Source organism: Rousettus aegyptiacus, unplaced genomic scaffold (genome assembly GCF_014176215.1).
Source record: "Rousettus aegyptiacus isolate mRouAeg1 unplaced genomic scaffold, mRouAeg1.p scaffold_m13_p_1, whole genome shotgun sequence".
NCBI classification, from domain to species: domain Eukaryota; kingdom Metazoa; phylum Chordata; class Mammalia; order Chiroptera; family Pteropodidae; genus Rousettus; species Rousettus aegyptiacus.
In genome coordinates this window covers 62,516,914-62,661,092 of record NW_023416284.1, presented here as the reverse complement: position 1 = coordinate 62,661,092, position 144,179 = coordinate 62,516,914, and the positions used below count along the sequence as shown (strand labels likewise).

The 144,179-nt window shown below is 39.0% G+C and overlaps 1 protein-coding gene and 1 non-coding gene across 2 annotated transcripts; both read right to left on the bottom strand.

Moving 5' to 3' along the window:
* Positions 1–49,380: 49,380 nt before the first annotated feature.
* LRRC8C (leucine rich repeat containing 8 VRAC subunit C) lies at positions 49,381–117,656 on the bottom strand. Its single transcript, XM_016122979.2, has 3 exons — positions 117,421–117,656; positions 81,538–81,679; positions 49,381–55,825 (listed from the first exon to the last, which is right to left on the bottom strand). The coding sequence occupies exons 2-3, from the start codon at positions 81,673–81,675 to the stop codon at positions 53,552–53,554; spliced, it is 2,412 nt and encodes an 803-aa protein (XP_015978465.1). The 5' UTR covers positions 81,676–81,679; positions 117,421–117,656; the 3' UTR covers positions 49,381–53,551.
* A 4,397-nt stretch (positions 117,657–122,053) lies between these two features.
* On the bottom strand, positions 122,054–122,172 carry LOC118606049. The gene has a single exon (XR_004952298.1). It is a non-coding gene; the product is annotated as a 5S ribosomal RNA (ribosomal RNA).
* Between the last annotated feature and the right edge of the window lie 22,007 nt (positions 122,173–144,179).

Here is a 144,179-nt window from a genome sequence, read left to right as displayed (position 1 = left end):
AATGTGCCCAGTAAGAGGTGGCCCATGCAATTTAGTTGTGGCTAGTGAGGTAGTAGAGGAAGTGGGGCTTCCGGGAAAGCTATTATTTTCCTGGTAAAAAGGCACAGATTCAATTGGCATGCACCTTTTATCCTGGACTAAAGCCAGATGCTAGGATGGCCTGACAAGGAATGGAGGTAGTAGTAGCCCAGTCCTTTATTTCTTTAAGCAGCTGTAGCAGTTGTAACTGCCTACTCCTGGATTTCTTGATGTGTGAGAAAAATAAACCCTTGATTAAAGCAATGTAGTCGAGTTTCTGTTACAAGCAATTGAACAAAATCCTAATTTGTACAAAAGCCTTCATGGAAGAGAGGCTCCATATAAACCTTGCAGGTCAGGAATATTCTGTTAGGTTTGGAGAAAAGAGAAGCATTCCATGTGTGTAGTGCAACCTACCCAGTGACAGGGAAGCAGAAGCAACAAGGTGGGTTCAAGAGGACGTGGGAAAGCAGCAGGTCCCAGGCCGAGCATGGTTAACATATCTCGGTAGCGCCTAAAGGAGAGCAAGAAGAGTAAAGATGCCGACATATGACACAGCTCAAAAGGGGCTGACACTCAGCGAGAGATAAGCCTGAGGTCGCATCATGGACTTTGAATTAGAGTTTGGACTTTATGAATATAGAGGTAGGAGGCACTGAAGAGTTTTGGTCAAGAACATAATATTAAACAGCCAAGTAGAGATACATACAGGCATTTGGTATCTGTAACTGGATCTCCATACATTCAATCCACACATATTTTTGAGCATTGTACTGTGTGCCAGTCACTGACAAGCCCAGGATGAGAGGTTAAGATTCTGTAAGATGATATAAATTCAATTTCTGAGCCCTAAAAAAAATATTTCAGGGAAGGGATCCCATTATCTCCTTAAAGAAAAAAAAAAGACAAAACAGAATGTTTTGAGTGGATCTGATTGAGTTTAAATCCTGGCTTTGTCACTTGACATCTCTGTACCTCAGTCTCCTCAGCTGTATTATTCAGCTAATAAAAGTACTTTCCATACGGTTTAATCATGAGGATTAAATGAAACAGTATTGATTCAGTGTTCCCTGTCTAATTAATAGCAGTTTTAGCTTTCTAAGGTTCAGTCCCTAAATCATTGAGTATTCTTGACTCTTAATAGCAAATACTGTTGTAGCTAACTTCAACACGTATCCCAAATCCAGCGGCTATGTGGTCATGGCCACCTTCATCTCTGCAGTGGTTACTGTGGTGCCCGTTCCTGCCAGATTTCCTCTTTAGGACTGGCAGGCCCATCCCCCACTCGCCGGGAATATTGGTTGTTGAAGGCACACAGGTGTGTCCTTCATGGGGATTGTTTTGGCTGAAGAGAACTGCCTCACTCGAGACTTACATACTCTCCCAAGGGTCAGGCCCTGCCAATAACCGGTTGACACAAGGGTACAAAGACCTGGGTACCTCACTTGTGGTAGGCAGAAAAATGGTCTCATCCCTGGAGCCTATGAATATGTTAGGTTGCATGGCAAGGGGGAGTTGAGGTTACTAATCAGATGAGATTATCTTGGATCATCCAGATGGACCTAATATCATCACAAGGGTCCATATAAATGAAAGAGAAGGTCAGAAGTCAGGGTCAGAGAAGGAGATATGATGATGGAACCAGGTAGGGGTGATGCAATTTCCAGAATGCAGGTGGCCTCCAGAAGCTGAAAAAGACAAGGAAATGGATTCACCTCTAGACTAGAGCTTTAAGGAATGCAGCCCTGCCAACACACCCTGTTCGCGTAACTCCAGCCACACTGGTATTCGTGCTCCTCTTGAACGTGCCAGGCTCACTCCCGCCCCAGGACTTTTGCATTGACTCTTTCCTCTATTCTTATGCCACCTTTCCAGGGCGGCCCCAGAGCACTCTACTTAGAATTTCAGCCGTCCCTCATCCTACACTGGCACTTTCTATCCCTCTTATCTGCATTACTTTATCTGCCTATACCTTTCTCATATGCCATATAATTTATTTACTTATTTTTATTGTTTTTCTTCTCCCACTAGACTATGTTATCTATGAAAGCAAGTATCTTGTTTATTTTCTGCTGTATCTCCAGTGCTCAGGACTGTGCCTGGCAAACAGTGGTCACTCACTCAATAAAAATTTATTGGATGAATAAATGCAGGTATAGTAATTAGAATAGTGTCCGGCATGTTGCTTTCTTTTTCTTTTTCTTTTCTTTTTCTTTTTCTTTTTCTTTTTCTTTTCTTTTTCTTTTTCTTTTTCTTTTTCTCTTTCTCTTTCTCTTTCTCTTTCTCTTTCTCTTTCTCTTTCTCTTTCTCTTTTTGTTTTTGTTTTTCTTTTTCTTTCCAGCAGAGAAGAGTTATGAGATTCTTGGTATTTTGGAAGCTACTTAAATATAGTGCTTGATCCAATAATCCTGCAGGAAGAGAAAGATGAATGATATACACACATTTATTAGTACCTTATTTTCCTTGTTTATGGGTGTATGAACCCACTGCAAGATGAGCTGCATTCCTTTTAGAATAGACTTAGAAGCAAAAGCCTGAGTCTCTCATGCAGACGTAGGAAGTGATCAATGCCATGGAAGGATAGTATGGGTTGGAGCTCTGTTTGGAACCACCATTTAGTCCCAGGGCACCTAGGTCAGGAGAAGTCTCATCTGGCTCCAGGTCAAACCTGATCCATCCCAAGACCTCTGGGAAATGCAAAAGGTCCAGACTTACACTGTGACAGGAAGGCTGCTGGTGGCTACTAGTGATTCTGAACAGTTCATTTATTGGAAGGACTGTCCTATTTGTGTGGAATTTTTATGAAGAAAGAGCCCAGAACCGTATCTCAAATCCTTGTTTACAAGGCTCATTCTTTCTTAAACTGTGTGTGCTGTTGGCCAAATGTGGGGTCCTTTCTTGTGGTGGGTTTTAGAGAAAGAGCCTATGTAACGTACTTTGAAATGGTAAGTGTGAGAGTATGTGCATGTGAATACGTAAGATATCCTGATTCCCAGGGAAATGCACACTAATATTGAAAAAAAAAAAAAAAAACTGTTCTGCTAGATATAGTGATTTGCATTTAACCATAGAAGAACAGCATATCAATTCTGCCATCTGTTGGTTGTGTGAGCTCTTTGAAGAAACAGCACTCAAGTGTGAAGGACTTGAAATCACTGAGTCTTTGACTTGAAAAAAAAAATACAATGCCTAAACTGTAAGACACAGGAGGGGGTCGGTCCTATTTTAAAGCTCTTTTGAACCAGACACTATAACTTTCACTGTTCGTGCAATTCAGAATGAGACAGCACATTGGAATGTCTTAGTAGCATTTATGCTCAGTTCTGTTTTGATCCCTATTGATGCTGTTAGCACCTAATCATATTCCTTTATTATAGCCCCAGCAATTACATACTTGAAGATATATATGAATTAACTCCTGTGATTCTTTTCCAAAATAAGATTAACCTCTAAATATTTACTAGTGTTTTTTTTTTTTTTTTTTTTTTTTTTTTTTTTTTTTTTTTTAAGGAGATTTGATGAAGGAGCTTTTCTGAAATTTGCACAGTGTTCAAATCATGCCACAACCCTCAGGGCTTCATCACCTATTGCATAGTATTTGCTTAATAAGAGTTGAATTCTGAATCCTTTTACAAATTAACCCATCTTAAAAAAAAAAAACTCTTCTAAAGACTCAGTGAGCAAAACATGATATAGACAGTAATATGCACATAGGTTTCCTTTAGCTCCTGAATACCATACATCTTTCTTTGTCATATTTCTGTTAATTTATTCTAATATCTTGAAAACTTTGAAATAACACGAGTTGCTGAAAGAAGTTTTTTTCAGTTAGACAGGCTTAGTTTTTATTTTCCACTGCACTTTTATTTAGCGATTTATTTTTCATCTTGTCTCAGAACCGAGATGAATTGAGCCAAATATGTGAACTCACCCTCCCATTCTTACTGTGTGTATTTTTTCTTATTTTTAACGTTTTAATGGGCCATTGTATAAATTTAGTTTTGAATAATAGCCTAGTTTTCTTTTAAGGTGCAATGGACCTGTCCAGTGCTACGTGCTCATCTCACCTGCCCTTCGAACCTCATACTTATAGTTAGGGGCTCATCATGTCCCTACTCCATGGACATGGACTGATGACTGATGTTTCTAGCCACTTAATTCCCCATCTAAATGATTTTTAAAATTTGGATTTATTCAAAAGCCATATATTGAGATGTTTTCACATCTTCAGATGCTTCTCTGAGAAGAACAAAATGTGAAAAAATTGTAGCCAAGTACTATCCCTTCATGCCTTCTCAATTTCTCACCTGAGTATGTTAACAGGACACATGCTTGAACTTACATTTGTGTTTTAAAAATTTCTGCTTTACTGTTCATCATCCTTTTCAATGTGTTTCTTTCTATTTAACGTATCTTAGCAACATCTTCAAGCAACAATCAAGGCCACAGTTTCCAAATACTGCAGCATTTAAAGCATCCTCCTTGGTTGCATGCTGTTTTTCCAGGCAACTTATTTTTATCTCAAGAGTATAACAGGAATCTAGAAGTTAACGATTTATTGCCCTCCTATCTAGACCTCAAGGAAACTCTTCCTTCCACAAAGCACATTTGCAAGATTCTATGACAATCTTAAGGAGCTTTTACTTGCTGCTGATACTCTATTAGTTCTTGTTTTTAAACTTCCCAAAGAACATTTTGGAGAGCTCAGATCATGTTCTGATGGGAAAAACCACCAAGATCGCATATCAACGTTAACCCTGTGAACCTTACTATTAGCCAGAGATTTAATTTTTAAGAAAGTTTTGCATATAAATTTTGCTTTTGTATAACATACAAATAGTAAAGTACACAGATCTTGTGTAAATTTGATAAATTATACACACACCCATGTAGCCACTGCCAAGATCAAGATACAGATTACTTCGAACACCCCAGAATGTTTTTTGTCTCCTTCATGCCTCTTCCCAATTAATATCCCACTCCAGGTAACCATAAATCTGACTTCTACCACCATACATTAGTTTCGTCTGTTTTTTAATTTTATAATTAATGAAACCATATGGTATGTGAACTTTTGTGCCTGGGCTTCTCCCTCCTCAGTGTGTCAGTGAGATTCATCCATGTTCATATCTGTGGTAGGACTACACTTATGCCATTGGATCAATATACTACGGCTTATCATCCATTCTATTACTGATGAACATTTGGATTGTGTTTCTAATTTTGGACTATTGTGAATAAAGCTGCTTAGTCGGAGATTTTCATATGTAAAAGAGAACTTTGCTACACATCATTTCCAGTATTTGGACAATCCTTTATATAGTGATAGATGCAAAGCAACAAATCGAAAAGCCTAGGATGCCTTTAAATTTCTTTAACTTGATTTTTTAATTATAGCTGACTGCAGTGTTATATTAGTTTCAGATGTACAACATAGTGGTTACACATTCATATGCCTTATGGAATGATCACCCTGATAAGTCTAGTACCACTTAGCATCACACATAGTAAAAGCATAGGCAACAAAAGAAAAATAGATGAATTTTATCAACGTTTTGAACATTTATTGATCAAAGGATACTATCGAGAAAGCAAAACTAGAACCTATTAAATAGTTCTAGTTTGCAAATCATTTATCTGATTAGGGATTGATATCCAGAATACGTAAGGAACACCTAAAACTCAACAGCAAAATAAAAAAGTAAATTAAAAAAATAAGCAAAGAATTTGAAGAGACATTTCTCCAAAGATATACAAATGGCCAGTTAGCCCATAAAAAGATGCTCATAATTATTAGTTATTAGGTAGGTGAAAATCAAAACCACAATGATCTACCACTTCACAACTACCAAGATGACTATACTTTTATAAAAAGAAAAGAAACAAAATAGAAAATAAGTGTTGGCAAGTATCTGGAGAAATTGGAAACATGCATCACTCGCGGGAATGTGAAATAGTAAAACCACTGTTGCAAACACTTAGGCAGGTTTTCAAAGGTTGAATGTGGAACTACCATATGACTCAGCAATTTCACTGCTAGGAACATACCCCGAAGATTTAAAAGCAGGAACTTGAACAGATAGTGGTATGTCAATGTTCACTGCAGCATTTTGACAATAGGCAAAAGCTGGAAACAACCCACATGTCCATCGACAGATGAATGACTAAACAAAATGTGATATATACATACAATAGAATATTATTCAGCCATAAAAAGGAGTCAAATTTTGATATATACTGTCACATGGAAAAATCTTGAAAATATTATGCTAAGTGAAATGAACCAGACACAGAAGGACATTTATTGTGGGATTCCATTTATGAGGTACCTGGAGTAGGCAGATTCATAGAGACAGAAAGTCTAGTAGAGGTTACCTGGGGCTGGAGGTAAACTCAAAGGGGAAGTTATTATTTAATGGGTAGAGATTTTTGGGAGGAGGATATTAAAAACTTCTAGGCATAGATAAAGCTAATGGTTATACAACATTGTAGATAAATTTAATACCACTGAATTGTACACTTACAAATGGTTAAAATAATAAATATTATGTATATTTTACCACAATAAAAAAGTCAACTTCAGATGTAAAACAGTTCTTTGGTATTTGCTCATTCAATACATGCTTATTGAATACCTGCAGAAAGCAAGGCCCTGTGTTAGGCACTTATTCAAAAAAAAGATGAATCACACATATTGTATTAGTTTCCTATTACTATGAACAAATTACTACAAATTTAGTGGCTGACAACCACATCAATTTATTATCTTACAGTTCTGTAGGTTAGAAGTTCAAATTGAGTCTCAGCGGATAAAATCAAGGCATGGCAGTGCTGCTGTGTTCCTTCTGAGGGCTCTAGGGGAGAGCCTGTTTTCATTTTTTTTTCCAGCTTGGCCAGGCTGCTCACACTCCTTGGCTCATGGCTGCCTTTTATCTTGAAAGACAAACAATTGCAACACTCCATTCCTGTGTCTTTGGTACAGCTTCTTTAAATCTGACTGTCCTACTTTTATTTGTTTATAAGGACGCTTGTGATTCCTTTGGGCCCACCTGCGTGATTCAGGGTAATCTCCCCATCTCTACAGCTAATGAGCAACTTTAGTTCCATTTGCAATTTTAATTAGCCCTTTCCATGTAACCTATCATATTCACCGATTCCAGGGATTAGGACATTGTCCTCTTAAGGTGGCCATTATTCTGCTTATTACACATACATTTCTGATTTCAAAGATTAGCAGGGGAGGCACAACAAAAAAAGTTATGAAGTTCTTTGAGTTCAAGGTGAGAAAGATTATTCAGAGAATCAAGAAACGCTCCTCAGAAACTACATAGAAACCAGTCAAGAAATGTACACAAAGTCGCCCTGTATGGCAAGGACTTTGGGATTCTCGGGGCTTCGTGGCATATGTAAGCTACATTCCACAACTGATGGCCAGGTGGATCATAAGAAAATAGGCGATCAGGTAATGCCGACAGTGACTCACAGTGGCTGCTCAGTGGCGTGATTCCGTGGGTCAGCAGGGGACAGGACAGCTATGGGGCTGCTGCTTCACAAGCAAGGCTGCCAGGATCATTAAGTCCCAGTATGATGATGCCTAGGTGAAGCTTGCACATGGTACCTGCTGGCAAAGCGGAAACCCCGCGAAATATGATTTCGACATTTGCATTGAATATAGTGTATGAGACCTAGAAATGGCATCCTGGCTCTGAGAGTCTCTTACACACCGTGTGGCTACAATTTGGGTTGCTCGCCAGTGTTTGCGTTTGGACTGCATTATCTAAGAAGTGTCCTCAGCAGCATTTTCATATAAATGGTGGCTAATAAAAAAAGCAAAATCCACTATCTTCTGATGTCAGATTTTTAAAATGTCACTATACTGTCAATTGCACCCCCAAATCACTTTAACTCCACAGGGTGTGCTGGCAAATACCGCTCTCCAGGTGCAGAAACGATGCACTTTGTGTGCCTCCAACACATGGCGTCATGGAACAACTCAGCTAAGCATCTGGGGACATCTAGCAGTGGCCATTACCATACCCCTCCCCAACCAGTGTGATTCAGTTTTGTCCTCCATGTTTATTCTTGAATAAATTAAGCCACTGGAGGCATGATATGTGCCCAATAAATGTTTAATAAATGCACGAAGTAGAAATAAACAAATGACTTCAGGTACCTAAAATTCTTACCCCAGGCCCAGGATGTGGTTCTGAGGATGGCACCTACCTGATCACGTGCCTTTCCTTACAGGGACCTCATAACTACACAGATCCTTGCTGAGTCAAGGTAACAGGGTTTGCTTTCAGTTTATGTAAACTCTAACTAGAAAAACTCATTTAAGGATATTAGAAAAATATATTGAAAAGTTGTCTCATAAAATCAAAAAATAAATATTTTCATTTGAATTTTTGCTTTGGTTAAAGGAAAACATTGTTGTAGCCAAGCAAACCTTGCCTGTGTCTGATCTCCAAGGATGTATGTAAACCATCAACACAGTTGGTTGCCTAGAGCCCAGGAGTTTGTACTCCTTTCTCTCCTCTAGTCAGTGACATCAAGAAATAATAATTGCCTCTTTCAGCTGTGTGGCTCAATGTCCACAAGGCCCAAAGTACTTCTCTGTTTACCCTCAGAGAATGTCTGAGAGAGTTGCTTGTGGATCTCTAGACCAAAGATGCCACCCCAGACCTCGTGATCCCCTTATAAATGAATTGTATTTAAGAATATGTGAAGTCCTTCAGAAATTATGTGCACCTATCTTTATTTAGGCTTTGTATAACCTTACTGACACCCTCCCTCCTTTCCTCCTTTCTTTCTTCCTTCCTCTTGCTTACTTTCTTGATTTCTTCCTATTCTTGGTTTCCTTTTTATTCCCTTTCTTTCTTCTTCATTCTTTATTCTGTTGGCACTCTCTTTCTCTACCATCCTATCTCCTCTCTTTCTTCCTTCCGCCTTCCTCCTCCCTACCCTCCCTCCCTCCCGCCTCCAGTCCTTCTCGTCTTTCTTCTTCTTTCTTTCTTTCTTTCTTTCTTTCTTTCTTTCTTTCTTCACTTTCTTTCTTTCTTTCTTTCTTTCTTTCTTTCTTTCTTTCTTTCTTTCTTTCTTTCTTTCTTTCTTTCTTTCTTTCTCGTGTGATGCACAGGCTAGGTCACCATCCCACCTCCTACCAGAGAACCCCCCACCTCAGCCTCTTATCAATTTCTTTAATCCCCAATGTTTAGCATATAGTAATTGTCACTGTAAGTGTAAGTGCTAAGAATAAAGTAACAACAACAACAAAGGCAAAGAATACAAGTGTTAATGTTATCTCCCAATACCTGTATTTTGAATGTGTTTGCCATCAGTCGTTATTTTAGCATATCCAATAAGCAGCAACAGAATAATCACAGTTAATTCAGAAAATTCATTTTAATGCCATTCCAAATAGGGTATACTGGAGACTACAGAAGAGAGAGTGAAGAAGCATAACATCTTAGAATAGGTCATTTAAATGTATTAACTACAAAGATATCCTACAAGTTGTGTGCAGGTCAGACCTTTGTAATTGCTGCCCCTATCCTCCCTTTCCAACCAAACTGATTTGACCCCAATAACCTCCAAACCTTCTGTCAGGCCAGGTGTAAGAAACAGGAATGAAAGAGCCCCTAGAGATAAAAAAAAAAATCTGTCATGAAAGCCTCATAAGCTTTCCTTCCCCAGGACATGGCATTAGAGAAGCGATCTGAGCTAAAACGATTATCACTGGGCCACTGCCAACAGATAATATTATATTCCCAGCTTAATAAAAAAAAGAAAATGTAAGCTGAATCCTAATGAAATATAATTCTATTTCCTTTTTATCCAAGTGATTTCAGTGGACAAAAGATAGAAGCTCTGCTGAGAGCAAATTAAATGAGTCCTTGTATTCATCATAGTGGCTTTTAGGGCAGCGAGGAGGGTGACTGGAGAGCGAGGCGAGGACACTCCACCTTCCCCCAAAGAGGGAGGTCAGGGTGAATGAAAGCTCTACCCTACTGATATGGTCATCCCCTGGAAAGTCACCGCCGTAAGACACGGGGAGTCACAGAAGGTGATTGAGCAGGAGAGCAGCAGGATCAAAGCAGTGTTCAGGAAGCTGAACTTGTCAGTCCTCAGTAAATATTTGTTGAATTAATGAATGATTCCAATTAAGACCAACACAGAGACAGGAATTCAGCCACTTCTGAATATGGATTTAAGTAAAGCTCTATGAAAAAAAGGATTGGAAAGTGATGTCCAATCAATAACATAATTATAGCGTGAGGTTATTTGTAGCTTTTTATTTGTGTATTCTGAAGTTAATGTAACAAAAGCATTGGACAGATTTGACTTGTGATAAAGTCACAATATGTGATACAACTCAATGTGTGATAATCTTTTCCTGCCCTGGATAAATATGATTCACCCATAAGCAATATATGGTCAGGACTGTGGTTGTTTTAAGTCACAAACACAGCACAAGACACACGTTAGAACACTCAGCCCTAGAAATAAAGAAAGCCTGAATTTTATTTAATATTAGTCCTCCCTCTCTCAGGCCACAACACCGTGGACTGGCAGCCCACACATCTCTCCTTTATTTCTCTTTTTTTGTTATCCGAGTTTTAGTTTTGGAGCAGGAAATGTTACTTCTACTGTATCTGCCGTGACTTGGCTTTGTGCTGAGTTAGGCTGGTGTTTAAAGATGACATTCTCTTGGGGACACTTTTGGAGCTGTCTGTGCTGGAACTCTGGAAATGAACCAATGCCCCTCCTCAGCTGGCTGCTACCAACTTCTCCAAGGACCCCATTGGGGTCACATTGCCCCTTCTACTGATCCTATCAGGTGGATCCTAAAACAGCCTCAGGCTGGCGGATCCTGGATCCTGTGTGCTCTGCATTGGGAAAACGCCTTTTGTCCTGCCACCAGTCTGAGGTGAAGTAATTTCTCAAACGAAACAGCAACTTACCTTTGGTTCTATTGCCCCTAATACAGCCTACCAGTTTCTCTCCTGCCCTGCAAATTTTCTGAGGCAGAAGTTAGCCCTCAGCTGCTGTGTTTTTTATGCTCTAGGCAATGCATGTCACACTCTCAAAGTGGCCCTGTTGCTGACCTCCAAGGCTTGCGGGTAGATTCAGATACCTCCTCACCCCTTATTTCCTCATGGAAAGATAGGATTGGAAGTTCTTAGCACAAATTTCGCCAAAGAAATCCTTCTCACCAGAATGTTTCCTCTTCCCATTCTCCGAAAACCGTTTGTACTCTTGAAGCATGAAAGAAGCCCCTGGATAAACGTCCTGAATTTTTGAAACCAAAATTCAGATTTTATAAAAGTTTCTTCTTATAGCTTTCTGTTTCACATAAACTTTGGTCCCTGAAAGCTATATCAGTTCCTCTGGAGAACTGAGGTGAGAAGTGTTCTGTTTAACATCAGGTTACATTCACTTAACAAACTCTGTGTAAGGCAAGGCATTCTATAAAGTAGTTTCGATTCTCTCACTTAATCTTCTCCTTTCAAAGCTTCAAGTTAAAAAGAAATTCTGCTATAGCCATGCCACTCTGAACAGGCCCAATCCAGTTTGATCTCAGAAGCTAAGCGGAGTCGGGCCTGGTTAGTATTTGGGTGGGAGACCACCACTGATGGATAATTTTTCATACCATTTTGTCTGAAACTGCTGATTTTCTTTAGGATATGATATTATCCACTATGTTAATGTGTAAAATATATGACTAAACAAATAAACATAGTCACCGTGGAACTGACGTTGGTTTGTGCCCTACAAACACAGAAATTCTGATAAATTCTATTTTGTGTGATTCATGTAAAGAAGAAAAAATATGGGTTTATAATTGCATATATTACTTATTGAGTATAATCTGGCAAGACAGAATGTCTGTTTTAACTAGGCGTCCGTGAGAATCAAATCCTGTGCTTGTTATTTTGTATATCTGAAGATTAGCAGAATTTTCCACAGACTACCTTCTGGCTTAATACTTTTTTCCTCCTTCAATATCTACATACTTCCAATGCACGGTGCAATAGGTCATGTTCATATTGTAATATGACCTCTTCATTGTGAAAGCAAGCAGTGAGAATATTGCAAGAAGCTGTTCCTGAAGCAGAATAGCTAGTAATAACTTAACTAGATGTGAAACTCACCACATAAATACAAGCTTCTTAACCCAAACTCTATGTATCTCCAACTTAACTTCTCCTTAGCCGAATCCCCGACAGCCGTGGTCTAACACCACCTTAGAGAAGGGCAAGTGTAACGGAGCGTAAGATGGAGAGGAAAAGGACACAAGTCTTAACTGATTGTGGCTAACATATCTTACAAGCTCTAAAAAGCATATAACCATATGAACACATTGCTTGAGTCCCAAGCAAGGCCTTGAAAGGGCCTGTGCCTATGAGGGGCTCAGAATGTCATTTAGTTCAAGGCAAATCTGCCATGTCAGCCAGGGATGATGAGCCCTGTCTGGATGAGCCTTCTGTTCACAGCACATTTACACGTACAGAGCTGGCACACAGGGGTGCTCGTAGACAAATTGTAGGTTAGCATAAGTTACCAGCAGAGTTTAGTAGTTGGCTAACCTCCAACGGGAGTAGGAAACTGAGTAGAATTTTCCTGTTAATTTATTCTTTAGCCTCAAGACCCGAAGAAGGTTGCTGAGCTCATTAGTGTTTCATATACCTTAGAAAATGAAGACATTTTAGTCAACTAGCAAGGAAGAGACTCATAGAAGGACCATGAAAGGGGCAGGTTGTGCTCAGACACTGGGAAAATTAACGAGAGCGTGGTAAGATGCCTTAATAATCGGTTTAAGGACTCTCTTTTGTACACTTGTATTTTTTTAAGGGAAGAGTCAGTCACAGGAGTAATTTCAGCTGGAAGTAACAGGATACTCAACTAACAGTGGCTTAAATAATAAAGACACTTAACTCTTAGAATAAGAAGCCTGAAGGTAGGTGGTTTGATAATTCTGCTATTTTGGGACTCTGGATCCTTGTCTCAATGATTCTCATGGTCAAGAGATAGTTGCCACAGCTCCACCCATCATTTGTCAAAAGGCAAAAACAAGGGGGGTGGTGTGAGAGTGTGTGTGCCTTTCTCTTTTTAGCAAGGAGGAGAAATCTTTTCTAATCTCCTATCAGAATTCCTCTTTAGGTCTTATTGACCAAAACTGGGCACATGGGCACGGCAAGGTACAAGGGGAAACTAGGAAAGTGGGTATTTGGCAAGGGGACAAGAGCTTAGACATGCTTCATCTTTCTGTGGAGAGCATAAAGCTTCCCTAAATGTGGATTCTAGTAAGAAGGAAGAAAGGGGTAACGATTATCAGGAAGCAACCAATGGCATATGCAACTGGAACTTTTGGGCTGAATACCAATAAAGCTATCCTTGACTTATCAATTGTTAAACTAACATGAACTGAGAACATATGTGAATACAAACTATCATTTATTAAGCCAATACTCTGTGCCAGGAACTTGTGATAGATGCAAACTACTATACATTATCTGCAATTAGCCCAGCCCTGTAAGGGAGATATTATCTATGCAAAATATCTCTATTTTCAGAGAGATTAGGTTGCCTCCCCATTGAGGAAACAAGTAGCTCTATTCTGACTTCTATCTTTAAAGTCTTTGCCTTTCTTGCCTATCAATTAAATCACAAAAAAAATGTTCTCTTTTTGTTTCTGATTTCTCTTGCTCGAAGTTAGGTCTATGGTTCATTCATGTTGTTAAGGGTATCGGTAATTCTTTTTTATTGCCATGTATTAATTCATTGTTTGAATAGATCATAATTTATTTATCTATTGTACTGCAGATTGATATTTGGGTTGTTTCCTGTTTGGAGATATTATAAATAAAACCACTATTAACAGTCTTATATGTGTCTTTTAGTGGATCGAAGCATTCCTTTTTGTTGGGTTTACATGCAGGAATAGAAGAGGGTATTTGCAGCTTTAATAGATACACTCTAAAAGATTTCCAAAGTGGTTGCACCGAGTTATACTCCCACCAGCAATCTATGAGAGAATCATCCGTTATCTTTTATTTTATTATGTAGAAGGGAGTAAGAGGCATGGAAAACAAAGAGCTGGGCAAGACAAAGGGGATTGTTAACACTGGGGGAAAGTGCAGCAGACTGAAATTTTAAAGAGTGAGTAGTGCAGGCATATGAGGAAAATGTTTGAGGTAGAGGGACTAGCCGCACAAAGTAGAGTGAATCGGGCGGAAAGCGATAGAAGGTAGTATGAGAGAGGCAAGTAGAGTCAGAGCAAGCAGGGTCTCTTAGGACGTGGGAGGGCTTTGGCTATTACTATGTGTGAAATGCGAAGCCACAGCAAGGCTTTGAACAGACCAGTGACATAATTTGACTTATATTTTAAAGAGATCATTCCAGTTGTTAGGTTGAAAATAGACGGTCGGGTGGGAGCAAGAAGACCAGTTAGTGAGCTATTGAAGGAGGTGACGGTGGCTTGGACCAGGGTGGTGGCAGTGGACATGCCAAGTCTGGTTAGGTTCTGGGTAGATTTTGAAAGTCGAGTCATCATTGTCGTTGATGAACAAGCTTTATTACTAACAATATGGTGATAATAGTAATAGTTACTATTTTGACCTCCTACTATGTTCATACTTTGTGTTTTACGATACTCACAAACTAAAGCTCAAAGACATTAGGCAAACTCCCTAAGGACATACATTTCCTAAGGGATAGATCAGGGGTTCAATCTTAGCTCTAGCAGATTTCAAACCTAATGCTCTTAAAACTGCTCCATCACTGGGTTCTGGTATCCTTTTTGCCCATAATAGGTGATCAATATCTTTACATTGAATTAATAACACCACATACGTTTCCTGAACTTGCTGAGATTAAACTGTTTACCTCTGAGGGTTTTTTTCCTTAAATATTGTTTTGTTTTTATATTAACTTTACTTTTTTAGTATATAGTTTTATGAGCTTTAACACATACACAGATTTGTGTAACCACTACCACAATCAGGATATAAAACCTTTCTAACATCCCCCCAAGAAAAGTTTTCTCCCATGTTGCACCTTTGTAGTCGAACTCTTCCCCAAACCCTGATTCCTGGCACCCACAGGTCTGTTCTTCGTCAATGGGGGAGCACAACAGATTCTTAAGTAGAGAACATAGAAGATAACAGTGTCTGGAAGATGAATTTGGCAGCAAGGTGCATAATAGATTAGACACGGAAGTTGGAGGTGGAGAATCCAGGAAACAAACTGCTGTGGCACATCTAAGAATGGGGTGTTAAGGCCAGAGCTAGGCTGGGAGCAATGAAGAGAGCTGTCGAGAAGAGAATTTGATAGGACTGGTGTCAGAAGCATTTGGGGGTGAAGGAGGTAGGCGTTAGGCTCTAGAGATTTTATTATTGCCGTTTCCTTCCTGTGTCTTCAAGAACCTACTGGCCACTGCAGGGTCCATGAGCTTTCAAAGCCTATTGTCACATCAGCAATGGCCACTAGAGGGCTTCCGTTTCTTTCCTGGAGCCAGGGCTACTTCACAGCCAGGGAGCGCAGCGTTACTGTTTAAAATCCAAACCAGGTTAGCTCCTGGAACGCTTCATAGGAGCTTGGGTTTGGAACAGTTTGTCTTCATTGAGACGGAAACTTGGAAGGTCTCCCACTCGATTGACAATGGCTGCAAACAGGATCTAAGATTCAAGGACGCATTACAGAGTGCAGGCAAGAGTGCCCAGGCAGCTTAGGGAACAGGCACGCGGGAGGAGGAAACAGCTGCCTCCAAAACACCAATGGCAGCCTGTGAGCTGATCCTGGCCCCAAGGGACCCAGGTTCCAGAGATTCCAAACATCAGTTCCCTGCTAGCAGTGGGCCGCTCAATTGGGCAAGCTGTTGTTTATGTTTCTCTCTCCTTCCCAGATTTGAAACAGAAAGAGAAGTTACCCTAGATGACCGTCATCAGCTGAACCTCACCTTGGCCTCTGTCTGGAGCAGACGTGTACGTGCATGTGCGTATGGATGTATATGTGTGTGCATGTGTGAGTGGGTGCATGGATGTGTATTAATGTCCATATACATGTGTATGGGTGAATGCATGTGTGGATGTCTCATGTGCATGTGGGATAGATTGTGTGCGTGAGTACCTGTGTGTGTACATGTGATTTCATATGTCTGAGTATGTGTACTGTGCGTGCTTGTGAGACTGGCACACGCGAGTAGGCCTCCATGTGTCTGTGTGCGCCTGCTCTGTGGGGAGATGTTATCATTTGTCACTTGGCTTCAACCAAAACAGAAACAAATAATGAGATAAATGGAAGTGAACTGGAGACTCTGGTTCTACACTAATTAGTTTTCATTGAGTTGACAGACAGGAGATACAACAGACACAAATGAACAAACCTTGAAAAACCTAGGGCCCCAGCTGCGCAGGGTGCTGGGGAGCAACTCAGCAGTCCTCTTGGGCAGGAAGCCATCTCAGAAGCCCAGGTGCCTGGGTCAAGCAAGTGGTTCATCCCTGCCCTTGGACAGAGACCAGGACATCTTCGCATCCTGGCCAGCACCTCGCTTGAGCTGGTCCTGTCTTAATAAGGGCCACATCATTTTTTGATAGGCTGACAGGTCTGACTTCACCCTCCCTGGTGCAGTTTTCTTGGTCAGGCTGGCCCCCTGTTCCCATTTCTCAGAGGTGTGGTCACAGCCCTCTTACTTACCAGCTGCTCAGAGGGCCCTGGCTTCAACCTGTTATGCGCTTAGTCATGTTGCCTTGTCCTCACGCTCTCCTTTTGGTACCTGTGAACTGTTGGAAGCAGAGTGGTAAAGGCAGCAGCACAGACTATTTGGTGGCTAGGTAAAAGGGAGCTGTTCATATGTTTACACATTTATGTGTGAGTGGGCGGGAAAGGTGGTGGGAGAAAGCGATGTTAGAGACCCCTGAGGCAGGCTTTCACCCGTCAACAATAGCTGGGGCTGGGATCCCTGTCTTTGGCTTCCTCATAGGCCCAAGTGACATGGGCTTCAAAGACTCGGGTTCAGTTGGGGAATGAGCGTCCCCTAAGTTGCCAAAGTCCGTGCTCTCACAACTTGTGAACACTTCCTGGGGAGAGCACACCAGCAAGTTCTTCTCACACTTGTACACTTGAGTGAGTGTGTCTGCAGTGGTGGGGCGGGGAGTGCCTCATTTCGCTCACATCCAGTAAGTCTAGAGAACTGTTGCTTCTTCTTAGAAAATGTTGTTCAAATGCTTGTGATTTGTTGATGGTCTTTAAATATCCCCTATTTTTGTTTTCCCCATCAGGGCCCAGTCTCAGTTTTCTTTCTAATGCAGATATTCCTTTATAGTTTGCTAGATTAAACAGTGGTGGGAGTTCTTAAACTCTAATAAGGAAAAAAAGTCTCCTGAGGACTTGTTTTAAATGCAGATTTCTCAGGTCCCACTCAGATCAATGGAATCAGAATTTCTGTGGTGACTCACAAGAATTTGCATTTACCAAGCCCTCCCCTGTTCCTCCTCTATCCTTCCCCACCCCAAGACCCCAAGTCAGGTGGTCCACAGACATATAATACAAAACATGGAGCTGAAAGATGCCTTGGATCTATTTTTTTAATGTTGAGTTTTGAGAATTCATATATATATAAATTTTATTAGAAGGGAAAGTACACTTCCAGACGTGGAAGTGGGCCCGAGCAAGAGAAGTGTGGCTCGAAAGGCCGAGAGTTCTTATATATTCTAGACTCATACTTTTGCTGGATATACGATTTGTAAATATTTTCTCCCAGTCCATAATTTGTCTTTTCATCATTATTTTAGGGTCTTTCATAGAGCAAAAGTTTTTAATTTCGATGAGGTCCAATGTATAATTTTTCTGATTATGGATCATGCTTTTGGTATCAAATCTAAGAACTCCGCCTAGTCCTAGGTCACAAAGATATTCTCCTCTGTTCTTTTCTAGAACTTTTATAGTTTTATGTTTACACATAAACCCATGATCCATTTAGAGTTAATTTTTCATATTAGGTGTGAGGTTTAGGTCCAATTGTTTCAGCACCACTGAAAAGGCTATTTCTCTTCCATTTGGTTGCTTTTACTCCATTGTCAAAAATTAGTTGGGCACATTTGCGTGGTTCTATGTCTTGGTTCTTCCTCTGTTTCCCTGATCGAAGCACCTGTGCCTCCCGCCCCTCCCCTCACCTGCATCAGGACCACTATGTCTTGATACTGCAGTTGTATATTAAGATTTAACATTGAGAAGAGTGACTCCTCCCAATTTTTATTTTCCAAAATTGTCTGGCTATCCTAGGGCCTTTCCCTTTTTACATAAATTTTAGAATAAGTTTGTCTGGGTCTACAAAGAAACTTGCTGAGATTTGAAAAGGAATAACATTAATATGGATCAGTTTTAAGAAAAGACTTTTTTTTTTTTTTATCCTGCAGTGGAATTTTTTGAGAAATCTCAGCAAGTCTTACCTTGTTAAAGGTTTCTTGTCTGGGATGTATTTTTACTTTCAGCCAAAAAACCTCTTTTCTGATGACAGAGAAGAAATTCTGCATAGAAAATTTGGGCAGCTGCATATGGTACAAGTTTCACAAAAGACTTTGTTCCACCCCCAGAAACCTGCGATCCAATCAGACTCAATGCTTTAAATTGGCTCATTTGGGACCTGTTGTAGCTTTGGGGATTTGTACCCTTTTTTTTTTTTTTTTTTTTTTAAGGAAAATAAAATACAAGCATCGTAAGAGAAGTGCGTTGCATTTCCTGAGTATATGAGCACCACGTGTTTTTCCAGTAAAACTGATTCTCGTCTCAACTTTACCAGAGAAGGAGGATCTAATGAACTTGGGGGATTATTGAAAATGTGCCTCTTGCTAGCACCATAAAGAGTCATTCTGAGGGCGGGGGGTGGGGGGCAATGAGGGTGGAGCTAAACCGATGGTTTCATGGGAGGCCTGTGACTTCCTCCCTGCTCTTCAGTCTCCTTTCGCATTCATCTCATTCTTCTTATCCGTTAGGAAACCAGCTCTCAACGCTACGGCCTCCTGTTTTTCTACTCCTTTTCTTCGGTGTCACCACTTCCTCTAGTCACACCCTTCAGTTCTACAATTTGCTCTTATTTTTAGTCAGTGACCCAAATATTTTGGCATGTTAACCTTCATTTCAGTTAATGCCAGATGAAGTGAACCCAGCTCCACTTCTGTCCTTGTCCAAAGGTGGCCCCAAACTAGTTGTAAAAAGATCTCAGAATTCTCTTTGGCCAGTCTAAGTTATCTGTGCCCCTTTAGAGATCTGATTTATCCTGGCTTTTGTCATGGGTGTCACATTCTGATAGCCGCAAGCATTGTTAACGAAGCATTTAATAAGAGGGGCTACTTACCTGGAGTTGGCCCTCAGAATATGGGGATCTTGACTACAGGTGACAGTTTTGTGTATCCCCAGATGGTGCAAAGTTTATTTAACTCAGAATTTCATAGAGGAAATCAAACAAGATTTGTTGAGAACAACTAACTCCACATGTGGAATGAGAACTATATCCAGTTAATTGTATCAATTGATGTTTAAATGTTGTATCTGCACAGTAAGCTTCAAGTAGCATCCTGTGTGTCGTAGCTTAAAATACCTCCGTTTAGGGAATCAGTGACACCTTTAGTCAGATCTGGCTGAGAAATGACATCATCCAAGCTTAAAGAAGGCCTCTTCCCCAACTCCTCCCCCCATTATCTTTATTCTATATTGTTTACTCATCCATTCGTGTGTCCTCTGCCATGTTGCACTGCAATGATTTCTTCTAGAAGCTAACTGTAGCTGATGTGGTCACTGGATCCATTGTCCAGTGACAGGCATATCCAGGGCCTGAGGCCTGAAACCCAAAGGCAATGGAGGGTGGAGTGTTGCTGGTTGCTGAGCTAACCTAGCAGCAATGTATTCTCTATGTTCTCTCCTTAGACCATGAGACCGCCCAGATGTTTTAGGGATTAGGGATTAGGAGTTTATAGGGCAGGACTCAGGGTTATGGAAACAATCACACCCATGGGATTAAGGCCTCTACTCCCTATTCTTTGCTTGACTCCCATCACCAAAGCAAAAATCACAGTCATCTTCCTTCTCCCCTACCGTTTCTACCCCAATCAATCACCTCCTCAAAGTCCCACCCCACCCACACTCTCCCCCTAGTTGTCAGAGGGAGAAGGGCTCTCTTTTGGAGTGCACAGAAGAGTGTTAAATTTTCCAGTTACACTATTCTGTCCTTCCTTGTTCGATGCTCCTACTAACCGCAGAGAGTTCTCAATTCCTGGGGCTTGCTGCCTTCACTGCTTGTTCCCTGCAGAAGCTGGCCCAGCTGCTATTTAGCGGTTGGCACCTCCCACTGAGATCAGCATGGACTCTGTCCCAGTAGGCTGCTGGGCTGAGAGGGGTTTCTAAGTCCCTGGCTTTTGGTAGGAAGTTAGAAGCTTCCAAATTAAGTATAACCTAAAACAGGTTCCCCCCTCTGAACAGAAATCATTGACACTTCCTGTGTTGCAATAACAAACACTAACACCCTCCTACCTGCTGCCGGATATGGGTTTGGCTGTTTAACACCTTCAGCCTCACTAAGGAGGTGTGGCTGGCAGAGTGGGAGTAGGGGAGCTATCTTTTCATGCAGGCTCCAACTACAGAACACTTCCTACAAATCCCTTCCTGCTTTTATAATCTCGGCAGTACAGAGCTGCCATTATTCCTCTTTTCTGAGCCCCGTCTGTGCTCAACACCTCCTTTGCCCTCCAATTTCCCTCTTTCTTACAAAATCCAGCTGCCTGTTGAAGATTCTTTCCCTGTATTTACAGCCATCTAATCAGCTGGTAATTTACTTCAATCAATGCCAGATTATGTTTTTTAGATTCATATTTCCTCTTTCATTTAGTGAAGAAATTATTGCCTTTCCTCTTTACAATTCATTTCCCATATTAGCTGCCATGTTGTGTTGATTAACAGTCCTTTAAATATGAAGGTATAACCCAACAGTTCAAGAGAGTATTTGTCCAAAGGTAAGACCTACATCACAGGCAAGTCCAAAAGCCTAGGATGGGGGCGGGGGTGGGTGGGGTGGGGGTTTGGGTGGGGGTGGAGAACAGTCTTTCGTGCTCAGTTTTACACCTAGTGTCTTAAATTCTTCAGTTGTCAGTGTCAAATCTAGATTTCTAGAAGCTCTTTGTTATTTAATTCCAACCAGGAATTAATTTCCCTTCAGGCTGCCTATAAAGACCACCCTGATTGGTTAGGGGTGGGGAAAGGGTGGTGCAGGGCTGTGCCTAAAGGTTCTGTCCCCAAGACCTGAGCTGACAGTTTGAAGATTCTGATAGTCTGAAGAACTGCAGGCCAATAGCAAGATTATGTTTGTGGTTTGTGAGGCTGATTGAGCCAAGCAGAAGAGAAATTGGAGAGATGAAAAGAGAGCAGGTGAGGGTAGAAAGGCAGAGGCTGAATGAGAGACAAATGCGCTGAGGGTCAGTTGTGGCTCACCCACCCAGACCTTCTCCTCATGCCCATCTGGGGATGCTTTACTGGACAGGGAGTGTGTTCTTCAGTATCACTGAGGTTAGCGATCTGTCAGCCTTTCCTCTCTTCTGAGAAAGACTCTCGTAGTGGGACATGATTGGGGCTGGGGAACCCTTGACCCCTTTTTTCCCCCTCCAGTTACTTGTTCTTACCGGGAACCATCATGCTCACTTTGGGTTTTGGGCCTAAATATCTCCCCCTCCTCCCCATACCCAGTACTACCCGCCTTTGTTCGGCTCATGTCCAAGGGCATTTGGGAATTTCTCTAAAAGAGAGGCTCAGTATGTCTGTTTGAAGCAGATGGGTAGAGTAATGCTAGAGGAGGTGTTTTAAAACTGCCTAGCATAGCGGGAAAACTCTTTCCTAGCGGGAAAACTCTTTCCTTGCAAGAAAAATGAGATAAAAGCATGACTCCTTGTGGGCGGGCTGCCTGAGTTCAAGTCCCAGTGGCACCACTTAGCTTTGTGATCCAGGATGAGGTACTTAATCTCTATGCACCTCAGTTTCCCCACATATGGACCTAGGATAATAATAGTACCTACCACATGGGGTTCTTGTGATGATTAACTGAGTTAAGTGCTTAGAACTGCATTTGGTATTTGGCAAATCAATATGTTAGTTTTTAATATTAGGTAGCTTATGGCCGAGTACGGGGCATGATGGAAATAAAGGGAAGGCTATAGCTCCTCCAAAGCACCTCTATTGGTGCCTCTGCTAAATTCTCCTATTTTTTCGGTTTCGGTTTTAAATGCGAGCTTCTCCAAGCTGTTCTCCCTGCTTCCCACTCCCCAGACCCTGGGGGTAGGTATTCCACCTTTATGCCCCAGACCCTTGAACCCATAGTCACATGTGTCTGCGTACCTTTTTTGTATCCCCCATTAGATCGTAAGCCTAACATGAAAAGGGATGTGTCTTGGTCTTTGCCATGTAGTCAGTATGTAGTACAAGGTCTAGCACACTGTGCCCCCAAATAGGTGCTGAGCCTGGTTACAGAGATGCAATCAGGTTGGTACATCCAGTGTCTAGAGGGCAGGGGAGGCCCTTTCATGAGTCAGGTCTAGTTACTGAAGATATTCTATATGCAGGGCAGTAGAGTCTCCCCTAAATGACCAGAGTATCTTTGTGGGAAATTGAGGGTAGGCGGCACTCAAGGAGCAGGCAAGAGCAGTCATTTGGGAAATCTGTCTTCAGAGCTTAGTGTCCCAGACACCAGATTGGGGTCTAGGGTCCGGGTTTTTCTCAGGGGAAGTACTGGCAAGGGTTTGAGGGCATAGCAGGCCGCCAGCTAGACCTGGTCTTGGGGAGGACACCTGGGGAACACCAAGTAGCACAAGAGCCCCACATCAGTTCTCAGACGTGCTAAGGCCCTGGGCCCAGGGAGGAGGCTAAATTACACAAAGTCAGTTGAATCTTTCCTGCTTCTCCTGCCTCAGAATTTTCTCTAGTGCTCAATAAAAATCAGATTCCTAGGGTCCATCTTGGAGTTGCTGAGATGAATATATCTGGAGGTTAGGTCTTGAGTCTGAGACTCTTTAGCGGGCTTACAATGGTCACTGGTGGGAGGAGCTGGAGCAGGCAGAACTTGGGGAAATGAGATGGAGTTCGTATTAGAATCAGCCTGCAAACTTTCACATCTTTGGGATACTTCTGACAGTGTTAGTTTGCTAAGGTTGCTGTAACAAAGAACTACAAACTGGGTGAATTACACAAGAGAAATTTATCACCTCACAGTTCTAGTAGTCCAAGAGCAAGGTGTCAGCAGCGTTGGTTCCTTCCGAAGACTGGGAGGAAGAGTCTGTTTGATGCTCCTCTCCTGGCTGCTGGCGGCTTGCTCCTGATCTTTGGTGTTTATTGGCTTGTAGAAGCATCATCTCCATCTCTGCTTTCGTATTCACATGGCGTTCTCTCTGTGGTGTGTCTGTCTCTGTGTCTAAATTTCTCCTCTTTATAAGGACACTAATATTGGATTAGCACTTGTCCTTGCAACCTCATTTTAATTTGATTGCCTCTGTAAAGACCCTATTTCCAAATTATCTTATATTCTGAGGTCCTGGGGGTTAGGACATCAATGTATGTTTTTGCCAGAGATAATTCACCTATAATGCTGACAGGTGGGAGTTGCTTGGGGAATAATGAGGGTGGATTGGATTCTCGTCTGAGAATTCAAACTTGCTGTGGAAGGACATCTCAGCTGCTGCTGACGTGCTCTCAAAACTCTTAAGATGACATTTGGAAATTTCTAGAAAGGAAAAAGAAAAACTTACTGGCATAATCAAACAATCTAATCATGACAGATGAGTTACTTTCAAAAATAAAATTCTAATAACACAAGTGGAAGTGATCCTGAAGAAAGGAATTATTGTGACTACAGAGAGAGCCATTTGGTGAGTTACTATCTCAGAGGGTCATAAAGAACTGTTATAGTCAAAAAAGAATATAACCTGCAAAAGGAAGCTCAGCGTGGAATGCATCTTCTAAAAATTCTAAGGGCTATAAAACGGGCTTTGTTACACATATATGGAGCAAAGAGAACACATGAGGAAGAGGTTATGGACTAAACTTATTGTGGTGATTGTCTATGAATATCAAATCATTATGTTGTACACCTGAAATGAATACAATGTTGCATGTCAATTATATCCCAATAAAACTGAAAATAAATGTTAATTGAATCACTAAAAATATTAAAAGATTAATTTTGGTTTTATAAATAATCTTTATTATAAATAAAACAAATGCGGAAGACATACCGCATGGGGTAGAAGATATATGTCAGCAGATGACAGTAGGCAGCAGCTATTTTATTCTGAATTCTTTATTACAAAAAATAAATTTTAAATTTTAAAGGCAGACCAAAATTGGCAAAGAGGAAAAGAAGCCACAAACAGATAAGATGATACCAAAAAAAAAAAAAAAAATCACCCATCTGTCTTAAATGAGTTCAAATATTTATACTAGATTAGGAGTTGGCAAATTGTTTCTGTAAAGGTGATATTTTAGGCTTTGGAGACATATGGTTTCGGCTGCCACTATTCATCACTATTTTTCTAGTGTGAAAGCAGCCAGAGATAATTTGAAAATGAATAGATATGAGAGTGTTCCAATAAAACTTTATTTATAAAAATGGGCAGCTAGAGAGATTTAGTCTGGGCTGTACTTTCTAGATCCCCATACAATATCAACCCCAGCAAACTGAAAAAACTTGCTATTGCAACACAGAATCACTGTAGGTTGTCTCTGAGGAACCGTGAAGGAAAGAGGAAGTACCCAGAATCCGGACAGGGCCAGAAGGCAAAAAAGGGAGACTCTAAAATCTGCAATCCACTTAGCTTAGCATTGATTTCTGACACATAACCGGAACAAATGTTAACTCTCTTATTAGGCAGTCTTATTCAACAAATATTATTTGAACACCTACTTCATACTGTTTTAAGTCTTCTGTGGTAAACAACAGACATGGCTTTTGTCCTCGAGGAATTTTTTAGTCTCAAAGGAAATAGAAAGTGATTTTGTAAGAAGTGATTGCAAGGGTATTGAATGTTCTAAAAGGGCTGTAGTAGAGTTTGGGGCAAATGGTATTTAAGCAAGTGGATATAACTTAATTTAGGGGGTCATGAGAGACCTCCCTAAGAAAACTGAGATTTAAAGTTTTAGGAATTAGTCTGCCTGGGGATCAGGGTGGGAAAGCACCCTAAACAGAATGAAGGGCTCGTGCAAAAACGGCTAGCCTCAGACAGAATCCTCAAGACACTGAAGCAAACTGAAAAACCAGTGTCTAGAGGGGAAAAGAAGGAGAATGGGGTAGGACGAAGCTGAATGGCAGGCAGGAGCCCGGCTCAGGGCTATGGACTTCATCATTTCTCTGAAACACCAGTCTAGCAACACTGGCAAAAGTGGAAATAAATTTGTTTTTAGTAAGCTCATCTTGGCTCCAATAATCATAATTACTTTTCCAGATATTCATGAACCAGCCTCCTAACAGTTCTCCTTGCCTCTAGTCTTAGATCCTTCCAATTTACCGCCCCACCCCTCACACTCGAATGCATCTCTAAAATTCAATAGTCTGATTCTATCACACCCATGATTAAAAACCTTCAGTAGATCATTACGGCCCTTGGTAATTAATATATTTAGATTTTAACAAGGCACTTAATTCATTCTTTTATGATGTCTTTGGGTGATAATTTGAATTTGTAGCTAGATATAGAAACTTCAACGGAATACTGTTAACTCTCTTAAAAGTATTGCCACTAGCTCATGTAAGCACTTTCTGTAGTTATGACATCTAGAACACATGGCCTACAAGGTCTCAGTATCAGGGAGATGTAAGAATCAAAAAAATCACACTGGCTTTTAAATGCCTTTGCACAGAAACGATATCATCTTTATTCAAAGTTCATCGGCCAGAGGAAGTTATAAGGCCCTAACCCAATTACAACAAATTCTGGGGAAAGTAAGGGATTGCATGGCATATTTGGTGAGAACTGTCTTTGCCAAGTGTACTTACTGAGTCTATGTCATAAATCATGGCATAGTTAATATGCCTGAATAAAGAATTAACATTCAAAAATATCTCAACCAGGTAGAAGGATATATCTAAACTAATAAGAGATATGTAAGAGGATTCGATATAAAATCCTATATCTAGGTTAAATTAAAAACGAACCATTCTAATACAATGTGGAAAACATCTTGCTTGACACATTTCAGGTTTAAAAAACAACACAATGATTTTAGTTAACCACATTCTCAATATAATTCATCAGGGCCTGTCAAAGAAATCTAAAGTAACCATAGCAGCATTAATAGATGTACAGAGTTTAGAATAAAGTAGATAAATATCTTCACATTCTCTTAGTTTGTTGGACCACATCTGCCCGTGGATTCAGCATCAGGGGCTATATTTAAAGATATTTGAGAAGCTGAAATGAGTCCAGAGGAAGATGAGTGGGATAATAATGGTCATTGAAAGATATGGAGAAAACATTGGACTTGGAATTGAGATATCCAAGTTAAAGTTTTGGATCTGCCTCTTCTATGTGATGATGGGCAAAGTCTACTCCTTACTCAGCAGCATTTCATCTTTCTTCATCTTTCTCCTGGGTAAAGAGGGAGAACTGGACTTGAATTTTTGAAGCCTTTTCAACATGAAATTGTGAAATTATGAAATTATGCTGAGAACAGCATATTTGTTGAATAAATGAATCCAGCCAGACCTGACTTCCAAATAATACTAAATTCATATAATGCAACTTCTCATCTCTAAATTCTTAAGAATAATACCTTTTTAAAAATTCCATCCCCATATCCTCATCATGCTTTAGGGATAAAAATCATGAGTTTAATTAATAAGAAGATAGCTATAGAAGTGAAGAGTAATGTCACATCCAGTTCGAACACCATGAGGGAATTTAGTTGGAAGAATGGAATTACGCAAGTTGGACTCTGCCCAGCACACCAGGCTTAAGTTATTGGGTAAGAGTACATTAGAAAAATGAATTTTGGCAGCTGACAAAATATCCTCTTTATGTGGAAGTAAGTGACCTTGGATTTAGTTTCTTGAAAGGCTGGCTTCCTTTGGCAGGGACAAGAGATACTTCAAAGGAGCCAGGATTTTAGAATGACAGCAGAAGTACCAGGAAACTTGTGGATGATTGTAGACATCCATTTCTCAGCATCCATTAGAGTAGGCACGTGATGGACCAAATCTGCTTTTTGTTTTGCCAGTGTTTGGCCTCTTCACTGGGAAAATGACCCATGACTGTAGCTGACTATATTCCAAGATTTATGAGCTTTGGCACCTGAATCGGATACTTATGGACAAAAAAAGAAACCATTTATTCATTCTTTTCTTCTTCCTCTTTTTTCCTCCCCTATTTAACTGTCCCAAATTGTTAGCAAATGAGTCAAATGTTTAATATTTTTCCACAGAGACTGTCTTTGGGAAAGCCAATACAGACTATCATGCTGTTTCTTAACTAGTTCACTGTGACATTCTGAGATTTTGAAAGATTTTTTTTTCTGTGTCAAGCTGTCCTAGGGTAGCTCATACCCCTCTGTTCATTTTTGACAGATAGCCAGAGTACAGGGTGATAATACAGCGGGGTGAAAGGGAGAGAGTGGCTGGATAAAGAATGTTTGCATGAATGTTGGGAGTGGAGGATACAGATGGATCTTAGGATAAAATGACAGGAGCTAGTAAAAGGCCTCCCTATCTGAATAGCCCCATATTTCAGCATGTCCCTAAAACTGGAAAATATTTAAATGGCAGAGGCATTCTTTTAAGTCATTTATATTCTCTTCTATAAAGGTCATAAATAATCACCTTTATCCTGAATTCAAATAGAGTATCTGATACCAATAATGGTGGAATTTGGAGAAAACACCCCCAAATACTTCCCCAACTAGCCTGGTCTGGTGCCTACACTCTCTATTCACATTTTTTCCTTCTTATCTTTCAAAGACCCTGAGAAAATGGTGGTATTTCACCTGGATGTGGTGGGGGAGGTGGATAGGCAGCAGCCATTTCTCTGACAGTGAAGGATTCTGGGAAGGCCAGACAAGCAATAAAAGGTAGATTTAGTGGCAACACATATGAGCTACACGGTGTCTATTGCTTCACTTCTCCCCTTTAAATCTCACACAAGAATATCTCTTATGGCAATTCTAATAGGAAATGAGCAGGGAAGGGAATTCTGGGAAATATAGTTTGGTCTCTCCAAATTGACATCTATCAAGCTGTCATTATAGGTCAGCTGATTCCATATCCTGTGGCCTTTACATAGCACCACATTGCCCCTCTCCAAATGGCACTTTAAGTTTACTTGTTCAACCTCTAAACCCATGAAAGGCATTCTTCCTAGTTTGAATAGGTTAAGTGTTGATACCACAGACCTCCAGCAGGGCTGGCTAGTGGCTAGGGGGCAGCATGGAGGAGAAAGATTAGAAGCTTAGCACCCATGGAAGAGAAAGATTAGAAGCTTAGCATCTTCGAGAAGAGATCCAACAACAGATTAAACTCCAGCTGTAAAGGAAAAGGGTCTCATTCTTGGGATGTATACAGTAGGAGTCAGGCATTTTGTTTTCCACGTACTCCTAGACCTCCTTCTCATATAGCTAGTCACGAGGTACAGTTATGCAATTTCTGTTCTGCACAAAGATAGTCAACCAAGGGCTGAGACTGTGCTGCCATATAGCCTTGCTTTTCTCACCAGGTTCAGAGATGCTTTGCCCTTAAAGAACGAAAACTACACCATCAAGGATGTCTGTTTTTATGTTTCTGGATCCTCACTAATTCTCTCTTTTCTGCATCCCTTGCTCTCTTTTCTGGAACTTCATTTTTTCCTTTGAGAAGTTTGCAGCATGGAATAATACAAAAAATAAAAGTTAACATATATTACACACTCAGCATGTATCAGCCATTGTGATGAGCACGTTACATGAATTATTTATCCAATAAATATTTACTTCAGACTGATTATATATTAGAAATATTCCATGTGCTGAGGATATGGAATAAAGCAGACAAAAATCCCTGTCTTCATCAAATTTGCGTTCTAAAGGGAGATAAAGAGAATTTAAAAAGTAAAATATATGATGTGGAGATGATGATAAATGTATCGTAGAAAAATAAAATGAAGAAAAGTGCTAGGAAGAACTAATGAGGGTTGAGAAGAGGAGGGTGTGGCTATTTTTCGATAGGGCGGATGACAAAGATTTCAATGAAAACTGAACATATGACGCCTCTGTCAGAAAGATAAAATTGTTATCCTCATTTCACAGGTGAAGACTCTGAGACTTAGAATATAAAAAGTTTTTCTTTTTTTTCTTAATGCCTACAGCACCTGGTCTTTCTAGATGATCTCCCATCCAAGTACTAACTGGACCTGACCCTGCTCAGCTTCCGAGCTCAGATGAGATCCGGCACGGTTCAGAGTTGCATGGCCGTAGACTAAAAACTTTTTTGCAAAATAGATCTTTTAGTTATGTTTATGCTTGAGTCTGTCTCTCCCAGAAGTATTTGCTATAACTTTCTTCTTAGCTGTAGTATTCAAAGCAATTGTACACAGTTAAGGAATTGTAACACCAAGGAACATACCAAAGGTGTGAAGAAAAGGAAAGGCAACCTTGCTTCTCGCTCATACACTCACAATGGCTCAGTTGTCCTGTTTACCTGGTCTCCCTCTTGAGCTGGAACAAACCTCCTCATGATCCTAAGCAGGGTTTTGTGGCCATAGAATAGACTTTAAAAAGTCTCCATCCATTTTTTAAAATATACGTTATTTTTTAGAACAGTTTTAGGTCCATAGCAAAATTGAGCAGAAAGTACAGAGTTCCCACATGTCCCCTACCCCCACACAGGCACAGCCTCCCCCAGTATTGACATCTGATTAGATTTTTTTTTTTATTTACAAGGTTAACTTCTTCCCCATCTTGCTCTTTTCTCATAAATTGAATCTGGGCTGCAGATGCAAACAATATTGCTCATGGATGCGGAGTCCCCCATGCACACCTGCACTGCCGCATCTGTCAAGGGCCTGCCATTCTCCCTTTTATAGATGGAGGACCCAGTGCTTGCAGAGGAGGTCGAAAGGACACATGGGAAACACAGAGAGACAGATGGCTGGGCTCCTGAGTGCTTGCAGGGTCACGAGCTGCTGAAGGTCTGTCATCCCTGCCTAGCAGCCCTGTCAACTCAAGCAAATTTCTCCTTCTGGCCAAGGTTATAAATTCTTTTCTAGGAATTTCTCAACCATGGATTTTCCCTTTTGCTTTTTAGTTTCTCATCCTGAGTTGGCTCATCTTGCCTTCTGAGGTTGTCTAAAAACTCCTTATTTAATGTTGAACCTTTAATAAATTCTCCTCTGCCATAACATGCTGAGTCACAGTTTGTCTCGCCTCACTGACTCAGAGCTGCCTTTCAGACTGGAGGGCTTGCCCTGTGGCAAAAAGGAAGCAGTGTCCAGCCAGACACCACACCTATAGCAGAACCACTTCTGAGAAGCTGTCTGGGTGGAAATGTGTCATTGGCCACGTGGAAGAAAAACATCGGAGGAGTGGGCGGTGACATCAAGCACAATCTTGCTGAATTTGAGGGGAGATCATGCTTGAACTTAACTTTTGAGGGAAAAGGAAATGAAGTCATTGATGAGTTTTCTTTCCCTGAGATTCAGGGGATGAGGTCACACCTGGGTTTGTCTTATTTGGGAGAAGGAAGAGTGAGAGATGCTGCGTTTCCCTAATTTTGGCTCTAGGAGTGAGGGGAGAGGGCATACTGAACTAGAATTTCCTTTTTTTAAGTGGCTGGTGAGGTTAGAAAGCCCTTCCGCTACCAAACAAAGGCTTTGCCTTCCTCCCTGCATAGCTTGCTTTTCAATGGGAAGGCACCCAAGGGAGCAGCCCCTCCCAGGGCCGTGCAGTGCTTGGCTAATTTTGCTGTCCTGCTCAGGGCACCCAGGACCACAGTAGGACTTTCATAGGCTGTGGGTTTTTTTTTTTTTTTTCCCCTCATGGGCCCCTTCCTCCATAAAAAAATAATAAAACTTACATTTTTACAACTGTGTAGATATGAAGATGAATATTATCCAGGCTGGAATCAGTATTATACAAGCATTGTTATATTTATTTTTCTTCTGATTTTAAAAGTAATGAAAACAACGTTGTGGGCCTCTAAAGGTATTGTGGGCCTTAGGCCCTCTGTGCCTAATGGATAAATCGCCCTGAGGTCAGTGCTCCCCTCACCTTCAGAAGGGAATGCAGGGAGGACAGGGAGGGCACGGAGAGCACGTCAGCTCCGCTGTCCTCACTCGGCCTGGCTGAGATGCTCTGCCAGGGACTGGGCTAAGAGAACCACATGGAACTGCCGCCTGCTTCTTGTGCAGACAAAGGGCACTGCAGAAGCAAGACAATCTATCAGGCAACAGGCTTGCTTCACAGGACTTACTTGAGGTGAAATGCCCTTAGGCTAAGTAACTCAACCAAGAGCGGAAACTAGTCATTTCCCCAGGCAAAGGCGGAGAGAGTACTGTTTGAAAACTCAGTGTTAATAGGTAATCACCAGTGTTCAAGAAACAAAACAATAGAAAGTAGGTGTGATCATGTAAATTACTCCCATTCATTCAACAAATATTTAGTGAACATCACTTTGTGCTAAACACTAGGCCTTGGGAGATACAAGTTCTGGCTTCCATGGAACTTATATAAACATTATACATTGTGCATTTGAATTCGCTTAGGTATCTACTTATAGCCACTAATAAGTTAGGAAAAGGGGAGGGGGAAACAATTAAATTGTTGGAAGCCTTGTCACCTATTCCCAGCCAGCAGCCTGACATGCATTATGTTGCTTGATCCTTCTGACCACCCTATGAAGCACAAATTACTATTTCTGCTTCATGGATGAAGACATGGAGGCTTGCAGAGGTTAAGAAACATGTCCATGATCACATAGTTTCCAAGTGTGGGTTGAAAAGCAGTTTTCATTCATTTTAAAGCCTGCGAACATTCCACCTGCCTATTCTGTCTCATTAGTTATAATTTATGTTAAACAAATATTCGACTTACTAATACTTTTCCTAGACTGTATTTACCGGGCATAGTTAAGTGTATCCACTTTTTGCAAAGGTGAGGGTAGTTACTTCAGAAAACATGAGCTTCAGAAAGGATCAGAAAGCAGCCTATCTTAGGAATGCACAGAGGGCTTACGTATCTTCTTAGTCCATCTGGGTGGTGGTGTGTGAAAGTGAGGAGCCGAGGTTCCTGATGTCTGAGGAAGAGCACCATAGTCAGGTGAAGAGATGAGGGGTCACCTAAGTTTGGGGAGATGTGCATTTTCATATAATTAATGAAACTTGGTATGCTCAGACCTTTTGGTTAAGATACACTCAGTTGTGACTACGAGCGCCGAATCTCAAGTGCAATCACCTCACAAAGACAGAGACAGCAACTTGGCACAGTAGCCCCTAGAGCGTTAGGAGTCAGCTGGGCAGGAAAGTGCTACAAACAGAAGTCAAGTTTCAAGGATAGAAACTAACCGGGGTCACAATCCTGGGAAATATGAATCAGAGATTTCAGATCAGCCGAGTCTCCTTCAGGCAGACACCAAGGATCTGGGCACATGCAGTTCAGAAGCAGGGAGTCAGAAATACAGCACCAGAGACCTGGATGCAGCAGGTGAATGTGATCCCTACAGTGGTAGCACTTTGCTCTTGACTCGTTTGTTGCCACATGCTGGGTGTGTGTGGGTGTGTGTGGGCGTGTGTGTGCACGCATGAGCACATGTATAGATCAGCTGGGGGACAGGGAACAGGGTTCCAGGTAGTTATAGGAGCCAGGAATCCAGCAGCTTCTGGATTAACCCTGCTGCCCCCTGAGGCAGGGTCAGACTTACTGAGTTCGCTTTCAAAAATGTGAAATTGCTCATTCATCTGACACTGCTTCTGATAACGCCATCCATTGATCACAGATATTTAAAATGTACTTTAAAATAATACAAGTAGATATGTTTCTTCACAGGTCTCCTATATTGTCCCTGTTTTTCCTTATATACTGAGACCCACGTCATGCCTTACATAGGCTTGGTCACTTGATAATAACTCTAATAGAATAATCTGCTGAGATCCATAGTTGCCATCGTCTGTCCAAAAACGAACCTCTATTTCCACTTCTAAGCCTCAACCCCATTACCCATCCAAGTCACTTTAGAAATAAAAAATTGTGTTTTCTCCTTTCCCATCTAAGTATCTGCATAAACCAGGAGGAGGAGAAGGTGGCGTCATTATTAATAAAGTTTCCAAATGCCAAAACAGAAATCATTAACTGTCACTAAACACAACTGGAAGTGAAATGTATGAGCAGAATTGCCTAGACAGTTCATCAGAGAATCCCAGAAGAGCAATGAGGGAGATTTCAGAGCAGAGAAACTCTCCTGCTGTGATGCTAAGCTAGGGGAGGTAACTGACAGGGGAGGAAGTCCTGAAAGTCTATGAGCCTCCAAGCCACCTGGAGGAGGAGGAAGGAGAGCAGGACTCTCCGTCCCCAAGGGAAATATCAGTTTAACGGAGGTCTCTCTTCGCGTGGTTTCAGTTACCTGCGTTCAACCTCAGTCTGCAAATATTAAATGGGAATTCCTGAAATAAAAATTCACAAGTTTTAAATTGCATATGCTGTTCTAATTAGAGTGATAAAATCTTATGCTGTCACCCTCCATCTGGACAGGATGTGAATCATCCACTTTTCCAGTGAATTTATGCCGTATATGCTACACACCTTTAGTCAATTATTAGCCATCTTGGTTATTACATCAATTATCAGAAAAAGAGAGAGAGAGAGAGAGAGATCACATTCACATAATTTTACTATAGTATATTGTTATAATTGTTCTATTTTATTAGTAGTTATTATTGTTAATCACTTGCTGTGTCTAATTTATAAATTAAACTTTACCACAGGTATGTTTGTATAGGAAAAAACATAGTACATATAGGGTTTGGTACTATCTGTGATTTAAGGCATCCATCCACTGGGAGTCTTAAAACGTATTCCCTACAGATAAGGGGAGACGCTGTACTGGACATTTGACCAGACTGCACAGAGATGTACCAGACGCTTGGGAGTCAGATCTCTGATGCTAACATGTGAGTCTTTGGGTGGGAGCCAGTCTTCCCAGTCTGTATATCCCTTGCTCTTCCTCCTTCCCTTTCTTCATTTCTTTTATTTTTCCCCCCATCCTCCCTTCCTTCTTCATTATAGGTAGACTATATAGGACAAAATTTAACCTGTTTTAGTTAATAATAAAGATCTTCTGGAATTTCAGATTCACCGTTAGAAATTATTTTCATTGGAAGAAAATGACAGTATTGACATAGAAGTCTGCAGAGTAGTCTGAACTGATAAAGCCTTGAGAAATATCTTGTAAGTTGTTAATTTAGAGTCGCTTTCTTGAGATTTCCTATTTTCTTCTAAAAATTAAAGGCAGAAGAATTTCTGGTTGGCTGAAGGGTCTTGTTGTTTGGTCTCTGGTTAAAGCCTCCTTACCTCTCTCCTCTCTTCTTTTCCTGGTATATCTAGGTTAATATATTAGGAAGAACCTAATTAGGAAGAAGGAAAATTCCTTCTATTTATATAAACTACCCACATATCTTGCTGCAAGGTCCTCTTCACACACATAATTATGTCTGGTTGGAAACATTTTATTTTGATTAATTAAAGTACTTCTGCCTCTGCCAACAGCAGGAAAGAGTTTCTGGAAAGGACGCCTAAGTCATTTAGCCTCTTTAAAAGCTCTACTGTCCACGAATCTAGACTAACGAATGCCTGCCGCCACTTCATTTATTTTAGCTAGTGTAACAGAAGTGTGGCAATTATATACTTTCAATTACTTCTGTTATAATTGAACACTATCCATGTAATTAACTACCTCAACTTAAAAAAAAATGCTTTTCTATTTTAAATGTTAGAGATTTTCATGGTAAAAAATTATAAAATACAGAGAAACATAAAGAAGAACATAAAGATCACCCGTAATCACACAACTAAGGGATAAACACCATTAACATTTTGGTGAATATCCCTCAAGTATTTTTTTCTATTTCTATAATTTTTTTTACATTCAACTGAAATCTTATGTTCTAACAGGGATTTAATATTTTGTCACTAAAATAAACTTCACATATATTTCCCCCATGCAGTTGAGTTTTCATATATGACATGACATTTAATGTCTGTGTAGTGTTCAGTTATGTAAATGTATCATAATTTATTTAATAAATTATGAGGAACCACAGTTAGGTTGTCATTTGAAGAGGTTCAGAACATGTCTTCCCCAGATGTGCTACTTTAAATGCAACTGAGATCCTGTGGGCTCAAGAGAAACTTCTGCCTTCCCCCTCCCTGTCAACTGCCTAGAAGAATTTAAATTAAGGGCCTTGCCCATAGTAAGAATAATTATCTGAGATAACTTTTTATGACTTATGTATATGGCAGGGCAAACTTCTAATTTCTGAATATCTGCTCTAGCCTCCTTCCCTCTGTAATTCCAATGTGCTTCGCCTCATTTCTTAGCTCAGGATACATACCTGTCTCGGAACCTCTCATTTTACCTGTCTCGGAACCTCTCATGTATGTGAAATTTCTGTACCCATATGTTTAACCAAATTTGGTTAGTTTTCTCTTGTTAACCTGTCTCATGTTGATTTAATTATTAGCTGAAAGAAGAAAATTTCTCCTTTTTTCCCCTCACTGTATGTTGTATGAAATACAGACATGATCAGCCTTGTGCATGCATCTTTGCAAGAATCCTTAATTACTCTCTTATGGTAAATTCCAAGAAATGGAATAGTTATCTGACAGGACTTAAATATTTTTAAGTCTTTTGCTAAAATACTGCCAAACTGACCTCCAGAAAGAATGTACCACATTATTCTCCTAAGGACACTTAAGTGAGTGACTGTTTATCTGTATCCTCGACAATAAACAGTCTTGAAAAGAAAACTTTACTAATTTGGTTGTTGGAAAGCAGAAATCTCATTTACGTGTTTAATTGGCCATTTTTATGTTCACCCTAGTGAATGGTCCATTAATGTCACTTACTGAATTTCCTGTTGTGATGGCTATCTTTTACTTACTGGTTTGTAGTAGGTTAAATGGTCATTTTGACTGCCAGATCATTTCCAAAGGTGAATTTTATGGCCGTGTTTGTTTTATATGCTTCCTTTCTGTCACCTTCTCTAAGAAGGTCATGGGAAATGAACTCATGTTTCATGTTAAAAACTGGTTGAATTACTTTGCTTCCAAATTTTCAAGTAATATTTCTTCCATGTTTACTCAAGTAATTAATCTGTTTTGAAACTTTGCAGTGACTCCTTTCACCTTTAAAATAAAAACTGAAACTTACCAGGAGAAAAACAACATATGCGATCTAGCAGCAGATCTCATCTAGAACTGTGCTGTTCAATACAGTAGCCACAGTAGATCTTATGTTGTGTTCTTCTCTCTCTCTCTCTCTCTCTCTCTCTCTCTCTCTCTCTCTCTCTCTCTCTCTCTCTCTCTCTCTCTCTCTCACACACACACACACACACACACACACACACGGTAATAATAGGAGGGCAGGAGCAAACTTTTAGAGGTCATAGAGATATTTATGGCATAGATTGTGGTGATTATTTCACAGGTAACATACTTACCTCTAAACTCATCAAGTTGTATACGTCAATTATGTATGGCTTTGTATATGTTAATCATACCTCAATAAAGTGGTTTAAAAAATACGGTAGCCACTGGCCACATGTCACTGTTTAAATTTAAATTAAAAAAAAGAGAAATAAAATTAAATTTCAATTCATCCCATGTTCAATAGCCACATGTAGCAGTGGCTACTGTTTTGGCCGGCACAGATATAGGACTTTCCCATCAGCACAGATAGTTCTGGACAGCACTGATCAACAGATTTAACTTTTCAATCCCTGGATCTGCTTCCTTTAACGTCTCCTAACCTCTGCTTAGACGATTTTCTCCTTCTCTTTGGCTAATTCCCACACATCCTTCAACCTACAGCTCAAACCTCACTGATTCTGGGGAAGTATCTCCTGACACCTCATGCCTCCCAAATTGGATTGAGAGACATGAGCATAGAGTGCCCACTACGGTCAACTGCAGAAGTTAGTTCTTTGTTTCTTTTCCCCTACTAACTCACTAGGGAAGAGTTGGTGTCTTCAACTTCTGATGCCCCATGACCCAGCTTAGTTTTATGAAAAATGGACAAAGCTTAGTGTGTGTTGAGTAAATAGACTTGCCACCATTTGCCATACCCTGTACAAATGCAATGATTTATTCTTAAAAATTCTCAAGAACTAAAAAGCATACCAAAAGAAGTAGTCAAGGAACAATGTGTCTATTTTAGGAATAGTATAATTATTAACTATAATAAAGTAATGAAATGCATGGGCATGCTTGATGAGCTGTCTCACAAAAGATAGTTATAAAGGCAATACCATAACCTTTCTCTTGTTAGAGATATAGAAACATTACTCTTATCTTTCAGCAAATATATATCATTTGGAACAATTATAAACCATATCCTGTTAATAATTCTCACCAAACATAAAAGCCTATAAAAGCTTATCTGCTATCCTTAGTCTTCCAGAGTCCCTCTGGGGTCTTTATCTCATTTTTCTCCTAAAGTTATAGCATATTGCTGGCAAAATGTGTGTTGTGAGCACCAGGCTGAGGATACTTTTATTTTTAAATTAAAAAATCATAATTAATAATATTTTATAGAGGAAAAAACTTTAAATTGATACATATAAAGAATAAAAGAGAATTCACTCATACTGCTGTCATCAATATATATATTTCTTGTGAGATTATACTGTACTTAGTTTAAAATTGTTTTCAACTTATTCACATCATGAATACATTTATATATTGATAAATATGCCTGTAACATTATTTTTAATGTATACCTATTATTTTATTGTAAAAACTTATTGCTTACAAAAAAATCACTTTGTTTTTTGGAAGCTGAGATTGTTTCCATCTTTTTTTTCTTCCTCTTGTTAACAGTGCTGTGTTGGCTCTCCTTTTGACTAAATGTTTTCCAGGATTTGTAGATCTCAATCTGTTCTCCTCCAAGGCAGAAACAAGGAATGACATTTGGGCGCTTTAGAAAGTGTTGGGAGAGATGGTTGTAAACCTGCCCAGGCACAAAAAAACACATTCATGGGTCCAGAGAGTTATTATAAGCTTAGTGGGCCACCCTTGCTGAGTTCCCTAAAAAATAGGCTGAGGCAAAGGTTACCTGCTAATGCTTCTTTGGGAGGTGCAATGGCAGGGTTCGAAAAATGTGAGAAAAGGAAAATTAAGGCAGGAAAGGAGAAAAGTGAATACTCATTAACGAATTGGTCACAGCTTCACAATAAAACACAGCTGGTTTCTTGGCAACGTGGAACATCTCCATCAGGGTGTAGCAAGCCGCTGAGCCTAGGAAGGACCTATAAGAGGAAAAGAGAGGGTAGAATTTATTGGTCAGCACCTTTGGGTTTAAGTTCACCCTACAGGGCATGAACTTCCATCACTTCCAGGTTTTACCACCTCCCTCTGGACAGCCAATGTGGGAGCTGACTCCCACTTAGAGAGGTGGTGTTTGCTTTGCGTCTGAAAGTTGTCGGAAGAGTGAGAGGGTCCCTGGGTATAGTCGGGGTGAACTCAGATAACAGAATAGCTCCCACCATGACAAGCTCACTGGGGTCCTGCAGGAACCTGAGCCTCAAGGAAAGCAGGGAGTGCAAAATACGCTAAGAAATGGTACCATGGCAATGGGAGAGGGGATGATTTCTAGCTTTTCAATTTGCATTTTTCCCAGAAGGCCCATCAAAGCCCTTAGTTTTGAGAAAAGGGGATTCTCTAGAGCGTTGTCCATAGGAAACGTGAAGTCCCATTCTGCCAAGGAGGTAGGATAGGAACGCAGCGTTCTAAAAAAGGAAAAAGGAAATTAAGTTCTGTGGCAGGAAAGCTCCACCTTTCCTCTGGGGACAGAAAAAGAGCAAGAAGTCAGACAGGGATGCTTGGCTGAGCCAAGCCACGTCCTCCTCCGCACCTTCTGAACTGGACCATCCAGCCCACATGACTCAAGCAGGTGGCCTGGGCTCACCAGGGAGTGGGCTTCAGAAAAGAGGGCAGATACAAACCGCATGCATCCTCATGTGCTCTGAGACCAATGGCACCAGCAAATGAGCACCCAGCACCGCAAGGCTCTGGGGCAGAGGGAGGAGGAAAGTTTTGTCCTGAAAATGACACTCAGAGTTCAGTTTAATTGAGTGGTTTCCTTTATGACTTTTCAGATTCTAAACAGGGCAAATTTCCCACAATCAATTGCACTATTTTAAAAAATGGCAGCAAAGTAAAGGAAGAAACTAGGGTGTGAAAGAAGAGGAAGAGGCAGGGACAAAGGAGAACGAGTCTGCCGGGTGGTTTCCTTGGGGTTCCCTAATGCCAAGGACAAGTTAAAACAACACATTCATGTTTATGAGTCTCATTATGCACAGCCAAGTTTGCTCTAGGCATTGTCAACCTACCTACACTTTTCTCTTCAGCCTGTGATTTTCTGTAAGACCAGATGGTAGTTTTTTTCTTTTTATAAGGATTTAGAAACAGAGAGGAAGGTCTCAGACAGACTATAAGATTTATCCAGGCTTTGCATGTAAGTGCAGATGGGCTTAAATTCCTTCCCATTCCTACTGCCTGAAGAATAAACTAAAGAGTTCTCTGATGTGAGTGGCATGCACAGGACACCCTCAAACTGATCTAATGTGTCCTCCATCTTCATCTCCCATTACAATGGCCCTTAGTCCTTCCCTTCCTCCAAATCCTCCAATTACACCATATGGTCGGTCTTTCAGGCTCTGTGCCCACCCAAAAAGCTCTTTTCCTACAGTCCTCTCATTCTGCCTAGGGGTCACCCACATCAAGACTCAGCTCGGGTTCACCTCCTGAAACCTTTCTATCGCCAGGTAAATCCAACCACACCCTCCTTTGTGCTCATGCGTAATGGGAACAGACTTCTAGGTGAACTCTTGGGACATATTGTAGGTATTGAATTCATGGCTGTCTTTTCCTATTAGATTAGGAACTGTTTAAAAACAAAGATCGTATTAGTTTTTGATTCTTCAGCTCCTAGAACAGTGTCTGGTACCTGGAATGTGCTCGACAAATCCTGGTTGGTAGAGAAGGCACCTGTGTTTCCAGAGTACTGCATTTACATGCCTGCTGTACCACTCATTATCCTGCCCAAGGTAACTGCTTACCTGTGACTCCCCAGGATGCTCCAGGATGGCAAAGGTACAGACTTACTGCCTTTAAGACAATGTCTAGCACATTCTAGGTGTTAAAATTTAAGTGTTGACTTTAGGAAAATGTGCAGTATGTTATGCTATTTTTCATTATCCAGAGCTTAGACATCACAATACTAGCACATTTTTTAAGTACAAGCATAGAACTAGGCATGTCGCATATGTCACACCATTACTCATCACAACAGTCCTTCAGTTGGGAACCCCTGGCCGTTTTATAGATAAGGAGGCTATGACTCAAGGAGCTAAGTGATTTCTTCCAATACACACATTGAGAAAGTGGCAGAGATGGGATGGATGTAAACCGTGAACGAATCTCAAGTCTTGTGTATCACATTATATGGTCTCCTGGATTAAGATGCTATGAGACAATGAGAGTGGCTCTAGTCCAATGTCTCCAGTCATCTGTCAGCATTCGAATCAGAGGAAAAAGAATAAACCATCCTTCCCTAACTCCACCCACTTCTCATCACAGCCCTCACTAAATGCTCCATGATATAGCTAACCATCACTTTGCTTACTGCATATATTATTCATTGTCTTTTCATTTTACTTTCCTGCCATAAAACCTTAGATTACATCATAGAAACCTTGGAAATAGCTATGACTTGTGACTGAGGATGCGGGTAGAAGTACAGATGGTTTTTACCTAAATTAGAACCAGGACTGGTGATAAACTATGAGAAGACAATTTTAATTTAGTAAGGACAGAATTGGGGTGGTGCCAGCATTAGAATAATTAACATTTTAGTACTTCTTGAGAAGTTGCTGAAAAATATGGATTAAAGACTTAATGTAAGACCTGAAACCATAAAACTCCTAGAAGAAAACTTAGGCAGTAAACTCTCTGACATTGCTCATATATTTTAATAATTTTTTGGATATGTCTCCTCAGGTAAGAGAAACAAACAAAATAAATAAATGGGACTATATCAAACTAAAAAGTTTCTGCACAGCAAAGGAAATATCAACAAAATGAAAAGATAACCTACTGAATGAGAGAAAATATTCACCAATGATGCATCTGATATGGGGTTAATATCTAAACTATATAAAGAATTCATACAACGACAACACCAAAAAGAGAAATGATTCAATTAAAAAATGGGCAGAAGACTTGAATAGACATTTCTCCAAAGGAGACATACAGATGGCCAATAGACATATGAAAAGATACTCAATGTCACTAATCATCAGAGAAATGCAAATTAAAGCCACAATGAGATATCACCTCATAACTGTAAGAATAGTTATCATCAAAAAACTAACAAAGAACAAGTGTTGGCAAGGATGTGGAGAAAAGAGAACCCTAGTACACTGTTGGTGGGTTTGTGAATTGGTGCAGCCACTATGAAAACCAGTTTGGCAGGTCCTCAAAAATAAAAAATGGAACTATCATATGACCCAATGATCTCACTTCTTGTATGTATTCGAAAAAATCCAAAACACTAATTCAAAAAGATACATGCATCTCTATGTTCATTGCAGCACTGTTTACAATAGCCAAGATATGGAAGCAACCTAAGTGTCTACCAATAGATAACAGATAAAGAAGAGGTGATAGAAACACACAATAGAATATTACTTGGCCATAAAAAAGAATGAGACCATGGATGGATCTAGAGGGTATTATGCTAAGTGAAATAAGTCAGTCAGAGAAAGACAAATACCATATGATTTCATTTATATGTGGAATCTAAAAAAAAAATTAAATGAACAATCAAAATAGAAATAAAGAGAACAAACTGAGGATTGCCAATTGGGAGGCGGGTTGTGGGGGCTGGGTGAAAAGGTAAAGGGATTAAAAAATATAAATTGGCAGTTATAAAATAGTCAGGGGCATGTAAAGTACAGCATAGGGAATATAGTCAATAATATTGTAATAACTATGTATGGTGTCAAGGGAATACTAGACTTATTGGGGTGATCACATTGTAAATTATATAAATGTCTAATCACAATGCTGTACACCTGAAACTAATATAACATTGAATGTCAATTATAATTGAAAAAAATTTTTAAAGAAAGACGACAGTGGTAAGGGTTTTAATCAGAGGGGCAATAAAATCATTTATACATTGGAGAATTAGTCTAGCAATGGAGAAGAGGAGAGAGAGGATGAAGGATGGAGGATGAGAGGTTTGAGGGGATATCATTTAAGATAGGAGGCTGTTACCTTTACAATAGTTATGCTTGGATGAGTTTTCCTCTCAGGCACATCTCGTAACTTTGAGATGACAGGAAAGTGGAACTGTGTGGAAGACAGCTGGCAGTGAGAGGTAGAGGCAGAGGTCTGGGAGTTGTTACGGGAAGCCTGCAGAGTTAGCCCTGAAAGTAAATGAGGTCACTAAGGCCTCTGGTAGGGATAAAGGGGGACAGAGGGCTGAAGATCAAACTTGGGGATTTGGCATATTCAGAGAAAGGAGAAAAGCAGAGAATTTTGAGGAACACAGGAGGCATAGTCAGGGAGGTCCAGGTGAGAGAAACAACCTGTAACAGGCTGATTAAACAATTTAACAGTGGGCACCAGAATTCCTCTTCCGGGATGAAAGTGTGTTGAGAAAAACTTTGATAAACTGCTAGTATGAAAGCAGTGAGAGCCAGAAGGTAGAGAGGAAACCAAGAAACAAGAGAGAAAGTTAAACTGCCCTGCACTGCAGGTGAGGAATTTGAGAGCGGGGTTGTGGAGCAGAAAAAAGATGGGGCTGAGAGAGGCAAGACGCGGGTGGCTGAATAACTCTGTGGACAGGCTGAAGGGCTTGTATCACATGCAGCTTTAAAGTAACTTGCCTGGCTCTCGTGAATGCACTGCTATCTCTCCGAACCTTCATTCCAGTTTCTAAAATGCACGAAAGCCTTGTGAGTGTTGGGGGAAACCAACGAGCAGGGCAGATTCATCTTTCAGGTACAGAACAGGGACCGAAGGGTAAGGTGATGAGGGGAAGACATTCTGTAGAAACAGAAGTTCAGAGCAGTGGCCTGAAAACAGGAACACACCAACAACTGTGAAAGCTTGGGGAGGGGATGGGACTTCCCAAGATCACTGAAGAGAGAGTATAGCCAATGTCATCTAAATTTTAAGAGATGTTCAGATTCCAGCTGACATCTGTGGTACAGTCTTATTGTGGAAGATGTGCTACTAAGCTGTTATTCTTGCTGGATGAGCTAAATATCTCGGTGGACTTTATAAGAGTGAAGATGAGGGAGAAGAACCCTCAGTGAGTTGGTTTGGAGATTTACTAGGCCGGTGGGAGAACACTGATCTTAATACAGTGTTACATAGACTCAGTTCACATGAGCTATAACAGGGCAGGCTGCCCAGCTGCGAGTCATTCATTTAAGTTGTCTGCTGGAGAACATCTCTGGGACTTTTTTGGTCCCTTTGCTTGTGAGTAATTGTTTCCTAGAAAACTTTTTCGACCCCTAAATGTTCCCCCTGAGCTAGAAGGATGGGAACTGGGAATTACCAGAGAAGGCTGCAAAGTAAGGGATTGAAGGTGTCATTAGGTTGGGGAGGGGGCATCTAGGGCCCTGGGCAGACTCCTGGATAAGAACAAAAGCTGCGGGACTTGGCTGAGGCGCCACCCCAGGTCTCTTCATTTTTCAACAGAGACGCTGATGAGACTGTTCCTCTTGATCATTTGTGTAAATTCCAGACCAGGGGCGTGTACATTTGTTCAGACACACGTGTCTCTGAGCAACTTAGGACATTTTGGCTGTCATTGGGAGAAGCATATGATAGATAAAATCTGTGAAAGAACCTACTTTAAACCCTGTCAAAAGTTAATGATTTAAAAAATGCGATTCAGTAAAATGAAACGATGGCTTTCAGTTTCAGTTAGCTCATTAACAGCAGTTTTACAAGGCTCTCTTAGCTTGCCAAAAAAAATTAGGAACAAAGAGGTGAAAAAAGAAACCACTAGTTTTCTCAATTTTCTGTTTTTCTACAATAACTGCTAAATATGCTGAAAGATAGTTTGAAATTTGTGTTACTTGGGCTCTATGGATCCTGCATTTCTTATTTACAATTGCTAGTAAATATTAAAGAGTCAGAGAGAGATGCTGCCCAATGTTTGAAGAAGCTGGTGTGAATAGTGTGACAGATTGTATTTTTCACCGATGGCCACAACAATATTTCCTGTCCCACATAGCCTTCTCATAATGTAACATTGACACTCCTCTCATTGACGGATGAGGTCTGTGTCCCCTTTCCTCTGCTCCTAAACTGGACAAGATTTATGACTGCTTCAAGAAATAGAGTGAGCCAGAAGTGTTATATGTGACTTTCGAGGCTGGGTCATGAAAGGGGAGGCAATAGTCAGTCTCTCTGTAGGAACAGTCACTTTGGAGCTCTATGTTATTGTGTAAGGTCCTGACCACCCTGAAGCTGCCTGCTGTGAGGAAGGAAGCCCAGGCTATGTGGAGAGGCTCAGCTGAGGTTCCAGCGGACAGCCAGAATCAAGCGCAGATGTGGGAATGAAGATGCCTCCAGATGATTCTAGCTCCCTGCTCTCGAATCTTTTCAACGGAGGTCCCAGACATTGTGGAGCAGAGATGATAAGCTGTCTTTGTTGCGTCCTGTCCAAATTCATGACCCGAAGAATCTGAGAGCGTAATAAAATAGTCGTTTAATCCTATTAACTTTTGGGGTGGTTCGTTACATGGCAATAGTAATTGGAACAGATATGAAACTGAGAGCCCTATTCAGTTCTTGAGTCCTCCTGAGCTATTTCGTTGGAGAGTTAGAGCTCGCTAAAGCACTCTTTGAAAACCTCTGACGAGCCTGTCTTTAGGGATCTAAATTTAATGTTTCTAATAAACCTGACGTGTAATAGCTTCATCAAGAAAGAGAAACATATTGCCCAGTGTTACGGATTGAATTGTATCCCACCAAAAGATATTAAGTCCTGACCCCAGCACCTGTGGGTGTGACTTTATTTGGAAATGGGGTCTTTGCAGATGATCTGAGTTAAGATGAAGTCATTAGGGTGGGTCGTAATCCAATGTGATAGTGTCTTTATAAAAAGGGGAAGTTTCGACATAGAGATAGACACTCATAGGGAGAATGCCATAAAAAAGATGAAGGCAGAAATCCAGGTGATACATTTACAAGCCAAGGATCACCAAAGACTGCCGACAAACCACCAAAAGAGAGAGAGTTCTGGAACAGACTGTCTCTCACAGCCCTCAGAACACCTTCATCTAGAACTGTGAGACAATAAATTTCTGTTTGTTCTGTTTGTAAGTCACCCAGTGTGTGGCACTTTGTAATAGCAGTCCTAGGAAAACAGCACATCCAGGAAGTAGTTTGAACAGGGATGATGGCCCTTCACAGTTTCAAGGCCCTCAGTGAATAGCTAGGCCTCTTGATTGACTCAGCAATATTTTTTCAGAGTCCATGTCATATAAGTCATGATGGGAAGCACTTTAGGGAAATCTAAATATAAGTAAGGCTTGGTTTCTGCACTCACTGGGCCTCCAACTCTGGAAGGAGAGATATAATAGTTCCTAAAATAACCTTGGTACAAGTGATAAGTGCCCTAACTAGAGAGGCAGGTAGAAACTGTTAGAGAAATTATAAATAAGTCTTAAAACTCTTGAAAAATCTTGGTGGTCTTAACAAGTAGAGCCAAAGTTAGATTTAGATGGACAGATTGAAGATGGAGAAGGCATTTATATGAATATGTGATACCCTATGGTCCCCGTCTTACCAATTCAAGGAGCACAGAGCAAGTGTCACTCATTTGTTGCCAGCACTGCCTAGAGCACTATAGTGGTTTACTATATTGTAGTCAGAGCTATTCAGGATGCCATTATCAGCATCCACCAAAGATTTTGGAGTCAACTTTCAGACATTTCTGATGCAAGTGCTTGATCAGATTCATTATTAAAACACTCAGTAGTCATTGGCAGTTTCTTTAAAAAAAAAAAAAAAAACTTTTAGTTTCGTATTTTAGCAGTTTTATATTTAGTGAGTTAGGGAAAGCTGTCTGAAAATAATTGTCTAGCTGATTTGCTGCATTTGAGATTTAATTATTTTAACATTGTCATTGATAGAATCTGAAGGGCAACAAATCAGCCTAAATTTTAGAGAGTGCACTGAGCATCCTTCATCAGGAGGCTCCCTGTTAAGTGTAGGGGTCCAGAATGAATTTCCCAGAATGTGCCACCCTGGCATGTAAATTATTTCAAGGTGAAAGCAATTAAAGCCCAACAAACTCCAGAAGAGATTTTTACCTGCCTGAGAAATCCAGATATAAAAACTTGCTGTGGGAAAGGGGCCTCAGCGGATTCATCTTGGCATATATGAATGAAATGTGGCAGACAGGGAGAAACCGGCAAGGTCTGCCTGTTAGATTACCCTCAGTGTCCCATTGTTTCTAGGTGGCCAAGGACTCACCACCCGTTTGCTCCTTCTCATCTGCCTGTTAATTTCCTGCTTTACCCTGGAAACGTCAGACCCCTGCCTCTGTCTCCTTAGCCCAGAGTGGCATATCTGTGACTTTGGGGCTTATATACCTATGGAATCCACTTATGTACATACATAATATGTTTGGTCACTTTCTCCTGTTACTGTCTTATGTTAATTTGATTATTATTCTAGCCAGAAGAACTTAGAAGGGTAGAAGGCAAATTATTTTTCTATCCCCACATAAGCAAGTCACGCTTCTATTTCTCACCTCCCCTCAACAAACAAATGAAAAAGTCTTACGTAATATAAATCAGGTACTTAACCCCTATGGCATTCTTTATGTTTCCCATTTGACACCAATTCAGTTTAAGAAGTTATCTGGATTTAAAATATTTATGTAGCTAAATGTTTAGACTGATTACTCCGATTGAAGCGGAATCTCTAGTTTTCAATTTCACGAGCATGAACTCATTTTAAACACTTCCTCATAAAGGCTGTCAACATCCTATCTTTGCTCCTAGATGCAGAGAACAACTGAATCCGTTAGCATGCTGACATTGCTAAGGCTCAGAATGTGACTACTCAGAAAGTCTGAGTCATACCACCAGGGTCTAGTACCTGGAGAGAGTTCAAAATATATCTTGAATAAATAATAAATCCTGAATAAAGTCTTCCTTATCACTTTAAAAAATGTCAGAATAAATTTTTCTTTAACACCATAAAAGATTATTGATGTAGATGGGTCTTTCAGGTTTTTGTTGAGCTTGGCTACACCACATTTTCCATAGAGCCATTTAAGTCACTAAGAAATATAATTTATTTCAATGTGATGGGCACAAACAGAACTCAACAACTATGTCACAAATTCATAGGCATTTATTCCTCAAAACTACAATGACTATACTTTCATGTTTTTGCATTTGTTTTAGTTACTCTTGGATTAAATCAGCCTGAGATATTCAAAGCTGTCCAAATGTTACTTGGAGGATTATTTTAACAAATTATTCCACATAGTCTATGTGAAAGTAAGGGAATCCCAAGAATCTTTGCAAATCAAATAGAAGAAACGTTATAATTTTTTTTCTACATCATAATCGCTGCTCGAAACTTGATATTGTTTTCTTCTTAGAAGAGCTGTGGAGGACATATAAAATGTAAAACTTATGTTACCTCTTTTGTGTTACTTTTTCCAAGATCTATATTACCTCAGACTACTAACAGGAACTGAACCACTTTATTAATGATGCTGTTTGGAGTTACTTGATTTGAAATAAAATTAATTCCTTAAAGGATTTTTAAAAAATAAAGTCCATCTTCTACTTGTTGCCAAATTTTATAACAAATAATCTATGAATCAAAATCATCAGAATAGCCAGTTTGTTTAGATGTTTGACAATACTACCATTGTTTAATGCTGCGTCTCCTATGCAAAATATTCAAACTTATGATAAGTACGTTATCATTTATAGTATGCCTGATCATGTTTATTTGCACTACAATTTGTTCACATGTTTAAATATGAAATCTAAAGTATAACCTGTATTCGAAGATTTACATAAAAATGCAGCTTATGAACAGTTTTCCACTTTTTCCCTAACTGGATATTTAGAAAGACGTACAAACTTACATTCAGAAATACACAGGCTGTGGGATGGCTTGGTAAGTACCTCCCTAACTCTAAAATTGGCTTTAGTGACTTCCTTCTTCACATACTTTTCCACCCAAACCAAAGTGCGTGCATCTTGCTAGCCAACAATAAGTAACTGAATCAATATATTTGATTTCAGTAGTTATCTTAATATTCTGCAAAAATTAAAAGGATCAAAAGATGGAAGGGTGAAAGGTGGCAGTGGACAGAGCTCTGCAGTGCACTGAAATCACCAGATATTTCTAATCTATTGCCCTTCTCAGCTCGTCTCCAAGATTTCTCCAGAGCTCTCACTCACTTCCTTCTAAGTTTCTGATAGACAACATTTGCATGGCCTCTCTCACCACACTCATAATTCTTCTTTATCTTAACAGTCCTTTAAAGGACCACCAGTTAATTATCAGTAAAATAAGTGAGCCATAAATGACTGTAGAAAAATACATAAAATCACAATTTAGCTTTGAAAGTTACCTATCACAATTTTCTTATGTATAAGTGGCACTCAAAATTTTGTTATAAAGGGCTTTGCTAAGTCTGGAGTGTATTGTGGTTAAGTAGGAGAGGCCTCCTGGCTATGTAGAACCATTCTGATTCCTGTATGTAACCACAATCATTATCACCAAGTATTTACTGAAAGCTGGGCTGGGCAGCAATTGTGCAATCTGATCTGGCAAATGCACAGAAATTGCACTGCAGATTATATATTTGGGAACTAGTTCCCCAAATGAAACTCCAGGGGCACCTTGGGTAGATGCAGTACAGTGAATGAAGGAGGAAATAATTAGTTGCCATTGCAGAAACTGCTAAACACAAAGTGGAAGAATGCATGCAGCCCATTTCCTGCAGAGTACAGGGAGCCTTGGTAACGGAACATGCAAAACTACAACAGAAATGCAAAAGATAAACAGGACTTCTCCAAACTAATAAGGGACAAATCTCGATTTCAAGTAACAAAAAGACTTTATTTTTTATTCCTGTGTACTATGTAGCCAAATAACATTAAGACATTTTATCATGAATTTGCATGATGATAAATCAAGTCTTAAGCATTTTCTTGACAGTCTTAGACATTTGCCAGCATTGGACAGAATCGGTACACATACAGACGGTGAGAGAACACAAGTGGTAGAAGGAAAACTGAGAGAGCACATAAGGCATTGAGTTTCGAACCCAGTAAAAATATTCATGAAAAGAGGCAAGATGAGGCAGGAGAGGGAAAGATATTCAGCAGAAAGCAAATTATACATCAAAAATCGTGTGTAGGAACTGTTAATATGGCTAAAAAATTAAGGTTTTCAAAATTACATACCCCTTGTTGAGGTCTTCTGATTTAAAAAAAAATTCTTAGGGCAAGAAGAGACCCTCTTCCCTATTCCTAAAATGAACTTAAGGATGTTGCCCTTATCAGCGGATGGCTTGGGAAGGTGGAGTGAGAGTGGATCCTTGGTGTGGAAGGCTGATATAAAACTGTATTAGAAGCATGTCACTGAGCCCTAAGTCTGAAAACTCAGTGGCGGGTCTGGTTGAGACTGTCTAAGCTTTCTTGTAAAGTGTCTGACTACATGAGGAAAGATGACAAAATCCCTTATGGTTAGTATGGATCCCTACCCTGAGTTACTCAGATCCTGCTCAAATGTGAACTGTTTGAATAGCATTATCACATTCAGTATTAATAGGAAAATCTGAATTGAATCTTAATTTAGTCTCTAAATACAAATTGAAATTATATTGGAATTTGTCTCATCTATCTGCTAAGTACTGCTGACAGTTTTCATAAAGAAGAATCATGAATGTTCACTGTTTAAGTAAATATATCATTACTATGTATCAGGCATTTGGTATGAAATTAGAGTGTCATAGGAACTATTTAAAAATGGACTTAACTTACAGTAGAATTTGGAAATAAATAACAGCAAAACTCTTGGGGGAAATGGGAAGAAAAGATAGAAAGATTCTGTCTTCTCAGTATCAGAAATCATGAGAGCATATTGTAAGAATTTGAACTTTCCTCATCTCAAGTAACCCAAGGAAGATTCCAGGTTGTTCAAGCCCCTCCCTATAAAGATGGCTTGAGAAACAGATAAGGAATCTCTTCTAAATAAACAAAATACTCCTTGCAGGCATATTTTCCATGCTTTTCTGAAAAAAGCAGGATGCCATGTAAATTGTTAGAACTTATTACAATAGCTATATGGGAAATGTAAAGGCAGGGAACAAAATGGGTGAACAATAAGAAGATTTTACAGTTATAAATAACAGGTTTCACTGTATCAAAAAACTTTATATTAAAAGCGTGTGTTAAATATGAAACAAAATGCAAACTCGACACATAACTAGTTTTCCAAAGCATGGTCTTTTTAGGAGAGTCCCACTGCTATACACTTATATGTTCTGTTTCAGACCATCAGCCTAACTGTTCTACACTTAACCATGAAAACTGACCAAAAAGTGTACCCGTTATGGTCTTCAAGCAGCCATAGGAATTATGAGTACATATGGTGCTTTTATATACATATAGCAGTTTTTCATGAATCTGATATAGGTTGGAGAAATAGAGCTAGTCATTCATTTTTAGCAAAAGGACTTGTAAAATACAGAAAGGGTAAACATTCCTTTTATATGGAGTTGATCCGTTAAAGAACCTTAGAAAAGTCAGCAGTTTATTTACCTGAGTTTCCCATTTAAAGGCTAAATAGTAATTGAATACTTTTTACTTAAGAACGTGAACAAAATCTACAATATTAAAAAGGGCCACTCAGAAAATTTAGACTCAAGATAATGTTTGAGTATTTTGAATTTTTATAAAGTCTAATAGAAACATGTATGAATTTTCCTTTTTAGTTAAAACATAAAGTCATAGAATAATACTGATTTATTGGATGTTATTTAGAACATAGGTTAAGGGTAAACCTGAGAAATCATTAAGAAAGCAAAGCAAATCTTCTGGACATTCAAGCAAATTGTTACAAGTGATAAAAACTAATTATTAGTAACTTACTTCAATTATGAACCCATATGAGATTATGAGTTAACACTAAAGACTTCAGCATAAATTTTTAACCTGAATAGATCCCTTTTGAAGGGTGATATAGAAATAACTATATGTTTTATACAGAAAAAATAGTGCACTCAGTGTTTTACCAGTAGTTATCTCAGTTTACCTTTCAACAGGGTATTTTTTTATGCTCAGCTATGAACAGTCTTCCAGATTTTTGTTTGTTTTGTTTAAAACAGATAGGGCTATGTTTCTAAATACAGCACATTGTTCAAAGTCAGGATCCTACAGTCTTCTAGAATTGAATATTTTATCCTGTAAGGAATATAACCATGTTACTATTTTAAATGTATCGTTTCAATCCCAGGTCAAAATCAGCTTTACGAAATCACCAACCTAACACTTTAACACAGGGCAGAAATAGTGAAGCACTTTGGTTTACATGATTTAATTATTAAATGAATAAAAAGCCTCTCTTTCCCAAATCCTTCAACCTATGATGTATCGTAACATTTAAAACATAATTGAGGTACATCTATCTGCTGAGTAGTTCTTGTAGTTATATTCCATATATGAACCAAAATAACACTAAGCAAAGTCACCAGGATCAAGGAGAAAATTTTAAAATCATCTTCCTACTTCTTTCTCATTGTTAAGTTACAAAACTTTCTTGGATGAGACTACAGCTTGGAAAATGGTCAATATGATTTGGTAAATAGAGCAAAATTCCATGATCAATAGTACTGGTCCTGGATTGAAGACGCAAGTAGTGTTTTTATTTTCCTGTTCCACATGTCTTAATAATTAGTGAAAATTTTTGCCCAAGATTCATTCATACTATGATGAATTTTTAAGTACAAAGACAAATAAAAGCTCTGCTGACCATCAGGCAAAGATTATTGCTAAGTGAAATCCAGTTAGCAATTTATTCACATTTAAAGAAAAAGTAACAGAACCACTCTATATGAGATACTTATTTTAAGCTAATGAGAGCAGAGTTCCTGTACTTGCATCACTAGCAACTGCAGACTTGAGGAAAACTGATTAATATATATATATGTGTGTGTATGTATGTATAAATGGATTATTTTGTGCAACAGGCAGAATTTGAATACATTCCACTGCCATACTGCCTGACTGGCGTGCACCAGCTCTTTAACAGAATACTTTAGTAGTGAAATTTTTTCCATCTGACATATCTACATGTAAAGATATCAAAGATGATTAAGTTACTCAAAACCAGACTTCTAATTCTATGATTTTAAAGTTTAATTAAAATAAATCTAGTTTCTGTAAGGTTGTTCACCAGTACTACGTGGCTACATTGAAATTAAAGGGGGGGGGATCCTCTGTATTTAGTTTTTAAATATTTTTAAATGTTGGTAAAAATGGAAATCAATTGAATTACAAGTGACCAATTTAAGCATGCCAACTATAGAAGGTTATTGTCTTTACTCACTTACAAAATCTTTGCCTACAGATAACTTTAACTGTCAGGTGTATGAAATCACATAGTTTAGGGTTCTGCTGGAGTTGGGAGGAAAATTTAAACAGAATAGTCTGTGACAATGCACTTATGTGAATTTAAACTCCAGAGGAGAGTTTTCTATAGAATGAAGGGCTTGGCCAATGGAGAAGGCAGTTGGTATTAAAAGAACTAGCACAGATTCCTTGGTATACAGTGACAACAAAAACAAGGAACCATACAGGTGTAAACAAGCTAAAAATCACCTTGGCAAAATGTCTTCATCTATTTAAAAAATACCGAAAAGCATGCAACCTAAAATTCCCTCCCTATCATAAGAATGAACTGGGGAAAAAAAAAAAAAACACAAACAAAACAAAACAAAAAAACAGATGGAACCATCTGTTTCTGTCAGTAGAAAACAATAATAGATACATTAGGTTCCAGGACAAATAAAACTTTAAAATATTAATACTGAAAAAATACAATTAAATTTTTATTAAAAAATACATACTCCTTACTAAATCTTTGTGTACATTTGTTTCATGTGAAAAGAAAAAAAAACTAAAATAGGAAAGGCATTAAGACTACCTAATTACTTATACTGTATTTGGTAGAAGCATGTTTCAGTCAAACTTTAAACAAAAATAAGTTATTCTGTTTTCATTTGCTCCCGGACATCAGAGGGCAGGGTTTCAAACAGAGCATCTTCCACAACTAAACCAGCTCTCTTCAGAGCTCGACAGTCACCCAGTTCGGGAGGGAGGATTTCAAAGTGATTGCCTTTAACATCTAAGTAGGAAAGGACTAGCAAATTTCCAATTTTCGGTGAAAGTACTGATAGGCTGTTTTTTCCAATCTTCAGAGTTTTAAGTTTCTTGCAGAAATAAAGTTCATCTGGAAGGCTCTCCACTTTGTTACAAGTGATGGAAAAATACTGTAAACTTTGTAGAACTCCAATTTCTGGTGGGATAAATCGAATGTCATTGTATGATAACTCCAAGTATCGGATTTTGTTGCATAGGAAGAGGTGGGAAGGCAGCACCTCTATTTTATTGTGACTAAATGACAGACGTTCCAGGCTGGTGAGTTTCTTTATATGCTCTGGGATATAGGTGATGCTGTTATGCCAGAGTTTTAGCACTGTCAACTTTCTCAGGTGTTGGAAACTAACGATTTCTTCTATAGATTTCAGATTATTTTCCTTGAGGTCCAATTCCTGGAGGCTAAGCAGGCTGAACACAGCATGAGGAATGCGCTCTAGGTCACAGTGGACCAGTTCCAGCTCTGTCAGATTGGTCATCTTCTTCAGATTGTTGAGCATCACCAGCTTGGTGCCATCATTATGTATGCACATCTTCTGGAGATGGCTGGAGACATCGACCACTGCCTGAGGAATTTTGGAAACGTTGCTTTTGATAGAGAGAATTTTAAGGCTTTTGAGATCACGCAGAGACTCAAGGGTGACATTTTTGGAAATATCGTGACTTAGAGAGCCAACCAGGTAGAGCTCTTCCAGATTCCGGAGTCCATACATCCAGAGAGGCAGCTCCCTCATATCATCAAACTTGACGCTCAAGACTTTGAGGTTTTCCTTCAGGAAAGAGAGTGCTGCACTGTGAATTTTGACCGAGCACTGGTGTAGAGAGAGCTCTTGGAGATTGTCTAGCTGCGCGATGGTGGCTGGTATCATTACATTCTTAATGATCTCAAGTTTTAGAGATTGCAGCTCGGTGATTTCAAAAACAGTGTCTGGAAGGCCAGAGAGCATGATAAGAGGCAACTCCAGCCGATTGTGGGCATTTGTCTGTAGCTTCTGCCTCAGTTTATCGGGAGTCCACTCATTATTTAAGTTCAGCTGCTTTAATTTGTTTTCACTCACTTCAGACAAGAACACTGCAAACCTCTTGGAATACAGAGGGTCGTACTGATCTATCATATGGAGCATAAAAGCAAAGTCATTTTTCACATCCGGAATATCATCAATTCCTGTCTCCTGCCGGACATATTCAAAAGAGTACTCCCTTAGAGAACGGTAGAACAGCCAGTATAAGGTGTAAAGGCACGTCAACCCATAGATACTTACAAAGCACAGGTAGCAAAAGGAGAGTTTGGAGAACAAGTGTGCCATGGTGTGGTTGCATGAGAAGTTTTTATATCCGGTCATGTCCTGAATGTCAACGTTACAGTCCACTGTAAATTGAACTCTGGAAACCAGGGCACCATTATACGCAATGATGATTAGGAATTTTATAACCTTAAGTACAGTCTGGCGAACATACATAGCATAGAGTATATCACCTTCTTCGACATGCAGCCTGAACTTCTTCACCTTCTCAAATAAGGCCTTTGCTTGCTCCCCTTCCTTCTTATCCAGAGCCCCTGCAGTGGATTTGTCAACCACAAACTTCTCAGGAATCGATTTTAACGACTGAGAGTTGACCAGGCTGCCTTCTGGGCCAGACTGAATGGTGTTGGACCTGCTCATGTTGTTCTTCCTGTTGTCCTTCTCTTCTGAGTCCTCCCCAGACACTTCCGATAAAGCCCGCGTGGTCCAAGGAGAGTCAAAACACTTCCCCAGGATAGAGATGAAATGTTCTATCTTGGAGCTGGAGCCAGGGAACTTGAACCAAAAGTTGCTGCAGAGCATGAAGACCAGAGTATGGATAAGGACAAGGTAAGGGAAATACTTGGCATACCAGTGGAGGGCTCGCTCATAACACATCTGGTTTATAAAACTGTACTGCTGAAGGTCCAGATCTGTTTTTAGTCCTTTCATTTCCACGGTGGCGGGGTTAGTCGGGGATGGTTTAGGTGGAGGCAGTGGGGTGGTTCCGGCAACAGCTTGAGAGGCATTCGAAACAGACGAGTGGTTCTGAGAAGGCTGAACTCTCTTCGGAAGGCAAATTATCTTGTCTTGCATGACCTGAAACAGAAATGATATGTTCAAATTATATTATTCAAAGAGCTTTCATAATAGCATTAGTGCAAAGAAAGCAGCAATAACATCCAATAAATGTCCATTTCCTTTGTCTGGAGAATAAAATGTTCAGTTCCAGCACCACGATTTTATTCTTAGCCCACATGTTGGAAAAATTAAATATATGTCTAAGTTATGACATAAGACAGCAGTTTTGTTAAGTCATAGAACAATTCGTGACAAAATAAATATTTAAAGAAGAGTCATGTATTTTTAAAAATTTTGCATTTTTTTTCCCCCTCACTGGAGCCTGGGAGAATTAGTCAGCCATGGGTCTGGGAAGTACATCCCTTTATCAGGCTCGATCTTGAATTGGACGGCTCCAAAGAGTATATTAGCTTGTGTATGAGAAGAAGTAAAAGGATTGGAAGGAAGAAATATGGAAGAAATTTCTGACTTTATCATTTCCCCTTTCTTTTTACCCATATCCTGGACTACATGCATAGATGAATGTGAGCAGCTTTAATATAAAGGAAATTTACTAAGCTTTTACAAAAAGAAAAAATCCTTCAGAGAGAGGAGAAAGAATATAGAACTGTTCAATAGTAAAATAATTATATATTAAATTGGCTGGTTTTTCATACAAAATATTATATTGAGAACTTCTATCTCTCTACCAACACTTCAGTTTGCTAAGAATATTAAGCTATAAAAATGTCCGGCAGTCTCATAAAATCACAATTTGGGTAAGAGAGAATGTATCCTTTTTAAAGATTAGATAGTAAGAGGCAGAATACACCTTGAATCAGCTGGAGGAATCATCCCCAGGAAGAAGTACATGTAAGTGGAATTCTTTAAACAATAAACAAACAGTTCAGAGGAGGAATAATAACTAAGGAATTGACAGCAATAACATGTGGAATGAATAATGCAGGGAAAGTCTATTTGTACCTTAAAAATCAAATGGCTGGAAATTCACAGTGTTTAGTGATTTTGCAACAGCAAAATGTTTACTTTGTAACACCAAAGTCCTTTATTTTGACTAAAGAAGTAGAAACTGAATTCATTGCAAAGTCGACTGCTATGGCCCAGACAGAAATATAAAGTTTGACAATGGTGTAGACAACCAACACTTAGTAGAGGGCCTTATATATATAAGGTAACTAGTTATATTTGCTGAGAAAGTGAATAATTCCAGAACTGGTACTTCCAGTTCAGAGTTGCATAGGTCTGGGGGTGGACCGTACCTCTCCTAGGGATGAAGATAAGGATGGTGATTATGGTGATGACATCAGCAAACTTCTGTTGTGTTTAATATGCAACTGACTTTTATTCTAAAAGTGTCATGGGTATTAATTCTTTTAATTGTCACCTTAACTGGATGAGGCAGATACTCTTATTATTCCCATTTACAGATGGGAAGACCAAAACACAGAAAGGTTAAGAAACTTGTGAATGTTATCTAACCAGGGCACCTGGACCCAGAGCCACATTCTTACTTTATTTTACTGAATTTCTAAGATTAACCCCAAAAGATCCCAATCTGACTCTTCCAAATTACGAATCACGTTAGACAAAGTATTATCGGAAAAAAAGCTCACTTCTTCCCATAGCAGAAAACAATGAAAAAATTAGGTTAAGAGAAGAGGGGGAAGTTTCGCCACAAGATTTAGAAAAGCTCTGTCCTGAAAGATAAAGCAGGGGCAATCACTTATTAGGTAAATCAAAAGAAGGCAGAGAAGAATAACAAATATGATTTCATTCAGAGGGTTCAGTGGCTACAGAGGCGTGAAAATTGAGCAGTGGTCTTCAAATATTTTTATCACTTACCTATATCAGAGAACAGATGTTAAGCCATACCCACTCAGTCTATGTATGTTTATTCATAATTATATTCAGAAAGGACTATCAATTCTTACGTCAAGTATTAGAAAAGCTTAATTCCTTTCCTGTTAAGATAATTATAAATAAAAGTTTTAATTTTTTTCCCATATCTCCACAGAGTATTCTTCATATATCTTGGGAGTCAAGCGTTCGTTCTATCATGGAAACATCAGGAACAGAAAAGAGGAGTTTGAGAAAGCCCAGACAAATGCCAGACTATCTTGAAGGAATATAAAAGAGAAACAAGAAAGAAGTTCAGTGTTTGTGTCATGTTCTGGATGTTTTCCCATTTGGGGTCTCACTAAATGCTTCAACGATCTGTGGAACAGGCAGAAGGGGCTGGAGACCAGCAGGGAAAGAAGTGCTTTCCTGAGCACCTTCCCCAAGAGTGACACCTCTGAGCTAACATTGTTAGCGGCGTGTTGAAAATACAGAAGAATAGCGTGAAAGCAAGATCACTTAGAAGGTAAAAAGTCAGGCACCTTTTTAAGGCGCTAATCTGCCAAGCAACTAGGCAGGCTCATTACTGTCCCCCCTCCCAGCCTTTCCACAGGTTAGCTCCTAATGGCGAAAGATGACAGACCTTTGGAGCTTGGCTGGATAGGTTCAGGTTATGCACTGTACCAGGGTACCCAGCTAACAGGCGAGTAGAGGTTGTAATCCTGCTTGGTTCTGCTCTCTCCGCTGTATGCACTAGGGCTATGGCCACACAGTGGGGATGCCTTATTATATTCTGCACCAAGATGCCTGATCAGCTACAGTCGGCCATGCTAGGGAGGCAGGTCATATTCTCCTCATTCTTGAGAAGAAGAAATCAACCAAAGTTCAGAGAATTTAGGCGAGTTACTTGCCTAAGTTCACATAGCTAGAAAATGATAGAGCAGGAATTTACACCTATCTTGTCTACAGCCTGGTATTCTTCCATCACTCCACATAGTCTCCTCACTTCACCAAGCTTCTGCTAGGATGCTTTTACAGAGAATGGTCCAGCACAGAAAGGTAATAATACATAGCCGATCCCCAGGGCTTCCTTTTAGCCTTCTGATGTCATAGTTTCTCTTTGAATCCTCCTGAAGACATATTTTTTAAAATGTGCTCAGTTAAATCCCAGGAGGGTAAAGACAGTGATCTATTTTCCAGAAGCTGTAAACTACTCAGAATGGAGCACAGAGTAGAAAAAATACTGGAATTTAGTCACGAAGAACAATAGCTGCTCATGCTGCTGAGAGAACACAGTAAGGAGCTTCCAGAGAGATGCAGCTCAGAGAAGAATTCCCAAGAAATGTAATGGCAAGTTGTCCGATCTAGGATTATGAAAAGGAATTGGGTGGGTTATGGAGTTCAAGAATAAAGAGTGTGAAGATTTAAACAGTAAAATAGCCACAGGAGCAGGAGGAAGTCAGTTACTCTCCATGTGTAATAGAAACAGTATTTCTGAGCACAACAAGTTTCAGAACTGGGAGAAGGATCAGTATTTTCAAAGGTATAGTAATAAAGAGAAAGAAGACAAAAAAAAATAAGGCAGACAGGCATCCTTTAAAAAAAAAAAAGGAATGGTGTTTTTGTGATATCTTTATAAATAACAGCAGCTTGTAAGATCTTAAAAGTTTTTGTTCTGCTCTTTTGAGAAGTTTGCCTAATTACACCTAATTACACCTACATAGCAGGTCGTCAGCAATGCCATTTCACTCACTGTTGTGTTTCATTCAATGTCATCTCATTATAATGTTGATGAGATGCTGTAGGAACTTAACTCTTTACTTTGATCAATTAGCCTACGGTCAAATTGGTTTCCTAATACATCATTTCACTTGAAGTCACAGGACATATAGGTGATGACAAGTACCTCACTTACTATACCTCACCTTTCTTTACCTTTACCCAGTAATTTATACATGAGAATGTAAATTAAGCCTTAAAGAAAGGCTGCAAAACCACTTTTGAAGAAATAATTGTAGGGTTCCAAGCTGCTATTGCATGACCAAGGCAGAGTGCTTGGGGGAGGAGCAGAGAGAAAACCCCACCCACCCACCCATTCTATAGAACACAGACTGAGACCATCACCAGCTCGTACACGCACGCATCACAATGAGAAGGAATGCTACCATTTTCTTCTAGGGAAACCCTGAGACTGCCTTTGGAGGAAAAAGGCTTGAGACTAGAGCTGCATAGTTTGTTTGTGGAGGGTGAGGAAGAGGAGGGAAAAGAAACTGGGAAGGGGGAGAGAAAAAAATTTTAAAAGCAAAATGAACACGAGAATCTGATCCAAAATATAGGAAGGTGGGAAAGTTACTATCCTAACAGTGAATATGAGGATAATTCTTGAATGAAATCATCTATGTTAAGGAAAATATCTAAGTTCGTTTGGGGATGAGGAAAGGGACACAGGAGGTGAGTCACTGTGAGCAAAGGTCACACGAAGCCAAGGCAACAAGGATGGCTGTACTCCTTCTATATTGGAAGGAATAGGCCTGGAGGGAGGAGCAGGTGAGTCAGCAGAGCAGAGAGGGGATAGGATTGAAGGAAACAGGTCAAGCAATGTGGTGGGAGGCTGGAGTATATACTCATTTCTATTTTAAGATGTAAAGACCTTTCAATCTTCCCCAAACCTTTGGTAAAATCTGCTAAACATACACACACGTCCTATGAACGATTTTTGTAAAAATCACAGCAAAAAGGGACTAAATTTCATGCTTAGATCAAACTGTACAGACAGAGGAAGTTTGCCCCGGATGGTAAAAATCTATAGCTTAACTGTTTCCATGGAGACAGGAACTGGGATCATGAGAATGCCTGAGTCTGCTAGAACTTCAGGAGAGTCATGGCTTGGAATTTGACACAATATCTCCTAGATCTGAAAGAGCAGCTGACATTTAGGTGACAGAAGTATATAAAATGCTCCTCTAGTCTTTACAACCAAAGTTGCTGGAGGAATAAAAAAATACATGTAAATTTGTTCCATGATTGTGATAATATCTAGGTGATATTTCTGCAAAAGAAACTCAAGGGTTGCCGAGATTGAAGAAACAAGCTCACTAAAATTTAGGTTCATAAATTCTCATTTGCAAATTATTCTGAGACAGCACAAGAGGTGTTTCTGGAAAAAAAAGGAACTCATCTTACTTAATTCTGAGGTCGATGAAATAAACTGAATTTCCTGCTTTTGCTTTCTAAGGAGATCTTTTTCAGAGAAACAATGTGAAAATTCAAGCTTCCTTAAACCCATCGAAATCATGCCTTAAAACACTGCTCAGAACTAGAAAAAGAAATATTTAAAACTGTCATTGGCAAATTTATAACAGCAAATAGATACATTTTTAAGTGGAGTATGTGGATACTTTATCACATATTCAATTATCTTGCAGTTAATGCAAAATTAGGGACTTTTAATACTAATTTTCACTGCTTTACATCATTAATGTTCATGATATTTGTATGATTTATCTTTGATGATGATTATTTATTTGATTCTCAGTCCTTTGTTAGGATCACAACATCCATTAGTACATGTAAAAATAAGATTTACTTAATTCAGGGAGTTTCCAGGAAAGTACTACAGTGAAAAGCAGAAACCACCAGTGGTAACAAGTTGAAAAAGTTTCATATTTGCATGAATGAGACACCAGAGGGCTGAGGTTAAAACAAAATAAAACAACAAAACAAAATCATTTAGGTTCAGAAATACTGCTTGATATAACAAAGATAGAGCAACACAAATAAGGGCCAGCTTACCTAATACATGGCAAAGGTATAAATGGACACACAAACGCAGGTGGTGTAGGACATGCAGAACATCAGTGCTGAGTAGCTCTAAGGGTGTACTCAGGGAAAGTCAATCATTTTGGAGAATCTACTGTAGGTTAGCTATTATGTTAGAGATCCCAAGAAAGACAAGCCCTTCAAAGTCAAGCATAGGACAGAGACAACTAAATCAGTAATTAGTGTGATAGATAAGTGCTCAAATTCAGGCTTCCTTTTCACAATGAACTGTATAATCAACTTAGCTAGAAAAAAACTTGGTGCTATTTTTATTGGGATTACACTATATTTATAAATTTATTTTCTGAAGAACTGACATCTTTATGGCGTTGATTCTTCCTCTCCATGGTGTTTCCACTTGTTCACATCTAATTTTGTGTCTTTCAGGAGTGTTTTATAGCTTTCCTCACATAGATTTTGGACATTTATTGTTATGTCCCCAAATTTTATTTTTCCTATCATAAAAATGTTTGTTTAAAAAAAAAAACCACACTTATTTTTAACACAGAAGGTGGAGGCCTCCCTTAACCTTTCCCTATTTCCATGCAGTTCCTTAGTGAGCCCTGATGAGTCTGGTGTATGCTCTTCCAGATCTATATCTGTGCAGTTACATATTTACGACATATAAACACAGGAGACCTTCCTTACTATATGTATTGTTCCTGCACCTTGAGCTGCTCACTTTCAGAATAGGTCTTAGAGACCTTAACAGATTAGCAAACAGGTATCTACTTCATTCTAAGGACCACAGAATTACATAGTGTGGATGTGCTGTAATTTATTAATCATATTCCCATGATGATGTGAATATGTTAATAGAAAATTTTTCTATTAAAATCAGTGCCAGTCTCAAAAAATTACATGCTGCCCAATTTTACCCAGCATTCTGCAAAACAGAACATAGAACAACAGTTAGGCACTTGACAGAGGTTCACTGCCAAGGGTCTGCACCAGGGAATTCCTTGGGGTGTTAAGATTTTTCTATATCCTGTGGTGGTTACAAGAATGTATGTGTGTTTTAAAATTCGAATATAAATCTTGTTTTGATACGGAGTGTGTTCTTGAAGATGGGAGGGCTAAATGCTCTACAATACTAACATTTTTCCACCAGGTTTCTGTTTTTTCACATCATTATTTTTTTTTTAGCTGTTTTATGGATTTAAAAAAAAGGAAAATCAATCACTTCTTTCTTTTCACAAGTGAATTTAATCCATTACGTTATTGTACTCACTCATATTTAAATATCTACTAATACTTGAGTTGATCTATTTATTTTTATAAATACCTTTCCTTCCTTTTTCATCACTTCTGTTGCACTGATGACGTTTTCCATAATTTTGTCTTTCTCATCCCACCTCAGCTGGTTAGGAAGGTGTAAACTGTATTTCTATAATGCAAACTGTATTTCTTTAATAGAGATTATAGAGGGTATCTATAATTTCTTAAAACATACACATTTAAAGGTTTTCAGTAAGCATTCCCCCTTCTGCGGATGTTTTGACTACCCACTGAACTACTCCATTTTGTTGTTCCCAGAGTTTGTTTCAGCTTCCTTTGGGAACATTTTTTTTTTTTTTTTAACAATCTATAGTCAATTGTGATTATTTATATACTTATTAAATTATGTGCTCACTAGTTTTCTTAGATCCTATATCTTCTCCCTGGGTTAATTTTCCTTTTGGTTGAAGTATATCTCTTAATTATTTTAATAAGGTTCTCTGGATAGAAAGCTCATATACCTCTATGTCTGAACATGTCTATATTGGATTCATTCTTGAATAATAGTTTAGTAAGTTAAAAAATTCTCTATTGACAGTAGTTTCCCTTCTGCACTTTAAAATGTCATTCAATTTTCTTCTGGATTATATTTTTGCTGATGAGAAGCCTACTGTCAGCTTGACTTTCTTCTTTAGTAAGCAATCTATCTTCATGGTAGTGTTTAGTATTTACCTTTAATACAAGATCATCTAAGTTTCACTTTAATTTTGAATGTATGTGGATTAATCCTGCTCAACATCTGTAATAAGTATACAATTTTATAAAATGTTGGAAAAATCTCTTTAAACATTATTTTAAAAGCTGCTTTATCATTCCTTCCAGTTTTTCTGGAATTCCTATTAAACGTATGTTAGAACCTTTGCTTTTTCATTGGTGTGCGTGTGCTGACCTCTGGGTAAACGCAGAGCTCTTACCTAAATCATTACTTTCTGCCATCGAGTGCAGTCTAGTTACTCTACCATGTTGATATTTCTAAATTCAGTGACTTTTTTATTTCCATGGCTTCTAAATTTTTATACCCATTTTCTCTTGTCATATCTACCTCTTTTTTATGTCTTTATCTCTTTGACCATTTGAAATATACTTAAGCTTCATCATTTGACCCAAAACAGTTTTATCTTAAGTGAGCCAATGTTTCAACTGCTAGTTTTGTTGAGAACCTTTCCTAGCACAGTTTTCCTCATGTGTCTGGATGTTAGGCTTCTTCTGAGAAGGAGATTGTTTTCCACCATCTCCTCCCTGCTCTCCTGTGGTTTCCTGCACCCAATCCCGTCCCCCCCGCCCCTCCCCACACCAGTCCACCACTAGGTTTTATCACAGTGTTTTGATGTTCCACTGTGATATCAGGATCTCATCGATCAAATTAGGGAGACAGTGGGCAGGCTGACTCAGTTCCTGGTTGGGAGGCACTCCAGATGCACAGTTTCCTCTGAGGCACTAGCTCCAGCATCTAGTCAATCGCCATTCTTTTCAGCTTCCTTTTGGGAATGGGGGCTTTTGGCTTCAAACACTGACCAAGCTCCCGTCTGGTGCATTCTGAGTTCTTTTTACTGGCAGGAGCTGAGCTCCTGGCTGCTACCGCCTACTTTTGGATGAAAGCCCAGAAGTTGCTTAGCCTCACTCAGTATTCCATTCGTGCTTCACAGAAATTTCTATCTTGTTTTTGAGTCCATGCATACATTTTTATCTCTTTTTATACTTTATCACATCTATATCCATTGAACAGAGTGAGTGTTTTAAAGTGTAACACTTGCTTTACTATCTTTCCCAGGAGAGAGTGGGTTGTATGTATTTTATCATAAAAATTACTCTCAAGGCTAACATTATGAAGAATCATCATTTCTTGGGTAGTGCCAAACAAGGTAAACCTGTGATGCCAAATTCCCCTCACCACCAAAAAGAAGGGAGGCGGGAGGGTTGTACACATCTCCCACTAATAACATACGACAGTACTTACTTTCCTACAACCTCAACAATTAAGTCCATTACTCTTTTTCTAAAAACTATAAGCCCAAAATGATTTCTCTAGTTTAGACTTTAAATGATAAATCATGACTATATTATCATTGAAAGAAGTGAGAAAATTTGCTGCGTATGATAAAACAGCAGGTTTCATTCCGATAAGTTAACTTGTAATCCAAGGGTATTCTTTAGACAGTGTTTCACTTGATTATGGTAAGTTTGATTAAAAAAAAAAAAGTGAAGTAGAAGCAACAGAAAGGCAGGTGGGCCAATGTAAAGGTCATTAATTTTATCCTTTACCCTCCCTCTACTCCACAGATTCAAATACAGGTGGTTCCAAAGGGTGCCAACCTGAAGCTGATCATCCAGATTTGCCTCCAGTCTTATAAAACTGAACAAGTTATTTCTGCTGAGTTAAAAATGACCTAGCAAGAAACAGATTTTAAAGACCTACTCCCTAGGGTTTGTTCATAAACACTAAGGACAGATCAAACTTTATCAACTAAAACTTATTGACTATCTACTATATGCTAAGCATCATAAGAAAGTCGAGGAGGCATAACCAAAGTTCTCGGTTCTAAAAGCACACATAATTTTGTTGGAGAGACATAAACAGCCATATTGAAAGTCAAATAGTAGTGAAAACAAGGCAGAATTTACACCAAGTGAATGGTCTGGTAAGTACAATAAGAGCTTGCTCCTGGAGTGAGCAGTGAAGGCTTCCTGGAGTAGGAGCAACTTTCATTTGGGCCTTGAAGCTACTGGGCTTGGCTAGGTCATTGGAGGCATGTGAGGTCAGCGCCTTGTGATTTTCAGAGGCAGGAACAAAGGGTTGCATTTGGGAAGAGCAAGGGGAAAAAATAAAAAGGTGCTGCCGCTCCTCCTTTCTGAGGTAGATTCACTTCTCCTGGGAAAAGAGATGGAGATGCAAGGGAAGGGAATTAATTTTCACGTCACTGAGATATCAGTTAGTGCACAAACTTAATCAATCATGTTCTCTCAGAAACAAGGTGCCAGAAGACAAAGAAAGCATCTATCCTCAAGAGACATGAGATTTACTCTTATCAGTGACAGTATTAACTCTGAAGATGCAGATTTGTTTCAAGGCTATGTACTGAAAATATCTGAGAAAGAAATGGAACTGAAAAGGCAGAGAAGATGGTTTCAACGAGGTGAACATCTAAATGCTTTCATTTTCGGCAAATGTCTTTATTTACAAGTCTTGCTGTTCTCCAAGTCAAATACTTGCGTGTTAGGGGCAATCACCACTGAAGCATGAAAACAGACACCCAAGAGCATCACACACACTGTACTACTCCCTTCAGGCACAAACCAGGTCCTTGTCTCCAGGGGAAACGGAAAAGCACAACTGCAAGGGTGTGGCATCAGCATTTCCTGCCTGCTGTGCACCTATTATCTTCTTTCTTTCTAATGATGTTTAAAATTTATGTGATGGACAGGAATTAACACTTTGTATGGGGGAAGTTTAGACCCAGATGGTAAATAGAGAGAAAGAGAAAGAGAGAGAGAGAAAACCATCTAAAGCCAACTGCCAAATTCGAAAGTGTTTATTAATAAACCCAAGCTGAGTAAAAAGTCTTTTTAAACTGGTTGGTCATTTCCCTAATAGCAACAGGAAAAGGAGAAGAAAGAAATCATGCCCTAGCATCTCAGAGGCATGGAGTTGATGCCCTTAGAATATGGGATTGGAAGGATGAACTGATTAAAACTTGAATTTTTGATGTTATGAATTTTCCTCATGGTAAGGTATAACAATAGTATGCTTGCTACAGGGCAGGGGTCTCCAATCTTTTTGTCACCAGGGACCAGTGCTGATGATCTGGGTGGAGCTAAGAAGGTGATGCTAGTGCTGGGGAGTGGCTGCAAATACAGAAGCAGCTTGTGAGCTCGCTTGCCACTCACCATCTGCTGTAAGTCCCTGTTCCTAATGGGCCATAGACCGGGACTGGTCCGCGGTCTGGGGGTTGGGGATCCTTGCTATAGGGTTCATCTGTATATGATTAAAAACTAGACATCAAGCAAATCGAGTTAAGTATCATCGAAAATTTTTATGCTTGAGGAACATTAAGTGCTATTAGTCTGGTAGAAGAATTAAACAATGAAAAACTTAGAGCATAATTTTCTGAGTTGTTACTAAACAGAATAAAAATATACAGTGAAACAGAACTGGAGCAGTTTTTTAAGTCCTGATTCTCCCTGAGAAAACACAGTGTAATTGTCAATTTACTTATCATTTTACCTCCTAGATCAGTAAGCTCCTTAAAGGTAGGCAAGGCACCATCCTTGTTGACACCACCTGGCATGAAGTAGGTATGCAGTAAATATGAGATAAATACTGTGCCCACCCTCCCCAAAGGAAAACAAACCACAACAATAGCAAGTATACACATTTATAAAATCAGATGCCAGTGAACATCTGGAAATATTTGGCTTCCAGCTACTTTCCTCTGAGATGAAAGAATTCATTTCACACATCATCCAAATTGCTAAGTGATGTCAGTCTTGAGATTCCTAAAGCTAGAGCTAAGTGCTGACTCATTTAAGATACACAAAGAGTGCCAGATTTGGGAGGCAATATTTCTTTTTTCCTAAGTAAAAAAGAGACCACCACATCTATATTAGGATCATGTCTACATTTTGATATTTCACTTAATAAAGGTAATTCTACTACTAAATATAGACATATTGACTTTTTTTCATAAGTAACAATCACTATACACACTATAAATGTTAATTTCTTTAACCCTTAGTGAGCCTAAGACTTTCCAGCCATAGAGGATGCTTTTATTTCCTGTATCTTAGTTGTATCTACATTATGTCTTCTTTTTCTTCTTTTGAGAAAAGCTGCTCCAGGACACAAAAAGAATTAGAAAAAAAATTAATGAAAAATGTGGGAGTGAATGAGATTCGAAATTGTTTTCATTTTGCTTCATGGCATTTTTTTTTCCCATAAGCCAAGCGAACTAGTGAACTATTTGACCCATGACAACTTAGAACTTAAGTGGAAAGCATCCATTTCAAAGTCAAAACCATGTGAGAAAATTCAGTGGATATCTAAACACTCTGGATAAAGAGTAGGAACACACAGTTATGATTCATAAGAGAAACAATTTGTTTCAGTTGTTTGAAAATTCTGAAGTATTTATAACTATGCTCTTGAAATAATGAAGGAAAAGCTCTTTTTGAAGCAACCCCCAGGAACTGAACTCTTAGCTCTGTACTCAACTGACTTATCTCTGGACACTCTGCAGTCCATGGATAGATCTGTGAGCAGGAGTAAGATGAAAGAAATTGGAAGAATCCATAGAGAAATATGAATTCTCTGGACTATCCACACATAATGTAGAAAGTGCATAAAGATACAGAATTCTAAACACTGGAAGCATCCAAATAATCAAAAACTGTGCTAAAAGGATATTTTTAAGGAAGATCATTTATTTTAGAAACTTACAGTCGTAATCAAAGGATAATCTGCTATAGTACTCCGCGATGAATCATGTCAACTGCCAGGGTGCGTGAAGGAATAGATGGTACAAATTACGAGAGAGAACAGCTGTATGATGCTGTGACATCATAGAAGGTTTGCTGATAAGGCAAGAGTCATGGCCATTCTCAGTCATTTAGATGTGTTGGGTGGTAGGACAATTGATTTTTCCAGTCATATGCTTTCTGGATATTAAGCTTTCTGGAGTCTAGAAATACCATTAATTTGGATATGAAAAGTTCCACACATTCCAGGCAGATCTTTTACCACATAAGGTGAATTTCAGGTACGGATTTTTCCTTTTATCTGACTCATCTAGATGGAAGATTTCTAGGTAGAACTCAACACTATTCTCTTTGTTCTTCCTTACTTCTTTCTAGGAGAAAGAGAGCTAATAGAGATGGCACTGTCAAAGGAAAAGTATTGAACGTTGGTTCTCATAAGGGGTTAAGGCTCCGAGTTCAAGTGGCAGGGGCTCTTCCTTGGGATTAATCCATTGGATTCTCTCTTTAGAGCTTCTCTTGGGAGTCATCACTTTAAACTTTTATTCTTTGAAGCTGATGTGATATGAGTCTGAAGCTGCTTCTGTCTTGGAAGTGGAACATACAATAGGAGGTCCTGAGGAGGACAGCTCAGACAAGCTCTGCTCTTGGCTTTAGGGAAAATCAATAATCGATCTCCTTCCTTCTTCCCTCTTCCATTTCCCCTCCTCCTTCTGACTCTTCCCGTCCAGGTCCCCCTTTTCTTCTTCTGGGCAGGCAGAGATTAAAGTGCAGGGAAAGAGGAGGAGCCTTCTTCCGTTGTCCCTCTATTCCTTTCTGGCCCAAGCCACATAGGCCTTCAGTGCTTAGCAAAGAAGTCCTGTGACTTATCTGAGGCCTGGCCTAGCTCACCAGTAGATTGACAGTGAGGTCTGGGGCCAGAGCTTAGCTTTCATTCAATATTCTTTTGCCTGGTCTTGTCCTCTGTCTACAAAGTTCCTGCAGGGTCCTCCGGGGGAGGGAAACAGGTAGGTATAGGAGGGAAGAATTGAGGCATTTGGTCTTTGATCTTAGACCTCTTTCAATCTATTTGCCAGAGAAGCAACTAATCATACTTATGACTATATTGGAAAGGCCCCAAATGAAGACAAGGCATTTGAAGTCTGTATCTCCAGTTAAAGAGACTAAAAATAATATTTTGCCATCATTTTTTTTTTCCACATTAAATCTGTGAAATGGAAATGAGGCCTATTCTGCTCATTTAACAAAACCGAGGCTCAGGAAACATTCATGTGTTTTACTTAAAATCATGTGAGAGAGTCCATGTTTTCTGTTCGAAGTTTTGGGAAAAGATTTAATTTTTCCTCTTTAAATTTATTTGACCTAGCTGCAATTATAAAAATCAATGCAGTTTTGTATTTCCAGTGAGCGTATGAGATCTCTTATAAGTACAATGATGATGTAGTTGATTGACTGTTTTTTAGATAAAAGTTTTATGGATGACAGTGCAGAATTTCTAAAAATATAAAATTAGGTAACTAATCGATATAATCATACACAAAAATAATCCAGAAGGGAATATTTCTACATTTTCTTATCATGCATTAAGCATTTTATGAGTCTAATATGAAACACCTACATTTTAAAAGTTAACATCAACATTCCAAAACATAAACTAACATATTTGAGCTTAAGGTTACATAGACTTAGCTATAGGTACTAATACAAAGAATCTCACCGGCTCTGAAGGATCAATATACCTACAATAGGGAGATTTCAACTCAATTTATAAAATAGCTGACCCCAAAAATGCCAGTTAGCATGGTTTACTTCTTGGGAAAGTTAATGTTTTGAGATGCTATTACATGATGAAAAGTCACTATGTGCATTCAAAAGCTTTTATGACTTTATTCTTAGAATGCTGTTACATCAAAAAAGCTAAAAGTCTTTAATTGTTGGAAGCTTCCAAGTGGACATCTGTTAAATTTTACTTTGCCTCAAAAGTCTTATTCTTTGTAACACACCATAACACTTTTTTTTTTCTAGGAATATAATTTAAACCTTTTTATACAGAACATCAAGAAACTTGCTTTCCCCAGGTAAACGTAACTGTTTGTCCTCCTTTGCAGGCATTGCAATACTTGATCATTGCAATATGACCATATGTACACACAGACACACGCACGTGCACACACACTGCAGCAATTATATTTTAGAAGGATATATATGAATGTCTATCTTTGTAACAGGTTAAGCATCTTCAGGACTAAGAGCAAGTTTTGTGTTGTCAGAATTCAGCCATAGTGCCTATAACATAGCATACAGAAAAAACTGGTACAACGAATAAATGAATGTGTTATTCTGCCTTTCTAACTGTTTTAATATATGTGCTGCCGAAGTGAGCACTCTTATTTCTTAAGCTCCTTTGGAGCACAGATAGAACCTTAAATTATTTTGCATTCCCCATAATACCTAACACAATGCGGGGAATCTAGTCAACATTCAATAAAATGTACTGATTTATTTGCAGTTAAACAGAGCACGTCTCCCTATCCCAGATATATACTAACAGAAGCTAGATATTAATCTGCCAAAAATGTTGAGATTTTTACATTGAATGGGAACTTATGTTCGGTCACCCCTAAATTCTCTTCCAATTTTGAAATTCTGTTATTTTTATATTTTTAAAGAGTTTTAACTAGTGCAGGATTATACCTTCATGGATTTGAGTAAACAAATATCAGGAAAATATCAACATTACCCAAGAATCACTGAATTTAAATATTTTTTTTTAAATCCCTGGAAGACTAAAGAATGCATAATAGTTAATGAACATAAGCAAGCCCTCCTAAGTTCATTTGAAAATTGGTAATTTAGATGAAAGAACCACTTCCTCAAAAAACAACATGGACTCTCAGGGCAGCTCATAAAATCCAACTCATGGATACAAGGTCAAGTACTAATACTGTTATAGAACTTAATTACCACTTGTAATGTGGTTTACTTTGGGATCCTGACAACAGCCTTCCCCACACAACATCTGTATGAATGGGCAAACATCTGGATAGGAAAAACCTGGTTTTCACCATAGCAGTCAACTAAATTTTTATTAAAAACAACCACTTATGGCCAAAACATTAACAAATACTCAGTTCTGTAAAATACACTTCACTGGTCTCATTGAAAAAAACTGTGACTTGCTCATCTGAGGTGCCTCAATTTCTGCAGTTTCTTATGTTTCTTTGCCATAACAGCATGATTCCTTTTTCTACACATATTTTAGCTATAATTTTCCAACATATAAAGGGACATAATTGTGTATAAATCAGGATTTGTTGATCTCTTATTAGTACACTCTTGCAGTACATTCTCAAAGGACTTTTTCCCAAGTTTATTGCTCAAACATAAGGCCCTGTCTCATTTCGTTGGCACTAGATTTGTGCTAATTATTTTAAGGATGATGATCTGCAGAAGGCCCATGGTTAATCTCTGATACTATTAAAATCATATGCTACTGGCTGCTTTTTAAACTTTTGGGAGAAGATCTGATTTTTATTACCTTCTCTTTAATTACCCCACACAAAGCTTTCCTCCATCAATTTTATGATGCTGTTTTAAACTGCATGTTCATATTATTTTTATTATTAAGACAATGAATTCTTAGGATGTAGAAGCACATTAATGCATCCCCTCAACACATTTCTTGATTGTGTGTTAGGTCAAAGACAAGCAGGTGGGTACAAAGATGAATCAGACACAAATCCTGCCTTTAGCAGCTTGAAGTCCTGTAGCAGCAATGTATGCTCTTAACATTTTCTCCCACACTGTGGCTAACTAAGCGTCAAAAAAGAGGTAATATTGTTTTGGCAGTTCATAAGGTTCCCGGTTTCAAACACCATAAGATTAAATTCTTTGCCCTAACAAGACAAGTAAGACTTAATTCTGGAAACTTAAATCTAAGACACCTGACATTTTGTGGGTGTGCAACTGCTCCGAGGCACTAGTGGTGTTGCTCAGATTAGGTCAGTACTGATGTCAGGCCTTACAAAGCGGATCCAAGCGAGAAAAATTGAAAGGGGCCACTCGCCCCTGTGCTCCTTCCGTATCAGCCACCCTGGCATTCTCCTGATTCCTGATTCTTCCTCCAGGTACCTAAGACCTCCCTCCCTCAGTTCCTTCAGTTGTGCTCAAACGGCACCTTTTCAGAGAGAACGTCCTTGACTGTCCTATTTAAAGTAGTACATCTGTCACACTCTCTCTTTACATCGCTTTATTTTTCTAAAAGCACTTACACCTGACATTGTATTTTAAATGTATTGGTTCATTTTTTTTTTTTTGGCAGGGTTTTGTCACTTTTATCACTAACTCCACTGCCTAGTGCTACTTATTATAGGTAAAGAACAAAAGAACATGATTCTCACGACTCATGGATTCTCCTTGTAGCCTTCCCTCCACCAGACCATGCAGTTTCGGAAAGGGCATCTCTAGTAACAGCTCTTCAAGTTTCTGCTCTCTGTTCTCATGTGCCCTTCAATCTTCTTAATTCTAGGCTAAGCGTACCTTCACCCAGGCCTCATACAAAAGTTCTGGTCTCTCTCTTCTACTGCTCACAGTCTCTTAAGTCATGGTGTAAAATACCCCCAAACGCACATAAAATCTCTGTGATTCAAAGGTCTCAGCCCCTTTCCAAGGCCATGAGATGGTCACAGTACATTAGCACATGGTACAATGTCTCACTCACTCTTCCTCACTCACTCGCCTCTTCATTCCACAGAATAAATTCTGGTGGGCACTCACCTGTGCCTGCTATGTTCCTGGTTCTGGGGATACAGGAGTGAACCCGACAGACAAGACCTGGCTTATGGAGTTTATACCAATTAGAGATCATTCTTCCAACTAGATTTTTGTTTTTGAAATAAAAGAATGATAACTCTTGGAGCTAACCCTTTTCCTACTTGTGAAATTTAGAGTTAAGAAATTTCCTGCTTTTGAAATACAACAAAAATATTTGCACAGAGATTTAGAAATTTACAACTGAAGGATGAGATTTATATGGAGCATCTGACTGATATTCTACAAAGAAAATTTGAAGAAATTAGTTTATATAGTCAGGGTGGTGTGTGTGTGTGTGTGTGTGTGTGTGTGTGTGTGTGTGTGGTGGGGAGAGGGGGACCCCAAGGGTGAAGTGTTGCATAATACAGTATCGGCTCCTGCAAAGTCCCTTCCTTCCCTCATCCCTCCCCCCTGCCCGCCTTCCTCCTCCTCTTGCTTTCTTTTTATCCCTCCAGACATTCTATTTCCCTCCACCACTGTAAGTGAGCACTCCTCATATAAATTTTGGTATAAGCTTATCAAGTTTCTCAAAAAATCAAATTTGAATTTTACGAATATCATTTTTAATTCATAAAATAATTTGTGAAGACTGGACATCTTTGTAATATCAAGTCTGTGCCATCTGAGGACACAATTTATTCAAATTGTCTTACATGTCATTTACTAGTCATTTTAAAAGTTCTTGTGTACTCTTGGTTGGCTTAATTCCTAGGTACTTGATAGTTTTGTTGCTATTTTGAATGCTATCTCATTTTTTGATACAGCTTTTAATTGGTATGTATCTTTCTAGCTGAGAATATTTTAATATTTTAAAAAGTGGATACAAAACAATAATATTGCTTTTTTTTTTTTTTTTTTACTAAAGCTAGGTGTTCCAAAACAATACATATATAAAATAAACAACAAAAATTCAGGAGGAAATAAAGGAAAATGGTAGCATTCTTTATATTAAAGAGAACACTCTAGATATAACCTAGAAACTTCCAGCCTTGCAATCAAAATGTTATCCCAATGTTAGCCTAATCCTTCCCACAGGGCCCCTGTGTGGCTGAGAGGATCCAGATGTTGTCAGTGTTCTCAGTGAAAGAGAAGACTTTGAGAGGAACCAAGTGAGGGCAAGAGTGGATAGTTTGTCTGACAGGACGAGAGGACTGGAAAGGACCTCCAAGTCCAGGTCCCTGATCAAAAATGCAAAATCGTCTCCTCTACATCATAGCAAACCTGCTTAATGGACCTTTAAAAACAGGTTTTGGTGATTTACAAGCCAGAATCAACAACAGAGACTAAATATATGGTAAATCTCATTTTGCTTCTTATAGAAAAAACAAAAACAAAAAACCCTCCCAGTATGCTGTCTTTGTTATCTGAGAAGATGAATTATCAAACAATAATCAACATGACCATAACAGTCCATAATAATGAGAAAAAAGAAAACGCTCCTCATTCACTGAAGGGCATTGGGCGGCAACTGATGATCTAAGAAAAGCATTTAGATTCATGCCCTGTGTTAAACCCAAGAGGGTGAGGTGAAAGGCGCTCATATATTATTCTTGTGGCCAGGAATTCACTGCACATTAAATTGTCAAGGTGATAGATGACAAGAAGTAAAGTTCTAGGGAAGATAAAAAGTATCAGTTTGAATAAACCACCATAACAAGGAAGTCCTAATTAAGGCATATTTTTATTACTAGATGTAACAGAGATTTTGACATTGTGCCTTTCTTTTATAGAATACACCAATACATCTATGGAGATGAGAAAGCCTGTTCTTTAAACTTATTTTCACCAATTAAATGATTTTGTTTTATGTTCCCCAAAGACCCAAGTACAACGGTGGCATGTGGGTACACAGAAGCCTTATAAAACATAGATGAGGTCTTTATCTTAAGCCTTATCCATTAGTACTATCTACTGTCTCATTAGTATTCTGAGTTTTGTCTTAAACAACAGGCTAACCTAAGTAAGAATTTCTGAGCCTCCATGTATAAATCCAGGTTTGGCAAAAGAAAAAGACCTATTAGCGATCCATAAAGTATGACAGAGAGGATGGAAGGGGGAGATAGAAGGGAGAATTTAGGATGCACACCTCTGGAGTCTATAGTATTTACCAACTATACCTTCCAGGGAACTGCTTGTGAGTACTTTCACCTGAAGACTATTTGCCGTGGAGTCGATGCTAATGGCTCTGAATCAGAGAAGAAGTTAACTTTCAGTTTGTATCAAAAATCAAGGTGAGGATCAACTCTGACCAACAAATTCAGTTGGTATTACTCTTCTCTTGAGTGACCCTGCTGGCCAGTTTGCTCCCGGGGATTGGGTTATGTCTGCAAGGAGTTTTTGTAGGTGGTTTTAAGCCACTGAAATCATTCTCTTGGCCCCCCCTCTCCTCAGACTTCAGAAAGCAGGAAATGTCTTTCTTGTGTAACAGTCACAAAGCAGTCCCTTAGGGCTTCCAGGGGCTTTGTATCTTCCAGTTCCTGTTTCTGGTTTCTAACTGCTAACTCTATATTTGGTAACAGCCTGCCTGTGGACTGTTTTGGATTTAGTCATAATAAGATAACCTGGAGTCACTGAGCAGAGATCTCAAAAGCAATCTTATTTTTCCAGGAAGCAACATGTTGACTTTCCAAGATTTGGTCTATTTTATAGAGTGTGTTGAGTTTTTGAATAGTGTTGTTTATAGCACACTGTTGGGTGTTTACACTATTTGTCCTTGAGGGTGTATGACTGTACAGGAATAGGACACTACATACACTCTCCTGGTTTACAATGAGTTTATATGTGTTTATTAAGTGGGCCGATGTAATCTAAGGAATGATTTTTATACATGCTCTTATTGCATGGCAGCCTTAAAAACAGCTACTTGCCCAGAAATAAACATTTGTCAGATGAGAGAGATAAGAGTGTTGATTCTAATTCTTTTACATCATGGCAAGAAAGAATCAACACTTTATTGATAGATGATAACCTCCTCTTTCCCCCAGTATTTTCAAAGCTGTGTAGTGTTAAGCCTATATGAACATGATTTTTTAGTAGTAAACAGATAATCAACTATTACATGCCATTAGAAGCTGTTTACAAAACAGTCAAAAACTATTGGATTGCCATTTTATCACCAATGAGTGCTCTTCTTCCCTTACCTTGTAGATTTTGCTTTCTCCTGTTTTTGAACTCTGAAGAGTTAACTTATTTGGTGAATAAGATTAGAAAGAATGCATTTTCATTTTACAGAGGGAAAATCAAGGCATGAAAACATATTAATCACTGTAATGTCACCTTAGAAAAGGAAAAGAAATTTGAGCTTCACAGAGAACCTGTTTATGAAGTTATCAGTCATTAAGTCAATTTTAGAGGATTATCATAGCAGAGCAAGAATAGGAATGTAAATCCTTCCCCTAAGAAACATTACTTTCACTTGTTATGTGGATGCTGTGTGGTGGTTTTACTTTCTTTAGTAATTTACATCATATTTCATTTCCTGTTCCTTTAATGTTTACTACAGGTTGAAAGTTATTCTTTTTTTAACAGCAGGTATAGCATAAATAATCTTTCAATAAATCTAAGCTGTAAATAAAAATTCACTCTTTTTATAACTTCCTATTTTCCCTTTTAGTCATTTTGTATTTGTTTTTATACTTTTATACTTGCATTTGTTTTTATACAAGCCAACATTTGGCCACACAATCTGTGCAACTGTAATGGTTCCATAATATTCCATGGCAGTGTGCGGAGGGGTGAAAGACGCATGCTGGAGAAATCAGCCTGAGACCTGAACCCTTGCTGCACCCATGCTGGCTTTGGGACAAATTACTGAACCTCCGAGTCTTCAGAATTCTCATCTGAAAAATGGGGCTAACCTACCTCCACAGGTTTGCTCTGAGAGCTAAAAAGTATATGTAGATTCTGTCACAGGTTCCCTTACCAGTGTCACTCAATGGAAATGCTATTAGCTTTCTGGAGAGGACAATTCTTGTCTTGTGCAGGAATGTCCTATCCACTGCGGGAGGCCCCCTAACTTGTCATCCGTGCCAATTAATGAGGGCTTTGTGACATGATACTACATCTTCTGTTTACCCTTTCTTCTTCCACTCCTCTTTTCGAAATATATATTTTGATCTTATATACTCATTCTTTAAAAGTAGGCTAAATTTTACATCCTCAAGTCTCTAACTTCCAGTAGCTGAGATAGTGCTCTTGAAGGCTACTACATTAGGTACTTACACATTGAATGGCATTGCTTATAAGATTCTATAGTTTTTAGACTATTAGCAATCTGATGGCAGGGGCTGTACTGTAATTCTCTTCCAGTGTCTAGTACCTCACACAATGCCTGATATACCACTAGTGTTCAGAGATGTTTGCTAAATTAAATGAGCCACCCCACATGAATTTTGAGCCTGGTAGGCTTCATCACATTCTGATGTAATATTCCTTTGGGGCACCTCACGCTTTTCAGAACCTTGACATCTTCCTGTATCCAGTCTAACTGGCACCCATTTTCATTTTAAAGGCTGTAAGGATGAAGTAAGCCTCTGTGTGAAGGACCCAGGTTAAGCCATCCATCTGAAGAGTGGGCATTGAACGTGGGAGATAGTGGTGGTGGTGCTGGGCGGGGTACTAAGAGAGAAGAGCCAAGAGCTTCTGTACAGCAGACACACAATGGGACTGAGCCCCGGGAAGATGATTCTGACCTGGTACAGGGAAAGATGCTTAAGTTGTGCGAGAATCCCTTCCTGCTCTCACTGCGGACACATCACTTGAATGTTGTTCCTTACAGACATATTCATGGGTACACACTCTGTCGTTTATTGTGTTCCAAGTTAACTACTAGCTCTTAAAGACTTTCTGTGAGCTTTCTTTTTCCTGTATTTCATCCTGCCACAGAACACGTAAGCAAGAGAAACGATTCCTGTGCTTGCTGAGCAGATCCTGTGGCAGTGCCAGTTGCCACAGCTCAGTCACAAAGTAGGGCAGGTAGACAGCCTTCCCGCTGATCTATGCCGCCTCCTTCTACTATTTCCCACACTGGCCATTACGAATCACTGCCCTTGTCCTCGAGGATCCTATTCCATTGCTCTCCTTGCTGCTGCCTGCTACCTCTTTTGCCATCATAATGTCTCTCAGCAGATGTGTCGCTTTCTACTTCACAGAAGCCTACGGCATGCTCTCCCACCATCCTGTGCCTCTCTCCTCCCTTTGCCCCCAAGAAAATGCATATCTGTAGCCACCATTCTCATGTTGGTAGAAGATGCTCTCTCCACCCAAATCAAGGGTAGTCCTCCCACCTGGATCCATCACCTCCTTCCTACTGAAGATAATAACTATCCCCCACTTGCCTGAGCACCTGGGTCTCATATCCAACTGCTTACTTGCCATCTCTAGTTGGGTATCTAACACATATCTCACACTTAACATGCTCAACAACTTTTTCCAGTTGCTCAGGCTGTTAAGAGTCATTCTTGATTTCTCTTTCTATTTCCTACCTTGCATTCAATCTTTCAACAAATCTTAGTGGCTTTCCTTCAACATATATCCAGAAAACCACTGCTTCAATCCTAGTCCAAGCCGTCAGATTCACGTCTTGCCTAGACAACTGCACAAGCCTTCTAAATAATCCCACTGCTTCTGTCCTTGCCCCTACACTGTATTCTCAACAGCTAGAGTGGTTTTGTTAAAACCTAAGTCACACAATGACAACCTTCTCAAAATCCTCCAAACATGTCTCAACTCACTGAGAGCAAAGCCAAACCTTTACAGTGGCTGACAAGACTCTGCGTCCACCAGCACCTCTCAGGCCTCATTCTTCCACTCGTCACCTCACTCTGCTCCAATACACTGGCTGCCTGGCTTTTCCTTCAACGTGCCAGGGAGACCCCTGCTTCGGGCCTGTAACATCACCAGCGACCTTTCTAGGTCCATCTCCACATTCAGGCTTATAAGACTATCATAAACCTCATTTGGCACCAGAATCACTTAGAAAGATACAGAACTGGAGTCCTACTTGCCAGCAGGGCAGCATCAGGCTTTGCCCCCTTGCGAGGATCTTCACAACTGTTGGTGTAGTGGTCTACACTGCTGCCCAGAAGCTAGTCTCTCCCCAAGGCTCTCCTCCCTGATACAAGGATGAGAGATCCACCACTGTAGGGGACCTCTGGGTTTATCCTGACTTAAAAGCCTTATGCTTCAAAGGAACCAATATCTTTTATAACTCAGTAGATACATTTTCCATGTGTCGAAGGACAAGCCCAGTTATAAGTGCACCACAATCGCAGAAGTCCCATGATATAGCTTCCTACCAGACCAGAAGCAGTTGACCAACAGCAGTCATTTATACCATAAGCTATGTTGCCTAGTAACGCTGTAAAATTCTACCTTTATCAGGTCTCCAGGGAAACAGCTAGAAAGTTCAGGAAGTCAAATTTCAAAGTCTCCTACAGAAGGGGAATTGGTCCTGTGAACCACTGTCTATTGTCCCTTGCTCTCGCTGGTCCCTCTGTCTGAAAGGCTCCTCCCCGGACCTATGCATGGCCTGCTTCTGCACCTCCTCCAATGCCTTGTCCAGAGTTACCTTCCCAACGAGGCTTTCCCAGGCCACCTGTTTTGAGAGTTGCAACTCCTAATCTCAGCTGCTGGGACCTACTATCACACATCCTTGTATGTTTTATCTGATTTTCTATTGCTCTTATAACCTTCTAACATATAATTTACTAACTGATTTTCCTAAGTTTGCTTGTTTTTCCCATAGAATTTAATCTCCATAAGGGTGGAACATTTGTCTTTTATTTTTTTCCTCCTGCATTGGTAATTCTTGGCACCTAGAATAGTGTCTGGCACACAGTAGCTTCTTCAACAAATATTTGTTTTATGTATGAATGAATTTATGCCCTTTCTCTCTTTCAAAGTCTAGTCTTTCATTGGCATCCTTTTTGGGGAGGGAGGAAGAAGGGCAAAATTTGTTCTGCTCACAAATAAAAGGCAGCCTGGTATTAGGGATTAAAAACAGAGAATTTGGGGCCAAATTTTCTAGATTTGAATAAGGGCTTTGCCAACCACCTTGGGAGGTTTTTCTCTAACTTCTGTTATCTGTAAATAGGAATAATAATAGCACCTCCATCTTAGGTTTGGCATGAGGATAAAATGAATTAAAATGTGTAACATGTTTGGAAGAGTGCCTGACACATAGGAAACACTATGTGTTAACTACTATTAAAATCAACTTTCAAAAGGCCTTTATTTCTACTCTGCACCACTTCTAGCTATTTCTCTCTCTTCCAAGCTCCTCTTCCCATCAGCTGAATTACTTGACAGTCACGTCTACCCCACAGCCTTCACTTTAACATCCATTCGCTTTTCCAACCACTGAAACTAAGATTTCTAATAACCCGCTTGCCACTTTTCTCTTAGTCCATGAGTGAGTTGTACCGACGGCCATCACTGACCGCACCTGCCTCTGACTTTTGAGCCCCTCCCCTCTCCTGCTTCCACTTGCTCTTCCTGCGGCCCCTTCCCAGTCTCCTTCAGAGCCGCCCCTTTAACTTTCATTAACTCTTTCATGTTATTCCTAACATCCTCTCACATGCTGCATGCTCCTTGGAATCATTCTGCTATGATTCCATTCACAGGGATCGCTTCGACCCACACTGATGATATCCCATGAGAGCCGGTCATACTGACAGTTTCCCAAAGATGCCATGTTCTTTCTCACATCCATGACTATGAACTTTCTGTTCTTTTCTGGCACCTTCTCCCAACCTCATCTCCCTCTCTCTGACTAACTTCAGCTGGTTCTCCAAATTTTAACATGACCATCCCTTTTCTCTTGTTCCAGGCCCAATGCCCTCTTCTGCACTCTCTTAGTGCTTTATGGATGCCTCTATCATAGTCTAACACAACCTTTTCTGAGTGCTGGTTTATTTAGTTTTCCCCTAGAAATTAACTGCTTGTAGATAAACATGTCCTGAAAGTATGTTGCCTGGTGCGTAGATGTGCAGAAAAAAAAATCTGGATTCAACATTTGAATACGTAGAAAGAATCCATACAGAAAAAATTTTGATTGGGTTATATTTTAATTCGGAACTAAACACTGGATAAAATAATGATATCTCATCAAAATATTCTTCCAGAAAATCTTATCAAGGGTTAGTATAAGCGGTAAAGAAAAGAAAAAAGTTCCATTTTGGCATTATAAATGGCACTGTGTATATGCATGCTTATCTCACTATAAAATCAACTTTGAAAGATAAGGGACATCTGTGATGTTAGTGACATCAAATATTACTTGACTCATCAACTGCTGTTTGGGCTCAGTGAAACCTTACAAGTACCATATTTTACCTTATTTGGAAGGTTCAGTAAATCAGTGTTTCAGGCTCCCTGCCATGATTACAAATACCATATACGAGTGCAAAAAAGCAACTAATATTTACTTGGTTAAAATTCACACAGCCTGCTCTTTTAAGAGGTTTCAATAGCCAAGTTGATTTGGCTCCCATTCCAACAAGAGTCTAGGCACCTACCTGTAAAGTACATCCGAACACACCGATCATTAGCATGGCCACCGAAAGGTAGTCGGTAAATACATCCCACCATGGTTTCAGCACCCGGAAGGCAGGCTGCTGCTCAGAGAACTGCCGAAATTCTGTCACCGGAATCATGTTTCTGAGAAAGGAGAGATTACTGGTGAATTAATTGATCTTCACGCACAACATACTTCATTGTTCACAGCATCTGAAATGCTGCTTCATCCCACCAGAAACAGCGGTCTGAGTTAGACCAGGAGGTGTCATGGCACCTCAGTGTGTTCACAAGCCATTGACTAAAGCAGTTGAAGTAAGGAGCCCCACATGAAAAAGACAGGAACCTTTACTAACTATTTTCCAATCGGCAAGTTTCCTTTGGCTCTACGTGGACCGTAGACACCATGACCATGGGTCCATTATTTCCTGGACTCTCCCCTAAACAAAAAAAAGGGGATGCCAGAAAGCGCAAAGCCCAGTCTTTGAGATGTTTTTGCCATTAATCTCGCCATTTTGGGTTGTTGCTTTACACTACTTGTTTGAAAGTGTAATCTCAGCATCGGTTTGTGTCATGTATCTACTGAGCCTTATTTGTAAAGCATTCTGCTTGCTCCCTGTGGAAGGCAAATAACTTTGTCACATCGTCTTGTAAGATGGAAGACCTTACTGGTTGTAGTGGTGGTGGTGGTGGGGGGATTAGGGGAAGGCTTCATTTGCCTACCTCCCCCCTTTTTTTGGTCACTGTGCTTTTGACTTGATTCTTTGCCTCTGTTTTCTTTACTCCTCATATTTTGCTGTGAACCTCAAACTTATCCTGATTTTCTCCTCTGAGAAATCAGTTGGCCCTAAAACACCTATCTCTATCTAAATAATGTAAGATAAATGAATGGGGTGCACATGAGGCTCTGGGAAAAGGGAAAAGAGATGCATCCTTTTCTTATTCCGCATTCTCCTTTCTTACTGTGCAGTCCCACTACTTTTAGGATAATCCAGAACTTGAAGTTAATCATCCTGCATTGTGAGAAGAAATAGTCTTTCCTTATCTTATGGCAATGAGTAAGGGTGGCCAATGAGGGCTAAAAAGAAAATTTCTCTCTATTTTGCCATCTTTGGATCCAATAATTTCTTTATATTTGTCCTTATTATTAAAGACTCTAATTAAAGAGAAGGAGAAAGGGTACATTTGGCCCTTATTCTCCCAAGCCTTCTTTGTTTCCTGGATCTTCCTTCCCTAATATTGAATTAAAGGCTGTACGATAAACAGCCCAAAGAAAAGCAAAGACACTTCTTTGAATTCATTGCTGGTTATCTTTGGAAACTATTATAAACTATTATAATGTTCTCCATTTGGTCTTGCAGCTCTGGTCTACATTCTTTGACAGCTTTGGTGCTTGTGTCCTTCATGATAAATTTCTGGACATCTCGAGGGACATAGGCTTGTTTTCTAAAGTGGGGAAGAATTTCAGGAATAAAATACACCAAAGTAGAGCAGTGGTTCTTAAATTTTTTGACCTCAGGACTCCTTCACACTTTCAAATGTAGTGAGGAGGACCTTAGATAACAATTTATGTGGGCCATACCTACTAATATTTACCTTATTAGAAATTAAAGAAATTTTATTGAATTTATTGGGGTGACATTCATTAATAAGATATTTAAAAAAATGTATATTAACTCATTTTAAAATAAATCTATTACATGTTAACATAAATTATATCATGAAAAATAACAATATTCTCCAAAACAAAAAAAATTAACGAAAATAATGGCATTGATTTACATTTTTGCATATCTCTTTAACATACATTTTAAGATAGCTGAAAACTTATTACCTGCTTTTGCATTCAATGTTACAATATGTTGCTTTGACTGAAATTTATGAATCAAAGAGGTATGCAATTACAAAAGGGAGAAGTATCTTCACAGCCTTTTCATATAATTCTGAGTATTATTTTTGATAATACATCAAACCAACTTGGCTAACTGTAATATAAAATCTGAAAACTATTTCAACCTTCATGACATTAAAATTCATTTGTCTATCTTGTACTTTGAATGGTTCTTTTACTCATGAGTGATTTTGTAAAGTCATCTGGAAAATATTAGATCACTGAGTTATGCAGCATGTCCAAATGTTGACAAATTATATTAAAAAATCACATTCTTTAATATCACCACTACTTTTATCAGAAAAGTTTTTAAGTAATGGGATGTCAAACTTGTGGTGATAAATCCAAGTTTTCAAAAACTCTAATCATCACTTGAAAGTTCGAATTTCATTTCTGGCAGCTAATATTATCAGTTGTTTTCCTTAAAGTGTCAGGCTCACATCATTCATTTTGAAAAAATACCTTCCATATAATCATCTCTGAATAATCCGTTGTTTTATTCAAGTAAAAATGATAAAGGAGTGAATTCAACTTTTAACGCGAATAAGGACTTTCATTTGAGACACCCACTGTACTTTTAAAAGGCAGCAGAAGTATTTTATGTGTTCTTCCCCATCATCACACATATCAATACGATATGCAGCCAAGGGTTGAGACTTATTAAAATAATAATTTTACTACTTCAATGAGGACATTAAACAAAACTGGCATTTTTTTAAAGTTGTGTGTGCCGATGAAGAATATAATCTTTATAGTATAGTCCAATGCCTCTATTTTGATTCATGCCACGGAGCCTTACCCACCATTGTCTTTGCTCCATCAGTGAAAAAGGCAAAAAAAATCTTAGCATTAAAAAGTAGTTTTGACCTTGTCGACCTCCTAAAAAAGGTTAGGCTGTCAGGGTTCCATGAACCACACTTTGAGAACACTAAGGTAGAGGCTCAATGTACCTTCCTTTATCCATGGCTCTCTCAGGGAAAGCAAAGGCCTGAGTACTTGTTACAGGTGAGGTGCCCCGCTGAGTTGCCTTTACTGGCATTATTATCTTAACGTGTAAAATAAAGACAAACTAAGAATCTAAGAAACTTAAGTATTATCTACTGCTTCCTGATACTGGCACAGCCTAATTAAGATGGATTACAAGACTTGTTAGAGAAATAGCTGATTACGATGACACAGCCTTTTGATGTGCATGACTTTGGAGTGTGCATGACTGCACGTTTACATATGGATGTATCTATCTACTACATATAAAAGTATACACAGATATATAACATACACATAAATGTATAATACACACACAGAGACCTTATTATTTTAATGTATCACAAGGCTCAAAGCCAATATCTAGCACGGCATTAACTTTTGGACTTATTTTTGATACCGAAAAAAAATATCTGGGGGAGGGAAGGTAAAGGAGGAGTTGGACAAAACCTCCAAAACTGAAAAGAGGGTGAAGAGACCTTTTGCCTTCTCAACTGAAAAAATTTTTAGTATTCTTCTGTCAGAATTTTCAGCATCTCTGAAAGTTATGCATTACAGTGGCGACTACACTTGATTTCTCTTTCATTATCATTATAGTTTTTATGTGATTTGCAACCATTCCAAGAGTCATTATCATTTTAAGCTGAAAGAGCCACTTCTGAATAAACGGCTAGGTTTAAATAGCTGCCCCTCCTAAGATCAATCAGCACAATTTTATTTCTTTTTAAATTTTTTTTTTGTTTTAGAAATGGAAATAATTATCTTTATACTTCTTTCAATTCCAATCATTATGTAAGATTTTAATTTGCCTAATTAAATAATGTCATTAGGAATACAGCATTTCAAATTTAATCAAGAGATTCGGGTATCCTAATTAAAAATACATAAAGGTTTACATGATCTCTGCCTCTGCATCCTTTTGCAGAAGTCCATGTGCACTTCCTTTATTAAAAATATTTATTATTGAAGTCATTGTAATGGCTCCATTAGCTACAAACCTTTACCTCTCAAAAAACATCATATCATAAAATCCTTTGGTAAAGAATATTGGCAAAATTAGTTACAAACCCAGAGTTTCTTATTTCTTTCATTTATTAGGTTCTTCCTGAAACAATATGTCTTCATCTGCTCTCAGGAGAAGTTTAATATCTTCTTTTCCAGAATTAATAACACAGAACAAATTCTACTGTATTAACCCCATGACCTTTAATAATATCAAACTTATTCTACTTTGATTCAAATCTGATTGCTAACACTGTTCTTTGGCTATCAGGTGGGTATAGCTAACATTTGCTCTGTACCATGATTTTTCCGGCAGTTGGAAAATGCATCACTTTTATACAGTACAATTATATACCATTCAAGGAAACAAGGGTCTATTCCAAATGAAAATATCATCAGTAAACATGGTGAGTAGCCCCTTATAAAGATGAATCGAACAATTAAGTAATTCTAAGCATGCAAAATACAAATTCTATAGAAAAGAAACCCACGTTTATTATTTATGTTGCTAAATCTAATAGTCAATTCTCAAATTTGCTCTGTCAGCAGCACCAGCATAATATGACCATTCCTTACTTGACTTCCAGGACACCACAGCCTTTAGGATTTCCTCCTCCTTTCTGGGCTGTTCTTTCTTTAACTCCTTTGCTGTTTTGTCCTTTTCTCCCTGATCTCTGTCTTTGGAGTGCTCAGTGCTTCCTCTTTGGCCTTTCTTTTCCCTAACTCATTCACTCGCCTGCTGGTTGCATTTAGTCTCAATGCTTTAAACAGCATCTATATCAAACACAAATTCATATCAGCATCCAGACTCATGGCCCCAGCTGCCTACCTGACATCTCCGTCTGGATATCCACTAGACACACGAAACTCAGAATGTCCTAAATCAACTCCAGTTCCATCCCTTACCCCTACTTTCCCTATCACCGGCAAAGACCTTCTCCTCTTACATTTTTCCTATCTCAGTTGATGGCAATTCCATCTTTCTAATTGCTTAAGCCAAAAATCTCAGAGTCATCCTCAATTCTGTTTTGTCTCTTACATCCCCAATCCAATCTGTCAAAACATATTTATTAGGTTTCTTAACGGATTGTCTTTCTCCTCCTACAAGAATATAAGTTTCCTAAAGGCGGAGATTTGTTTTTCGGTTCTATTTTGCAAAGTGATGTATCCCAACTATCTAGAAAATAATGCTTGGCATTAGGTAGGCTCTTAATATACACAGACTAAATTAGTGAAGATGTAGCAATTATAATGAAGAAGGGGGTGCAATTGTCTTTAGGGTTTGAAACCATAATTATAAAGGCAAAGTGTGTGAGTAACGGCAGAGGACAGTCCAGGGCAGTTCCGCAGGGCGGGGCCAGGACATTAGCACATCTGAAGCCAGTGCGGAGAAAGAGTGCAAAAAAGGAGGTGCCCAGAAATGCCATGATTTATTTATGGGTTCTTTTCTCAGTTGTACCCAGAGGCTTCATAAATCAAAATAAATAAAGCCATCAGGATATACTCAAAACATCAATTATAAAACAAACTGCTTTTCCTCTCACAGTGCAAAGATGGAAATAAAAAACAGGAGAGGCAGCCAAATTTTCCAATTACATAAAAATGCTCTTTCTCTCTTGGGAGAACATGACTCTAGATTGTGTTTTACTCTGTAGTTGTGGTACACATGTCAAACTATTTCTAGAAAAATTCACCAAAGACTGTAATTATATGGTTCTATAGAAATGTATTCCATTAAAAGAAAATTATAAATGGGTTATAAAATTTTAGAACCTGAAAGGTATTTTGGAGGCCATTCAGCCCATAATTCTTTTTTAAGGAGTGAAAAACTTGAGCTAATCAAGATTAGGTGACTTGCCCAAGGAACATAGCTAACAGCGAGCCCTGACTTCTAACCAAATCTCACTCCTCGCTCTACTATTCTTAGTTAATACGACATCATGCTGATTCAAATGTAAAGAATCTACCATATACTAAGAAACAAATAATTTAAATAGAATCTCTCCTATACTCAATTTCTCTTTTCCTGTTCTTTTTTGACTGTATAAAACAAAAAATAAACTTATTAATACACTGACATGATTCTTAGGCTACAGTGCTATTATAGCCCCCGAAATGAGAACGTCAGATTCAGAAGGATTAGTAAAAATCAAGTTGAACTTGTAACCCAATGGATACTTCTGTATCATCATCTACTTAGATATTTCAATGATGTCATATGTTAAATCAGTGACCTAATCAAATTATTTGGAAGACATTCAAATTGAGCTTAGTCTGTTTTTCTAAGGGTAGTGACAGGGATGGTGGGGAGCACAATTACTCCTACCTAGCAATTCTCATTCTCTCTTAATCAAGGAAGACAGTAACCCTTTCCTCATTACACTTTTCACATATTTAAAGAAAAATCCCTTTAATCACTGTATTTCAGGCCGTATATCTCAAGAGCTTTACTTTACATGATAGTTTCCACAGTTATGTTTATCATAGTTATAAGCTTTTGAATCTCCTAAAAATTTGCTACATATTATGATCAGTAGCTGATTTTTCTGTCTCACAAGCATAGATTACTTTCATTTAGTCATGCACAATGAAAGTGTAAGATAATGTTAAGGGGGCAAATTTTCAAATGGCCAACTTCTGCTTGCTTGTTTAATGTTTAACCAGAGAGTATAGTTCTAGGAGATATTCTGTGCAAAGATATGCTAATGTTAAGGGTGTCCTTATCCTGTGCAAAGATATGCTAATGGCTAACTCCTGCTTCTGTAAACCTGCTTGCTTATTTAATGTAATTGTAGGCTTTATAAGGGACCTCCTCTGAAAGCTCGGGGTGGACTCTCTAGTGGGGAGAGTCAGTCGCTGGTCAGCTAATGGAGGCTGAGTCTCTAGTGGGGAGAGTCAGTCGCCGGCCGGCTAATAAAGGCTCACAATTCATCTCAATTGGCTCCGTGGGTCTTAAATTTGATTGTGCCACAACAATATGTCGGGTACTGTGCTAGATTCTGGGGGAATGGAAGTAAACAAAACATACAGGGTACCTGCCCTCACCCAATATGTACTCTCCTGAAAGAATACGTATTAAAGAAATTCCTTTAAAACCTTGAATTGTAACTGATCTTCTTTGTACATATGATCATTGTTTCCTGTGCCAATGGTGCATTTAAAAAAATCATTAGTTTTCACTGAGAACAGGGTTTATATCTTATCTCTGAATCTTCTAGAAAATAGCATCGCGCCTTAGAATAGACCCGCAATAAATATTTGTTAAATTAAATTAGATCTAAATATACATATATACACACTCACACAGAGATACACAACCCAATCAAGCATTTTGTAGTAAAGATCAAACTCTTCTATCATGCTATTATCCTGTTATAAAAGTTTGATGCTGCAATAAATAAAGAGTAACTAGTACCACACAACTTTACACCGTAAATAATGATTATTCAAAGAACACCCACTACCGAAGAGAATGTTTGAGAAGAGAAAAAGAGTCAAGAATAATTTATAATTTCAAAGTTATAGATCACCGAAATTTTAATGTGCATCATTCTGTCACTAGTTATAAAGATATGTTGATCAATGAGCTCTTAAATCTCAGTTTGTACTTTATAGCCAAATTTTGTGATTCCCTTGTATGATAACATTACCTCATTTAGAAACAAGCAAAAGAAAACAGATCCAAACATAAAAGTTTGGTTTACACTATAATGGTTTAGAATAGTTATAAATCTTGGTGAGATTTTGATTTTTTCAGGATTTCTGTCAAAGAGCTTCAGCTATATTCATATAAAATAATCATTTAATGCTTATTTTGTACATTTTAAGTAAATTTAAATTCAGAAAACTTTTCTAAAATGAAGTTAAATTGTGATTAAATGGTCTTTTAAAAACTGACTAGAAAAGATTATCACCAAATGTAACTCATTCCCTCTCTCATCTCTATTATTCTGAACCTACCTAAAGTTTGAGAAATATGGCTTCAGCTCTCTGCATCCCACTGGTCTTCTTGGTCACTTCTTCATTTCACATTGTTTCTATCTCCTTTAAACCAGGTACAACCTTCTAGGAGGTAGGGAATATTCTTACCCTCCCCACCAAAGGATCCTCAATCCTTGAAAAGACTGTGTTTCTCCTCAAACTCTCGATATCATCCAATTCTTATCAGTCTCGACATACAAAAACTAAGTCTAGTATTCAACAGAGGAAATCTGTAATGTTGTTTTTGAAGACTATCTCTTCCTCCAATGGACAAAAAGTGACTGAGGTTTACTTCCAATCCAGTTTTCCCCCTTTGAGCAAAGAAAGCCCAATAATTCTAAGCAGCAGACATACCGTGACATAGAGTGCCAGCCAGAAAAATCCAGACAAGTGTGGAAAGATTATGTGGAAGACCCCTTTCTTCCTGACAACAGGATCCAAGAAGAGGAAGGTGGAGAAGACAAGAAGAGTCCTGCACTCCAGAACATTCACACTAATGTTTCTTGTAATTTTTCACTTTCTGGAGTACAGAGTAGTCTGAAAAGGCAGGGGTCACCTTTAATTCCATATTATTAGCTCCAGGGCCTAAAATGCTCAATAGTTGTTGAATTAAATTCCTAATGATTCTAGAGGCAAAAGTTACCTTTTGTGTTCCAACAGGAAGTTTGGTGTGTTTTACAAATACCTTTTCACAAACATAAACAGAGTGGTACTTATGAAAACAAAGAGTCAAACAAATGTGTGACAGGGAAGCTAAAGCAAAATTTTCCCACTAAGGTTTTTATTTTCGATGGGGTAAAATTTTAAAATTTCAGCTGTTAAATACGGTAACTAGGAAACAAAAGTAATACTGCTGGCTAAGGAAACAAGAGATAGGTATTTAAAGTGAGAGATTTACAGTATGATCATTTTTATTGTCCTTTTAATTAAACTCATCTTTATAGGAATCTACCATTTAAAATTTCCCTTTTAAAATCAAGGATCATGGAAGGGTTCTTAGTAGCAGAAAAACTAACTGGTGAATAATGCTCATTGGAGATTTTCAAGAAGCTTCTCAAGAAGTCAGCTCTTGGTTTGTCTCTCCTGTTGGGCTCATTAAAATCCATGATGGAAGAAGTTTGGGTCTTGGAGCCTCCAGGCTAGAAACAACTGCAGGAGGAAATCAACAACTACCAGACTTATATTGTTATAATATTAAAACTGATGTGAATGCACCTGAAAAATAGAATATTTGGTTTTTGTTCACCTGGTCAATAAACATTCAATGCAAGGCTTTGTGCTTACAAGAAAAAAATATTTGTTGGGTTCTGCTCTAAATATAACATATTGATTCAATGGTCATGTTTTCCAAGTTAGACATTATATGAGTTCCTTCCTCCAACTCTTATTTCTCACAGCAAAGCTGAATAAAATTTAACATAATGATATTTGATACTCTTACAGCCTCAGATTCTAGAAGCTGAGGGAAGGCATAAAAGGTTTCTTTATACAAACGCTCTAGGAGACTATGGTCAAAGGCTACTTGCCTCTCAGACCTATACTGTGCCAAAATTCAAAATGAAAGAAATGCTTGGAAAATATGAATCAATCATTAAAATACATGTTTCTAAAGATGTTATTTAGTTTAAAAAAAAAAAAAAACTATCCCTCCCCCAAAGGAACTAGTGAAACTAGCTAATATACATTTCACGACTGCAAAGGTCAAGTGATCCTTGTGGATCTCAAAAAGTCACTACGGAGGTGATACATGCAAATGTAGCAGAGCCTTGAGGTGCTAATTCTATAACTGGAACGTTCTTTTAATCGCCCTTTGCCTTGCGGAGTCATATGCATCCTGCAAAGCTCATGCTCTAGCACCACTTGCTCAGAAAAGCCATCTCCATCTCCCTGACAAGGTCGAATCCAGCACTGCAGGCTCTCACAGTGCTGTGGACCTCCCTTGATGGCCCCTGTCACAGACACCATTTTCCATTCATTTGTGTGGTTCGTGGATTAATGTTGGTCTCCACTGTTTTCCTGAAACCTAACAGTCTTTGGCACATAATAAGTGTTCAGCATATGCTCATCAAATAAATGATTGATTAAAAACAAAGTTACTAGAAGAGTATAAGTGTGAGATTGTAGACCTATTCATTTGACTACTTTGTCAGCAAAAAAAAAAAAAAGAAAAAGAAAAAATTTAAGTTCATTAGCTAATTTTGGAATAAGACCCAGCACAGTGCCATCTTTATAGACAAACTAGATAGTATTCTGAAATTGTTTACTTGAGTTGCTATTATTAGTAAGAAAGGTGGCTTGGATCCAGAAGTCTTCCTGAGAAAACTATCTCAAATATATTAAGATCCCTGCCAAATATATCTTTAAAGATGGTTGAAAGACCTCTTTACCGAAGCCCGGCAATAGATCAACTTGCATGGTGACACCCTGTTATCTAAAGATGGTTTCAGAAGTGGTTTTGTGCAGTAACTTCATTGGAGGAATAAAAAGATGAATTGGGGATGCTTAATGGAAGCTAAATTAGTTCAAGAGTTGGTTTTAAGTGTTAATCACAAATACTAAAAAATATTAAAAATTATGTAGAAAAGTCATAGTTTATTTAAAACCTTAGCTTCAGCAGGAAAATGTAAGTAAGAAATAAGAAAAAACTTACTTTTAAAAGTCAAAACATTTCAAAACTAAGAGATCTCGGGAAGTTCTGAAGAAAAGCGGGATTTAGGAATGAGCAGATGATCTTTTGGGTGGCTTACAGCCAAGGGAACAGACAGTTTATGGAACGACTATGGGGTTCTGTTTGTTTTTATTTGTTCCGTGATGTTTAATCTTATTTTCAGATGACCCATGTTAAAAACTTAATAAATGTTTTAGGGACTTAAAAAATGGTTACACAGACATAAATCAAAATTGTTGCTGCAAAAACAAAATAAATGTCCACTCAAAGAAATGGAAATTGGTGGAAAGATATGTTGGTTCACTCCTACTCAAAGTCCTTAGATACAAACGGGGTCAGTGTTGGGGTTCTTGTGGGAAGGAGGTGGGTTGGGGCAACTGAAGTGAAGAAAGCCATAGGATCTTGACTCATGCTTGGTCCCTCCTGGAGGCTGAGAGAGGGATAAATTATCATTGGCGATCACTACTCTAGGAGTAGAAGTTTCTTAAGGATAAATATAGTGTCTTTGAAAAGCTTTTTTATCCTTAGCACCTGACACAGTGCATGGCAGCTCTATTCATTCTTTCTGCAAGTACTAGAGTAGCTTTTATCTGCAAGGCATTAGAGCTCACTCATGCGGATATACCAATGAGTAAGAGAGACATAAACCCTGTCTTTATGAACCTTACACTACAGGTGGAAAGACAGTAAATAACTACACACAATCGTTTAATTACAACTGTGATAGGTATAATGAAGTGGAAGTTTAGAATACTCTGATAGTATACTGAGGTACCTGAGCTACTGTGGGGTTCTCAAGTAATGCTTGCATGGACATATCAAGTATAGGAAGGAATAGTTATCTAGGTAAAGTTGGAGGCCAGAACCAGCAGAATATTCCAGGGAGAATGCAAGGTCTGCGGTATGATGGCTTTTTAGTCCCCCTTTAAGATGTAGCATTTTGCCCTCCATCACTATTATTTCTTGTTTTGTTTACTCTGAATAAGGTTGGACCTCATATTTTCTGTCTCTGGGGACACAGGATAGGGGTAGTCTCAGCTGGTCCAGATTCCATGAGTCAGAACAACAAGCTATATGTTCTTACACTGAAATGGCAAAAAGGCACCAAGATGCACCAAGAGCCTTTTTCTAAGGTATATGTAAAAATTTACCCAAAGCAACCTTTCTGCAGAAGCATGCAGACCTTGGCAACTTCACCTTGAACCCTGCTGCTAAAAGGTCTTCTAAAACACATGAACCAACCTCCACTGCATCTTCTGGATTATCCTCCGCACGATGCCTTGCCTCTTTTGTTAATTCAGTGTAAAGATGCCTCAAAGTTCCGGCTGAGTAGCCCATGTTTGGGACTAAATTCACAAAATTCTCATCACAAGTAGTGAACATTGTTCTAGAATCTGAGTAGGCCAGTCATCACCAGTGAGGGGGTGGCTCAGTAATTTCCTGGCACTGACCTCAAAAAGCAACCAGAAAGACCAAAAGTTGTTCTTCTCCCCTGCATCTGTCTATACATGGGCCAGCTTGCAGTTTTGTCACTTTGGAATTCTTGTACAATTCCTCCTTAGGCATTGACTTCCGAGTTACACACAGAACTTTAGCCTTTGGCCAGAGGACAGTCTCCTTTAGTCGTTTTTAAATTTTTCTTCTTTTCTTCTTCGCTCTCTTTAATATATTCGTCTTTCTTCCCCCTTCCCTCCCTCCCTCTCTCTTTCCTCCACCCCTCTTTTAACATTTGTTATACAAGTACTATGTGTCAAGTACTGAAGATAAAAGATAAATAAAAAGCTGTTGTTCAATATGTGGGTAACAGAACTGTGAACAAGAAGACTGAAAATGTGTTACCTTTTCTCTTTGCTCCTCAGGTCTTCACACGATTCAAACCCAAAGAGTTTGTATGAGCCAGACCAGCACTGGGTAAGATGCATGCCAACTAGCCATTTAACCCCTGCAGCTAGTTTGCCAAAAGACTTGCGAGAGAAGGACATAAAACCAGTCATGAGACTGGTCCTGGATGAAGTAAATATAAAAATGGAAATAAACAGGTACCTTAATTTTCACAATCTGAACTCAGAAACAGATAGATTGGGTAGGAGTTTTTGATAAAGCCCCTGTGATACAACTCTTGCAACTTGCTATTCAAAAAGCAAGAACCAAATAGATATAGATAATAAGAGATAGTATTAGAGATACTATTTAGTCAACATTTCCATCCATTATTTCTTAAGTTAGCATATAATATTGAATTGGTTTATAACATATTGATGTGAAATGATTACCAGAATAAGTTAATATCCATCACCACACACAGTTACAGTATTTTTTTTCGTGATGGGAACTTTTGATATACTGTCTTAGCAATTTTGAAATATATGCTACAGTATTATTAACTATAGTCACCATGCTGTACATTAGATCTCTGGTACTTATCTTATAAATGGACGTTTGTACCTTTTGACCACCTTACACACACACACACACACACACACACACACACTGCCTCTAGGAACTACCAATCTGTTGTCTGTATCTATGAGTTGTTTTTTTTTTCCTTTAGATTCCACATGTGAGATCACATAGTACTTGTCTTTCTCAGTCTCACATATTTCATTTAGCATAAAGCGTTCATGTTGTAAAAGATCTATCCATGTTGTTGGAAATGGCAGGATTTCCTGAATACCTATGTATGTATGTATGTATGTATGTATGTATGTATGTATAAAACACTAACTTTATTCTTCTGTGGGTGAACATTTTAGGTAGTTTCCACGTGTTTGGCTATTGTAAATAATGCTGCAATGAATGGGGGTGCAAGTATATTTTTGAGTTATTGTTTTCATTTACTTTAGATAAATACCCAGAAGTGAAATTTCTGGATTATATGGTAGTCCTATTTTTAATTTTTTAAGGAACCTCATACTGTTTTCCACAGTGGCTATTTCAACATACATTCCTACCAATGGTGTACAAGGGTTCCCTTTTCTCCACATCCTCCTCAACATTTGCTATTTCTTGTCTTTCTGATAATAACCACAGTAACAGGTTTGAAGTGATATCTCATTATGGTTTTGATTTGCATTTCCCTGATGATTAGTGATGCTGAGTACCTTCTCATGTACTTGTTGGCCATTTATGCCTTCTTCAGAAAAATACCTACCCAGATCCTCTGTCCATTTTTTAATCAGACTGATTTTCTTCTATTGAGTTCTTTAAATTCTTTAGATATTTTGGATATTAACCTTTTATCAGCTACATAATTTACAAATATTTTCTCCCATTTTGTAGATTGCCTTTTCATCTTGTTGAGAGCTTCCTTTGCTGTACAGGGGCTTTTTTGTTTGATGTAGTCCCACTTGTTTATTTTTGCCCTTGCTTTGGTGTCAAATCCAAAAAAATCACTGCCAAGACTGATGTCAAGAATCTGATCCCCATGTTTTCTTGCAGGAGTTTTATGGTCTCAGGTCTTAAGTTCAAGTCTTAATACATTTTGAATTGATTGTTGTGTGTGGTGTAAGATGGTGTTCCAGTTTTCTCAATACCATTTATAGAAAACATGACTCTTTCCCCCATTGTATATTCATCCATTATTTCTTAAACTGGCACTTTTTTTTTTTTTTTTTCTGGAGAGAAGGTCCATAGCACTTTTCTAATACTCAGTGGGATTTGTAATCCCACCAAATACTTAACCGCTACACCAGCAATACATCAGCTATATGACTACACAAAAGCAGAAAACATCTGCGTAGAGAGTTACAGGAATTAAAGTAGAATAAAGTCATAAGAACATGAATGAGTCAGCATGAGGGTACAACAGCTTTAAAGGTATCAGCTTCAAAGAGAAAATGAAATTATTTGGGTTGTCCTAGTAACACCCAGATAAAAATGTAGAAGTGAAAATATGGGATTTAACATTAAGAAAACCTTCTCCGGCACTAAGGCCTCTCACATCATGGAATAAGCTTTACTATGGCAACGGGCAAAAAAACATGTAAACGGATTAAAGAAAGAAAATATCCAAGGGAGTGGAAGCATAGTAATAAGAACTAAGCTGATCTAATAAATACTCTGTACCTTTCTTTTCTTTAACTCACAGAATTAGATAGGGGGAAGCAAAGGGTCTGTGACCAAATGAGCCTTTCTTCAGCGAAATGTGATCTAAAATGATTTTAAAAGTTCAGCTTTTGTATTATTTCCACCCACTTACTTTTCCCCAAATATTAAAGAATTTCCACCCATTCTATAGCCCTTGTTTTATTACGAGAAAAAGCAAAAGAAAAAAACAAACATAAAGGAATAGGTTACATCTTCCATGCCCAATCTCTATTTTTTTTTGGAGATGTTATATCCCTGGTAATTAAGGCAAGAACAGATGTTCATATTAATAGAGTAGGTAGAATGTTAGAGTATTAGTCTAGCATTATAATGGTTAGGGGCCCAGTACTGAAGTCCAAGTGCCTCAGTCTGAATCCTGGCTCTGCCGCTACTTGTGAGCTGGGTGACCATGAGCTAGTTCCTAAATCCTTCTGTTTCCTCATATTTAAAATGGAAAAAAAGATAGTATCTTCCATAACAGGGTTGTGAAGTGTGTAAGAGATAATCATGGGGAACACTAACCGCAGTACTAGGTAGGAAATTAGCACTCAATATATGACAGCTACTATCAAGAAAGCTAACGATCAAACTTGGTAAATGTGAAATGGAGTTTACTGTTAAGAATTCCTTCAGTTATAACTTAAGGTACCAAACTAAAAAAATAATTCTTTATAAAACTGAAGGAAAAAAAACTTTGAATCATTTTTGTTAAATGGGAAAGGAAAGGTATAACTATGAACATTTAATACTACTATGCCAATTAACTGCCAGAAATCAAACATATTTGTCATTCATGGCAAAAACATGTATTTGTGGTATTAGCTATCTGAGGACTGAATTCAGGGCATATTTGTGATTTGCTTATTCTTTGCTAAAATCTGGCACAGAAAGAAGTCCAGTCTGAGAAAAGATCTTTTTAAAGCTTAGAAAGGACTCAGCTTCTTTTCATGAAGGAATAACTGGTACGGGACTTACTTTTCTATTGTAAATAGCTAGAATAAGAGAATTTTACGAGAGCCGTATCTATCTTTTTGTTTGATGCTAAATCTTTGAGTGGAGAATGCAATCTCCAAATTTCACACTGTTCCAATCTCCTTTGGTGGGATATGCATGCGATTTCTAGGAACTGAGTGCAGCAAAACAGCAAGAACCTTCTGTACTAAGAATCTGAATACTGGGAAACCTACGACAAATTAAAATACAAGGACAGTGACTACTTACTTGTCATTGTTCTTGTTCGAATTTGGTCAAGACAACTGTTAACCTTCTCTTGCCCCTAGAAAAGAATTAGACCCTCGCTTCCCTGAGGGTCTAATTCTTTTAAATGTTTTGCTTCATTCCAGATATCCCCACAAGGAGGATTTAAAAGTTTTTCTTAAAAAATGGTTCAAATGTTCACTGCTTTTTTAAAATTATGACTCTGCATTTCTGGCTTCCACATCCAGGGCCCACAGTGTTTCCAAAGGCAGGGGATAGAAAATGCTTTAGGTGAAAAATTCCCAAGGGTACCTAAAGTCTCTGTCCAATCCATGAGGCTACAGCCTTAGTTCTGCCAACTAATACCCAAACATACTGGACCACTCTGAGGCTGTAGCTCTTTTAGTGGAATCTGATTTATGTCGTGATCTCATATCAATCAGAGTACCAGGGCTCATGTTCCCTTAGCTTCAATTTTCTTTATGTCATCAAATAACACTTTGTGGATACTTCTGTTACTCTCTGCTATTTTACCTCAATTTCTTCATCTCAACCCCCAAGTATCTTCCTTTTTAGTTTTACCCACTCTAAGGACTCATGATCTATCTAATGAATCAATGTGGGGTTTAAGAAAGAAGATGACACCAAGATTTTTTGACTTGAAAAACAAAGAATGGAAGTGCCATTTAGTAAAGGGAGAGAAATTACGAAAGAGCAGGTTTAGGGGAAGGTGTAAGTGGAGTTTGGTTAGAAACATGTTAAATCTGAGAGATATGTGTTAGACATCTAAGTTGAGGTCTCCCTAAACAGTTGGCTATGATAGGCTAGAGTTAGGGAAAAGATCTGGTTTGGAGACACAAATTTGGGAGTCATCAGAGTACAGGAAGCAGTTAAAGCCACGGGACAGGATGAAGTCACTTAGGAAGTACACATTGAGAAGAAAACTACCTAAGGACTTCCTGTGGCAAGGAGCATTTTCCCACCAGATATGAGACTGAATCTCTCTCTCACTTCCTTTAGGTTTCTGTCAAGTTATCAGAGACACCTTCTCTGGTCACCTTACTTAAAATATTAATATTAACTTGTCACCACCAGTAGCGTACCATCCCAGCATTCCCTTTTTCATTCTCTTGTTACTTTTCTCCAAGCATTATCTTTATCAGATGTACTACATATGTGCTAACTTGTGTTTTTGTCTGTCTCCTGTGTTAGAAGGTATGTTCTGTCAGGGACTTTGTTCACACCTATCTCCCACTACGCAAAACAGTATCTGGCACGTAAAAAGCATTCAATAGTTGCCGAATAAATGAATGAATGAAAAACGAGTGCATACTTATCCTTAAGCTTTCCCAGTTGTGAAACGTGTATGACAGAAATATTTCTGTGAATACCAGAATTTAGGGTTGGCGCATTTAGTTTTGAAAAAGAGAACCAACAGATTTTTTTTTTTTTTTTGAAACACTATGTATATTCTCATGATACCAACATTCTGCTTAGGGCCATGAGGGAAGGCTTAAAAGGCCCCCTGAGAGATTTATGTGGAGGTTGAAAAGGAAAATCTTTGCTTTGTTCAGGGAGTTGGGAAAAGGAAGATAGGAGAGGAGTTGGAAAAGAAGTGTTTTCAGCCTGATTTACTTTGAACCTTGGGTTCTTTTCTAATAATAGCAGCAGTAGCATGTTATTTCCTCTTATTTCCATTGCCTGCCTCAGTCATCTTCAAGAGAACTGTTATAGAATAAGGTAAAGACCACAGGAGAACCACAGGTGTTTACTAAGCAACAGCAGCGCAACAGTGATCAATGACGGTTTGAGTCAAGATACCCAGTGGTCAATGACCAGCAATGCACAAGCGCAGAAATATGGGAGAGTAAGGACTGTGGGAAGTTATGATGAATCAGAAGTGAAACAAATCAGCAATACTAATTGTTTTCTTAAAAACAGTATGATACTGATTTTGTGGTATTTGAGAACCAGAAAGTTAACTGTTTGCTATAACATTATTAGGGTATCTTACTGGAGTCTGAGGTGCTATCTTTTAAGAGGAATGTGGAAATATATTAGATAGACACTTATTTAAGAGCGACAAATTCTACCTTCAAAAGAATATGCAGATTTCAACCATTTTGACTCATCACTATTGCTATTACCCTGGTCCACGCCATCATCACCTCTTAACAAAATTATTGTAACCGCCTCATAACTGGTCTCCCCATTTTCACCATTGACCCATAGAGATTAGTCTCAACTGAGCAGCCAGAATGATCCTATCAAATTATTGGGTTTCTCCTCTGCTCAAAACCATTTAATAAATCTCCATCTCATTCAAAGAAAACCCCCAAATCTATAAAACTCCCACAAGGTCCTACACCATCTCCACTCTTCTGACCCCCAACACCCGTGTCCCAGCCAGCCCCCTCCTGCACTTTCGCGTTGCTGCAGCCACACTGGTCCTTCCGGCCACACATCTGGTTTCACCCCTGCCTCAGGGCCTTTGCATTTGCCATACGCTCTGCCTAAAATTCTCCTCTTCCTGATATCTGAATGGCCCGATCCCTGGCCTTCTTCAGGGCTTGCTGAAGCTTATCCAGATTCCAACCCCCTTTCACCATCTCTCTCACTGGTTCAAGCCTTCACCAGCCCTTGCTGGGATAACACTGCAAAGCCGATGCAATATTACCCCAGACACAGCACTCCCTTTCCTCCTGCCCTGCCTTATTTTTCTCCATAGCATTTAGCACCTCTGAACATACTACATATTTTAGTGGCTTATGCATTTCCCTTCTGTCTCCTCCCACTTGAACGTAAGTCCCAGGACGGCAGGAATTTTTGCCTGATTCGGACACCCTTTTGTCTCTAGTGTCCGGGAGAGTGCCTGGCCCATATTTGCCATTCCACATATTTTTTGAAATCAAAAAGTAATAGTAATAGAATCTATACAGAAATGATACATAAACTGAGATAAGCAAAGGAATGCATATAAGTCACAGATGACTGCTGAAGAGTCTGGAAGTACAGGGACAGACTGACATATCGAACGAAATGCTGAACTTCAATCAGGACATACAGAAGGAACCTGTTAAATGACTAAATAGAAGGTTTCAGAACAAAACCTGGGGTTGGTCATGTCTTAGAGGTATGAAAAAATGGGACAGTAAATTCTGTTTTGAGAGTAAGACGCACTCTCTAGAGGCACAGTGCTGGATGAGAACTCCTGCTCCGCTGCTCAGAGCCTAAGATGAGTTATTTCTCCAGGAATCACCATCACTTACGGAAACAGCAGAAAGTGCCATGTGTTTCCGAAGGGGGAACACATGGACTGGTATTAAAATAGGAACTGCCGACTGGAAAACTGTTGACAGAATCTGGGCTGAGCCAGTCTCCTAAAACTTATTTGAACATCTTAGAGGAAGCAAAACCCAGGGCAAGTAGAATGGTGGCTCTCACCATTGGCTGCACATTAGAATCAACTGGAAAGCTTTAAAAATACTAACACTTGGGTCCAGTTAAAAGAATGCTTGGTGCGGCACCATGCATAGGTTTCTTTTTAAAGATTCCCAGGTAATTCCATCATGCAGATGAGGTTAGGACTTATTTCCCTAGATACATCTTATTTCCTCTTCTTGTGATAAAAAGTCAACCTCAGCACCAGATGAGGTCTTACGGAAAAGCCAGAGCTTTATCTGGGCCTACCAAAGTGGAGTTCACTTAAAATGATTCCAGCACCCTATGAATGTAAAGTGTAATAAATACAAGGAACAGGTTAATCATATCTTTAGTTAATGTGTATCTCAGACCTCACTTCTCCCCAGATCACTACATCAAGGCAGACAGGCTTTCTCATGCAGCCCACCCTCCTGTGGAAAGATCATGTTGCTAGAACAGCATTTGAAAGGGTCCCAGACCACAGCTGCAGTGTTCTAGTGCAGAAGCCTGCCACTGGTTATCTTCATATGCAGCCCAAGACCAACACTTTTGTCCCTACCTGCTCTGTTCACTCCTTCACCCCCCTGGGTTATTTATATATCCATCTGTCTCCCCTCCCCCACTCTAAATTCTGTAAGGGCAGAAGCTGCGTTGCTCATTTTGGCACTCCCAGCCTCTGACCTAGTTGTCTAAGGAGTAATAGTTTTATATGACAAGGTGTTCCACATGGATAACAACGATTTACCCCTCCAGAGCACTTTCTGAATGTAGAAGATGCTTTGAATAGCAGAACTTTCTGGTGGGGTCCGTTTTTATTTTATAGGTGTTTTATTTTAGAATAATAGTATTAGTCTTACCTGGCAAAGGTCTCTTTGGAAAATCACGACATGAACTATGGTTTACGATGTACCCAGATGGTGTCAGCACTTCACATGTATCCTATTATTTAATTTCCAAACATCCCTAGGCTCTAGGTACAATTAGCCTACTCTTACATGAGAAATTGAGACTTTAGAAGGTTAATCTCCTGCCTGGGGTTACACAGCAACAGGTAGAGGGGCCTGAACCCAACCCAGGTAATCTGTTTTTAGAGCCAATCATTCTAAGCCACTAAACCTAACATTCCATGGACAACAGAAACAAGCAAATTGAAAATGAATTCCTTCTGGATTTAATTGAGGAATTAGCAAGAAAGAATGTTTTCCTTTACAGAAGGATAACTTAAAAACCAAGAGTGATACCACTTAAAATTTCCTACTAACTTACATTAGAATATCAGAGAGGCGTTTAAATTTATATTTTACTCAGTGTGATATATACTCAGAGATGTTTTCTTTTAAGTTTCTGTTTGCTTTTCCATTGGCGGTTCCTCCTATCTCTTTGGCTTTAAATTTCTTAGCTCTTTAGTCTCTTGGTCAAGCAGTTAATTGCTTTAAAGAAATTAAAGGGTAAAATCTACCTCATTCAACAATTAAGTGAGGTACAGATAGTCATTTTCCTGTCGGAAAAGTGTCCATTTTCAGCCTACTGTACATTCGTATTTTTAATAAATATTTTATAGTTTATCATTTGATGATGAAAGATACACAGGTTCAATTTTTATACCCACTGCTTAGTTTTAGAAAGATAATGAGTTTCTTTAATCTTGTTCACAGGTGATTCCAATATAAAAATAATGATGGTGCTTAGGTATGATCTTTCTAAAACTGAGAAAATAGCTATTTTTAAAATATTGTTTTTCTGCTCCCTTCCCCAATTCCATTAAATAAATGCCTTAAAGTGTGAGATAGTGAGAGATGGGAAATGACTGTTTTAAAATGTTATGGAGTTTAAAATTTTTCTAACTCACTTTCAGATTATATCCCAAAAACATATATATTCTTTAACAGGCTTCATTCCAGGTTTCCAAGCAAACACACCCAAATAGATTAATTAATATATCAGAGCCTTACACTGTTTTCAAATGCTATACTTACACTGCTTATGATGTCACACAAATCATTTTGATTCAGTTTGAATATGTCAACAGGAAGAGGTCTGGCAGAAACATTGAAATTCTAAGCAAACTAATTCTGAGACTCAAGCGATTCCATTACCAGAAATGTTAGTTAAACCAAACAGTAGTGCGGCCAAAAAACATCAAGGAACACCACTGTTTTCAAGATTTACGGTTTCCTCATATAAGGGACCTATTCTGCTCTTATTTTAGGTGGCACAAGAGGGCTTTCTGAAAGCATGGTATATTTCAAATAAAAGAAAAATCTCAATTAAGATGAGTAAATGTAAAGATGCTTTCAGAAATATACTATCATTCCTGAGATTCTCTATAAATATATCTGCTTCACACTAATAATACACCTTATTGTCTCACCTAAAACATTCTTATTTCTGCGTATTAAATATTCTAACATGATACGGTCCTATGTGTACAGCTGCGGTTTGGGTATAAAATATTTTTTCACTTCTTTTGAAGAACAGGTTCCTGGAAAATTCTGCAGAAACAGACTGCCGTCTTTCTTCTAATCCACATGACCACTGCTTACTGAACCCACTATCACATGGATCACTCGTAACGATGAGATATGCTCCTACTTAAGACACAGACATGACATTCATTGCATTTTAATACAGAATTCAAAGGTAGTTTGTGCAAATTTTCTTCTCTATGAAGTGATTATAGTTGTTTTGTACATTTAGGGTGATATGAAGTCCTTAGTCCAAAACAGTATATGCCAACAGTAAAACTGATAAAAAAAAAAAAATACTCCTGGTATTACCTTATACATATATATTACCTCATTTAACATCTGGATTCCCAGAACTCTAAGTTTAGTCATAGGTAGCCCCATTAATCTAAAAAAAATAAAATTAAGTCACCTCTACTCACCATTTAGTTCAACATAATATGGTGGTTACAATCCAAATTTTACAGCCAGAAAGACCTAGGTTTGAAATCTAGCTCTGTACCAACCTCTTTAAATTACACAGTTTAAAAAGTACCTAGCAGTAAATGATCATCTTAATATTTAATTAAGAAAACATTAGCTAAGCTTCTCTCTAGGGAAGCTCCTAGATTCTGAAAAATCCCAATTCTTGTATGCTCCTTTCTATTTACTATTTGTGGAAAATGCCTAGAAGTACCTCACACAAAGCTCTTTGGGGATCTTCAATAATTTTTTAAGCATGCGAAGGTCCTGAGGTCAAAAAGTTGGCTAATGGCTTCTCTACACTGCAGCCACTGTGATCCTTTGAAAATTCAAGTCAGATTCTGACCTTCAGAACTCTCTAATAGCTCCTCTTCTCACTTTATGAGCCTGCAACACCCTCTCTTAATAACTACTACTTTCCCTCTCTCTCAGTGCTATTTTTGCTGTTTCCTCTGCTTAGATCTCGCTTTCCTGAGATATAGATGGCTCCCTTCACTCTTTGCCTTATAAGATGTATTTTTAATTATATCTCTTTCTAGATATTTTCCCTGTTCTCCATATCTTTGCCTTGTGTGTATTTGTTTACCCTGTGCACTCTCTCAGGGAGTAAGTCCTCAGGGACAGTGGCTGGTCTGTAATCTCTCAAAGGACAGCAGATCTGGTGGTGCTCTGCACCACGTATGGTCTTGAATTAAAAACACATGGCTGATCTCAAGGGGTTATCTGACTAAATCTTTAGGCAAGACGATACTCACCTACTGCAGAGTGGCCTGACTCTAATCTAGTCGTGAAATCTCCCAAAGACTCAGCCTCTATGAAAATTTGTGGAAAGGCTGATAACTTGATGTCAGAAAATTCTTCATTTTAAACCCTTATGCTGTAGGTTAAACTTTGATCTCTCTTCAGAAGAGATGTACACTCACTCTTCATTTTCATTTGGAGAGCCCCTCATACCTCTAGAATTATTAAATTTCTCCGTGTCTTCATCTTAGCTAAAACATCCCTATTCGTTTCATTTGTTGCACACAGATTCAGTTTTTCAACGCTCTGATCCTCTTTGTGAGGGTCTTCTCTCTTCCAAGTTTTTATCTTCCTATTAGCTTATGCAGTCTTAAATTAAACTGTGTGAGTTAGTGTAGCATCAAAAGATCCCTAGAGTCTGCTTTTCTTTTACTTCATCCCAGTGAAGGCTTTAAAAATATACTAGCACTCTGCCTTATGAAAAAATTATGCCAAATTTGTTTGTATGATATAATTTACACCCTCCTCCCCTCAAAAAATTAGTGTTCCTGATATAACACTTAAGTAATTGATTCTCATGAACTTTAATGACATTAAGAAACTCTGGGAAATTAGCTACCACCCATGCAGTTGGCCAGCTGTCAATCAAAAGTTTAGTGGTCTTTAACCGAATATTATTATTTTTTTGATATAGAATCTAATGCTTTTGTAACCATTCTCTTTTCCTAAAAAATGACCCTACCAGGAGCAAATCTTTGTACTAGCCTACTAGAGAGCTTTTCCTTTACAGGAAACTCATTATAAAACTTTGATACATGCTAACAACAAAGTTGTATTTTTTTTCTCTTTTTTTTTAAATGTAGGGATCAGTAGACTTGTTCTACAGAGGGAGAGATAGTAAATATTGAAAATATTTACAGGTCACATCCAGTCTATGTTGCATATTCTTTTTAAAAAATTTAAGCAATGCTTCAAAATGTAAAAACCAGTCTCAGCAAGGAGGCCATACAAAATGAGATTGCAGACCTAAACCACCTGGGCCACGGTTTGCCATTTCTCGTGATGGTTCTTAGAGGTCCAATGCAGAGTTGCTCAACTCAAAAGGAACAGACCTGTGGGAAGCCTCTGGATCAAGGAACTTCATGGCATTTGTGCTATAGAGATCCTTTATGTTTCTCTCGAGCCTTAAATTTTAAAAAAATTAAACAGCATGACTTATTGCTGCATGATCCTGAATCCTCCGAGCTTTGGATTTTTTGCTGATCTATGGCTATTTGAGCATTTGAATGTCAAAGTCTAATGACCATTTAAAAGGACTCTCACTCTGCTGTGCTTAAGATGACTTATCATCTAAGTTCAGGGTATGGAGAATAGTTTGGGTCCTAAGGATTGACTAACTTGGGGTTGAAGTTAAAACAGAACTCCACCCCAGGATAAGATTACAGAAGTATTTTGATAACTGTGACAAGTTATGGGAAGTCAAGTGCAGAACCCAAAGTTTCTGGCCTACGTCTTAAGTTTGAGAACTTCCTGGGCCAGTGTTTTGTACTTAACACATTCCATGGCTAAGTGTCTGTATATTATTAAGAAACCAATCTAAGCCCTTAAAAGAAAAGTTTAGGATGGGGAAATATGCATTGTTAAGAAAAAAAAAAAAATCCAAAACTTGGAAATGAGGCAAAGGGAGGGCAAAATATCCTTTCAGTGTAATACTGAAGACTCGGTTAACTGGACCCATGCAAGGCTAATTCAGAGCAATATACTTTCTTGGATGCTAATTCTACTGATTAAATTCCAGACTTGTAGCTTTTTGTCCAGTAGATAAGAAAACTCAAAACATGTTTTTTTATTGCCCTGAAAGACATTACCTAGTTTTGTATCTTATCTAGCGATGTTATTCTACCATTACTTTTTCAAATAATTCCTGAATGCTCTTTGAACCTACTTTACCATCCTGCCAGCTTCTTCATTAAGGAGTTGAATAAACCTTTGACTTGTTCACTCTATATTTCTTGAAGAGTCATTTTAACCTTTTGAAATTTATCCTTTTACAAAATTCACAGAAGTCTTGTTTTTTGTGTCTTGACTAGTGTTTGTGTGTGTGCATGTGTGTGTGTCTATGTGTGTATACACACACACATTATATATATGCATTTGTATTTGTCTAATAATGAAAATTATATGTAGGAATTGGTTCAGACTGGTTCAAATTGGTTCTATTGGCCTATGTCTAGAAGTGGTTATTCATAGTGTTGTTTTTGTGGTGAGTTCTTTGGGTACCTGCTAGACCTATAGCTTCTCATTTGCTTAGAACACCTCTAAGAATGAAGGTTAACTGGTCACAGGAGTTGATCCTGTGTGTGCTAGGAGAACACCTTAAACAAAGAGATTCACTTTGAAATGAAAAAAATAAGGGGAAATTTGCCCGGGTGATTTCATAAGGATGTGAAGAGAAGAATGAAGGGAAATTTCTGCCAGGTCTTGGTCTAACAGTCAATTAAAAGAATAGTTCTAAAAAGAACAAAACAGATAGAATCCAGAATTTATCAAGATAGTACCCTCCATTGCTATCACAGGCAAGACAGTAGTGAAGGAATGTTAACCAATACAAGGTGTTTTACATTTAAAAGTGCTTTTACCTCTTTCCAAAGGTAAATTAAGAAGGCTCTGAAGCCTCAAATGAATGAAGTTCACATATCCCAAGCAAAAGCTAATAAACACTTACAGATATCTCAAATAACGGCATATAAAAAACATCCCCCACCCCATTGCCCCACAAGTGAAAGAGAAAAAAAATGCACAAAAGTTTGGAGTTAATGGGTGGTATCCAGGTAGCTAAGGATAAGGAATCAAAAAATAGGCAAATCACTATTTGTTAAGCCTTTAGCAGCCCTTTCTATATTTCTTAAATAGAACTTTTAACCCAAAGAGATTCAATATTGCTTTAATAGTACTTTGCAAATTATAATTAAATTATATAAAATTCAATGTTTAATTAATGTTCCTGATAATGATGACTACTTAGACAAATTAAACGATTTTGCTAAATTTTATTACAAAGACATTAAATGTCTTAGCCTTTATACTAGTATAGATGACGCAAAAATTATACCTCATTTATAAAAATGGTTAACACAGAGATAACATATGACCCAGCAGTTCCACTTCTACACATATCTACCCTAGAGACATGAAAACATGTCCACACAAAAACTTGTATGTGAATATTCCTCATAGTCTCGAAGTGTAAACAACCTAAGTGTCTACCAGCTGATGACTAGAAAATGAAAACATGGTGTATCCATCCATACAAAGGAGTATTATCTGGCAATGAAAAGGAATGATATATTGATACATGCTGTAACATGGTTGAACCTCGAATATGTGCTAAATGAAAAAAGCCAGTCACAAAAGACCACGTATCATATACCATTTACATGAAATGTCCAGAATAGGCAAATCTATAGAGACGGAATATAGATAGATCCATGGCTGCCTAGAGCTTGGGAGAAGTGGGGGACACGGTGGGGACTGATAGCTAAAGGGGCACAGGCTTCTTTTCAGGGCAATGAAAATGTCTCCAAATTTGATTATGGTAATGGTTGCACAATTCTGTAAATGTACTAAAGTATACTTTGTATACTTTACTGTATACTTTAAACAAATCAGTGTTAGAGTATGTAAATTACATCTCAATAAAGCTATTAAAATGTACATTAGCTCATGTATGACTAATCTATTCTCTGATAGAATGCCTATTTAATTGGAAATTACTAAATTCCTTCTATTTGCCTCAGAAGTAAGATCATTATTTACACTAAAAATTTAAGTCTTTGTAAATATGTTTGACAACATTGAATTATAGTTATAACTAGCCTGTTTCTTTAATGGTTGTTGTAAATTTCAGGCACTGCTACAGTAATGTGAAACCATGGAATGTCATATTTCTATGATTAGTTTTTAATATGAACAGTGATATATTGTTTTTAAGTAGTAATGTAAATTATAATTCAAGATAATTAATTTTAAGACCTGGAATGAATATTAAAATTAAGTAATTAATGAATAATTTTTGGTAAAATACTATCATATGGTAGTTTTACCCTATATATTAATCTATACATAAGCATAATTTATTCTTAACATTCAAATAATAAGACTATAATCACTTATAATGCTTTATAAAATTAATTTTATCTTAAAAACTGAAGTTTAACACTAAATACTGTCATCCGCCATTGTTTAGCTTATGTGATTTATATAACATATTGAAAAAAATACATTTTAAAGTACTTCAATATAATACATAATTGATAACTCAGAAAGATTATTTTGGAGATGGCCTTTCCTCAATATGAGGCTATAAAATTATTTACTTACCACATGTTCTACTTAGATGACAAGTTCGTTTTTCCTCACCCAACCCAAATGTGTTCTTTCAGAAGGGGTAAATAGCTTTCTTGCTTTTGTGCTGCTTTTTGATATTTCAAAATTATAAATAACTGAAAGCAAAAAGCAGAATAATAAGATTTTTGGCTTCTAAAGAAATTAAAATTCTGAGATTTCTTGTGCACCTTCTGATTTAGTTGTTACTGGTTAATAAGACAGCCACAAATATGACTTTCTCTTATCATTGGGCATCTCTATTCTTACCTGACAACATTTTAAAATGTTGCTTTAAGATTACATTCCAAATTTGGAGCAATAAAAAAAAGTATTTTTTTTTTATACTCAAAACATGTTTGACACATACCAGACAGCTTCAAAGCAGCACCAAAGGTCTGCTACTTCTCCTACAATGTAGGATGTGGCACTCACAGTAAAAGGGATGCTAGAAATAATTAGTTTTAATTGATTTGCTCTTAATTAATTAATTAGGTCAACATTAGGGTATTCTGTTTACTGAAATCACATTTATAGGGAAAGCTGTCAAGTTAAAAAAGAAAAAGTTAAGAGGTAAAACATTAATAATGTGATTATATTATTAGATACCCTTTCAGGATAAGTAAAATCATCTTTACTTTTATGTACAAGGGCTGACCTAAGCAGACTTACTTCCTTGTCTGTTAATTTTAAAGAGCTTCATGTCAATTATAGATTAGTGTGGCACTCATTTGTAGTCATTGCTTTGTAGATTCCTTAGGATGTGTTGTGTTACGTGCCACTGAGTCGGCCCCAACTCCTGGCAATTCTTTCAATGAGTGATGTCCTGTCCTCAAAAGCCCTGCTCAGCTCCTGTAGACTGATGCCTATGGCTTCTGTTATGGAGTCAATCCATCTCAGGTTTAGTCTTCCTCTTTTTCTACTGCCTTCTATTTTTCCCAGCACTACTGTCTTTTCCAAAGAAACCTGCCTTCTCATGATGTGCCCTAACTAGGACATCTTCGGTTTTGTCATTTTTGCCTCCAGCAGTGTTTCAGGATTCGTTTGTTCTGGGACCCACTTGTTCCTCTTTCTGGTGGTCCAGGGTACCTGCAGTGTTCTCCTCCAAAACCATATTTCAAATGAATTAATTTTTGTCTGGTCAGCCTTCTTCACTGTCTTTAGGATGTAGAACCCTCATTTCTAAACACAAAGTTTGTAAGAAGGGATATTTTTACTTCTTCCTTTCCAGTATTTGTCTTTAATTTTTTTTTCATCTTTATTGTACTGGCAGGCCTCCTGTATAATATTGAATGGGATAAGACTTGTCCATGGAAGCCACCTAAAGAGACGCTCAGTCAACTGTCAACTGTTAGTGACCTTGAACCCACATTTTTTTATCTGGTTTAACAATACCTAACCACGCACTATTCTTATAAAATGTCACTGGTGAGAATGAATTTTTGAGCCAAACTACCAGAAACCTTTCTTTTAATATGTAAGACTGAAATAAAAATTTAACATATGTTCATAAATGATTTGTCCAAAAAAGTTTTTTTCTAGCAATCTATTCAGTCTACTAATTATCCATCACTATCTCCTTAGGAATAATTTTACTTTTGTCCTATTGGCATATAGTTTGTCTTTCTCTGTCTTGCATTTCATTCATTCATTCAACAGATATTTACTGATACATTGCTACATATTAGGTATTGTTCTAAATACTACTGATACAGTAATGAACATAACAAAACAAAAATTTAGTGTACTTGTATGGTTGGTTGATTTGTTTTCCTTCAAGGTATGATCCTATACTTTCTTTAATTGTATTTCATTGCTTAGTTCTATTTCATTTCTTTATTTTTCATTCCATTCCATTTCATTTCGCCAAATTCATTTCCAATCCTTGCTTCAACACTGTGCTGCTTTATCCGCCACAGATACATGTGAAGGTACATCCACTTAACAGATACATGTCTTCTATAATGCCACCCAGATCCTTTGATAGAATGCTTCAACACTCAACTCAGATCCAAGCTCTAGACACACCTTCAGCTGCCAGCTCCTCAATTTTAACTACTTTCTGGTTATAGGGAACCAGAAATTGTGCATTAACTAGAAAATTGTCTGCAGGGCAGTATTTCTTGTTTGCTGATAAGAACATTATTCTCAACCTTGCTAAAGTTAAAGGAGGTGATATAATCGAGCCCTGACGGTGTTTTCCTAATGAAGCTATTCTCATTGCTATTTTTAAAAATCAAGGTGTTATCAGTGAAACAATTTTCTATAGTATTTTTCCAGAAGTGAGATTTATAACCTATATCTTTCCCATTAAAAAAGGATATTTGAACCTGTTTCTAATTCTCATAAATCTCTAAGATATTTGAGAAAGACTAGTTAGTACTTTTCATTGATTTGACAAGTTCTTCAGATACACAGGGAGAACTCACAGGACCCATATATTTAGCTTACTTGGTGACTAAATAAGGATTTAATTAGTAAATCTTCTTCCTTAGGATTTATTTTGATCTCTTGACTTCATATTTTATATAATACTTGCTCCTAATTTCCAATTACATATAGAAATATTTTTGTGAACATATTTAATGACTCCATTAAGGATAACTTCTAAGCACATGATCAAGTTTTAATACCAAAATTTTAAATAATTAAAAGGGAAATGGATACAATCCAAGATAAGTTAGGAATGTTACTGTAAAATATATCAACATTTGTTCCACAACTATTTCTTGAATAGCTATGTCCCAGGCACTGTGCAGGCGCTGTGGATACAGACATGAACAGGACAGACATGGTCTTTATGGCCTCTGCCCTAATGGAAGTTTCAGTGCCAGTCCAAAAATCAGAGAGAAAGGGTGCTGAAAACAAAGATATTTCTGAAGGTTTGAGGATAAAGGAAAGGGGGGGAAAAACAATATGGTTAAAGTAAACAGCTGGAGGAGAAGATGAGTTGTTTGAAGGGAAGGGAGCAAGGAAAGACAAACAGGCTCTAAATGCTAAAAGAAGCCAATGTATAAAGAAGCCAAACTTCTCTAACCCTTACAGCTCCTAAGATTAGACATCAGAAGCCCAGGCTTAAGCTCCCTGGGGAACCGAAACACGGAACCACACATAAAAAAGCTAAGTATGACTTCAGAAGCCCCACCCTCCCCAAATATTACTTGTTATGAGCTGAAATCTCTTCGATAGGGAACATAGTGTTTCATAATTATAAAAAAAGGCTTAAAATATGAATGCTCTAATAAGGGCAAACTAATTTATACTTGTATATAATTACCAGCAGCAAGAACGAATAGCTATTATCGGAGCCTTTCCAGCATAACAGAAGTAAATAAGGGATATTGAGATTTAAAGTTTGGGGAGGGCTTCCCACCCCGGAACTATATGAATGCAGATAGATAACTTTATGAATTTAATAATTTTGCCAAGGTGTAACTGAGACAACTAGAAGCCTTATATTTTTTTACATATGTATTTCAGTCAGTTTAAGAGTCAATAAAGTATGCTTTTTTTGTAAAGGCAAATCAAAAGCAGCAATCTAATTCTAGAGAATTTAATTAAGATATATATACATTCATAAAAATATATGTACATATTGACTATGTCTTTTGTGGCTCTTTTTTGAGTTTCGGACATGATAAAGAATCATGCTACATCATGTGTTCTCAACAGGATGGCAGTCTTGTCCCCAACAAAAACTGGTTCTTGGCAACAGGGTAAAAAAATCTTAAATAGTGGTGTGTAGCCCACTAAAAGGCCACAGTATATAAAAGATACCCAGAGTATCTGTGATATTATGATTCATCTAAAATAGGCTTGGAGAGGGAGGGTAATAATGAAAGAAAGGTTGAGATACGCTTCTCTATGAGCTCCATTACATTCTCTCCGGTGTTTCAAGCCCTTGGGCAGTTTTTGGTTTAGCCAAAGGAACTCTGCTCTACCTTCGTACCCTTCTCTAGTAGGGGAATATATTTGGTTCTTCTGAGTCCTTAGAAGTGTTCTTTTGAAGAACATATAGTTCTCCTGGGTTCTTTGACTCGAAACACTTCAGTCATCTGGAACACTCTGTTACTCCTCTGAGATTGAAAACATTTTATGTAAAATTGATTTTTTTCTCCCTTTTCTGAACTCTCTTCATTTTCTGAACCCAAATTACTGTTTATCTATCAACTGCCATTCACAGTTAGATACACCATAAGCAATAGAACCATATTTTAAAAGGACACCTATCCGACACCAGAAAATGATCCTAAATTCACTCCTAGAAGTTGGGAGAGTGTGTTATACTATATGTAGATAGCCTGGGTTATTTTTTTGTTTTATGTCTGATATTGGAAAAGAGTTTAGTCATTCTCTACCTTTAATAGTTAGAAAATTTTCAATATATTCCTGCCACACTATCTACTTTAAGCAAAGCTCTGAGAATACCTGCTTACCCTTCTGTGCCTTCAAGACTACACTGGTTTCTCTTGCCCATCTTGACCCCACAGTCTCTCCTATTTCTACAGTTCAGAAATGAGCTATATCTAGCAGGCCTCAGTCATAAAGTACTATAGCTATACTTCATTTCTTTTACTTCTTCCTTTTTATATTTTCCACCTCATATTTGTGGTGAGACTGTCTGGGTCTTTTCTCTGTGCTAATTCTCTCTTGAAGGTCACTTCTGGTAGCCTCCATACTATGCCACAATTCCTGTTTTCAACCAAAGGGGTTTGAAATCCTCCTTGCTTATTATCTCAATCTTCTCTCTAAGGTAAGTATTCCTCTCCCTCAGGTAAATCCTATTCCTAATTAAAGAAATCCACCTGGACTGCTACTCAATCAAAATGCCAAACTACTCAAACACTGTTAACATGCTCAATATACCTGAAACTAATGAGGTTATTATCCCACCATAGGAGCAATTTATTAATGAAACATCGCTATCTTACATGACAACTAATGGCCATGGCTTTAAAACTATGGCCTTCCAGTAAATGTAATATCAGTTAAATCTGTGTAGAAGGCTCGGACAAACAAGTCTCAAAATACAGAGGAAGGTGCCACTAACAATCATGTAACAAAGACAAATAATTTGGGTGTCTCTCCTGATTACTGTAAGGCTCTCTCACAGAATACCTGACTCATCTTTCATTCAAGACATAGAAACCATCTATGTTTTATACAAAGCAAAATTATAAAGAAATAGAAAAATGTACCTGTCCTCAAAGAGTTTATAGTCTTTCATAGGATATTACTTGGGAAAATAACTAAAAAATTTTTTAAAATAATTTTTAAGCATTAGGGGTATATGTAATCTGAATTGTAACTGAGTAGACAAAAGATTTAAAATGGAAGGTACGTAAGCTCAGAAAGGATGTAACATTTAGGCTGAGCCTTGAAGGCGATGCAGAATTTCAGCTGGTAGAGGTTAAGGGTGAGGTATGTGGTGGGGAGGTACTGGGTTTTTCATGGTGCCTTCCCTGAGTGATAAGCAAGGCTGAGAAATCAAGAGAGGCAGAAAACAGGAAAGTGTTTTTGCCAAAAAATACAGATTCCAACCAACTGAAACATGGCTAGTCAAATTCTAAAAAATGTGCAGAGTGGAACAAAAAAAAAACTATGTAAGGTGAGTAAATGTTTCTAAGTCGGCCCTACAAAAAAAGGATGTGATTCAAAAGTTAAAGATGCTAAAAACCAGATTAGACCTTTGTACAGACATATAAAGTGTGACTCACTGATAACACTAATTACTATATGCACATAAAATATACAGAAAGTGAAATAGAGTAGAATTTTCAATCAGTGCTAGAATACAAGGGGGTTAATCTCTCCTATCTACTAAGAACCTACTAGTGATAGGACCTGCCCTTTGTATGTATTGTTACACTTAATCCTAACAATGATCCAGCCAGGGAGGCTTTATGAACCCCATTACATGTAAGGAAAATGGGGCTCAGAGAAATTGATAATGTGAATTAGCTGGCACTTCTACTGTTCAGCAGAGCCAGAATTTGAGACCACCCTTTCCTATCTTGAGGTCATGTCCTTTACCCTATGCCAATCTAGAATGATTTATATTTTAAAATAAATTAAGTAGATTCAAGGATACCTCCATGTCACCCTCTTTGCAATGTGCTTCCAGCCAACACTCCAAGTAGAAAGTCTTTGGGAGTGTGATATAGCCCATGAGACCATCATCATCATGAGCATAAGTGAAATGTCCATTAGGTTAAACTTTAATCAGTCATTTAACAGAGATTAGTGGCAAGAATAAGGGTTTGGGAAACAGATGGCCCTAATTCCAAATTTGAATTCTGCTATATACTAATTACATGAAAAACCCTGGACAGGTGACTTTACTTCCTTGACTTCAGTTTTGCATACAGAAATAATGGTAAGTTAACAAATTTATGTAGGAAAAAGAGGAAGCTTTGAATAATGGAAAAGTACATTACTAAAGCTAAAAAGGTTTGGCCTCATTCAGGTAGGTATTAATTTAGCTTAATGGTCTTGGGCAAGTCACAAACTCTGAGCCTCTCTCTTCTGTGAAATGTGGATGGCATGAACTACCTTCAGGGTTTGTTGTAAGATTCTGAGATAAGGTGTGTCAGGTTCCTAGAATAGGTAGACTATATTACAGTAATGTACCATATTAAGTCATTAGCATGATGCTTGGTAAAATATATACATTTCCATTCCATTCTTTTTAAAATTATAATTATTCGTGACTATAACTAAATATTACAGGATACTAAAAATCATAACAACTGGGTAAAAACTGGGTATTTTATAAGTTAAAAATATTGCTAACTTTGTTTTTTAAAAAGATAAACCTCATGTAAGTGGAAAATTAGTCATTCTTTTCTCCTATAGTCCTTATACATTTTTTCGCTGAAAGCATTCCTTCTAAAAACACATTTCATCAAGTAAAGTGCTTAGTCAATGTGAGAAATAAGACATTTAGTACCATTAATGAAGTCTTCGATAATTCTACAAATAAGAAAATTATTAAACATGCTATCACTGATAGGGTTGTTGGGTTAGTGGACCCTATCTATGCTCAATATCTATGATAAGAAACATGAAAGATATCCTTCCTTGCTAAGCTGCTCCCCATCTCCCCCTCAAAAGCAAACAACTTAGCTAGAGAAAGTGTTTAATCACTCCAAAGTAAAGCAAATCAGGGTTATATCCTTGATCTTTTCTACTTAAACAAGTCACACAAGAAATGCAAACATCATATAGTTGTATACAACTAACCTGTTATTTTTGTCCACACATCCAGCACAGAGTTTATGAATCTGAGCAAATTTGTGAAGTTCTGCTTTCATTTTGGGCTTATACAAATCATTAAAAAAAATAAGGAAAGAGAATGTATACACCTATAAAACTGGCCCTGGCGACTCTGCAGTCCTGAGCGTACCAAGGAGTTAACCACTTTTCCTCCTCTCGTCTCAATGGCATTTTTAATGACTTATCCATGAAGAAGCCTCAAGTATGCCTTAGGAAACTACTACATATCTGTCCGGAAATGTGACCGTTGCTTAAGGCTACATTTTTTTACATTACCGAGGGCTTGTTAAGAAGTGTGTGACTAAAAGAGGACTGCCATATTCTTTACCTATTCCTCCCTCGTAAGGGTGCGTTAAATAGGGTCATTCAAGCCTCCCTCTGCCTAATGGCAGCACTCCTACAAAGATCGATTCTTATTTTTTACTTTAACGAGGATGGGGACTTGAAAGTGTTTCCTAACTGGTTTGCTGTGAGTGTAAAATGCTTTAAACGAATTTGAAACCAAGTGAAGTTTGGCCCTAGACGGGGGTCTAGGTGTCAGTGTTTTGAAGGAATTGGATATCTGATGTACACCGGCCGGCGTGGGGTGGGGGAAGGAAGAATTGGCTGAGGGAGAAAAGATAGGAATAGAGTCTACAGAGCACAACCTAAAGCTACTGAGTTGCTTACTCCATCCTTAACCACCACCTTGCTGGGGACCTGCTGGAATGGGAAAGACCGGCGAGACTGGATTTGGGTTCAAGGCAACGGTCCTGGCCTCAATCGCCGGCCTATTCACCTGGCTTGTGCGGCCCGCGCGATCCGGCTCAACCCTCTCTCCCCTCGGGTCCTGCAAGGAAGCGGCATCGTGCTCTCAGTCCCTTCCGAGACCTTCAGATTCCTCTCTCCCCAAAGTGCTAACTTCAGGGGCTCGGGGGTGGAAAGGGGAGAGCAGACCAAAAGAGACAGGCCCTGGGGTCTCAGAGATGTTTAAGGTAATAAAGAACGACGACCGCCCCCAGCGCTGGCCCCATTTTATCCTCGCCCCCTCCCCCAAGTCCGCAGAACCTGCTGCGGCCGCGCTGAGCTTGGCGCCAGGCTGGGGACCCGCGCCCGGACGCTGAGGTGGGTGGGGTAGGGGCTGGCGGGTCTCTGAGCCCTAGCGGCGTTTGGCTCCAGGGTCCGATCACACGGCGGGCAGGCGACCACACTCTGCCCGCCCGAAAGCCGGGAGGAGACAGGGACGCCAGCGAGGCGGGGCGCGTCCTGGCTCCAGCGCACCTAGCGGACGGAGCCGCGGTCCTCTGCGGGCCGCTCCTCTCCATCCCTCCGCGGTCCCCGCCCTTACCTCTAGACGCGAGGGTGCCGGCTGCGGAGGGTGCTGGGGAACCAAGATCTGTCTCCCGATCCGGCTCAGAAGCTGCCAGCGACAGCAGGGTCGCCCGTGGGGCCGCTGCTCATGGCTTGTTGCGCCCGGAGCACTGCGACCGCGGCCACGGCGGCGCCTTCCTCCTCGTCCTCTTCGCGGGCTCCGAGCCGGGACGCAGCTAACGCCCGGGCCCCGCAGCCCTCCTCCCCTCCGCCTCCCCGGCGCGGTCGGAGCCGCCTCCAGCGCCGCCCCGCGCGCAGCCGGGCCAGCGGCAGCCAGCGCCGCCCAGCGCCCGGCCCCGGGGTCGCCACCGCCGCCCGCCAGCCCACCCCGCGGTCCCAGCCCCGCTGTGACGCAGGCCGCTGTGCCCGGGAACTTCCTCCCCTGTAGAGACCACCCCGGGCCGGGCACCCGCGGCCGAGGGGTGCCGCCCCGCGCTGGGGACTTCCTTCTGGACGTGGAAAAAAAGCCTCCCACTGCTTCCCGGCGGGGCCACTCCGGCCTCTGATCCGCCCACCTGGCGGCTCTGCCGGGGGCAATCGGCTGGGTCTAGTACCTTCCCCCCGCCCCCCATCCCTAACAATGCGCGGAAAACCCGAGGCCTCTCTGCGCGCAGCCCTCCCTCCCCGGGGTAGGACAGAGGGGACAGCTACCACTAAAAATAGCCCTTCTGGGAACTCCTGGGAAGGACCGGGGTCACGGTAGAGATAATCCCGCCTCCTTATCTCCCTCCACCCCCATGAAGACTGAAGAGTGGAAGGGGTCGTGGGACGCATCGGCGTAGACGCTGAGAGAAGAAGGCAAAAGCCGATTTCCCTGGACCGTGAAGCCCATCAACCCCTCGACACTGGAGTCCCCTCTCCTGCAGGAACCCCCATGTTCTGAGACACTGACAGCCAGGCTGCTTGATCTCTCAGCAGCGGGTTCCAGGGATGCTGAAATTGAATGCACCACCTACCGCCTACAGTTTCATGGTGTGCGGAAAGGAGTTAGTTGATGGTGCACCTCAAACCACCTGTTGTTTAAGAGTATGGGGGAGGGGTTCGCCTTATTTATTGATCTGAACCATGCTTTTCTTTTCAACGTTCTCCTATCCAATTTCAGTTTGGAAAAGCAAACTCTGCCTTCTTGAAAGCTGACAGCTATCTATATGGAAAAATATGCCCAGTGAAAAAATGAACAGACAAGATTACTAAGTAATATAAAGTCTTCTGGGATGTCTTATCAATATCAGCTATTCTACGAGCACCAAAAATTAAACTATTGCTCTGTCTTGGCAGTCAGGAAAAGACGGATGTACGTGAATGGAGCAATTAATGGCAACTAATTGTTTTTCACTAGTTGATTTGTTCTTCTTCTACAAGCCTTAAGAAAGCAGGCACCTCTTTTTACCCCATTTCTATTTCCAAGCCAAAATGAAAATTGGAGCTTCTACATACACCTTTCCAATTCCAGTACCATTGTTACCTTTCCATCCCGGAAGACAACCTTGAATCCTATTAGGCCTTAGAAGATAAGTCTAACACTAGCCTTAATTAATCTAAATCAAGACGAAAATCTAGGGTGGAGACTTCCTCCTAGACAGCAGATGGAAAAAATTGCTGGAGTGTTCCTAGGGAAAAGGCAGAGGCTGACTTTAGGAATTTGCTAAAAGAATTTGAGTACCTTGCAAGCCACCAGGTATTATCTGAGGTGGCTCCAGCTATTAGATATTTAAACTCTCAATGAGGTAAGTGCTAAGAGCACAAACCTGTGGAGGGCCTTATTCTGCAAGTCTGAGTGCACTCTGTCCTTGTACCAATGACACTTTGACCTCAAGTTTAGGCATAGCTGAAATGCTCCCTGGCTGCCCAGGGTCAAGGAACCATTCAGCCCTAGACTTTTGACTCAGATGAACCAGGAGTAAATCCCTACTCTTTCTGTATAAATTTAAAGAAGTAACTGCTATTTTTTCCCCCATCATCAGTAATATAACTATAGTACTATAGGGTACTATGAGATTTAAATAACATGCTTATAGCAGCAAGAACAGTGCCAAGCACTTTATAAGTACTCAGTTAAGGTAGTTGTTATGTACTCTTAGTACTCTTCATTGCCCTAACAGCAGAACTGGGAACAGTAACAAGATTTGGAAATGGGATATGAAGCCCACAAGTTGAGTCTCCCCACTTTCCCCTTCCATTTGCTTAATTTCACTGCAGTTGTCTACTCTGTGCCTGTTTTCTAATAGGGTGAATTGGACAATTCTACATGTAGTCAGTTGATTTACATACACACTCAAGTCTGAGTGACACTGATCTGAAAACCACTGTGTTATATTGCCTCGGTCACTTTTTTTAAAAAAATTATTTTATAGCATGTGAACCTCAAGTCTAGTTACCTCACTTCAGTCAAGCTAACTCAAATCAACATCCACACTAATCAAGCCCTCCATAAAGCACCAAAGAGAATCAGCAATCAGCTAACTTGTGTAAATGCTGAACCCTGAGGGTCTCAAAGAAGTATAAGGCTTATTCCCTGACTTCAAGGTATTCATGGAGCATGGAAGAGGGAACCTGGCAAGCATATGAATCACAATAAACCATTTCAAACTAAATGTAGTTGAAGTTCAGAGAAAGAAGAGGGCACTGTGGGCCAGGTGAACTGTGTATACAGAATCACTGTGATCTTGACCTTTCAGTTAACATCCAATTGGTTAGGCCGAAGTTTGACATTCTAGATGAGCTTCCAAAGCGAATTCCCACTCATAGACTCCACAAACTAGCTGGCAATAGGGAGCAGAAATAGATCTTTCTGGGCAGTGCAGGGCCACAGTAAGTGATTTGGAATGATACAAATCTGGGCTCAAATCCTGGGTCCAGTACTTATTAGCTATGTGATTGAGCTTCTTAATCTTTGAACCCCAATTTCCCAACCTGTCTACTGAAACATCAAAACTTACTCTTTAAGTTTCTAGTGAGACAGAAAAAATACCTGAAACCCCTCTAGTGAGTTGTATGGGAATGGTATTTATATTACATTGTTTTGTTGTTAGCGACAAGAAAAGGCAAGGTGGGATATATCATTCCTCAAAAACGTATTTCAAAAGTTGCATTCTCTGTGAAGCCCCTGCAGGCTCCAGGCCATTCTCCCTTCCTTGTGCTCTCACAGCACTTAGTTTTGAACCTCTGTTTCAGCACTTACCTTGGTGTGCTGTTATTTATCTCCTTACACTTTTGCTTTACTACTGTACCTTTACGCATTTCTATGTTGACACCTAGCATAAAGCCCGGTATTAAATGTTGAAAGAAAAAATTTTCAAGTGTTTCTATTTCTTGTACTGGTTCTGACTTTTTAAATGGAAGGCTCTAGAAACAACCCATTAGCTCACAAAAGTTTATACTAAAATTAAATATTATGTACATGTATTTGCTTAAGCCTTAATTTTTCAATGCTGGGCTTGCTTTTAAAGAACAACCGCTATTCCTGTTTTGTATTGTTTTGTATTTGGTGTCAGTTGATCCTGCCTAGTAATACTGAAAGTAAAATCTAAATTCTAAACCAAAACCACCAACATTCTGTCTACTCTGTGCACATCTGCTCCCCAGACCATTTCTGAGCTTTGTGGGAAGGATCCTGAGCTAACAGAAAACAGTGTTGTTTTAAGTTTCAGTTGTTAACACTATCGAAACCATTAGTACTTTCTGAGTTAAGAGCTGCAAGATAAGACATACCTCTGGCGACAGTTTTGAAATTTTTGACTCTATGCCATTAAAAATACTTGGACAGGGAGAATTAAACTTCCCCTAGAACATGTCCTGTGAGATAGTGGCCCAAGAGGTAATGTGATCAAATGTAGTCTTGACCCTAAAATGAGAGTTGAATTTGTGCCAGAGAAGAGAGTGGTGGTGCTAAGAACTTAAGAATAGGATACTATAAAATTTTGGGTCAAAAATCATCTCTGTATATATTTTATATCCTCCAACACACACACACACACACGCACGCACGCACACACACATACACATGCATGCACTCATGATAGAAGTAGTTGGTCCCACTAACTTTTAAGATATTCTTTGGAAATAATAATAATAAACTTACTAGATACATACTATGTACTAAGTGAGTATTAGCTTTATATGTATTGTTTCATTTAATCGCCATAGCTATCCAATAGGTAGGCAGTGTTATTTTCTCCTACTGACAGAGGAGAAATCAGTAATTATAATTAGTTATAATCAAGTAACTAGCCAAAGGTCATGTGACCAATGAGTGGGAGAATTAGGATTTGGACCCAGGCAAGTCTAATTTCACAGTTCTCATGCTTAACCACTAATCAATCACATGGAAAAAGTATACATTTTTTAAAAATTTGAATCCATCAAATATATTCACTCAGGATGATGTTCTTTTCAGTAGTTTTATAAATTACATTCATTTGTCCTTTTCCCAAGTATATTCATACCCTAAATGTAGGTTCATGAGCGGATTTACAGCTTACTCTTTAATTGAAAAGCATTTTATGACTGAAAACAAACTTCTTTTTTCTTTTCTATTTTTTTAGGAGAGGAAACCCTTGGTTGACCTTACAGATTGCAAGGATCTTGTCAGTTTATTTTTTATTTTTTTATGTCTACAGCACCTGGTCTTTCTAGGTGGTCTCCCATCCAAGTACTAACCAGGCCCAACCCTGCTTAGCTTCCGAGATCAGATGGGATCAGGCTTGTTTAGGGTGGCATGGCCATAGACTGAAAGCAAACTTCTTGATGAAAGAGCATACATATCTGTGGCTCTGAGTTTAGGCAATATGAAAATACCAAGCAGAGAGCCTTCTTAGAATTATTGTTTACATGGCCCAATGATAAATTAACAACTTTCACATGAAAGATATGCGGTATAAGTTTAAAGTAAAATATGAGTTTGACATGCTCAACAGTGACTTTTCTTATACCCAAATATCACTACTATAACCGCATTACAAAATAAAATTTGCTTGCTACTTACTGTAAGTACATACAAGCACTGATCTAAGAACTTTTAATGTATTAACTCATTAATTAAATCTACAAATAACTAGCTCCAGCCCTGAACTAAATTATTCTAAAGATAATGAAACACAATTAAGGAGTTTAGAACTTGCTTATTTATTTTAAAAAGTAAAATATATCTCCTAATAAAGGTAACTCATTTTTCACAAGACTCAAATTTTCAGCCTTTCTTAATTTCGTATCGTATTACACATATAGAATGCACCACAGAACATCTCAGATTCAGTTAAACATTGACTTGCTTCAAATTTCAATGACATCAGCCCTGACAAAGCACATAATTTCAAGCCTGAGTAACTGTTTTTTCCCTTTGACCAGGAAACTGCTCTCTTTCTCTGAGGCATAAAGATCGATGGCTCAAGAAACCTTATCAGAGCAGTGTAATTGAAGACGCTCTTGTTACTGACATAAACATGACTCTCTCTTTGGAAAACTGTCACGGATGGTGCTTTGTATACTTAGAAAATACTATAAGCATGCCCGGATGTTCTCTTCTTAAAAATACCACCTATACTGACATAAGATACATTTTCTTGAGACTTTTTGGTGTTTGTTTATTAATTTCCTAAATTTATTCATGTTGTTTACCTCTCCAAGAAAAAAAGCAAAAACAAGAAAGTCTTGTTTGTCTTCTCAATATCGATGATAGTGATCATTAATGGTCACTTTGTCGCTATTCGTGAAAAGAACAAACTGGGATTAATGAGACCTGGATTCCAGGCATGGCTCTACCACTGACTAACTTTGTGACTTGGAACAAGTCTCTTAATATCTTTGGATCCTCAGTCTCCTTATCTGAAATGAAGACATTAAAATAGATGATTTCTTAGGACTTGTTCAGTGCTAAAACTGTTCACATCAATCTTAAAATGATACACATTTATCTTTCCTAGATTTCAGTCAGTAATGAATATAATCACTAACATGTAATCAAAGGAAGCAGGAAGTTGTTATTTACGGAAAATCTGTCCAGAGCAGGACAGACTAGTCAGGCAACATCTTCCCAAAGCACCTTTATCTTCCACCATCCATTGCCAGTGAGATAGAGCCATTCCTCTACTGAGGCATTTCCAAGCAGCTTTCCATAGAACTCTACCCTTTGAGTACCCTGAAGTCAAATTCATTTTGAAAATAAAATATCCCTCCTGGAGATTCACAATGCATATTAACTTTCTTTGGGCTCTGCGAAGTCCTGCATTAAATATACTTGTTAACTTTTCTGAACCCAACATTTGTCTAACTTTATTTCATCATGGAACTATTTCCTTTGTCCCATCTATTAACATTCCAAGAAGAGTAAGATCTCTCAGAACACAATACCTGAATTGTTATTCTAGAGTTAAAAACTACAGTCTTCATAGACCTTTTTTCTTTGGAAAGAGAAGGAAATGATAGGCCTTATTAACTCATTTAATGGATGCCTACTGAGACAAGCCTGCTTGGAAGATCTTTTCTGCAGCTATTTCCTTACACACGTCAGGCATAATAGAGCACCTGTCATCTTTAATAGCACAAAGAGCACCAGTTCTCACTGGTAATAGTGTAACCCTATTTTTTTATGTTGAGGAATATCTCCTTGCCTTTACATACTCTTATTAGCCTCTGGGTTCTTTGACACCCTTTTAGAAATAGTCAAAACTAATATAAGACAAAACATGCATTCTGACCACTCAAAGGGTCAGCACAGGATAGTTTATTTATTGATGACTGCTGAGAAACGAGCTCTCCATGGATCTCTAGTATTTTTGCATATCTTGTGAGCAAGGCACTGCACATCTTGCAAGCAAGATGCTAGTTGCCCTTTCTTCCAGACTAAAACTTCAAGGATATTTGTGTGGTGAATAGCCTTCAAAGATAGAGATATTTCCCTCTGGAGCAAAGGACAAGCGTACTTACTGTCCAGTATAACAAAGGTAATATTTATCTCCAGGGCAAAACACAATCATTATAAACGGTTCTCATTCCCTAAGCTCGTGGTTACTCTCCTATAACACAACCTACTGTTACTGAGTTGAGGCTCCAGGAAATAACACAAACATGCTGATACGCTGGCTAACGCTATTGCTGTGAATAATAAACTTTCTTTCATCTCTGATTCAGAAGTTTCATGTCTTCTACTAGCATCCAAGAAACTGGCTAACTTTTCAGCTTGCAAGGATATAAAGTCTTGCACTCTTCATAGAGTTTTTTGTTTGTTTGTTTGTTTGTTTGTTTGTTTGTTTTATAATAACTGGCTTTTTCCTCCCTGTAAGTTGAACATTGGTAACATATATCTTTAGATGTTCTCCCTCCCTGAATCATCTCTGGTCTTATGACTGTTCTCTCCTATGAATGCTTCTCTAGGCCTGTTGTAGCATTTCTAGGCATCCATCCCTGCTTCCGAGGAACATTCATTACAGAGCTAGTAGAAGTCATGTGGTCTGATTATGGAATATCAACGAAAGGCAGCATGAATTTCTGTACAACATGACAATATTTTATCAAAACGATCACAAAATATTCTACATTCTGTCTTGTTTTAGAAAAGAAATTTAAAAATTAAACCTCTGTGAAAATGAAGTACCATCTTACAGTAAAGAATGGAAATGTGGGAGGTGGGGGAAATACTTCTGAATTAATTGTACTGATCACTTCCAAAAGCAATGTAGAAAGAGGAAATGTCGAGAGTTCAGATAAGATAAATTGCTTTACATGGCCAAAGGGAGAATCGTTTTACCACAAAATGAAAACAACTGTGGTTACATTTAGGAGACTGAAAATATCCAGATTTCTTGAATATCAACAATGTTCTTCAGCTTCTAAAATGCTCCTGACAGCAGTCTATTTACATCTGATCTGATGTCATTTTATATTAACTGTTCATTTCATTGCCTAAATCAAAACTCAAAATTATGCTTTCTGTAATAATGCTAGTGATTAATTCCCTTGAAACAAACATTTCTGATTGAAATGTTTTCAAGGAGATTAGAATATAATAATAATAGGTTGGGGAGCAACCTTGTCTGGAAAATTTAAGAGGTAGGCTGATAACTCAGGACGGTGATTTAAATGCTACAATAAAGTGGTAGCAAATTAACATTTGTTGAGTACTCTATGCAAGGCATGGTATAAATCATTTTACATGTATTATTTCATTTAACCCATGAAACAACACTATGAAGTAGATACTATCACTGCCTTCTTTTCACAGATGGGAGTCTTAAGACACAGATTGGTAATGTGACTTGTCCAAGGTCATGCTACTAGTAAATGGCAGAGCCAGGAATGGAATCCAGGCAACCTGACTCCATGCCTACCTTTCTGCCTTATCAGAATTTTTTGAACTGCCAGAAGATGTGATTTTCCCTTGGAATCCTTAAGAGAATAAACATCGATTTCCTTGCTTCTTTGGAGTTTTATCTCTAGATTACTATCTTCCAGATGTCATGTTTTGTCCTTCATTTTCTTTAAGAAATACATTTCAGAATCATTAAGGGTGAATTATGTCTCTTATCAGCTCATGTTGACCAAGAGGGGAAATATCGTTTAGCCCATTTTGAGTAGGGTGACATTCCAGGTAAGGACTCTCTAATCAAATTTCTACCTTGAAATGTTCCACATAGGTTTTGATGTATCTCAAATTCCTAACATAAGATGGATTTAATTTTTTCTTAATAATCCGAAACAAATATACCGTGATGTTGAGTGTTTGTCTTTAAGTCTACATCAAGAGAAGGAGGAAAAAGCAATAATATTTTAATGTTATCAGTTCTTTACTTAGGCAAGCTTGAATTTTTCATAACCAGGAGTGGTGTTACACCCCAGCTCCCAAATGACTCACAGTTGCCAGTCCTCAGATGGTACATTGTGACCCTATTTAGACTAATAATCACATCATAATGCTTTTCCTCATATCAGACTGGCAGCTTACCCCATCCAATCTCCTAATGAGTGTGGAGGTGGGGAATAGTGTGGGACTTCTAAGAACTTTAAGGAGAAAGGAATTTAAAAATTTTCTGTTACTTAAAATAATGAGAAAACTATTTGATCCACAGCATTTGTAGATTGCTGCCCAGCCTCTGAAATGCCAAACTGATTTTCTAAAACTAATGATAAGAAGGTTTCATATAAAACTCTCTGCAATATTTTGTTCAGTGTTCTGGCCACTGAAGACAAATGATATGGTATGAATTTCAGATGCAAGAGCAAGATGCACTTTTACATCCTCTACCACCATTTTCACAAGAAAATGTAAGAATCATCATGGTCTTTCCTGAAAACTTTTGTAGAGATTGGTGGGTATTTTTCTTTCTTCCTATCAAGGGTTGAGTGAAATTTTCTGCCTTTCTGCTTCTCAAATCTAGAATTAATCTAAAGGTTTAAGGGAAGCAAGTATAAATCAATCTCTTAATCTTTGTAAAACCTCAAGTAGCTTCACAGAAGTAGTGTTACTTCTTAACAAAAGGTTCTGTATTTATCTGGATTTTAACCTGCATTGCATGTTTTCATAACTTATATGATAACTGAATGTCTATGGAACCAATTTTTTTTTTTTGAAAAATCACCTTTCTTAATATTGCAGTTGTTTACTGAGGGGACACTCTAATCAAGTTTGCACATGCCTTTGATGGCTTTATAGCTCTTTCCTACCTCCTTGATTTTGTACATGTCTTCACACCACCTTCTAATTTCTCTCACTTCTTTTATCTCATTTCTCTATTTTTCTCCAACTTCCATCAGCCTTTAAATGTCCTATTCAAATCCTGTCTCCATAAAGCTTTTCTAACACTTTCGTTTCGGTAAACTCTTATAGTAATTAATCACTTTTTATCTTCCATAACTGTGAGAACTTGGATAAGTTGGTTAATCTCTCTGAGCCTCAGTCTCTCTGTAGATAAATGAGGATAATTGTAGTGCTTACGTTATAGTGTGGTTGTGAGGATTAGATAATTTAATACATGTGCCTTTGCACAGTGCTGGATACATTGTAAACGTGCAATAAATGTTAATTTTTATTAATATTAAACAGCTAATTACATGTTCTCTTTTTTAACATTTCACATTTTTTCATTTCCCACATAGCTGAAGTTCAAAAATTATTTGTTGGTCTAATTATTTTAATGTAATGTCAAAGGAGGAGACTTTCCTTCAAAAATTTTTAAAGGTATTGACAAATATGAAGGGTTTCCAGTTGCCAGTTTTCTTAAAAGTCAACATTTTGTAGTTTTATATATAATAATTTTTGAAAAGTAAACAAAATGAGTCCTTACTGCCTGAATAAACTGTATATAGTTTTTACTATTTCATTTCTATTTCAATTTAACATATCACTCATAATACATTGAAATAAGCATCATTTCTCTTCCTCCCTCCCAAAATTTAAACCCATAAAATTTTTTTGAAAAATTATTATCTAAAATACCTTTAATATTCTATAACTTCTGCAGATATAAGCACATTATATTTTTTGTTACTATTATGTGAAAAAAAGAGTGCACACTGAGAATTTCGAAATATTTTTATTGTCTACTAAAATCTACATGTGGGAAGAAATAGCTAGTTTTAACATATCGGTATTACAGGTCCTCTTTTACACACGATTTATACAGAGTGCATCCTGTATCTTCACAGACCTTTCATGAATTTGTGACTTACAAGAGAAAACAAGGCTTTGTACTCCAAAGTGAACAAATTTCAAAAGGCATTTGAAAGGTAAAAACTGACAGTATTCATTTTTGTTTAAAAAAACCAATGGGAACATGGCATTACAATCAGGACAGAGGTCCTAGAGGTTGTTCAAGAGGTAAAATATTAAGATCTTTAATGCTAGCTGAGTTTTTAATGTTTAGAATACAAAGTTCTGTTAATCACAGTGGAGCTACTTTATCAAAATTCTTGGATATCTTTAGAAAGTAGTTTAACTCTTCAAGTAGTTTTAACCTCTTGACCCATCGTGCAGTATTTAATGTACTAAAGACATTTTAAGTGATAAGTTGAAATCTTCCTTCAATATCTCTCTTAAGTCCTACCTTTCTATGTTCATTTCTGCTCCCCCAGCTCAGCACTTACAGCATTGTGGCTACACAGTGCTACTTCCTTTTCCCCAATCTCCCCTGCCTCAGTTTCACCCAGATAACCTCTATTTAGTTTCAGGATGGGTGCTGAACATCAGAAAGACCAATCACATGATAAGAGTGTCAGAACTCTGGGCCAGCCTGCCCTCCCAGCGAAGGAGTGTTGGGGGGGAAGGGCACTAGAGATTGAGTTCAATCATATGGTCAGTGATTTAATCAACCATGGCTACATAATTAAACCCCAATAAAAACTCTGGTTACCGAAGCTCAGTGGAGCTTCCTTGTTGGCGAACTCACAGATGTGCAGATAGGGTAGTACATCCCTGAGGGGTCAGAGAACCCTCAAATTTGTAGCCAATTGGGCAGAAGTGTGGGTGGCTTGGGGATCTTCTAAGACTTATGACTATCAGCTGACGTTAGGGCAGTCCTGTGGAGCACTTTGCCCTTAATCTGTGGCATGTGCACCAGCTCTGGGTAGTCGGTGTTAGAGTTGGGTTGGGGTGGAAATAGAACAGACACAGTATTAAGTAGCTTTTATTAGAATCTACAGAAATAGATTAAGTGACCAGAGCATGATTTTGTACATTATAGCTGTAATGCAGTGATCCCTAACCTTTTTGGTGTGTCTCTGAGAATCTAATGCCTGATGGTCTGAGGTAGAGCTGAGGTGGTGCTGGGGAGTGGCTGCAAATACAGATGAAGTTTCCCTCACTGGCTTTTCCCTCACCTCCTGCTGTGAGGCCCCATTCCCAACAGGCCACATACAGGTACCGGTTCGTGGCAAAGGAGTTGAGGACCCCTACTGTAATGAATAGACTGATTTACTATAAGTCTCCCCAGAATCACAAAATGACAATACTGCTTCCTCTAATTTGGCTACATACAACCTGTTAGGATAGCCTCATGCTAAAGAATCATGCCTGTGAGTCATTTGAAGATAAGAGTCAAAATATCTTGACTAGCCTAGAGCAAAGCATTTGGAATGCATTATGATCTAAGTCTTAATTCCGGGAGGTTCTACTAATGCTTTATTTCGGCAGAGAAAACATAAGTGTCCTTCTCCACTTAGTTTCTCTGAGAACTATTCCACCTAAGCAAGGCAACTTATCCTGGCTAAAGAGTTGCAAGTAAATGGGTATGTTATGTGCAAAGACTTGGAATCCTTTGCACTATCTACATCCTCAATAGCAATTCTTAGAAGAATTAAGGGGCTGGTTAGTGCTGGTAATACTGGTTATGGGAGGAAGGAGGACTTGGTCTATTTCTTGCTCACCAAACTCTCTGTTTTCCAATTTTGGGAGTAGAACAGCAACAGAGGTAAAGAAAAGGGAAGCCAGAAGGCACTGAAGACCTATTGCCTATAGGTTTGTTATGAGTACTTATTTTATCCTCATGACTTTCCTGAGGAGGAGGTATTGTCATCCTACTTTACAGACACTAAAACTGTGGCTCTGAATTCTCTGAGGTCTCAGTGCTAGTGAGTTAGAGAACAAGCATCAGCATTCAGGGCTGTTTGAGTCTAAATTTAAACTCTACATTCAACTTTACTGCTAAGAGTCCAGGCTTTGGCTTCACCCTGGCACGTCCAAGTCACACTCTGGGTTAGGAAACAGAGAAAGATTATCTTCCCCTGCCTCAACTAGGTGGGGGGAGGATGTTAATCAACCCTCAACTTAGGGCAGAGTAAGTTCCTGATCCAATTTCCCTCAGACAAGTCAGAGACTACCACTGGCAAGACAACACTGAAATCTTTTTGCAGCCTTTTCTTTCAGCATTCTCTTTTTCTAGGCAAATTGGTGCTAATTCTGGGGCAGACAAACAAGTAATCATCACAACCTCCTAGAGACATCCTTGGTGCAATGTATCTGCCCAGGGCATGCTTGGCTATTTACAGACCTTCCTCCCACTCCCCTGAATTAACTCTGTCTAGTCTTTAGAAGCCAGCAGTGACTCTCTCAAGAAAGATTCCTTTACAGTGCATCTCACTGTCCACCAAAAATCTCCTGGAAGGCTGAAAATATGCTGAAACTGCACTGAAAGGATGAAGCTGGGGGGCCTGCATTACTAAGTATCTATTTGTCATTAGTAAGGGGCTTTTCCTAGCATGGTTGGTAGAGGGCCTAACACTCCAGGGTCTGGAGTGTAGTGAATTCTTAAGAGATGCATGCCTAGCCCCAGGTGGTGGAGGCTCCTAGAAGCAGGACAAGACTGCTGATCTTAGCAATGTCGTTTGGCCTCCAACAGCTGTCAACTGGAGCCTGGGCTGCTGACAGAGTTCAGCTACTCTCCAGAGAACACCTCGAGCTAAACACATTCTCTTTCCCATTTCTTAAGGTTTCATGGCAGTTGATTTCCCATGGAAACAAGCAAAAATCTGTTTTAATCATCGAGACATTTTTACTTTCCTAATTTGTATGGGAACCTGGAGATACAGGCATATGGTACATTCATTATCCCAGAAAGCTACAGCTAAAAGAAAAATAGTTAAAGCCAGTCTTAAAACTGGAAAGCCTCAGCATAAGCCTTCAAACTACTTTTTTTAATCTCAGAGACTGTCAACAATGCTGCCAAAGTAGTTGTTTCTGTTTTAGCTCAGTATGTCTAGCAGAATTTACATTTGAACCTTGGTGTGTGCTTCCCCCACAAGAACAAGGCGGCCTGGCCAGAGGGGTGGTTGGGCAGGGAGCCCCTCTTATTTCCTGAACCAGACCAAGGGAGTGAAACCAGCACTGTCTTAGTCCAAATTCTGACCTCTACATTTACCAGTCCTGCGACTTGGCCTAAAACTGAGCTTCTCTGTTTTTCATTATTCTTACCTGAAAATTACAATCACTAACAAATACACACTGAACATCTATTTTGTGGCAGGCACTGTTCTAAGAACTGGGATGATGGCATTGAATAAAATAGGATCTCCGCCTTTGTAGAGTTCAAATCTTATTTGGGAGAGGTAATAAAATGAGCGAGTAGAAGGCAAAATATGTTCGCTGTCAATGAAGGGGGTATGGAAGAGGGGAAGAGAATATTTGGGCAGGGCAATTACAAATTTAAAATACACTGGTCGAGGGCCTCTTCACTGGCGAGGAGGCAGCTGAGGAAAGACAGGAAGGAAGGGTGAGGGTGAGCCACACAGGCATTGCCGGAAGAGCATTTCGGGTGGAGGCATACAACGATAATAGATACAATAACATACATCCACATGCCCATTTATTTGGTCCTTTTGGGAAAGTTACACATTGCGATGGTCTGAATGTTTATATCCTCCCAAAATTCATATACCGAAATCCTGATGCTCAATGTGATGATGTGAGGAGGTGAGGCTTTTGTCTTATGGGTGGAGGCTTCACGAATGGAATTAGTGCTCTTACAAAAGCAACCACAGGGAACTGCCTGCTCCTCCCACCATGTGAGGACCTGGTAAAAAGTCAGCAGTCTGAAACCTGGAAGTCCTTCACCAGGACCCAGTAGTGCTGTGCCATGATCTTGGACTTCCCGGCCTCCAGAACTGTGAGAAGTAAATGTCTGTTGTGTATAAGCCACCTTGTCCATGGTATTTTGTTATAGCAACCCAAATGGACTAAGACACAGAGGCTAGAGTTGGAAAGAGGGTATTTATGACTAACAGTGTAGAGAGATCATGGGGAAGAGAATGCCTACGCTCATATTGGTTTCGAGAAGGTTTCTGTACTCCCCCGAATAAAGAAGGCTTGAAGCTGGTGTTCAGTTGAGTAGTGGAAACTATAATATCTACTTGCAAGAATGCCCAGAGCTTGGCCCACTGTAGAACCCAGCGAATCTTAGTTCACTTTCTTTCTCTTAAGAACAAGAACTCTGTATTATTAATCTTTAAACTCTAAGTAAGTGCATAATAAATGTACTCATTTCTAGATTTGAATTTAGGCATTTATATATTAATGTTTCTAAGGAACTGGAGACTTAAAGCTTAGTTCGATAAGGTAAGAATTTAATCTAGAGCAGTGCTACCAAGTAGAAATATAATGCAAACCTCATAGATGATTTTAATTTTTGTAGTATCCACATTTTTTTTAAAAAAAGCAATGAATTTGATTTTAAATATATTATTTAACCTAAAATAGCCAAAGTATGATCCACTTGATATGTAATCAATGTAAAAATATTGATATATTTTATTCTGTTTTTAACTAATTCTTTGAAATCCATCATGGATTTTACATTTCCATTCGAACTAGCCCTATTTCAAGCACTTAATAGCCACATATGGCTGGAAGCTATCATACTGGACAGTGACATTCTGGTGGCCCTAGGGAGGTATTTTCCTTTCTTGCTTTATATTTTCTTGAGCCTGACTTTCGCCTGCAGAAACATGGCGTATTTTCAGTCAGTCAGACTCAGATATTACTGTTCTCTTGCTTTATATAGCAAGTAGTTTTGTGGTTGCTATTCCTGTACACGTTGGCAACAGAGGATCTCGACTTGTCTTTCTGCGCTAACGACTTGGAATGGTAAATGGCCCTGCAAGTCTCAGGTTTCACCTGTTGTCACCTCCCACAGGTAGACACACACCCCAATAAAAATCACAAAGGAAATGACCAATAACAAAACAGCTTGTGTGGGTGGTCATAATATGGGCTTCGTTTTAAAATGTTACCTTTCTCTAACTTTATGTTAAAAGTCTCTGTGATGAAAACGCATGAAAATGGTGAGGGGTGGGACGCAACTTAGAATTGCTGGCAGGAGGTCTTCAAGGAAATGGCCGACCTAGGAAATACAAACAAAGGGGAAAACGGTCTTGAAATCGTAGAGCTCTTGGTCACAGAATAAATGCGACCTTAACTTACATTTTATCTTATTAAAATGAGTTCATGTACTTTTACTGACTCGATCATGTTTCTAATTTAGAAAATTCCTCTCTGACTCCAGAATATTAATGTTGGCCCTTTATAGGGATGGTTAGTACAAGCAATACTGGTCTAAGCACTTTAAATGAAGTAATTTATTTAGTTCTTATAACAGTTTTATAATCCTTATAATAAACCTGTAACAGATTTGGCCTGTAAAAAAAAACCCCAAAACCATAAAAACCAGAGAGTAAAATGATGGTTACCAGGGGATGGGGATTGAAGGGATAAGATTGATGGTATTTAAGGGTACAAATTTGTAACAAGTAGTAAATAAGCCATAGAGATCTAACATACAGTATAATGAATGTAGACAATAATATTGTACTATACTTGTGTAATGTGATAAATATCTCTACAATGGCAATAGTATTATAATATATAAATATATAAAAGTAACATGCCGTACACCTTAAATATACACAATCTTACATGTTAAATTTATTGATAAATAATAAAAACCATAAAATGTATAACAGGATTGGATCCGAGCTCTGTCATTTGCTAGTTAGGAAATTCTATGAGACTTAATTTTCTAATATGTAAAATATGAATAATAATGACTCATAAGATTGTTATGAAAATTAACTTGAGGTAATGTGTGAAATGTACACAAAACAGTGCTTGTAACATAGTAAGCTCTCCACAAACATCACTACTATTATTATTGACAAATGGTAACTTTACAAACCTTGAGGAAATAAGTTACAAAGATTCTATGGCTATTATAGTACGGCATGAATTTCAATCTCTTCTTTTGGTTTTTAGCAGGCTTTTAAATGACAGTGATTTTCAGCTTCAAGAGCCACATTCTCCCTTGTCCATATATTAGAAAGTTTTGGAGGCTACGCTAACCTTTGAGGTATTGGGGAACTCTTTTTAGAATATCTAAATCAAGAATTTATTCCAACATTACTAACATTTTTAAAGTAATTTTTGAATAGGTAATACAAGTACACCATGTAAAATTTAAAAAATACAAAGATATGCAGAGAAAAGGATATATAGTATTATCAGCTTTTTGTGCATGTGCCAGATTTCTGTGAATATCTAAGTGCTCGCGCTCGCTCGCTCTCTCTCTCTCTCTCTCTCTCTCTCTGTCTCTCTCTCTCACACACACACACACACACACACTCTCAAATACTCAACTAGCAAATATGTTTAATAGAGATCTATTGTTTTTACTGAGGTACTCCAAAGCCCCAAACATTCGTGAAGACTTGGGGTAAGAGTTTTAGTTTGGGAATATTGATTAATGTTTTTGCTGGGACATTTTCACCGTAGCTGTTGACTCTGTTGGTGATCCTCTCAGCAAAGGCCCCAGAGAGATGTCAATAATCAGGTATGAGGAGTGAGAAGTAGGTAAGAAGAAAGCTCAACGAAAGGAAGGTGAAGCCAATGAGTACCTGCTGGATGTCACATATGACTCCAAAATCTTTAAATGTATTGCCTTATTAAATTTTTCCAACCACTCTGGGAAATAGTTATTATCTTCTCCCATTTTGCAGATTAGGAAACTGAGGTATAGAAAGGTTAAGTGACTTTCTAGAAAGTTGAGAAGTCAAGATTTGAATTTAAGTCTTGCTGACATCAAAGTCCCAGGTCCCAGGACTTCCACCCTAGGGGAAAGGCAGAGAGGATCGGGTATCCAGGAGGGTGGAGAGTGGCTGAATTGTCAGTTGTTTTAAATGCTCTAGGAAGAGGTGGGAGGTGAAATCTGAAAAACTAACGATTACAACATCAAAAACAACACAATAGGCAGAGACCGTAGTCAACAGCCCTCCTCTGTCTCAGTATGTTTGCAGACGTGTGGACTCTACCAGGACACATTTTGAATGTTTGCAGAGATCAGCCTAAGACAGGAACACAGAGGTGTTACTGTTTTGTTGGGGAAGACAGATGTTCCGTCCCCGTGCTGCTCTAGTCCATCGCAGAATCCTCACTTCTGTGGCTAAGTGGAAATCAGTTATAATCACTTGAGCACATAAATGAAAATTTGCAAATAAAAAGATTAGATTCAGTTCTGGTGGTGTTATTGTCTTTGTCAGTTCAGGCCGCCATGAGAAAGTACCATGGCAGCCTGAACGGGGCGGCCTGGGGGCTTAAACAACAGACACTTATTGCTCACAGTTCTGGAGGCCGGAAGTTTCATCTGATTTGGTTCTGGGTGAAGGCCCTCTTTCTGAGTTGTAGACTTCTTGTTATCACCAGACAGACAGAGAGAGAGAGAGAGAGAGAGAGAGAGAGAGAGAAAAGAGAGACGTGGAGAGGGGACAGAAGTGAGAGGAGGGAAGAGAGATCTAGCTAGACCCCTCCATCATGGGGGCCCTACCCTCAAGACCTCACCTAAACCTAATCACCTCCCAAGGCCCCACCCAGCTCCTAATACCTTCACACTGGGGTTTAGGATTTCAACATATGTCTTTTGTGGGGACAAACATTCAGTCCATAACACTAACAATACAAAATAATGCGTGCATACAGGGTTTAGCAGTTGGCAGAGCAAGTTCACATAAATCACCTCATTTGCACCTCAGGGTTGTTAGCAGTCAGTTAACTATTTTTATTTTCCCTGTTTTACAGGTAAAGAAGCTGAGTTGAGAAGGCTTCAGTGATTTCCCCGAGGTCACACAACTAAGTAAGTGACAGGGGCGGAGTTCAAATTCTAGTTTTCGAATTCCAAATCTGTTTTCTTTCACCCACATCAGGAATCGGGCCATTCTACCTCTAGTATTTACAGCAGCAGTAGCAAAGCAGAAGAATAATTTATGTTCATTTAGTGCTTTACTATGTGCTGGCCTCTTTGAACACATTATCTCTTCGGATAGGTATTATTACTCTATTTTACATCCCTGAGAAAACCTAAAATTATCAGGGTTAAGTCACTTTCCAAAATCATGCAGCTAGTATATGACAGAACATGCATTTGAACTAGGTTTGGCTGAACCCAGAGGTTGTATTTTTATTAAACCCTCTGCTCTAGTGGCCTTTGAAATCCTCTTTGAAAAGCAGTATGTAAGATAAAAATATTCTGTTAGATGTATTTATTGAGATTTTAGTCAGAAATGGCTTTCCTGCCCTTTAAAAGCATTAGTATCCTACAATGTATTCTATTGAAAATCCTAGTTTTTAAGCACGCAGATGGAGGACAGATGTTTCTTTATGCTCTGAAAGGTCCACTCTATGTAGCTGACCATAATGAGATTGTATTTTGTTCTAAATGTTTCAGAAAAATGCCATCAGGCAGATCATTCCCAATGAAAGCCAAATCAAAAAAGTTACTGCATAAATTTGATGAAAACAACAGGATGTTATTCAGTGGTTTGGGTGGGAACTTTTCATTTCAGAGTTCGTTCTGAACCACACAGACGTTTTCAGAGGCGTTCTACCCTAAAATTCAGCCTGAAGTCAGAGAATTGCGTGATTGAGACTTATGTGATGGGGCGGGATGCTATAGGTTTAGCTAGTGCAATGCCAAACTTTATTTCGGTGTGATACAGAAATACAGGTAGACTAAAGGCTCTAAGGGCCATGGAGAGTGAGTGGAAACTTTGCTGTGATTTAAGTATGGTTATAGATAAACAGACAATTTCCGTGAGTTCAACAGCTATACTTTAGTGCCTGAGCATATTTTAAATGCCTGTTTGGGAAGAAGGATTAGAACTCTAAGATAGTATTTCACAGCTTTTTTTGTGTTTTGGAGTCATGATTGCAACCCATGAAAAAATTTTTAGGGTCAGTACACAAGTGCATTTAGTTTTGACTAAGCTGATTTCCAGGTTAGGAAATTCTTTTGTATTCTACAGAGAATTATAGCATCTCAGAGCCTAAAATTAGCCATACAGTCACCCAGCTCAATAGCCCTCATTCGATTGAAGAGGAAACTGAAGTGGGCCCAGTGGGGACTGGTGGCATTCCGGAGTCAAACTTAGCACAACTGGGAGAGCACTCCTAGAAGACCCAAAGGCCCTGGTTCAAGGCAGTGCTTTCAGATTCGGTTGAGCTTTTGGACAGCTTCTAAGAACACAAACTCTGAAATCGGATCTAGATTCTAAACCAGATTTCTTTGTTTACTAGCTGTGTGGGTTTTGGTAAGACATGTAACTTCCTGATACCTCAGTTTTCTCATCTGTAGAAGGGGTGTAAGATTTTCATCCTTTAAGCTCATCATACCTGTTATACACTTTCATAATGTTTTTCATAAAGTTCTACTTCCCCATGCCATTTCCATGCCCACAAGCCTTCAGTGACTTCTCATTGTCTTAACAGCCTGTCCATAAAGTACCCACTAGTAGTTCTGGCACATACACTTGCCCTTATGCATTCTGGCTGACCCACGGGTCCCAGGCCACAGTTTGCCGGTGCCTAGTTTTCTGCCTTTCATTCATTCTGCACCTACAATGTGCTAGGCACTATGCTAGTTAAAGGTGATAAAACAAGATTTGGGTTCAGTCATCAATTTAGTGAAGAAGAAATCTATAAATAACCTCACTACATTGTTGTAAGGGTTAGGAATGAAAGCACCTAACTCCAGCTTGGAGGAAGGAAGGTGGTCAGAGGAGGTATTAGAGACAAATGATATTTCTTCTTAGCCTTGAATGAACAGAGGTTTGACAGACAGACAGACAGACAGACAGACAGACAAATAGATAATCTTCCACATTGATATGGAAAGAAGGGACTTCTGATTGAGAGAACAGCATGGGGGAGGCATGCAGATTTGGAAAGGTCTAGCACAGAGGACTGCCATGCAGCCCCATATGGTGGGCCTGCAGGAATGCACGTGGGAAGTCTAGCACTGCCCAGAGGATTTGGATTCTGGTCAATAGAAAACCACTGGGGTCAGGTCACATTGCTGCTTTGTTAAATCCCACAGGGGACAAAAGAGCAAGGAAATTAACATTTCCAGTGAGTCACAAGTAAATAACTGTGTTTGGGGAGGTCTCTTTCTCAAGGTACTGAGGCTGGGGGCATCTTTTATACCAAATGACAGTGAAAAGTCAACATGGTTACATTTCTGCCACTGGCATTATTCAAGTTATGTGTCATTGAATTTCATTTTTTCAAGCTTGTTCTATCTAGTTAAAAGAGACAACACTTCTTCCTATAAATCATGCTTCCCGGCTGTGCAAGAACAGACAAGGGTGTGATTATGGTGTATGGTCTCAAAGAAGACTCTTACTGCCCTATTTTCAGCAGTGCCATGAGTGGTGATGGAGACATGCTTCTTTACAGTGGGGAACCCAATATGCCAACCTTTGCACCCTGACTTGGCTACTTAATTGCTTCCAGGAAGATGAGGATGCTGACCAAAGGCATGGCTTGTTTTTTGAGTCATCTCTTGGCTGTCCCTCCTCTACATATTGAGAGAGAGAACGGAGGGTGGAACAAAAGAGCCTACATGCTCCTGATGGGCTAGATTCTCTTTTTTTTTTATGATCCAATGCACTTTCCTCATTCAGAGTGAACCCATCTCCTTCACATATTGGCCAGTCGGATGCTCAGGTATTTATGGAGAATCTCAAAGCCAGGCGTTGAGACTTCAGGTAGATATGGTTGCTGTCCACATTGGGTTTACCATCTAGTTGGGAACGCAAACATTAAACAAGTAGTAATTACCAAAGTGATGAACACATCCAAGTAGAGTGCTGGTTGCCACGAGACTGTACAACAGTAGTACCTAACCATGGACCTGATCGGGGAAGCGCTACCCTGAGAAAGTGACCACCGTTAGCATGGGATCAACAGGAGCTAGCTAAGCAAAGGGAACAAGGCTAGCCTTCCAGCCAGAGAGGACATGTTTTAAAACATTTTCTACCATCTTTGGAGCGAAATTTGTTAGTGCTTACATGTAGTGAGCGCCCACCAGAGTCAGACATGATGCTGAGCATTTTACATTATCTCACAGAATTCTCCTATGACCCTGTGAGGTTTGTTTCCATTAGGGCAAGGCCTTGTTTGTCTTGTCCCCATTAATCTCATTGTATCCTCAATACCTAAAGCAGTACCCGGGTAGAAGCTGGTACACTGTATAAGCATTTTACAGAAGAGGAAACTGAGGCTAGAGAGATAAGGTTACTCAGGTGTTATTGGTGAAGACAGGACTGCAACCCACAGTGAGGCTGACTTTCTGGCAGCCAGCCAATAGTCCACTCTGTTTAGGACAACCATCTTACTTTCTCTTCTTCTAGACACAGCGGAGGTCAAGTCTAGGCTTGGAGCAATCCTTAGCTGGGCACCAGAACACAGAGGCGATGCATAGCACACAGCACCAGGACAGCTCACTGTGGGTCAGCTGAGCAGGACAGGTGCACAGACAGCCCTTGAAGCCGGAGCCCAGTTGGGGCTGTACCCTAAATGCAGAAAGGAGCAGATGTTGCTCAGTGCACACAAGCCTAGAGGTATATCTCTCTAACTGGGGGCCTGTTAGCTGGCTGGACACTTAGACCCAGAGCCCCATGGAACAGGAACATGAGAATTGAAGACTTGGAGGCATCCATTGGCCCCAGGTCAGACTCTGGGCTGGATGTCACTGGTGATATATCAGCCTCAGATTTCAAGCTTTCATGTCAAAGCTCAAGAGGGCCAAGTACCTCACAGGTCAGCTCTTACCTGTGCAACCTCGGGACATTTCTCCTGTCTGGGAACTGTAACCTGAGCACGATGAGGGATCTCCTGGGAATGCTCCTATCTGTCCTGCCCTAGATAGCTCCTCTTCACTGTATACTCGGCTCTCCTGATGCAGAGGCATTGCAGAGCTGCCCTTAAAATCATTCCATCCCAGGGCGGGGCAAATAAATAAATAAATAAATAATTAAATCATTCCATCTTCCTTCACTTGCTTTTGTGCTTTAGGTTCTTTAGTGAACAAAAATCTTGTTCATGTGTCATAAAAATGAGTCATTTCAAAGCCTAAAAAAATAAATGCATGACAGACATGCTCAAGCTCTTAAGAAAATTACTCAGTATTAACCCTGATCAACACCTCCCACTCATTGAGCATTTTATGTAGATCAGAATATTGGAGTTGGAAGGCACCCGAGGAAACATCTAGGTTCTCATTAGGCTCAGTTAGGCAGGGACTCTGAGCACGTGGACATACACAGATCACGCTGGAAATGGCATCATAACGACCCCATATTCTCTTTCCCTATGAACTGGCTTCTGGCCTCTTCAACATAGCCAATTCCCTGAGCCAAAATTCCCCCTGAAAAGCATGTTAATTTCCTGAAGGCCCCTCCAGTCACAAGCTCAGCAGGGCTTCTGCTGATTATCTGCAGCAGCACCCAAGCCATTTGGTTCATTTCCAGCCTTGCAAAGAAATTCTCTGCAGGCACTTTTTCCTAAGCTGGAGGAATTAGACTCACCACCAGAAAGAGAAAGTGAAGGCCAATTTCTTTCATCTAGAAGTATATAAAAAGCAGCTAATGTGATTGTGCAAAGTCACTTGTCAAGTCATCTTCCCTTCCTTAGCAGACCTTAGTGAGGGTGGGGGTGGGAGGATATCTGAGGGCTGCAGTCCCACTGTGTGAATGGGCCTTGGAGACAGCCGAATCCAGGTGACTCAGAGTGGGCCTGACATGCCGCTTGCCTTGAAGGGCAGGCATTTTGCAACTTCCAAGGCGAAATGCCAGCGCTTCAAGGAGCGGGATCTTGGGGTGAGGCCTTCTCCACACTTAGTAGGGCATTCAGTCAAATGTAAAGGTGGGAAGGGACACTCCATTAGCTTGGGGTGAAAAACACAGCTTCCTATCTGGAGCATGGCATGCATTTCAATAAGGACAGCACAACCCATCCCTCCTCCTCACTCTCCAAACATCTAAATCAGCAGCACAGATTTAGAACAAATTTGGTTTGCACTGTGATTGGCAGTCCTTATGCAAGTCCAAATCATCTGCTGGCATTTCCCTATAATAAATCAGGAGTTTCAGGGAATTAAACTGGCACTGCAATTCTGTAGTAAAATCTAAATGGCCTGTGAGCTTCCTCTGCACCTAGAAACAAAGAAACAAAAAAATAAAATGTTAATAACACTCTTCAACAGACCAGGGTCTTATCCAACATCTCTCATAGGGTTCAAAATTCCGAATGGCACACCATTCTTCTAATGAGAGCAAATGTGCTCATTGTTTAGGATAGAGCATTAAAATAAAAAACTATGCATTTTCAAAAATAACCACAAAGTTGAAAAGTACATTAGTCCTTTGAAATTGTGTTATATTTATATGAAAGGGTGTTTAAAACTGTTTATGTGTATGTCTGCATGTGTATCAATCCTTTTTTAGAATATTCAGTGAGTGCACATTATAAAGGACAGAATACTGGATTAGGTGTCAAAATCCTAGACCATGCTCACAACCCTATCCCTTCTTTGGCGATGTGCATGCTATAAAAAGCAGATTTGGTGCTACAGGATCTCCAGTTCAAAACCTGGCTCTGCCACCTACTGGCTATATAATCTAATATATAACCTAATATGTCATTTAACCTGCCCGGACCTATTTCTTTTTCTATGAAACGGAGATAATGCCTACCTTAATATGTTTTATGCATCAGCAGTGTTAATAAAATCTATGGCAGATGCTTTAGTAGTTCTCGATAATGGTAACTATCGAAGCTGGCTCTTTCAGAGCCTAGTTTTCTTATAAGTGAAGGGGGGACAGGAGCCTTAAGTGCTTTGGGCCCTGTGATGCTCTGCACATAGGCAGGGGTTATTATCAAGATGCGGGACATTAACTAAAATGAACGCAGCTTGTTAGAGAATGCATAGGACCTGGAGTTAGGGAGGAGGCCTGGGTGCAGATCCTGGCTCTTCCACCAGGTTTTGGTACGTGTGGGTGATCCGTGCTCCCCCCTAGCCCAGAAGAGCGAAAAGAGCCCTCAACATGGGAACACACAGACTTAGATGCCATCTCCCTCAGACATGGGTTTGTGATCACAAACAAGCCCCTTTGGCTTTTTCCTTCAGAAAAATCTCCATGGTTCCTTCCAACTGGAAAGTTCTGCAATTGTAGAATGACATTAGTGGGGAGCAGGGGGATAAAATGGATAGGGAGTGACTCATTGGTTTAGGAGAAGACAAAGTAGGATAGCTATGGAGCAGAGTGGGAAGTGGCACGGGGCTTAAAGCGGACAGGAAGAGACGAGTGAACTCTGAAAACCAAAGTGTCACCTGTGAGTCTTCAGACCCCTAGGTGGGTGAGAGAGGATGAAGTGCTGATAAGAGTTGATTCCCTAAACATTGGTAGAAATAAACTTTGCAGACCTGTAGGCTGAATACGATTCCTCTTCCGAAGTCATGAGGCCTTTGGAAAGTTATAATTTTTGTTTTTTTTACCTGAAAAATGGGAATAACACACCAAATAAAGTTGTTGGATGGACCGAGATAGCACACACAAAGACCTTAATAGAACACACAGCAGAGCTAGATAATGTTATTGTTGTATTCCACTATCTTGTTTCCCCTATGGTGACAGGCTCCAAGCTGACGGAGCATGGACAAAATGATTAGATTTTCAAAAATCTATTCTTAATTTGAAGCCATTAAGGAGGTTTGTGATGTATTATTCTGCCCCGGTATCACAAGTCTATGGCAAATTTTCCTCAGGCCTCTTAACGCAGACTGGATCAATTCTTTTTCCCTCGGTTACGTCTCCAGGACTTCCCTTTCTACAGAATAGTTGTCTGAGACTGGCTCAGTCTACTATGAAAAGGGCCACAGAACTGCTCTTTTCTCCCCATGTGATCTGAGCAGTTTTTCTATGAAGTACCTTATAGAGGCAGTAAGACAAGGATGTGAATCCGAACCTGGTTCAGGGAAAGACTAAAAGGAAAATCCACACGGGTGGCATTTCGTCCCCACTGTGCTTAAACTTTTGCCTGGGGTACTAATTTACAAGGAACACCAAATGTCATTGGAATAACTGGAAATAGGGGACGAGTTAACTTCCGTTTCCACGTGCCATTTCTGAGGGTGCCATCCTAAGAAATGCAGATTGGTCCTGCTCCCAGTCAGCACATTTAATAAGTCTCTTATTTGAAAATACGACAAGAAATCACTTTTTAGGAAGGGAGAATCTTGGTGTACATGGTTAGGAAAGCACTAAACAGCACAGCAAGGGTGGGGTGGGGTGGGGAGAGAAAGGAAGAGGGAGGGAGAGAGAACGAAATTGGAGGAAGTAAAGAGTGAAATCTGGGAAGGAAGAGGGTGCAGGTCGAAGAGCAGGGTGTTTCCAGGGGGAAAAGGAAAGGAGCCCCAGCAACTCACGGGTCTGTTTATAAAACCTGGGAGACAAGATGGCCTCTTGTGGCATTTGACAGAAATGCTGTGAGCTGTGGAAATTTCATTTGCCCTCCGGTCTCCACTTGTCTCTGCTCAGTCATCTCGAAGCTGTATCTCACTCTTGTGACAGTTTTGTTTTTGGATAAGGGAATATTTAGACAGTTGATATAAAACTTGATGATTTTCACTAATATAAAACCAGTTCCCCCACCAAGTAAATACATATTGAATAAATACTTAAATTTTTTTTTTAAAGGGTGCTACATTCTTGCCTGCCCAGGGCACCCACCTCAGGTCTGGTCCTGGTGCCAGGCACTTGCATGGGGCTAAGTGCATCTCATTTGAGATGGAGTTACTAAGATTAAGTGGGGGTCACTGCATTCTCAAGATCTTACCTTGGGGCGGGGGGTACTGTACTCGATAAAGGGAAGGCAAGGAAAAACTGAGAGAATAAAAGCTGGTAAGCTCCTAGTTGGTTTATTCTCCTCTCAGC

Excerpts from the sequence above, each read along its gene's own strand:
- LRRC8C (XM_016122979.2), bottom strand. The coding sequence starts at position 81,675 with ATGATTCCGGTGACAGAATTTCGGCAGTTCTCTGAGCAGCAGCCTGCC. Across the intron at positions 55,826-81,537 it reads TGTTCGGATGTACTTTACAG|GTCATGCAAGACAAGATAAT; the intron begins GTAGGTGCCTAG and ends TTTCTGTTTCAG.